Consider the following 144,179-nt stretch of genomic DNA (forward strand, 5'->3'; position numbering starts at 1 on the left):
TGGGGTATGGTCTCTAGTTCTTAAAATGGGCTGTAAAAATCTACTATCACCAGTTGCCCTTGGATTTGAGTTAAGGTTTCACCATTATGCAAGAGTAATGTTTGATGCTTGAAGGTGCCACCAAGTATTTCATGGCTCATTCTCATTCATCACTGTCAGCTGTTTATTGAACACCCAGAGTTCATAATATTGTATAATAGAGCCCAGCACAGTCTTGAGCAAAAGATACAATAAATCCTGACAGCTTTTAAAGAGTGTCTCATAAGGTGCCATCTATTAGGAAAAGGAAGAAACCTAAAATATTTTTTTCTCTCCAAATTAGTCCATAGCAACTGTCCCAGGTGATATCATAATTATGTCATTAACTTGAGATGCTGTTGCTTTTAAGTCAAGTCGGATCTCGTAAATTCTACCTTTGTTTGTAGGTATAGTTTGTACATTTGGGGGATGGGGAAGGATGTAGGTGAGAAAAACTAGAGAAAATCTGCTGAAAAAGAAAACCTCAATCAACACAGTTGAGAATAGAATTCAGGCCCACACTTTACTTTTTAAAAGGTCATTAAACCCTCATTTGAGACTAGTTGGAAATTGGTTAATTTTTCCAGCAGTTAAAGATTTAAAGCCCTAAAGCCATTTTACTTAACACACCTATTTAAATGGGAAGATGGGAAAGGGGGCCAAGGTTTAAATACTTCCCAGGTAGCTTGTGCTCTGTGTTCCTGGGGGAAGGCAGATGGAAGTGGGGGGGGGGGGGGCAGGTGTCAGGTAGACACCCAAGATGTTTATTTTATAATTAGCAAGGCTATAGGAAGTCTTTTGAATCACTAATTGGGTGTCCAGGCACTAAATGTGGGCCTCTGCAGGGGAGGGCTTTGCAGGATAGGGGATTAAGTTCATTAATGGGCCACCCAACCAGGGTATGACTGCTGGAGGCCTTCAAGTCAGATTGGAGGGTCACATGGCCCAGAGGGTGCTGAGTGACTTAGAGCCCTGCAAGATCTTGAAATCCCCAAATTCTGTCTTCTTCACACCACACATTTTACCTCAAAGTTGGTGATTCCCAGGCCAGATTCTTTTCAGTAATCCATGAAATATGTACAGAGGCACAAATAATGCTTAATTCCATGTTCATGATATTCCCTCAATGTCCAGTTTCACTTTAAGCATCCTCTTAGCACCTACTTCCCCCCATCTTTAAATTTATATTCATATAAGAGAACAGAATGAAAAAAATCTGAATTTTTTCTTTAAATCTAGCTTGAGGCCTCTACCAGGGTAGATGTTTAATCTCATTATGATGCTATAACTTGTGCTCAAAATGTATCTTAATGTGGTTATAACAGAGTAATATTCTGGTATGATAAGATAATCTTAATTCACTGTAAAACATCTGTCTGTGTGTGGTACATTGTCTGATGCTCTGGAGTATAAACATTGCTTCTCTAGGTAGAATTCTCGGCATCTCAATTTTCTGTCTGGCTTTTAAATTGTGTCTAATTAAAGGATTTCACATTCCTTCATAATATTGCCTTCTTAAGCAGAAATAAAATGACGGAACCACATTTTCTGTTTTTCTTATGAAAGACATTTTGTTAATATTTGGGTGGGTTATTTTGTCTGCAACGTGTTAATTATGTTAATTAGCCTTACTTTAAGAAAAGCAGCTAGAAGTTGCTGGAATGAAACTGAGCTAGATCACTGTCATTCCAAAACCTTCCTTCCCTTTCAACTTCCTCTGTCTCTTCCTGGCTTTCCTGCCACAAAGAGACCAGGGCTCAGGATCTTAGAAAGCACCACTCACTCAGAATTGCTATCATATGTGAGTTTTGGGCGTTCTTTTTTTCCAGATAGAAGTGTAGAAGCTACAAAAATAAAATTCATTAAATTTAATAATCTCATAAAGAATGATGAGGCTCACAGAATAAGAGCATCTCAGGAATTGTGGATACATAATACCCAATTTTAGTCCTAACAAGCAAGGTCAAGTACTTCTCTCTTTTTCCCTCCATGTGTATCTCTTTTTTGGAAAAGAGAAGTAGAAATCACATTTGGTATGGGGGATAGTCAGCTGTTAATCATCTTTAATACTGTGAGCTAAACTCCCTTCCCAGACATCAATCACCATTTTACAAAAACTGAAAGGGACCAACTTCTTCCTTTTTTTTTTCACCTCGGTTTCTCATGGAAAACATGATAAAATCCTGAAAGAATAAAGAACTTGCTGATGTAAGGTCTGTCATCATTTCTACAGCCGCCTGCCCTATAGATTCTGGCTGTGCCTCCTATTAAAGCAGGGGAGGAGAACATCCAGGATGCCAATTCAAACTTTCCAAAGGGGACAAGTCATTGCCCTCATTTCAACCTTCAATGAAATGCAGATATTGTATTTTACCCTTGTATAGGCTCATTGAAGCTATTCATTTCTGCTACTCAGACTAACATATATGAAAATCATCTCAGGATCCTGTTTTAAAATACAGAATCTAATGGACAAACTCTAGATAGGGCAGAGGGGTGGGAAGGGAAGGGAGGAGCAAGGGGTTAGAAATGATGGTGGAATGTGATGGTCATCATCTAAAATACATTCATGAGGAGGGGGAGGGCGAGGGCGGGCTCCGCTGGAAGCGGCGGGCTCCAGGCCCGGCTACCCAACCCGGTACTCTTGGCGCTGGAAGGTCAGGACAGCAGACAGCCAGGGAGAAGACCTCAGGAAGCCCCCGAAGTCACCCGCTCACTGTAACTGAGAGGCGGTCTGCACTCCGACCATATCGAAATGCAGACTGCCAACAGGATATGAAGCATAGCAAAACTTGTATTCCTGTTCTGAGAGACACTTACATGGATCACTAGGCAATGTTGAGCTGACGTGGATCTGGGGCGAACAGTTTGGGCCTCTCAGAACACACACTGAGCCCGGATCGGCTGAATTCAAGCTCCCGTTTGCCTGCTTTCCTCAGACAAACAGCTGTGACTCAGCACTAATCCATCCGGCTGAAACAACTGGTCAGCCCTTCTCATCCTACGGAGGTAAATGCCTACCAAGCCTTCATAGGTAGTGGCCACAGGTTTGAAACGGGGCTTGGGAGAGACAGTAAGGACCCACCCGTTGCATTGGTCGCCCGGCAAAGGGAAACGAACTGTCGCCATTTGCAAGAGATACCACCATGGCAGAGAACTGACGTCATCAGACTGCGGTGGAGGAGATAACTTCATTGAAACCTGCGGCTACAGGTGTGTAATTCCCTAGCCTTCCCCCTCCACACATCGGGGAAACCTTAAGGGCCCCTCCCAGCTCTCCCGTAAGGGCCCCTCCCAGCTCTCCCGTGAGCACGATAGCCAGACCGAGGGAATCTGAGGTGGCGCGGAACTACCGCTCCCACCAGTGCTGACAGCTGAGGTCTTTTGCACCAGCTACCGGGGACGTGGCTACCGGAGGGCAAGTAAAATTCGCTGAGGATTCTCAGCACCAAGCTCTACAAACTTAGGGTCTGAGGGAATGGCAAACTGGAAGAGTGTGCCCAGTCGTTCATGAAAGCAGGGCTCCCGGGAGCAGCAGACCTGGCGTGTAGCCAGTATTGTGGTGAGCAGCACCCGTGAGAGGGGCCTGGCTAGAGGAAAATTGGGAAGTGACTAGACACAAGAGGAGGCCCTAGGCACTCAGGATTGGAGACTCGCCCAGTCTGGGAGGAGCTGCTGCACAGTGATTGGTTCCCGTGTATTGACAGGAGAAACTTGGCCTGGTGGGCACAGCGCCACCTACTGGAAGAGAAGTTAATCAAACTCTAAGACTGCATTTATTAGTTTTTTTTTCTTTTTTTCTTTTCTCTTTTTTTTTCATTTAGGTTTTTCTTTCATTTTCATTTTTCTTTCTTGTTTTTTTTTTAATTTTTTTTTACAAATTTTTTTTAAATTTTTTTCTTCTAATTTTAATTTTTTTATTATTTTTTTTTAAATTTTTTTTCTTTTTTATTTCCTATTTTTTGCTTCTTTTGTCTTTTCATTTCTTTTCAATTATCTTATCCCCCCTTTCCTTGAATTCTACCTGCTTACTCTCATTCTCTTTAGTGACTTCTTCCCTTCCCTTCTGATACCTTTCCTCCCAAGCATCAAATAAATTTATAGGAGTAAACAGTAACTCAGCAGTCAAACAGAACAAGAAGTAACATGAGCAGCTTCAAAAAGCAAGGAAGAAAAGGAGTACAAACAATGCAGGACAGCCTAAATATTCAGGAGGACCTAGAGTCATCAGAAAAATGGTCATATAAAGAACTCAAGGAACACCTTACACAGATGGAATGGAACCTTAAAGAGGATACAAGACAGCAAATTCAAGCAGCAAAAGAACACATTGAGAATGAATTACATAAACAGATAAAAGAAGAAGTTAAGCATCTTTATCAGGAGATAGAGATTATAAAAAATAATCAAACAATAATTCTAGAAATGAAGGAAACGATAAACCAAATTAAAAACTCAATTGAGAGTATCACTAACAGAGTGGAGCAAGTAGAAGCCAGAACGTCAGATAATGAAGACAAAATATACCATCTTGAAAAGAGTCTAGCCAACTCAGAAAGGCTGGTAAAAAATCATGAGAAAAACATCCAAGAGTTATGGGATAACATAAAAAAACCAAACTTACGAGTCATCGGGATAGAAGAAGGTACAGAGATTCAAACCAAGGGAATGAGTAACCTGCTGAATGAAATAATTACAGAAAACTTTCCAGAAATAAAAAAGGAAACAGATATACAAATTGAAGATGCATACAGGACACCGAGCACACAAAATCACAGTAGACCAACACCAAGACACATTGTTATGAAGATATCCAATATACAGAACAAAGAGAAAATATTAAAAGCTACAAGAGAAAGGAGACAGATTACATTCAGGGGTAAACCAATAAGGTTAACAACGAATTTTTCATCACAGACACTGAAAGCAAGAAGGTCATGGAACAATGTATTTCAAACACTGAAAGACAATGGATGCCAACCAAGAATTCTGTATCCAGCAAAATTAAGCTTCAGGTATGACAACGAAATAAAAATCTTTCATGATAAACAAAAGTTAAAAGAATTTGCAGCCAGAAAACCAGCATTGCAAAGCATTTTGAGCAAAACACTACACGAGGAAGAAATGAAAAACAATAACCAAAACCATCAGTAGGAAGTGCCTCCGTAAAGACAGAGGGTGAGGGAAAAGATAATCATGGAGAAACAAACTAAATTTTTTTTAAAAAAGGATAAATAATCAAACATGGATGGAAGTACAAACCATATATCAATAGTAACTCTGAATGTTAATGGATTAAACTCTCCAATAAAGCGACATAGGCTGGTATCATGGATTAAAAAAACAAATTCAACAATATGCTGCCTCCAGGAAACACATCTGATTGGAAAAGACATACACAGGCTGAAGGTGAAAGGATGGGAAAAAATATACCACGCACACGGTCCTCGTAAGCAAGCAGGGGTAGCCATCCTCATATCGAATAAAATCGACTTCAAGACTAAGTTAATCAAAAGGGATAAAGAAGGACATTATATACTGTTAAAAGGAACCATTCACCAACAAGACATAACAATTATCAATATTTATGCACCAAATAATGGTGCTGCAACATTCATAAAACAAATTCTCCTCAAGTTCAAGAATCAAATAGACCACAACACAATAATTATGGGTGACTTCAACACACCTCTCTCACCATTGGACAGATCCTCCAAACAAAAGTTGAATGAAGAAACTATAGAACTCAATACCACAATCAATAACCTAGACTTAACTGACATATATAGAATATATCAACCATCATCAAATGGATATAATTTTTTCTCAGCAGCACATGGATCCTTCTCAAAAATAGACCATATATTATGCCACAGGGCAACCCTCAGTAAATATATAGGGGTGGAGATAATACCATTCATTTTATCTGATCATAATGGAGTGAAACTGGAAATCAATGATAAAAGAAGGAAGGAAAAATCCTACATCACATGGAAAATGAACAATATGTTACTGAATGATCAATGGGTTACAGAAGACATAAAGGAGGAAATCAAAAAATTCTTAGAGATAAATGAAAATACAGACACAACATATCGGAATCTATGGGACACAATGAAAGCAGTTTTAAGAGGAAAATTCATCGCCTGGTGGTCATTCCTCAAAAAAAGAAAAAACCAACAAATAAATGAGCTCACACTTCATCTCAAAGCCCTAGAAAAGGAAGAGCAAAACAACAGCAAATGTAGCAGAAGGCAAGAAATAATTAAAATCAGAGCGGAAATCAATGAAATTGAAACAAAAGAAACTATTGAAAAAATTAACAAAACTAAAAGTTGATTCTTCGAAAAAATAAATAAGATCGACAGACCTTTAGCCATGCTAACGAAGAGAAGAAGAGAGAGAACTCAAATTACTAACATACGGGATGAAAAAGGCAATATCACAACAGATGGTATAGAAATACAGAAGACAATTAGAAATTATTTCGAAAACCTATATTCCAATAAAATAGAAGATAGTGAAGACATCGATAAATTTCTTAAGTCATATGATTTGCCCAGACTGAGTCAGGAGGATACACACAATTTGAACAGACCAATATCAATGGATGAAATTGAAGAAGCCATCAAAAGACTACCAACCAAGAAAAGCCCAGGACCGGATGGGTATACAGCAGAGTTTTAAAAACCTTTAAAGAAGAATTAATACCAATACTTTTCAAGTTATTTCAGGAAATAGAAAAAGAGGGAGCTCTTCCAAATTCATTGTATGAGGCCAACATCACCCTGATTCCGAAACCAGAAAAAACACCTCAAAGAAAGAAAACTACAGACCAATATCTCTAATGAACCTCGATGCAAAAATCCTCAATAAAATTCTGGCGAATCGAATACAAAAACACATTAAAAAAATTGTGCACCATGATCAAGTAGGATTCATCCCTGGGATGCAAGGATGGTTCAATATACGGAAATCAATAAATGTTATTCACCATATCAATAGACTTAAAGATAAGAACCATACGATCATCTCGATAGATGCAGAGAAAGCATTCGACAAAGTACAGCATCCCTTTATGTTCAAAACATTAGAAAAACTAGGGATAACAGGAACTTACCTTGACATTGTAAAAGCTATCTATGCTAAGCCTCAGGCTAGCATCATTCTGAATGGACAAAAGTTAAAGGCATTCCCTCTAAAATCTGGAACAGGACAGGGATGCCCTCTATCACCACTTCTATTCAATATAGTTCTCGAAACACTGGCCAAAGCAATTAGACAGACGAAAGAAATTAAAGGCATAAAAATAGGAAAAGAAGAACTTAAATTATCACTATTTGCAGATGACATGATTCTATACCCCAAAAGGGTCTACAAAGAAACTACTAGAACTAATAAATGTATTCAGAAAAGTGGCAGGATATAAAATCAACACGCATAAATCAAAGGCATTTCTGTATATCAGCGACAAAACTTCTGAAACGGAAATGAGGAAAAACACTCCATTCACAATATCCTCAAAAAAAATAAAATACGTGGGAATCAACATAACAAAAGAGGTGAAAGATTTATACAATGAAAACTACAGAACCCTAAAGAGAGAAGTAGAAGAAGATCTTAGAAGATGGAAAAATATACCCTGTTCATGGATAGGCAGAACTAACATCATCAAAATGGCCATATTACCAAAAGTTCTCTATAGGTTTAATGCAATGCCAATCAAAATCCCAACGGCATTTCTTGTAGAAATAGATACAGCAATCATGAAATTCATATAGAAAAATAAAAGACCCAGAATAGCAAAAGCAATTCTAAACAGGAAGTGTGAATCAGGCGGTATAGCGATACCAGATTTCAAACTATATTACAGAGCAATAGTGACAAAAACAGCATGGTACTGGTACCAAAACAGGCGGGTGGACCAATGGCACAGAATAGAGGACACAGAGACTAATCCACAAAGTTACAACTATCTTATATTTGATAAAGGGGCTAAAAGCATGCAATGGAGGAAGGATAGCATCTTCAACAAATGGTGATGGGAAAACTGGAAATCCATATGCAACAAAATGAAACTGAATCCCTTTCTCTCGCCATGCACAAAAGTTAACTCAAAATGGATCAAGGAGCTTGATATCAAATCAGAGACTCTGCGTCTGATAGAAGAAAAAGTTGGCTCCGATCTACATATTGTGGGGTCGGGCTCCAAATTCCTTAATAGGACACCCATAGTACAAGAGTTAATAACAAGAATCAACAAATGAGACTTACTTAAACTAAAAAGTTTTTTTCTCAGCAAGAGAAACAATAAGAGAGGTAAATAGGGAGCCTACATCCTGGGAACAAATTTTTACTCCTCACACTTCAGATAGAGCCCTAATAACCAGAGTATACAAACAACTCAAAAAATTAGACAATAAGACAACAAATAACCCAATCAACAAATGGGCCAAGGACCTGAACAGACACTTCTCAGAGGAGGATATACAATCAATCAACAAGTACATGAAAAAATGCTCACCATCTCTAGCAGTCAGAGAAATGCAAATCAAAACCACCCTAAGATACCATCTCACTCCAGTAAGATTGGCAGCCACTATGAAGTCAAACAACAACAAGTGCTGGCGAGGATGTGGAGAAAAGGGTACACTTGTACATTGCTGGTGGGGCTGCAAATTGGTGCAGCCAATTTGGAAAGCAGTTTGGAGATTCCTGGGAAAGCTGGGAATGGAACTACCATTTGACCCTGCTGTTGCCCTTCTCCGACTATTCCCTGAAAACCTTAAAAGAGAATGCTACAGGGATACTGCCACATCGATGTTCATAGCAGCACAATTCACAATAGCTAGACTGTGGAACCAACCCAGATGCCCTTCAATAGATGAATGGATAAACAAATGTGGCATCTATACACAATGGAGTACTATGCAGCAATAAAAAATGACAAAATCATAGAATTTGCAGGGAAATGGATGGCACTAGAGCAGATTATGCTTAGTGAAGCTAGCCAATCCCTAAAAAACAAATACCAAATGTCTTCTTTGATATAATGAGAGCAACTATGAACAGAGCAGGGAGGAAGAGCAGGAAGAAAAGATTAACATTAAACAGAGACATGAGATGGGAGGGAAAGGGAGAGAAAAGGGAAATTGCATGGAAATGAAGGGAGACCCTCATTGCTATACAAAATTACATATAAGTGGTTGTAAGGGGAATGGGAAAATAAACAAGGAGAGAAATGAATTACAGTAGATGGGGTAGAGAGAAAAGATGGGAGGGGAGGGGAGGGGGGATAGTAGGGGATAGGAAAGGTAGCAGAATATAACAATTACTAATAGGGCATTATGTAAAATTGTGGATGTGTAACCGACGTGATTCTGCAATCTGCATTTGGGGTAAAATTGGGGGTTCATAACCCACTTCAATCTAATGTATGAAATATGATATGTGAAGAGCTTCGTAATGTTGTGAACAACCAATAAAAAAATTTAAAAAAATAAATAAAAAATAAAATAAAATACATTCATGAAGACACGAATTGGTGTGAATATACTTTGTATACAACCAGAGATATGAAAAATTGTGCTCTATATGTGTAATATGAATTGTAATGCATTCCACTGTCATATATAAAAAAATAAAATTAGCTGCAAAATGCTAAAAATAAATAAATAAATAAAAAGCCAATTCTGGATCCTGAAGATGGCGGCCAAGGGAGTGCAGCACACCAGTACGCTGCGCCACTGTGCGGGAGAAACACGAGGTGAAATGGCTGAAGGCTACCTTGGTGGGAATCCCCAGTGAAATTGAGGTGCTCCAGAATCTAGAGGTCAGAATTCGAGCGCGCGGGATTCGGGTGCAGGGGCTTGGTCGCGGGCGATTTCTCCGCACGGAGGGAAGCAGTACTTGGTCGGCGGACCGCCCCGTGGATGGAGTCTGGGACGCGCCCGAGTTAATTAGCCGCGAGGTACCAGAGAGGGATTACAGCGAAGCGGATTCTGCAGGCTCCTGCCAGTGGCACACTGACCGCGCTGAGTGCTGAATTCCAGCTTTGAAATACAGGAGAGAATCGGTCCAGTTCGTTTCCCGACACCGGTCGGAACACGCAGGAGAACTGCAGCCGCCATCATGGAGAGCTGACGCAATCATCCCTGTTTTCTACTGATCTCAGCTCATTCAACTACAGAACAGGTGATTCCAGGCTGGTATTTGCCTGCGTTGTGCAGACAGATCGCTCAGGCTCGGGATTGGAAACTCTGAGGAGAATACTCTTCAGGCCTCACCCCTGGCAAGGCGGGCGCCGGGCTTTGAGCGGCCAGATTCTAGTTCCCTGGGTTGCTTTGGCCCAGGGCGGGAGATCCTTCTTGGCCCGGGGCTAGGGAACCCGTGGCGACTGTGTCTTTGACCCTGCCCCTGTCTGAGCGTACACTGAGCTGGGAGAGGTTGGAGCTGCCAGGCTCGGGCTCCCGGGGCTGCCTGGGCCTGAGGCTGGGGTACCTCTGTGGAGCCTGCTCCGAGCAGAGTGTGGCAGGGATCGGAGAGGCTGGGTTCTGGCTCTCGTGGCTGCTTGAGCCCAGGGCCGCGGAGCCTGCGGGGACCGCGAGCTGAGGCCAGCCACAAGTGAAACTTGCGACTAGGGGCAGCGGGACTCTGACTCCCGGAACAGTTTTGGCCCGGGGCTGGGGAGCCCGCGGGAAGTGCGTCTTAGACTCTGCTCCCAGGGGAGCGTGCACTGAGCAGGGAGAGTTTGGTGCGGCCAGGCTTGGGCACCGAGCAGGGAGAGACTGGTGTGGCCAGGCTTGGGCTCCCAGAGCGGCTTTGGCCTGGGATTGGAGAACCCGCGGTGGTAGCCCTGAGGAGCCTGCTCCTAGCAGAAAGTGGCGGTGATCGGAGAGACCGGCTCCTGGCTCCCGAAGCGGCTCTGGCTCAGGGTTGGGGATCCTACAGGGACTGCTTCTTGGTCCGGGTCCTGCTGGGTGCTGCGGGGGCCTGGAGGGCAGAGTGGAGCTGCCTCCTGTGCCCAGAGCAGGCTAAGGGTCCCGCCGGTGTGGTATCGCGACACCCCAACTGCAGCTGGGGCTGAGGAGAGTTGCCGCCCACGCCTGGAACAGGACCAGCGACCCGACAGCAGGGTAGCCAAGTCAACCCACTTGGAGTGGAGGCCGTGAAGAGCTGCCGTCTGACCCTGCAAGGTAGGCAGTCCTGCGTCCCACTGGCAGGACAGGCTCGGCAGCCGGCCAGTGTGGTGGACGAGTAGCATCGAGGCAGTCACGTCACACTGGTTGGAGTGGAGGTTGAACAGAGCCGCCGCCAGCGTCCGGAAGGAGCCCAGAGACCCGTTGGAGAGGCAGTTAGGTACCCCCACTGGGAGTGGGGGTTGAGCAGAACTGCCGCCCAGGCCCGCAGGGTGGGCAGATCTGAGACCCACCGGCGGAACAGGCTTGGAGGCCGACCAGCGTGGTAGACACGTCACATCAATTGGAGTAGGGGTGGAGAAGAGCTGCTGCCCACGTCCGGATCAGGACCAACGATCTGAGGATGTGGTAGGAACGTCACTGCAATTGGAGTGGGGGCAGAGTAGAGCAGCCACCCGTGCCCGCAGGGCGGGCAGACCTACGACCAACCAGCGTAGTGGATAGATCACCCTGATTAGAGGAGGATCACAGCCACTACCCGCCCTACAAGAGAGATATCCCAAATATACAAGAGCAACATAAATAAACAGGGGGAAAAATTTCAAAAACACAACAGTTTCACGAAGCAGAAAGAAACACAAGCAACATGAAAAGACAAGGAAAGAAAGGACCACAAGCAATGCAGGTCAACTCAACTCTAGAAGAGGTAATAGCTGCAACAGATGGAATGTCAGATAAAGAGTTCAGGATATACATGCTTCAGATGATCTGGACTCTCAAGGAAGACATGAGACAGCAAAATCAGACAATGAAAGATCACATTGACAAGGAACTACAGAAACAAATCCAGGAAGTAAAAGATCAATTTCACAGGGAGTTAGAAGTAATAAAAAACAAACAAATAGAAATCCTAGAAATGCAGGAAGCAATAAACCAACTTAAAACCTCAATTGACAATACTACCAGCAGAATAGATCACTTAGAAGATAGAACATCAGACAATGAAGACAAAGTATTTCAACTTGAGAAGAACATAGACAGTTCAGCAAGACTGCTAAGAAACCATGAGCAGAACATCCAAGAGATATGGGATAACATTAAAAGACCAAACTTAAGAGTCATTGGGATACAGGAGGGCACAGAGCTCCAAACCAGAGGAATGAACAATCTATTCAATGAAATAATACGAGAAAACTTCCCAGACTTGAAGAATGAAACAGAATCCCATATCCTAGAAGCCTACAGGACGCCAAAAGTGCAAAATCATAAGAGATCCACACCTAGACACATTATAATGAAGATGCCCAACATACAGAATAAGGAGAGAATTTTAAAAGCTACAAGAGAAAGAAAGCAGATTTCATTTAGGGGCAAACCAATCAGGATAACAGCTGATCTCTCAACACAGACTCTGAAAGCTAGAAGATCCTGGAATAACATTTTTCAAACACTGAAAGAAAATTGGCTCCAACCAAGAATCGTGTATCCGGCGAAATTAAGCTTCAGGATGGAAGATGAAATTAAAACCTTTCACGATAAACAAAAGTTAAAAGAATTTGCAGCTAGAAAACCATCTCTTCAAAAAATCCTTGGCAAAACATTACAGGAAGAGGAAACTGAAAATAACATTGAAAACCATCAGTGGGAGGTAGGACAGTAAAGGGGGGAAAGTAACCAAAGAGGAAAACTAATCAGGTTTAGTAACATAAATAAACAAATATGACTGGAGGAACAAACCAAATCTCAATAATAACCCTAAATGTTAATGGCTTAAACTCACCAATTAAGAGACACAGGCTAGTCGAATGGATCACAAAACAAGATCCAACAATATGTTGCCTACAGGAGACGCATTTGATAGGAAAAGATATACATAGACTGAAGGTGAAAGGCTGGGAAAAATCATTCCACTCATATGGACTGCGGAAACAAGCAGGAGTGTCCATACTCATATCAAATAAAATAGATTTCAAGCCAAAGTTAATCAAAAAGGATAACGAGGGACACTGCATACTGCTCAAGGGAACCATACACCAACAAGACATAACAATCATAAATATATATGCCCCAAACAATGGTGCAGCTACGTTCATCAAGCAAACTCTTCTCAAGTACAAGAGTCTAATAGACCACCATACAATAATCATGGGAGACTTCAACACACCTCTCTCACCACTGGACAGATCTTCCAAACAAAAGTTAAATAAGGAAACTATAGAACTCAACAACACAATTAACAACCTAGACTTAATTGACATATATAGAATATACCACCCAAGATCAAGTAGTTACACATTTTTCTCAGCAGCACATGGATCCTTCACAAATATAGATCATATATTATGTCACAGGACAACTCTTAGACAATATAAAGGAGTAGATATAATACCATGCATCCTATCTGATCATAATGGAATGAAACTGAAAATCAACGATAAAAGAAGGAAGGAAAAATCATGCATCACGTGGAGAATGAACAATAGGTTACTGAATGATCAATGGGTCATAGAAGACATCAAGGAGGAAATTAAAAAATTCTTAGAGATAAATGAAAACACTGACACAACATATCGGAATCTATGGGACACATTGAAAGCAGTTTTAAAAGGAAAATTCATTGCTTGGAGTGCATTCCTTAAAAAAAGAAAAAACCAACAAATAAACGATCTCATATATCATCTCAAAATCCTAGAAAAAGAAGAGCAAAATAACAGCAAAAGAAGTAGAAGGCAAGAAATAATTAAAATCAGAGCTGAAATTAATGAAATTGAAACAAAAGAAACAATTGAAAAAATTGACAAAACCAAAAGTTGGTTCTTTGAAAAAATAAATAAAATTGACAGACCCTTAGCCATGCTAACGAAGAGAAGAAGAGAGAGAACCCAAATTACTAGCATACGGGATGAAAAAGGCAATATCACAACAGACACTTCAGAAATACAGAAGATAATCAGAAATTACTTTGAATCCTTATACTCCAATAAAATAGAAGATAGTGAAGCCATCGATAAATTTCTTAAGTCATATGATCTGCCCAGATTGAGTCAGGAAGATATAGACAACCTAAACAGACCAATAACAATAGAGGAAATAGAAGAAATCATCAAAAGACTACCAACTAAGAAAAGCCCAGGACCGGATGGGTATACAGCAGAATTTTACAAAACCTTTAAAGAGGAACTAACACCAATACTTTTCAAGTTATTTCAGGAAATAGAAAAAGAGGGAGAACTTCCAAATACATTCTACGAGGCCAACATCACCCTGATTCCTAAAACAGACAAAGACACTTCAAAGAAAGAAAACTACAGACCAATATCTCTAATGAACCTAGATGCAAAAATCCTCAATAAAATTCTGGCGAATCGGATTCAAAAACATATCAAAAAAATTATACACCATGATCAAGTAGGATTCATCCCTGGGATGCAAGGCTGGTTCAATATACGGAAATCAATAAATGTTATTCACCACATCAATAGACTTAAAAATAAGAACCATATGATCATCTCGATAGATGCAGAAAAGGCATTCGACAAAGTACAGCATCCCTTTATGTTCAAAACTCTAGAAAAATTAGGGATAACAGGATCATACCTCAACATTGTTAAAGCAATCTATGATAAGCCACAGGCCAGCATCATTCTGAATGGAGAAAAATTGAAGGCATTCCCTCTAAGATCTGGTACAAGACAGGGATGCCCTCTCTCACCACTTCTGTTCAACATAGTCCTCGAAACACTGGCCAGAGCAATTAGACAGATGAAAGAAATTAAAGGCATAAAAATAGGAAAAGAAGAACTTAAATTATCACTATTTGCAGACGATATGATTCTATACCTAACAGACCCAAAAGGGTCTACAAAGAAACTATTAGAGTTAATAAATGAATTCAGCAAAGTGGCGGGATATAAAATCAACACGCATAAATCAAATGCATTCCTGTATATCAGCGACAAATCCTCTGAAACGGAAATGAGGACGACTACTCCATTCACAATATCCCCCCAAAAAATAAAATACCTGGGAATCAACCTAACAAAAGAGGTGAAAGACCTATACAATGAAAACTACAGAACCCTAAAAAGAGACATAGAAGAAGACCTCAGAAGATGGAAAAATATACCCTGCTCATGGATAGGCAGAACTAACATCATCAAAATGGCGATATTACCAAAAGTTCTCTATAAGTTCAATGCTATCCTAATCAAAATCCCAACAGCATTTCTTGTAGAAATAGATAAAACAATCAGGAAATTCATATGGAATAATAAAAGACCCAGAATAGCAAAAACAATGCTAAGCAGGAAGTGTGAATCAGGCGGTATAGCGATACCAGACTTCAAACTATACTACAGAGCAATAATAACAAGAACAGCATGGTACTGGTACCAAAACAGGCGAGTGGACCAATGGTACAGAATAGAAGACACAGTAACCAATCCGCAAAACTACAACTATCTTATATTTGATAAAGGGGCTAAAAGCATGCAATGGAGGAAGGATAGCATCTTCAACAAATGGTGCTGGGAAAACTGGAAATCCATTTGCATCAAAATGAAACTGAATCTCTTTCTCTCGCCATGCACAAAAGTTAACTCAAAATGGATCAAGGAGCTCGATATTAAATCAGAGACACGGCGTCTGATAGAAGAAAAAGTCGGCTATGATCTACATACTGTGGGGTCAGGCCCCAAATTCCTCAATAGGACACCCATAGCGCAAGAGTTAACAACCAGAATCAACAAATGGGACTTACTCAAACTAAAAAGTTTTCTCTCAACAAAAGAAACAATAAGAGAGATAAACAGGGAGCCTACATCCTGGGAACAAATCTTTACCCCACACACTTCAGATAGAGCCCTAATATCCAGAGTATACAAAGAACTCAAAAAATTAGATAATAAGATAACAAATAACCCAATCAACAAATGGGCCAAGGACCTGAACAGACACTTCTCAGAGGAGGACATACAATCAGTCAACAAGTACATGAAAAAATGCTCAACATCGCTAGCAGTCAGAGAAATGCAAATCAAAACCACCCTAAGATACCATCTCACTCCAGTAAGATTGGCATCCATTAAGAAGTCCAACAACAACAAGTGCTGGCGAGGATTCGGGGAAATGGGTACACTTGTTCATTGTTGGTGGGACTGCAAAATGGTGCAGCCAATTTGGAAAGCAGTATGGAGATTTCTTGGAAAGCTGGGAATGGAACCACCATTTGACCCAGCTATTCCCCTTCTCGGTCTATTCCCTAAAGACCTAACAAGAGCATGCTACAGGGACACTGCTATATCGATGTTCATAGCAGCACAATTCACGATAGCAAGATTGTGGAACCAACCTAGAAGCCCTTCAATAGATGAATGGATTAAAAAATGTGGCATTTATACACAATGGAGTATTACTCTGCAATAAGAAATGACAAAATCATAGAATTTGGAGGGAAATGGATGGCATTAGAGCAGATTATGCTAAGTGAAGCTAGCCAATCCTTAAAAAACAAATGTCAAATGTCTTCTTTGATATAAGGGGAGTAACCAAGGACAGGGTAGAGACGAAGAGCTGGAGAAGAAGAATAATATTAAACAGGGATGATAGGCGGGAGGGAAAGTGAGAGTTAAGGGAAATTGCATGGAATTGGAAGGTGAGCCTCAGGGTTATACACAATTACATATAAGAGGAAAGGAGGAGTAGGAGAAAAATTATGTAAGTGGAAGAAACGATTTATAGTAGAGGGGATGGAGAGAGAGAAGGGGAGGGGAGGGGAGGGGAGGGGTGAGGGGACAGTGGAGAATGGGATAGACAGCAGAATACATCAGTCACTAGAAAGGCAATTTGTAAATCAATGGAAATGTAACTGATGTGACACAGCAATCTGTATACGGGGTAAAAATGGGAATTCATAACCCACTTGAATCAATCTGTGAAATATGGTATATTAAGAACTATGTAATGTTTTGAACAACCAACAATAAAATAAAAAAAAAGCCAATTCTGATTCTTTAGGCTTAGAGTGGGACCGGAACCTCTAACCCGCTTCCAATGAGAGCCACACTGTCAGCTCATAGATATACTTTGAGTAGCAAGGGTCTGAGACAATAGCATTCATGACCCAGAATAAAAACAAAAACAAAACCCCTGAATGTATTTTATATTATTCAGTGTATTTGTACAGATACATGTAATATATGTGTGAATATGGACATAAATTAATGCAAAACTGGGCAGCTTCATGGAACAATTCTTTTTTTTCTACCTGTAATATATCAAATTTATTTCAATAGTTACTTTGATTGTGTTGGTGGTAACATGTATTTACACATGTGATAAGATTGAATAGATCCATATTCACTATAGCTATGCAATATGGTGGTATTCGGAGAGGTAAAATATGTATAGCACCTCCTTATGCATTTCTTTCCAAATTCCTATAATCTGTAGTAATTTAAAAATAAAAGGGAAAAATTGGTGGGTTAGTTCCTATAAAACTGATTTCAAGATCACGAATGCATGGAGACGGGGAGTGTGGAAAACACACCTCCAGAATGTTGTGAGATGGTTTGACCAGAGCAGCTGCTGTCAGTGGGTGAGGCTGGGAGAAGTCTTCAACTGGGATTCAAAGGTGGTGTTGGTATGAGTGGAATGTGGAAGGAAAGGGAGGAGGGTTTCTGCGGGCCCCTGGGCAAAAGATGACTGCAACAGGGAGAGGGATCAAGTCACAGAGTTAGCCTATAGCCCATGGGGAACAGAAAAAGAAAGAATACTCACAAGGGTCCACTAGCCGTCAAGATTTGTCAAAGAAACGATAAAGGTCTGAGGTGATAGATACATCAATTATCCTTCTTTGATCCTTATACTCTGAATATATAAATGGAAATATCACACAGTACCCCATAATTATGTGCAGTTACTATGTGTCAAAGTTTGTAAAGAATATTTTTAAAAAGTTGTCTTCAGAAACTTCCAACTTTTCAGAGTGGAGCACATCCAGAATTCTGGTTTGGTTTGTGTGTGTGTGTGTGTATTTAGAGTCTGTGGAAATGCCATCTAAACACAGGGCTCAGGAAGAATTGAAGGAGATGTTGGGAAGGAGAGAGCTCTGGAGCACTAGGGACACACTTAGATGGCAGGGAGCCTGGAAAAAGGTCAAGGTTTGGAAATGGCCATGAGGTTCAGCCCTTAGTTCAGACTAAGGAATCCAGGAGGCAATTTTAAGCATTTAACTTGTTAAGCGTTATGATAGAACAGCACCAAAACAGACCACAGAACTGTAAAGCCTCATTTTTCTCACCCATAAAAATCACAGGAAAAATAGAAAGAAAAGCACATTCCTTGGCCAGAGGCTCACAAATGCAGAATGGGTGAAGGGTGTATCTGTATGTCACAAATACTAAAAATATGAATCATATCACAGTTGTTGCAAATTAACACCTCGTTGATTTGTCTAAATATAAGAACAAACTTACACTGTTTTTGAAGGCTTCCTTTTGTCCTTCACTTCATTTTTGCCATGGTGAATATTCCTTTTCTAACTAGATAATTCCGAAGCATTATTTTGCTCTTGTAATCCAATTGCAGGTAAATCAGAGATATCTGCAAAGTCTAATTTAGAAGAGAAGAAGGCTTTTTCTGCATGGTATAATAATTCATTTCAATTAGCATGATGAAACAAACTGCAGAGCCATTTTTCACCGAAAATGTTGTAGTGGAGTTCGGGGAAATATTAAAGACGTTTCTAGAAGCACAAACAAGCTTACACATGCTCTTAGTTGCCCTAAGGAAAAAGAGAAGATTACAAATTATCTCATCACACAGATAAGAATGCTCTGTCCTCTTCTGCACTTGAGGTGAAACAGGATCTGATCTGGCTTATTTATAGTCACTCAATGTATGATCCCAGAACGTGTCCCATAAATATATCCCTTTCATTTGCATTATTCTTCTTTAGTGCACTTATCTAAGGAAAAGATAAAATTGAGTCTATTGTGGGTTTTAATAAAAACACAAGAGACAGAAAAATATCCATAGGAACCAAATATTGCTTCCAGGAACTAAATGATATTGAGTAAAATGGATATAATTAAGGTCTACCAAGAAATTTCTGATACAAGCATAAGGAAATTTCAAATTTTGTGAATAAGAATTGTAGAAAAGTCAATCTACGTAAGATGGGATTTATTGTGTATGTGAATGCAGGTGTTTGTGAAGATTGCATGGTGTGGGCAGCTGATTCCTGACAAAATAATGAATGTACAAGAGAAGTAAGAAGAGCTGTAAAACTAATTGGGGTCCAACATGTTTTGGGCTGCATTTAGTTTTGTTGGGGGGGAAAGAGGTCAGGAATGGAATGAAGTCAATGAGAATTAGAATGAAATTCCCTGGGAAAAAAGGGAAAAAGCAAAATGGCCAACATAAAAAGGTCAATGAACATCCAAGAGACAGGAAATGAACTTTAAACAAAATACAGGGCAGTATTTCTATTGGTGTTTGAGGGTTGCTAAAATTGCTGATAAAAAGGGCAACTTAAATCACCAGGTATTTCTTGCATCAACTCTAGTTTTGGTATCTGCAATATTTAATTTACTAAAAACATCAAGAACAAAGATTTTTGCACAGGCAGAAAAAAATAAATATTTAAATTCACAATAAAAGTAATACTGTTTGCCAAGACTTTCTTCCTGTTTTGCTATAATATTTTTTTCTTGGGGAAGGGGGAAAAACCCTATGTTTTCTCTCCTAGGAAAACTTCTTTATGGCTAATAACTATTATAAAACTTTACCCATAATTCTGAAGTCAAATAAGTTAATTTCTTTTAAAAAAATTCCCTTTGCTTCTCCCAATCAAAACCACTTGGGATTGGTGTTTTACATGCAGTATTTTATACAGGGAAAACTTGATTGCAAGGTTAGCGGGTGCTCTTATGAACCTGATGCCTTAAGCAGTAGCACTGACTGAATATGCAAACTCGGAATTAGCATCCCAATGTAGAATGAAAGCAATGTATTGTCACTTGAACCAGTCACATCTAAGGGCATATTTCATTTCTGCTATGCCCAATTCATAGAAATAAATGTCCATGGTTTTGTTGAAAGCTAATAATCATTAAAATTGTCATATAGCTAGGAGGTGTCTTTCCCTGAAAAGGCATTCTAAATCGTGATATATTGATACCCTTGTCTCCTGCCTTTCTGCCTGATGCCATGCGATACTGAGATGGACCATATGATGTAGCAGGATGATGCTGGGGTAACAGACAGAGTAAACAGGCTTGTAAAACTCAAACAGGTCGCCAACAAACCCGGTGTTGTGCCTAGAGCTTCCAGTAACATTCACATTCTCTCCTTTTTCTCCAAGCATTCTGTTAAGCTTTCCCTCATATATCACTGGTGTGTGTAAATATTTAGACTGGCCCTTCCTGGCACTATACACCTATATTATGCTTTTGAAACTGTGACTCGTCCTCTTCCTCCCACTTGTGGGAAAGCCTGTTTTGCCTACATTTCCCCCCTAGTCACATGTATTCTGTGTTTTTTTGGCATTGCCACTTGGCTCTGAGAGGGAGTGTTAGTTACCAGGGCTCTCTTCCCCCCCCCCCCCTGTTAAGTAAAGGAATGAGTTGCTCTCTTGGTTGGGGAAAGGGAGGGTCTAAAAGGAACCCTGTCTGAAAGGAACCCCATCTGTCTTGCCTGTGCCTTTGGTGCTCCAACCCTGGTTCGGAGGCAAATGGAAGTTGGAGAACGCTACGACTTCCATCAAAGACTGGTTCTGGTGGCATTTGTCATGGGGACACACACCCAAAACTCTCCATGGGAGCTTAAGGGCAGCAATCTGATTGTTGACGGGACAAAGGGACTTGCTTTGAAGCTGTATTTGTCCTGCAAATATTCTGTCTTACTGATAGTATGCTTGTTTGGAGAGAATGATGGAGTGTGTGGGGGAGGATTATAGACCCGCAGATTTCCCCTCCCTGCTATCTCTGCAAAATAGAATCTTCCAGCCCCAAATTTGGCTATCACAAAAACCTACTGACAGGTACTTCTTTCAAAGGTACTAGAACTATGAAAGTACAATATATGTTTACAAACTATATACATATATATATTTTTTTCTCTTTGATCCTTTGTTAAACACATGAATGGCAAACAGAAAGAACTTATCTCAAAAATCATCAGGGTAGCACAAGCTGGAATGTAATTTTACAAAACCTGGCCATCTTTCAACAAGAGTGGGTGGATTTTTAGCACTACAAATGTTTGTGTATTATAAAGTATTTGCCATGGTGACAAAGCTGGGAGAAACATCCCATTAGCCACAGACAGCTACAGACTGTTCTGATTATCCACGTCCAAAACTGAGTCTGGCTGAAGCTTTGTGTTATTTTCTGTATTTGTAAGTGCTGGCTTTTTCAATGTAACTAACCTACAACTTAGCCAATTCAGATATATGCCATCATTTAATTTAAAGCTACCTTTAAGTATGTTCTTAGGGCTTGTTCATAGAAACCACGTGTAGATTCTATGTGTGTTAGCATTGCATTTAAATTGGATATGTTTGTAGTGTTAAAAATAATAAGCTTTGAAACAATGAAAGACTTGTGAAAAGTATCCTGGAGCACTTATTAAAAATAAAAATGGCCATGCAGAGAAAACGTGAAAAAGAAGCAATGAAGAGCCTGCCCTAATTTATTTGCAGAGATTTCTGACTATTGAGTTCAGTTTTAAAAATTACAGTCTCTATTTTTAAAACTGACTTTTACCTCAAGTGCAACGGGACAAAAGTGAATTATAAATAGCCAACAGAATTGTGCCACTGCATGTAAAGAATACACATTTTCCACCTCCCAACATTTCCCTGCTAAAGTAAACTGGGAAATTGTTCAATAACTCATTTTGTCCCTATTTTCAGGGGTGGGGTTGTTAATAAGCAAATCAAATGGTGTTTTATGTAGTGGAATGGATAGCTACCTATACAATAAAACGTAGCATCAGACAGAAAATTGCTTTGAAGTTAGCCATGGCAGCACAAGGTAGAAGTCAGGCAGAATAAGGGAAAATAAGGGGGAAGACAAAAAAAAAAAAAAAGCTTTAAGGTCATACAAAGGTGAAAGAAAATAGGTCACAGAAAATTAATCCTTATCATCTGAGCAGCATTACTGCTAAATTGAACCACAGTGTAAGCTGGAACTGTCTAAAAATTTAGTGAAAAGACACTGCACAATTAATTCTACAACTGCAACATCTCAAACTTTTCCTTACTTTTCTGGAGACTTTTTGTTGGAGGTGATGTGATATTTCTCCCTCACATAATCAAGGAAGAACTTCTAATTTACTTGTTTATAGTTTGGTCTTTCAGGGAAGGTAGCATAGCAGACCATTTCATTAAACAGGACCAAGGACAGAAATATTTTAATGAGAAAGTAAAATGCCTGTTATAGGTATTTTGAGCAAATAAAGTTTTGCTGGCTCCTTTTAAAAATTGCACTTCCTTGATTCATTTTGAGAATTACTAATTCAAGTGCACATTTGTGTAAATTAAAGAACTATTTTAATAAAATATAATGAGATTTTCATACTCCTTAAATATGCTTGTGTTCAAAAGAGGACTTACCAATCATTACACAGTTTTGGAAGAGGCTTAGATTAACCATCTCTAATCATTCTAGTTCTAAGTTTAGTCTGAGTTTAGGACTGATTATAATACATTATGTTTGTTATTGCCAATCAACTAGTTAGCTGAGGTTGTGAATGTGCACTGAAGACTTCAGCACCCACTCCAGGCAATCTAAGTTTGTAATACTGTAAAGCAGCTTCAGTGGCCAATGAGTAGAGAGAATGGGGCATGGGCATCTGGGGCCATACTCTGTTGAATATTCCTTTATCATCCTTCATTCCTAACCTGCATTGCTTCAGCGTTCACATTCGGCATTTTCCAAATGGTAAAGTGGACCACTGCTTTCCAAACTTGAGCTGAGATGTTCCTCAGGGCCTTCTCTATTATATTCTGCTCATGACTAAATAAAACTAGACAGACAGAAAAGGCTGAATTCCTGACACATCTCTTATAATGGCACCTTTCCATATGGAAGTAATACCTCCTGGGTCTGAGGATAAGTTCATTGGTCGAGCACTTGCCTGCCATGAACAAAACCCTGAGTTCATGCCTCCTCCATATTTGTGTTTCAATGAAGCCCCACACATCTGTTACTTATTTTGGAGAAGCAGCTCTCACACACACAAAAGTCTTTAGCTGATAAATTATGCATTTCAGTCTAAAATTACATATCAAGGATTCCGTTCTTGAGAAGAAAATTCCTTACACAGTGGTCACTGAAGGATCACTTCTTTCCCAAGGCCTTGTGAGTATCAATAGGAAAACACAATATCTTCTACATTGGCATTTGCTGCCCACCTGCTTCTTTGCCTCTCTCCCTCCTTCCTTAAGCAGAGCCCTGGGTGCATTCCAACTCTGAGGAAAGCCTTCAGCCCCTAAGGCAATACTTCTAGAGGTCTGCTTCTGTCCCTTTTACTATTTCCGGAGAGAGGAGCAATCTGATTGGGAAGACTGGGATAGGAGACTTACTGCTAGCTAGAGATCCATCCTCTTTGACTCTTTCGGGACCTGGCTGCCCATAAATAACCCACATTCTCCTTTTTGTTTCTGCTACCTTGTATAAAAAAGCCATTACCAAACAAGGTTAATGCAGGAGGAAGTAAAGCCTATTGGCCTGAGATCCAAGCTACTTTCTCCAAGCCATTACTGGTAAGAAAGCCTAGTTTTGATTCCTATCTGACCTCTTTCATCCACTTCTCAAATAGTTTAAAGTTCAGAGAGAAGGGGTGGGTTATATTCTGGGTCTTGCAAATAGCACTTTATAGTAAATTTCTTACTGAGCCTTAATGTTTGCTTGGCCACACACCTTCTTGCTAGACTATATGCAACTTGGGAATAAAATCTATTTCTTTTTGGGCTGAAGTTGTGGCTCAGAGGTAGAGTGCTTGCCTAGCATGCTTAAGGCACTGGGTTTGATCCTCAGCACCACATAAAAATGAAATAAAGGTGGGGCTGGGAATGTGGCTCAAGCAGTAGCATGCTTGCCTGGCATGCGCGGGGCGTTTGGTTCGATCCTCAGCACCACATTTAAAAAAATAAAATAAAGATGTTGTGTCCACCGAAAACTAAAAAATAAATATTAAAAAATTCTCTCTCTCTTTAAAAAAAAGAAAAAATGAAATAAAGTTATTGCAACCACCTATAACTAAAAAGTAAATATATTTTTTTTAAAAAAATCTATTTCTTTTCTTCTTTGTAAGCCCTGAACTAAAATACAGCCCAATGTTCAATTAGTGCTGCTTATAATCATCCATTAATCATAGCACTAATACCTACTAAAATAATAGAGTGATAACCTGGTTTTAAAAGACTTCACTTAAGCAATTTACATGTGTGGCATTAATAGGTATAAAATCATCATGTGGGGGAAAAGTGTCACATTGTTTGAATGATTTGATCTAGTGAATACCAGAAGGACTAAATGTGGGGTTAGCCTCTGTCCTTGTCAATATGGATTACTATAACAAAATACTAGAGATTGGGTAGCAAGAATTTATTTCTCCCAGTTCTAAAGGCTGGAAGACTGAGCTCAGGGTGACTTCCCAAAGGCCCCATCCCCTAACACCATCACATTGGGGGTTAGGATTTCAGTATATGAGTCTTGAGGGTCACAATGTTCAGTCCCTGGCAGCCTTACTCCTGCTCCTTGCCCTACTACTCAACTCTCCCCCATACACACAATGATTCCACTAGTCTTTTTAGTAGCCTCAATTTGTTGCTAGCCATGGTAGAGTTTGAGTAAGGAATCACTATATAAATAGCTCATATCTCAGGAAATTCTTATTTTTTTTTCCTGAAGAATAAAAAACTTTTTGGTTTTGGCTATTCACAACTCAAGACTGATCTGGATGCTGCTTATCTGCCTCCGTCCTCACAATGAGAAGGGGACCCAGGAGCAAGATGATGTGAATCCCCTAAAAGTCTTCATGATCCTGGTGGAATTTCCTAAATTGAAAAATCTTCTTGACGCAAAATTCAAGTCATGCTTTATGTATGAGCCAATTCAATCAAAGTATTCTCAGTGATAAGCATTAAGTAGTTTTAACCTAACTAGAAAACTTAATTTTAGAGTCACTTGAAGACAAACAGAACAGTGGCCCACATGAAGGGCACCAAGACAACGCAGGTAATAAAATCGAGAGAGGAGTTTGCTCAACTGTGAACAAGCAATTCCCCTTTTTGCCTCAACTACCTTTGGATGAATCTCCATCCTCCACTTGCTGGTTATTATAGTTGTTTTTTAGGTCAACATAGTTTCTGATAACTGTGGTCATGGCCAAGTGCTTTTATCATTGTACACACCTATGAAACTTACATTCTTTTAGATAATTACAGTAATCAACAACTGATTTTTTTTTCCTTGCCAGAAGAAACTACTACGTAAACCTGAAAACTCATTAACACCACCAATACTTTGCTTTCTTGTATTTATTCTGAGCCATTAACTTGACTAAATCCACTTACCTAATCTCCTAGTAAAACTAAATAAATTCTCTTCAAATAGCTTGTCTCTAGTTGTCCTGTTTATTAGAAACAAGGATGAATTTAATTTTACTGCTTTGGGGCAGAAGAAAGGATTGAAAAAGTAGAAATGTTTACCAAAAGTGGAATGGGACAAAAGGAGACTGAGGAGGAAGTAGGAGAAAGAGGCAGAAAATCATGTACTAGCATTTAAGGCTTTGGAGACAGGGAGGAAGATGAATGAGGAAGCCGGAGGGTTGAAAGATGACAGAGTGAGTGACAAGAGAGAAAATTCTAGGAATGTGACCTCTTGTTATGGGGAATGGTATGGGAGCTGGCTGACACTGGTGTTCCAAATAGAATGAGCTAGAGAAAGTTTCATCGCTGTGGTGGCAAAGTCCCCTGTTAGGCTACCTCCATATCAACACAAGATCGGACTCCAACCAAGGAAGTATACGTGTAACATCTTCTTTGATTTTTTAATGTTCCTTTTGCTGCCTGATACTGAAAAGGTATGCATCCAACTTTAATATAAATATATCTGTGCCCTAGACAATTGTCAGAGAACTTAACTTGACCCATTATATGCTATTTTATTATATTTTTATCTCAAGGTCATTGCAGGAGTAAGTAAGCTATAAAATATAGATAACTCACACAACACCTCCCTTGTCCTCTAGGATTGGTAGCATTACAAGATATGACTGGATCAAAAAAGAATATATGTCTTACACTATCTCTGCTCTACTAAACAAGGCAAGAAATTGTTGTATACTTTAGAAAGACTTTCATCCCCACTCAAAATATAAGTGTTGGCATGAAAAGTTAGCTCCAGTTATCTGGAAAATGCATGTCTATGTGGAATACTTCCCTCCCCGGAAATGTCAGCAAAATGCTGTCACTACAAGAAGTAAGAATACATCACATCCAAGAGAGCTGGACCCCCACAATGCATCACAACCCGTTAGCATTCCAAAAGAACTCCTTGATCCACCTTCTTCCCCACTGATGCAAGAGCAGAAGCAAGTATCCAGAGCATTCCCTGACAATTCAATTGATAACATTTGATTCGTGAATTTCCCGTAAAAAAAAAAAAAAAAAAGCATGGCTACAGAGCAAAGAAAAGGAAGCAATAATATGAAAAACCTAGGCACACCGTGACATTATCATTTTATATAAATGTACTTACATTTAAAAATAGATGGTAATGAGTCATTAGAGGAAAGATACTGTATCCTTGTATTACAGTGTTACTGAGCCTAATGCTGAATGTCTTTTCATCATCCACAGAAAGGAAGGGAGCAGGCAGTGTTGCTCTCCTTAACCTTCCAACCATTATTCAGGACTGCAGCCACATCATGCAAATATTTAATCAGTCCCTGAAAATTGTCAGGAAGAGGCAGTTAGAAGCAGCATTCTTCATTTATTACTGGCATTGCTGTAATAGCACTCAAGAAAGATACGGGGGCACACTAATTCCCTGTCCTTCAGCAAAACAACTGAGAATTCTTAGTCTATCAGCAAAATGTGCCCACCAAAATTAAGATGTAAGTCCATTTCATTTGGTAAAAAATGTGAAAATGAACTAAATGATCGACACAAAATATTGAAACAAAAGTTTACTACTTATGGTCCAGGGAGGAGAAAAATATTGATCCAAATGATCTCATTTCCAGGGAAGACAATTTTTAAATCCATAATATTTAATTATAACTTTAAGAAAAAGTCTTAATCTAAATTACAGCAACATTAACATTGGTGGAATACCAAAGGTATTTAAGAATAAAATTATGTTTAAAAAAATCTTGAAAGAGAAATTAACATGTTTGTCTATATAGGGAGAAGGTTTGTATTGACAAGTCAAATTAAAAGGGACCAGTCATCCATGGAGAAGCAAAGCCATGTCATTTGAGCCAGCTGGCCAGCATAGCCAGCAGCATCCCATAAGACTGACTTCCTAGGAGTAGGTCACCAGAAATTAAGGGTATCACATAACTGGTTGGGAAACCAGCAGCCTGGATTAGTTCACAATTGAGAAACATGGTCCCATCCAAGGCAGACTCCTGGAAGAGACTCCGTAAAAGGGCCAGTGACAGTTTACAGAGGACTTATGCTATGCCTCTGGTTATAAATGTCCTCTTTTCTAGTGTTAGTGTAACAAGGCTTGCTGATGTCAGTTTTTCAATTTTTTTTCCAGACTGTCCAGGATAGCTTCTGCAAGCAACAAAGGAAACAATGAGGGTGCGCCAAACAAATACAGAGGCCCAGATCCCAGATCCAGGACTACGCCTCCTTCCTTATCAAGGACATCTTGCAGGCCTGGGCAAAGGTTCTAGACAACCCAGGGTAGACCGAGAATGGAGGGAGAGGGCAAGACTGCAAAAATAAACTTTTGCAATCCAGAGACCTCTGCTGACCACAGATTCATAAATTTAGACAAGTCACTTTAGAATAAGGTTGGTGCCAGTTTACAGCTACTGTCCCAGAATAATTATAAACAGTCCTTTCTTATTCTTAAATATACTAGCTTCGGTTCTATATTCCTGAGCACCCTACAAATGACATCACTAATAAAAATGATCTAATTGAAAAATCCATGCAGAGAAATGTTTAGATGTAGGTACACAATATAATAGCTAAAATGGGCTCTGCTCAGTCAACAATCAGCTCTGATACATTGGCAATAAAAGGAAGAATATTAGAGAAATGATGACTCCTCACAAATTTCTGTCTTGATTCCCTCGTCTTTGTGTGGCCAGTGGTGCTGGTGGCAGGATATGTGTGTGCATATGCATGAAATTACTATGAAAACTTCTTAAAGAGACTTTTGGTGCCTCTAAGCAACGATGTCATACAAAGTAGCATTATTTCAACGTTCAGGAATTCATTAAACATGTTTTTAAAGCAACAATATAGACTCATTTGAAAAGTATGAGCAAAGGGATGGTCAGGGAAATGGGTGGAGAAAAGAAATTCTGAATGGCTGTCAGTTTGTCCCATCCCAGAAAGAATAGAGAACACAGATCTACATGGAACAAAACATACACAATGAAACCAAAACCCAACAGCAGAATCCAGGCACCATGAGAAACTCAAAGTTTCGCTTTATGTTTTTGTCCTTTAATTGAAGGAGTGGCATTTGGTGGAGGTTTGGTGGAGCATTTTTGTATTGGAAATTATAGCAAGGAAGAGAAACTTTAAAGCTTTTAATTCTTTACAGAGAACAGCTTGCTTCGCCCTTGAGAGTGGGCTAGGCTAATTGTTCTACCAGATCAAAGTGGGACTGAAGAGTCAGTGGTGAGTGCATTTAGAGTCCAGAAGCAAAGTGTGGATGCTTCCCCCAAAGCACAGAGGTGGGATGAGAAGCCTTCAGCTGTCTCAGGGTCTTGCTGGGATCTCTTTAACATCCACTGGTCATTCTGCAAATCATGACCAGCATGGAAACCACTTCACAAACACTCATTTTATTTCCCCTTTTTGACTATTGCTGGAAAATGCACGAAAACCTTGTGAACTATAACATGAGAGGGTCTAAAATGATGGTGATTTAGTTCCTCTTCATTCAAGAGGTAAGAGTGAGCTAGCAAGGGGTAACATGAGTGTGGCAGTATAAGGGAAGGACATTCATTTCCTTGTAATGGCTTCAGCCTAAGTTGCCTTTTATCCACTTAGGCCCACCCGACAAGTTCACTCTGGAAATCTCGTCAGCTCAGCTGTGTGCAGATGTAATTGGACCCGCTCTGGGCAGTCCTAATTGCAAACACATTTCTCTCCCTCCATGGCCGTTCCTAAGCAGGCAGTGGTCAGAGCCTTGCCAGGGTTTTTTTGGCATCCTTTTCCTGCTTTGTTTCCAAATCTGCATTTTTCTACGAGAAAAAGATGTACGAGAGATTGTAAACAGGATAATTATACAGCAATATGATTTGCAATGCAGACTTTCCTTGTGGATTATTTTGAATGTGTAGGGGTTTGTTTTGGTGTGAGTTTTTTCCCACTCCGCCTGTGAGTCAGGGAGATAAAATGTTGTTTTGAAAGCGCAAGTATATGGATCCACTAGAAACCTCCTACGGGATTGTTTAAGACATTTTATGAAAGATTATGGGGAGGAACAGCAAACAAAAGAGAAAAAGGGGAGGAAAGAGTAGGTGTGCAGGTCTCTGGCACTCAGCTCCCATCACTGAGGATGTGGGTGTATCTCTGCTGTCCTTTCTAGGACATTGTGAAGAAGGAAGTAAAACTACAAGAACAGCTGCAAGTTTGGAACATCATGAAGTTATCCTGTCTGAAGTGATGGTGTTCTGGTCCAGGGGCGGGGGTCGAATATGATCTTTGAAAGGACACATCCTCTGTCCTTCCTCTATGCTTCACCAAAGTTTCCTCTGTGGTTTATAAAAGGCGGATGTCCTGAATAGAAAGATGGGATGGGGTAATGTCAAACACATGCTCATCCTGCAAGTTGTGTTCATAGACACAGCACATTTATTTGTTTTGATACATAAATTCTGTGATTTGTGGATGTTTGAGATGAACCTGTGGCTGTGTAAGTTTCCTAGCATAACTTGAGGATGCCCTTTGCGCGTGGACCACAGTGTATGATGGAGACCAGGGAGCTCCACCACAAGGAAGTCCTGGGAGTGTATGGTCGAGTTTTTTATTTCTCTTCAGTGCCTTGCCTACCTGACACATCTTCAGTATTCAATAAATTTGGTTTAAAAAGTTTCCAGTTTGAACCCCCCAAAAATGAGTTTGTTAATTAAATCAAAGTATCTCTGCAAAACAAACTATTGATTCATTTCTCCAACTGCCAGGGATGCAGGGATCCCTGAAAAGAAAGCTCTATCCCACTCTCATGAAACTAGAGCTTAATGGGAAAAACACATATACAGGAGTTGAGTCACAGTGGGAGCAAAAATTACAGAAAAGCAAAAATTACAATCTTCAGTCCCAAATGCAAATTAAATTATGTCAGTTTTTTATCTTTATCATTTTGTTTATTTTCAGAGGGAAGGGGAAACAAACAAACAGAGCATAAGGATTCTTCCGGTATACTAGAATCTGTTCTAGTTTTGAATAGTAGAACCTAACATAACCTTCTTATATATATTATTCAAACATAACAAATCCCCTTTCTGAAGATGCTTCCTTCAGATATTGTAGAAGGACCTCATGCTAAAGAGTCAGGCATCCTATACTGACATTTAGTAGCCATGTGGTCTTCTAAGCCATGTGGTCTTAGCTATGAAATGGGATCATCTATGTCAAGTAACCATAGGGCCATTTTCTTATTCTCCAAGGATAAGCTGTGCATGTTGAAGCTTTTTCAAATAACCTACTTAACTTAGAGAATGGTTGACAGCCATCATATGTAAGCAAATACTGCAAAGATTCTTAGATGGGCAACAGTTTGCCCTATAATCTCCTCAAACCTAAGCAATAGCAAAACTACTTCTCATTCAAGTCTTCTGAAGGAAAGAGGTGGAAGTCATGGAGCAAGACACAGAAACATCAACTGGGAATATCCATGATATGACACTATATTTTCCCAGTGTGAAGACTCTTAATACTATCAATAGTCACATCAACAAGTATCAACAAGCAATGTAAGTTTTTGTCACCAGCAGTATTCTTTGTGCTCTGTTTACAATATTAGGAAGGTAAATTAAATCTTTTACAGATATTTTTAAGTTAAATATATTAAATAAGTTTTTATGACTATACATTCATTACAAAAGTTCTTAATTATTCAGACCAATCTCATTCCAGGGGCAGTAAAAGACTTGGTGAAAAGAGTATTTCAGCAGAGTCTATTTGAAGGAAACATAAGAAAGATGTTCAGCAATCATTGATTATTCACATAAGTAGAGGCAACAATAAAACTCAGATAAATAACATTTTAGTTCATTTCTAAGACTCGTTTACAGCAATTCAGTTGAATTTATTTTAACTTTTTTCCTAGAAAACTTTGCATGTGACTGCAAAATAACAAATTACTTTCTTGGTCAGTTGGTTACATTATAAATTATCACCAATATACCCTCCCCCAATAAAACAGAAATGGAAGAGAAATTAGAGTCTTCTGTAATTAGACCCTGGCTAATATATTGGCTCAACAAGTCAACAATGGCTAATTCTACAGTTAATTCTAGATTATCCAGCAAAGAAAATGTGCAAGGCAATCATCATAGAGCATCTATTGTGTGACATCTGCTCCAGTAGGTATCCAGAAACAAAGTTGGATTTGGCCATGACCTCTGAAGACTTTTTCACTACTGTATTCCTAGTACCTAGGATAGCACCTTTTACATTGAAGATTTTCAATAAATTATTATTGAGTACATAAGGAAACAACCACATAGACCTTACTCTTCAGAAAAACATAGTTTATATAGGGAAACTGGCATGTATGCTATTAATTCAGCACCCCCCTGCCTAAGGCGGCTTCCCCCGACCTCCCCATCATGATCTCCAGACTGCCTTTCAACCACAACCCTTTCTTGATTACAAAGTAGAAAAAAAGATTTACAGAATTCTGATTTTAATTTTTCTGTTCCACAGCTAACTGTGTGACAATTATTTATAATTTTTTAAATTTTTATTTTGATTTATCAAATGGAGATAATAGTATTTGCAAAGTACAGCATCTTGAAAAATTAAATAACATTATATAAAACCCTGAATCCAGGGTTTATCACATAGTAGTTATTTAAGTAACTGAATTTCTGGGTCTTTCTTCTTTGTCCCCACTTTTTTCTCTCAAACTACATTAGCCTTTCCTCTGGATTACAGTCCAGCTTGCCAATCATCTAAAACAGTAATTTCAGAATCATGGCTGATTTCAGAATTATTGGGCCCATCCCAGATCTACAAAATTAGAATCTTCTGAAGAGTCTAAAACTTACAGGAGGCTCAATCTCAACCCAAGTGAATTCTGATGATCAGCTATGTTTAATTACTTTTGAACTAGGTGACTTTCAAAGCCAAGTCATAAAAGGTGGTGTCTCTCTCTCTCTCTCTCTCTCTCTCTCTCTCTCTCTCTCTCTTAGAATTTGTCCTTTTAGAAAATTGAGTTTCATGTACAAAGTCCAGTTGTCCTGAAGCTGCTATAAAAATGACCACTGCTCTCCATCAACTGGAAATTCCTTAAGGTAGTGGTCCTTACACTTAGTTTAGCAACAGAATCAACTGGAGGGTTTGTTAAAACAGATTGCTAGCTCCACCCCTAGAGTTTCCTGATTCAGTAGTCTTTGGGTAGAGCCTAAGAATTTGCAATTCTAATAAGTTTGCTGGTGATGCTGATGCTGCTGGTCCAGGGACCACACTTTGAGGTCTACCGGTAAGGGCTTGTTACCATGGTATGGTTTGTTTACTGGGAGCATTAGCATCACTGGGCAGCATCTTAAAAAAATGCTCCATCCCATATTTACAGTAAGGGCTGAGAAGCACAGATTTAGAGAAGAACTTCACAAAGGGAGTTTTTAAATGCAGGTTCCTGGACTCTATATGCTAAAGATTCTGCTAGAGTCCAAGAATCTGCATCTTTATTATCTTCCATGTCATTAAGATGCAATTCACAAATCACATCTGAAAAATCACTGCTCAAGAGGCTGACAGCCTAAGTGATGGGCTTGCTACTGAGTGTGCTCAGTGAGCCTGGCCAGCCTTGTTTGGTGTCTTGTTGAAGAAAGAGTACCACCAACCAAGCAGTCACATTGCACTTCTATTAGTCAGAGACTGTGTGCTTCCCAATAAGTTAATCATGACCTGTTAGAATAAGATCAGGACTGAAATGGATTCATTTTAAAGACAGATGTCAAGTGTGAAGAATAATGTCTAACATCCTTACTTATACCCATTAGTCAAGGCTGTTTTGATTGTAACAGAAACAAACTCTAGTATGCATGTACCCACACATGATGAAAAAGTGATTTTTTTAGAAAGATGCAAGGCATCTGACAAAATGCCCTTCTCTTAGTGGACCAGCATTTAGATTATTCTCTGTGGCATATGCTATTTTCTCAAACTGGCCACAATAGTATTTTACATTTCATATGTTCTTCCTGAACTTTTCCACTCCTACAACAAGAGGTGGACTCTATACACACTTTCCTTAAAACTGTGTAGGCCTTTATACCTGCCTCAACAGAGGACCATGGTAGAAGGATGCTAGGTGACTTCCAAAGGAGGTTGTAAAAGGTAAATGACTTATGCCAGCCCTCTTTCTTGGAATTTTCCCTTTTAGAACCTGATTCTCCATATAAGAAGCCCAGCTGTTCTGAAGCTGGCATGCTGGAGAGACCACATGGAGATACAAGGAGACACCAAGGAGTTCCAGCTATTTTAGCCCTCAGCCAGGAAGCCAGACATGTAAGAAAGGAAGCCATCAAGATGGCTCCACAGGCTCTTTTCCAGTAGAATCCTGGAGAGAAACAAAGAGAAGAAAAATAAGATTCCTGACATGCCAGAAACCCTTAATAAAAAGCCAAGGAATTTCACAGAGCTGATGGTAAAGTGCTTGACAAAGAAGTTTGCCCAAAAGATACTTTAAAAGGCAAAGAAGAAGGTTATCTATGAAAAAGTTAAGCACTATCACAAGAAATATAGGCAAACATATAGAACTGAGATTCAAATCAAGGATAAGATGTGAAAAAAAAAAACTGGCAACTTCTATGTACCTGCAGAACCTATATTGGCCTTTGTCATCAAGATCAGAGATGTACCAATGATGTGAACCAAAAGGTCCACTAGGCATTGCGGCTTCTTTGCCTTCACCCAGATCTGCAATGGCACATTTGTTAAGCTCATCAGGACTGGACAGGCACCCAGATCTGCAATGGCACATTTGTTAAGCTCACCATCTCCTGGTAAGTATGGCATTATCTGCCAGCAGGATCTGATTCATGAGATCTATACTGTTGGAAAACACTTCAAAGAAGCAAATCACTCTTGGTAGCTCTTTAATTTATATTTTTCATGAGGTGGGATGAAGAAAAAGACCACCCATCTTGTAGAAAGTAGAGATGCTGGAAACAGGCCAGATCAATAGACGTTATAGAAGGATGAACTAAGATATCTATCACGGTATACTTATATATGGTCAGATAATAAATAGTGCCTTCTCTTTAAAAAACAAAATAAAACCTCCATGCAGCAATAATAACTGGAAAACTCCATCTAGAGCTCTGTGATTTTTGCCCCTGTTTCACAATCTGCTTTATTTTTTCTTTCTGTCCACAGACCAGACTGATCTTCCATGAACATCAGTATGACTGTGCAGCCACACTGCATGCCCTACAGAAGTGTGACTGTGCATACCAATCACCTGGAAGTTTTTGTTAAAAGTCAGAGTCTGACTCAGTAGTTCTATGGGGTGTTCTGAGAGTTTCTAACAAGCTTTCATATTGTTACTGGTCTATGGGCCATTAGATCAACCTCTTACCATTTTCTTTCTACCCCAACCCACACCCACACACCCTATCTTACATCATTTGAAAACAAGTTTCAAAGTTCATGAGAGTTCACTACTATGTCCTTCAGCTTAACTCTTCCAAGACAAAGAACATTGTCTATGTATTCAGGATAGTGGTATATATGCCAGAAACTTAATTTATTGTAAAAAGTCTTATTTAAAATATAATCTTGGGGCTGGGGATGTGGCTCAAGCGGTAGGTAGCATGCTCACCTGGCATGCACGGGGCTCTGGGTTCAATCCTCAGCATCACATAAAAATAAAATAAAGATGTTGTGTCCACCAAAAACTAAAAACTAAATATCTTTAAAAATTCTCTCTCTCTCTCTCTCTCGCCTCTTTAAAAAAATATATAATCCACATGCAAATTTCCTCCTTTATCTCAAAAATATATTTCAGAGAAGTTTTTCCCCCTTTAATTCACTGTTCCATTAAGGATCAAGCATCTTTGATATCCTGTAATCTAGAATAATTGTTCTACCTTTTCTTGAAATGTTTTTTATAAGAATAATATTTTTGAGAGTCTAGGCCAGTTGTTGAACATATGTAATATCCCACAATCTGGATTTGATTTCTCTCTCATGAATAGATACAAGTTTTACATTTTTATCAAGAATATTTCATTGCCACCAATTGTGTACTTCATATTGCAACACACTGGGAGATTCATGACCATTTTTCCCCTTCTTTTTTGTGATTTGGGGTTGGATCACTTAGTTAAACTATCTCTTGTGTTCTTTTTTTAAAGAACAAAGGAATGTTTTCAAGAGAGGCTCCCGATAACTTCCCCTGTCATCTCATTGTCCAGAATAGATAATATAGTCACTCTAATCCACTCATTGAAAAAAGGAGATGAGTGTCCTATGATTTGCTTTGACCAATTCTGATTGAATTCCTGGGGATGAGGAGTAACTTTGCCTCCCTGCAAGTGGAGGTTTGTCAAGCTGGGGAAGAGCTAATTAACATTAGCTAGAAGAATGACTTTAGGGTAGACCGCCAAGAGTACGTGCCACATGTACCCAATATTGCACAGCTAGTTAGAGAAAAAACTGCTCTCTGATTCCTGTTACAACATAGCGTGCAGCCTTCTCATGAGATTAAGAATTTATTGCTTATAAAATACTTTATAGGCCTCCTGTGAGAAATCCAATATTTATTTCCCCTGCAAGATCAAAACAGAAATTTATTTTTTCTTTTCAGCTTTTCTTAATCCATGATTCTTCACAGTGTGATAATGATACAGTCATATATAACCTCTGCCAAAATAATTTTTTTCCTTACAAAATGGGTCAACAAGTTTCACACAGAATAAGTTCATGGAATGTAAACAGTATAATTTTAAAGCATTTTACACTCTATTATTCTTTTTCAAAGTTCTAGAGTTGGAAAATCAAAAGAAGTTATAATTCTATCAGGACCAAAAGCCAAAATTGTGGCTGCTTTTATTAAGTTTATCGGGGCTGTTAATAATGGCTATTCAGACCTCCTGAGTCTAAAGAATTGGGTTGGATATTTACAAAGTGCAGTTTCTTATGAGAATTCTGGAACTTGTGAATCTTACTCTAGCTGAAAACTAGATATAAAAAACATAAAGTTTATTCTGAGTCTCTAGATGATCTGGTTTATTTCTAAAAATCAACTGTAATATTTGGGGGGTCTGATACAAGGGCCGTTGGTTGTGCCAATCAAGCAATACTTTTCTACCAGCTTTAGTAATTTATTTTTCTGTACCTTCAGAAAAGTAGGATAGGCAACTCTCTACATTCTATGATTTAGAGAGTTAAAATACTGTTCTTTCACCAGCTCATCAAGGCCTAAAATTTTACCATTTGAATTTTAAAAATCACTCCTCCCCCAATTTCCAGACACCCAATTCCATCCTCCCTGGGCCAAAGCTATTCCTCTCTTTATAAGGAGGGCCACAGTCATCTCTATGTAGTCCTAATACATAGGTACTCCACCCATCTCTCAAGCAGCAACCTTATTTTAGCACTGAAACAGGTTCCAGTCTAACCTAAGTGCACAGGGGTCCAGAGACAAAGTGGAGAATGGGCTTCCGGCAGAGCAGAGGAGTCGAGGTGTGTAGGGAAGGAAAAGAGAGGGAATATTGCAAGAAATCTTTACCTGTTTCACAGCTGTACTAAAACCAAACTCCCATTTTTAGCACTCACCATCTTTTTTTGTTTTCCACAACCACTGACCTTGACATTCGCCAGCCCTTTCTTTCTTTGCTGTAATCTTAACTCCAGTAGAATGGTGCTTGTGATTTAACCTTATTTCACCCCAAAACAACAACAACTACAAAAACCATAAATAAACAGAAGATGGTCAAATACTACAAAGAACTCTGGGGCTATTTGTGCATGGGACTTAAACAAGATTTCTACAGGTATCTGTCATCTTTCCCATACAATGAATGTGTTTTTTTTTTTAATGTAGAGATTTCTCAAAACTATTATTCCAGCTATTGTGTTATTTGGCATTTACTCACATACCCCAAGAGAGGTAGACATGAAAAAAAAACAGTATTTGACCATGTAACTATAGTTACAAGCCACAGACAACCAAGGGAGCAGAAATTTAAAGATGAATGCAATATGTAACCTTGCCCTGATTCTGTCTCTCTGGATAAACTCTGCTCACCATTGAAATCTAAGTGTTCCCTAGTCCTAGATAATTGACAGGCAGTGGGAGAAGGTAAAATCAAGTCGAAATTGAACACTGAATAGAAAAGCACCTCCTTTCCAAGAAAAATTCCATTTCATTGTGGAATGAGGAAAATGCCCCATTCTCTTGTTTAGATAAATTCCAACCGTGTTTACACTGATTTCTCCACAGGGACAAAAAGAGACTGTTTCTTTGAAAAGCCAGTGACAGAAAAAGTCTCAAGTTCAATTTGGTTTCATCTTGAAGGTTTGAAGTAAAACAATTCTTTGTAAGGATTTATAAATAAGACATTCATTAATTAAACTCACAATATCACTTTGAAGTGAATACTACTGAATTCATTTAACCAGTGATGAGTTCTGGCAGAGAAATTGAGCAATTAGACTTGTTCAGTAAAGCATTTAAAAGCCTAGGGGGAAAAAAATCCAGGAGTTCCCAATACCTCATTCTCCATGCTGAATCAGTCTTAGGTTTAGAATCAGATATTCAGCATATAATTGCAGTAGGAGGAGAATTCTGCTGTGACCCAGTTAGAATTGTAAGTATAACCTAGCCAAATTGCTTGAAGTGTCAGTGTTTCCCATTTGAAATGGATCTCCAAGGCTTGTCACATGAAGAAGAAGAAGTGTCCAGGAAGTCCATGAAAGCTGTCACCCTTTCACAGAGATGAGCATCTATCCTGACCCCGTCTCCAGTTCTCAGGCAACTTCCATTCCCCAAGTCAGTTCTGCCACTGAAAATTTTTTATATTAATGGCACAAAAGCATCTCCAGTCTCTAAAGCTTTCCTCCAAGGTCAGCCTTGCCATCTTTGATGTAATTCTGCCGCCTTTGATTCTTCTATTTCCACACCATACCAATATCCACACATGTCAACTCACTGCTTGTCCCCAAGTTCAGTTATTGTTTTGCTGCCACATCCATGTTTGGTCTTACTCAGGTTCTAATTAAAGTAGTTTGAAATCACTACCTTCAACACTCCTTTCCTTGCAGTCTGTCTTTTGGCCTATTTCAAAGATTTCTACCATATACAAATCAATTCCTGCCCTTTGATCCCCTCCCTCCTCCCTGTGAGTTTCAGGATCTTTTCCCCAGAATAGACAGTGTCCCTTTTTCTCTTCTCTTGCTCACTAAAACAAAGCTTCTCCAGGTATCCACTAGCCCAAGCACCTCCTTTGGCTTTTGTCTTTGCTTCAGTGACACATCCCTGATTTTTTTCCCATGTCTTCAAGATTACCTCATCCACCAGCTTCTCAACAGTCCTTATGTGCCCTTTCTTCTCAGTGCTTTCCTTGTGCAATTACACATATTATTCAATAAATATTTATTGGTATGTCACAAGAACCATATGCAATAAGAAAGACATAAAGTTGATTTAATATGCATTTTGAACTCAAAGATCTTATCATCTTCTGAAGAGGTTAAGGCATAGAGGAGTAATATAAATAATCCTAATATATAGAATGTATACAATGCCACTAAAATGATACCCATAAGTTAAAATGGAAGTTCAGAATCAGACAAAAAACGACTTAAAAAAAAAAAACAAGATGAGCACTAGCAGAATCAAGAAAAATTCATGGAAGATGTGGCCTCTTGGCATAGCTTTGTGGATGAATGGAGCAAAGAAGGGTATTTCAGGTATGTAAATAGTAGCAGCAAAGACATGGAGGTGAGAAGAAACCAGAAGTGAGACAGGATGAAACTCACAGAGGCTAGAATGCAAAGTATATGAAAGGCTGTTTGGGGAAGTAAATATGGAGCAAGGTATACAGCATTGATGCTGCCATGTCTAAACTGTTATTTGGAATTCATTGGAAGCTTGTGATGATGAGTGAGGTGATCAGAGCAAGATCAGTGTGAAAATGGTATAGGCAAAAACAAAAAGTTATTTAGGAAATGACTGAGAAGCAGAAAGTAACACCAAGCATAATAAACACCAAGCATAAGATGCTGGTTTACAGATGTCCTACCCTTATAGATGCTCCTTTATTCAATCAATAGATATTAATTAAGCACCTACTATGTGCACAGAACTAGCCTAGGGACCAGAGACTCGGTAGCAAATTATAAAAACAGACCTCTGCCCCAGGGTGATGCCAATCTAAAGGAAGAACTAGTTACAAAATATTAGAAATGCTGTGGTAGATGTGCAGATGAAGCCCAAAAATGAGTGGTTAAGTCACTGATGGAAAAAAAGGACCTCAGAGACCAGACTGCATAAGAACAATATGCACATGGTCATGGTTACCACCATGCAGAAGCCCACCTCCTCTGAGAATGTTTCTCTCCCACTCCTTGGGGGCCTGGGTGTTAGCCTCCATTGAAACAAATGCATGGATTATATTGACTTCTTTCATTCTTCATTTTTACAAAAAAAATAATAATTTCAGTTGCATTTACATCAGATAATGGTTTCAGGTTATGTGGCATGTAGCAGGGAAGGAAGGAGACTAACAGCTTGATGAAATGAAGAGTTCTAAGCTGAGTCACTATACCAGAAGTCATCTTGGATCCTCTTACTGACCAGCTGGGTGACCTTTCACGACTACTTCTCTTGGCCTCAGGTTTCTTCTTCATAAAATAGTGATTTAAAATATATATATATATGTGTGTATACATATATATATTTACATTATACTTTGTTGTAGAAATAAAAAATAATTTAAAAAGAAATTTTCAAGCACAACATATAGTTTATTACTACTTACATCTGCTTCAGTCAAGATTTCTACAGAAAGCAAACAGCACACTTCCATTGACACTGGAAGAGTTTATTTCTAGAGGGACAGTTCACATAGTACAGCAGGTTAGGGGAACAGAACAGTGCTCAAGGGCTAGCAATGTCAAGGAGCCATCAGCATATCTGGACCAAAAGGCGTGAGAAGTAAGTGTCATTGTAGGAATTGGGAAAGAGAAAATGCTACAAACTATAGAAGGTGTCTGCAAGCAAAAGAGCAAACTAGAAGCCCAGGAAATGAACATCTCAATTACCTTCTCCTTCCTCCACTCATCTGCCAAAAAGTCCAATCCTCCAATCAGCTGCCAAAAGTCTGGCCAGAGACAACCAAAAACCAGAGGAGGAGAGATACTAGCTGATGTCATCCGTCCAGGTCAGCCACTGGGATTAGTGAGTTAAGTGGAGAAGGTAGTCAGTATTAGTAGTTCTCTATGAATCAACTTCAGTGAACATAAGGATCACCTGATAGAGATTCTTAGAAAAGTTGTCTCTTCCCAGAAATTCTGAATTTATAAGACTTGGAGAGATGGAGACCAGCAATGTACTGCTTTACTAAGCATCCCAGAGTTTCTCCTGAACATGGTCAGTGGACCACATTCTGAGAACACAGAAATAAGTAATTAATTTCTAGTTAAGTTAATAAGTTCTCAAGGAGTTTGGTTTCTACATGATGGTCAGCTGAATCAAATTCTTTTCCCTTATGAGAGGAAGATCTTAAGATCAGTCTAATCCATCAGAAAAGAAGACATTGGATCCTATTCTCAAATGACTTGTGTATCTTAGAGACTGTTTACAGATGCCTAAGGATTTTGCCTTTTTGCTAGAACTCATCACCTGGCAGAGTTCAATGGAACTTCCTTGGGGTAGTGCACAAATCAACACAGAAAAGAGACTTTGGATACAATATTGCATTTCCCTATGCATTTGGAAACAATTTTACAGAATATTACTCCATAAGAAAGTTCTAAGCTTTTTTACAGTATCCTGTGGCCCTACAAATTACTGCCTTTTCTCCACCTTTATGGCCCTAGCTGAGTATATCATAAGTGCTCAATGGTAAATGTCAATGGCCACCATTTTATTACTGGACAGAAAGGAAAAACAGGTGCAATTTGTGAGTGCTGGAAATCTATTACGTCTAGTGCTTTTAAAAAGCAAAACAAAAAAAAATACTTTCTTTTAAAATAAGAAAATTAAACTTCCAATTTAAACCAATCCCACCCTACAAAAGTTCAAATAAGTTTTAAAAATTGTGTGCAGTAGCAACATTCCTCATGCATATTGAGTGGGTACGGGAAAGAGAGCCCTGCAAATTGCTGTCTGTCACTCCTCTCAGGCTCCCACCTACTGTTCTGTACGTCTGTGTAGTTGTTATTCAAAGCAACTAAAAATTTTCTTAAAAAAAAAAAAAGAACGATGTTGAACTTGTGAAGATGACATAACAGTGAAATGGCGCCTTCTCTGAGAGTATTTCAGTGTTTCTGTCACACGCCCCTTTTCATAGGCGTAAGTCACAAAAACTAAATCTCCACAACCAGATTACATAGCCTCAGCCTGAGAGTGACTTTATTTCATTCCAACGTGCACTGCCCATTCAACACCTGCTCCCTGCAGAAGCCAGTAAGCATTTTGTACACACCTACACATATTGTTGGGGCTGGAATCGCAGCTGCTTGTAATTTTACTGTAACTATAAGCCTGAGTGTGAAATAGAACTAAAATAGTTATGAGCCTTTAAAACAAGAAAGCATGCAGATGATCCTTTCTGGTAAGACCTCAGAAGTATAAAAGAATAAAGTGGTTTATTCAATAATTTCCAAAAGCATTTATTATTTTCTAAATATAAACACTGTTTTCAAGATCTCCTTCCATAGGATGAAACAGTGTATTATCATCAGAAAAGGTCTCTCCCCTGCACCTCTTTTCCTACTTTTATGTCAATCCTATAAAGAGATAACACTTAGTTTCTGGACTCCTAATACATTAATTTATGACCTTCTAGCCAGTGAAAGAGAGGGTTTTTTGTTATCTGAAAAAAACAATGACCCAATACTAATATGTCATTATCTTAAACTCTCTGTGTTGGCATTGTGATTATATATAACACTAATTGTCTTCCAAGGTTTCTATTTTAGTGTGGTTGTTTTCAGTTTCAAGAAACAGATTACCCAACTCAAAATACCTTGAAGAATGAAAAGACTGATTCTCTCATCATAAGGAATCCCAAATAAGCCAGCTCCAGAGTTGATTAACTCAGATTATCCAGGTTGTTTTTAGATTTATACTCTTTCATTTGAACTTCCAGAGACTGAAAAAAGGACAGTTTATCAGTTAGGATTCTCCCAGAAACAGAACCAGAAGGAGATATATATATAATTTGAAATAATTGGCTTATGTGTTACAGGAAGTTGGCAAGTCCAGAATACATAGAGTAAGCTGGTGGGTGAGAACTCTCCGATAGGAACTGATGATGCTGTCTCAAGGCAGAATTTCTTCTTCCTCAGGGAAATTTCAGCTTTTAAAGCCACTAAGGTTATCAAAAATAACCTTCTTTACTTAAAGTCAGCTTATTTATATGGTAACCAATTTATAAATACCTTCACAGCAATTCATGGATTAGTATTTGGTTAGATAAGTGGGTACTATAGACAAGCTAAGTTAGCACACAAAATTAACCATTACGGATAATTGCTTCCTTGTATAATTCTTTTTAAGAGCAAAGAAACTTTTCCTAGAAGTCCCCCAATAGACATTGTCTCAATTTCCATTAGCAACTTCTGGGATTCGTACCCCTTATGAAATCAATCCATTAAAAGGAGAATGAGATCAAGTTTGGTTTAAATCAATTGGGTTTTAGCTGAGCCACATGGGGCAAGAGAATATGTAAGAACTAAATTTGGACTGTACCATATGGAAGAAGGGAAAAGTGGTTGTTGACTCTGCAAAAAAAGCATCAGGTACAGAGTAGGAGATTGATAAATACTTCAATGAACAAATAAATCTAAGAATGAGCCATGATGCATACTGAAGATAAGGGCTGGTAATTTTTGCCAAATATATACCCTGTTAAGACATAACTTCAGCAAGCAGTCTGTATGCTGTATGCATGAAGTGTGCCTCCTGTTTGCATAATATTCCATTCAAATCTTTGACACACACTGCTAAGGCTTATCACTCATAAATACTAAGTGAATGCTAACTGTGCTCTAGGGGCTGAACTGAAAAAGTCAGGGAAATACCATTCTAAATGTATAAACTATTTAATCTAGCACATTAAGTGAAAAGCTTTCCTGTGGATATATTTAAACTCCTAATTCTAGAACACACACTAAGATACTGGGGTTTTTTTTGTAAATAAGACTACAGTTTGGATAAAGTTCCTAAGGAAGCAGTGAAGCTCACCTAGGGACTATGAATTGCTCTAAGGAATGCTCAAAAAATTTGTTTTCTTTTTTTTTTTACCTTTTATAGTATTCTTTGTTCATGGTCAGCATTTATCAGGGCTTGTTTTGATAAAGAGTCTGAATACATGGGACATGTGATATAGGGATAAGATGGAGATGTGTTCAGAATAAATTCAATACTGATTTAGTACACACACACACACATATGCACACACACATACACACACACACATGCACACACACAGCCACCTACTATTCACTGCTATTTTTTCACTACCTTTATAATTAGGTAATGTCTTATGTTCCTTTTATATTAATTTCTAAAACCTTTTCTGATGGTCAATAAGAAATTACGTACCAGATATCTGACAACAATGCAACTTTATGTATAAAAGATATTATTGGAAACATATGAGGAGCTCCTATAGCTAAGGGGAAGTCTGTGACATATTCCTTCTTCTTGAACACTTTGAAAAATACCTCCTTTTCATCTCCATTCCTTCTGCCAGTGTTCAGGCCAGATTGTTACCATGTATTATTCCTGCAACCTTGGCACAGGCCTTTACTCTATGGTTCTTAGATATAGTTACTTTCTTTCCATGGAAAATAGGAAGAACAATAGTTTTCTAAAACTCGGTAGAAGGTTGCAAATATCTGTTTCCAATATCAAGTTTTCTTCCACTGTCCTGGTGGGCAAGAACTGTGCCATTTTTACCTTTGTCTTTATAAGTAAATGTTGGCTGGTCAAGGTAAGGAAATACCTGTGCTGTATCAATTAGAGCTACTTTGAGTATTATTAAAACATCCCTCTAGAAAAGCATTTTCTCATTTGACTCTTTCAGGTCTTCCACACTTGTTATTCCCAGAGAAGATGTGTTGAGTGGGAAACTAGAGGAGACTTTGATTTTGGAATCTGTGTTTAGTTACCATGTCTTACTTTTAAATAAGATTAGTTTAGGCATGAACAAGACTGCTAGATGAGGGCAAGGCAAGAGGTTGCTAATAAATACATATGGATAATTATATTTGATATATATGGATAATGAATATATATTCATAGCCTATCACGATACGCTAATCAATTAGAGGTTTGAACAAGAAATTGAACATTTAGGCAGGAAGATAATATTGTACAGGGAAAACAATTTTTAAAAATGTTGATTTCAATGAATTCTAGATAGGGCAGAGGGATGGGAGGGAAAAGGAGTGGGCAGGGAATTAGCAAGGATGGTAGAATGTGATGGACATCATTATCCAAAGTACATGTATGAAGACACAAATTGGTGTCTACATACTTTATATACAACGAGAGATATGAAAAATTGTGCTGCATATATGTAATAAGAATTGTAATGCATTCCACTGTCTTTTATTTTTTAAAAAATAAAAATAAAAATGTTGATTTCATGTTGACCAACTTAATGTGGGAAAAGCTGTGTGATTAAAAGAAAGTTTCATTAATGAAAAAAATATAAATCATACTCATGCACAAATATTTCCATTACATCAAAATAAAGTAGGACAGTGGTAATTGTGTATTTTTTAAAAGGATGTGGTTCAAACAAAATAACCTCCTTTTCATTGATTGAAAGACTTTCTGGAAATGGTTATCAAATGTGATTTTCATGGTATTTGAGAGACAGCCTGATGATCTGGAAGCAGAAGTAAGGCTGAAAATTGCAAACCAGAACCAGAGAATGTATGTGATCAGGGTGAGACTGCAGTGGGATTACAGAGGGAGGAGTAAGAAAATCTCAAGGAGCAGGCATGTATAGGAGCGACAGCATAAGTTCAACATCTGAATGTCTAACAGAGGAAAAGTGGACTCACACATGCTGCCAACTTGAAGTTACTTCTCAAAATTCTGAGCACATGGAGGGGATTTAACACCCTTAAGTTAATTTCCTGTCAGAGAGCAAAGGGAATCATGTGCCAAAATGCAATCATCATGCCTTTGTTGATGGGCATATATATCACTAAAAGTGCAGAGGACAAGGAGGAGATTCTTAAAAGATGCTGGTGTTACAAAAATCCATTTTGTAGACTTTCGAAGACTATGCTAAAGGGACGTTTAATTTGCTGGATTGTAAGGGAACAGTAGATATTTTTCATTTAGTTTCCCTAAAAATTGACAGTAGGGGTTTGCATTTGTGGTGGGCAATGATCTTCAAGCAGAAGATCATCATGGCTTTCTGATGATCCAGAAGATGAAGAGAGAGTAAAGCAAGCAACACCTGCTTTCCTTGCCTGGAGTTTGATTTCTGGGTTGCAATGACAATAAAGTTAGCCATTGAGCAATTATTTGGGTAAGCTTGCTAGAATTCGATATGCACAAACAGGCATAGCTCCTTGGTATACCTTAACATCTGTTTTCCCCTAGATTCCACAGGATTTAGAGTTCTGCTGTCTACCATCAGATTTTCATCTGCCATATGAAATCATCATCTCCAAAGACATAACTAAGACAACTTGCCTCTTGAAACAAAGTCCAAATGTGTCACTATAGGTATTATGTAATGTTCTCCAGTTGAGAGAACTTGAAATAATATATGTGGGCATGCTTTCTGAACTGAAAAATGCCATCTACATTCTGTTGCTAGTATATAGCTAAGAAAAACTTTGTCATGAAAAGGGAATTGTGACTGAACAGCAATTCACGATTTCTGAAGCCCACTTCCATTTTTTTTTTTACAGTTTCATCAATCTGCTATGGGATTTTTTAAATTATCCAAATATTGGGCAATATTCTTATACTCTTTTTTTAATACAATATTAGAATAAAAACTTGAGTAGGTTTAATGCCAAAATTGACAAAGATAGGAGCTATGTTTTTGGTTTGAGGTACTAAAAGATCTTTGGGGAAATGCCTGTAGGAGTTTGGAATCAACCTGAGTTCATGGTTCTCACCAAACCCCAACCCCCCAGCTCCCAGCTTCTACCCACAGATTTAGACACACTCCTTGCTGTCTCTGCCCTCCAGCAGGCTCCTCACATGGTTGGGTCTCCAAACCTTTAGAGAGGTCTATGTTTAGACTCTTGGTAGCTTGAAAAATGAAAAAAAAAAAAATACCATAATAGGGTCAACAAAATTGCGGTATGTTTTAACTGTAATCAACCCCTTCATATACACATATAGAAACAATGACATGCTGAATAGCCTTTTTTTCATAGAGGATGTCAAAACTGTAAACAAACAAAGGTCAAGTGGCCTTCATGACCCCCCTCCAGGTCCCTGGGTGTGCTGATCTGTCTGCCTGACAGTCCCAAGGACTCATCACCCTGGTCTTTGAGACTGTACATATGCAGCCACACCCTTTCCACTGTTGTTTTCCAGGTGACAGTATGAGTTGCCATTTTACAACCGGGAAAGACCCATTGTCTCTTGATCCATTACTGGCAGCTATAGCTTTTCTCAAATTGGTTCACTGGCTTTGAAAGCTCTTCTCACTTTTCAAAACACCAGAGCTAACAAACTGATGCTAAATTAGGCAATCTGCAGAGCAATGCCTTGGACTAGGGAAGAAGCTGGTGCTGTGATTTTGTTCCAGCCTGCCCAGACAACACTCAACCTCCTAATGGAAGGAAAACACGTTGCTGTCTTAATTGGGGTGGAGGGGGACTATAATAACAAGTAGTCAGTTATCCCTTCCGAAAAACTCCATGTTGGGAAGATATATATTCTTCACAAACCCCAGTTCCTGCTTGCACATTGTAATGCCCTAATATACCTAAGAATTCTTTGACCTAACGAGATTCCTTTCAGCCCATGATTGACTCCACATGCCCTATATATCTCCTGTCTCACTATCAACTCAGAGCAGTTCGAAGAGACTCAGAGATTAAATTCTGAAAAACAAGCCTCATCATAATGGAAAATCCAATTAACTCTAGATATAGTAGCCGCATACCAGCAACAGCACTGTAATTTTGCCTTCTATGAAAATAGTTTAGCTGTTCATTAGGTAGCATGTCAAAAATTAAACAATGCCAATTATTTTCCTTGTCCTGATATCTAGCATTATCTGGGGAAATGTATCAGAAGACTGATTACTGATATACATTTTAACGAGTTGTAATTCCTGGAATCTTTGTTTTTTCCTGTTTTATCTTTTCTTGTATGTCCTAGTGTGAAAGAAAATAATATCTCTGGGGAAAGCAAGCTAAACCTCTTGTTCAATGGTTTGGGGATTGTGAAATGATGCTGTGGATAACGTTGATGTCGTTTTTTAGCTTTCCTAAGTGAAAAGTGATATTAAATAGTGATATTATCATGTTACTCTCTCAGCTGCTTTGTGAGAAAAGGAAGAAAGTGATTGTTATCCTTGCTTACAGACAAGGAAACTGAAAGGTCACGTGATTTTCTCAGATTTTTCATATGGGATTATCGGTAGGGCTGGAAGCAAAAGCCCAGCTAAGTGCTCAGCCCCTAGACTGTGCCTTGTCACATTGACAAAGCTGACATTTCCTGGGATTTTACTGCATGCCCTGTTTTTATTACTTTTTACAGATTTGACTTAGTCACATTCACTAAAAATATCCATCCTTTCCCACAACACTGTGAAGATAAAAATGATTAAGACATAATCCCTGTTCACCAAAGGGTTAAAATAGCAGCACAAATACAAAGCAGAGAAATAATCAGGAGCACATTAGACAATACACGAAAATTACATTAAAGCTTTTTGCAAGTAGGTAAAACCTGGATTCTAAGCGTGTGTGTAGACATACCTAAAAGTGTGTGAGTGGTATGGAAGTAAAAGGAGACCTCCTTTGGCTGGTAGAGAAGGACAACCAGGGAAAGCAAATGAGAAAAGAAGAGGAGGAAGGTTGGGCTACTTTCCTCCCCTGAAATTTCTTTTGATTTGACCATCAGGTCCTTTCCCAGGTGCAATTACTCCAATTTAAGACTTTGTGTAAGACTTAGGGAACTTGGTCAAAATGCAGATTCATGCCCACCTCCCACCCCACCTATCAATCAGCTTCCATGGATCTCCAGGGAGATCCTAAAATCTGCATTTAAAAAAAAAATTGAGTTGTAGATGGACATAATAACTTTATTTTTGTATGTGGTGCTGAGGATTGAACCCGATGCCTCACATGTGCTAGGCAGCCCTCTACCACTGAGCCACAACCCCAGCCCCTAAAATCTGCATTTTTTTAGCAAGCTTCCCTGTGACTCGGAGTCAAGCTCTTAGATCACATGTTGGGAAATAGCCTTATGATCACACCATTTGTCAATTTTAGGGAAAGCAAAACACGGACTTGGAAGATTTGGACAGTGTAGGAGTCCTCAAACAATGGTCTTTGTAAACTGTTTACATTGTAGTAACATAGGATTGGAAGTGCAAAGAAAAGAGATTGAATGGCGCGCCCTTCATATTGCTCAAGTACACTTGGGCATAGCCTCAGCTGAGTGCATCGGAGAAATCTGACTCCTAACAATTCTTTGACTTTCCCTATCCATATCCTTTGTTCCCTCTGACCCTTGTATTATGCTCCATCTGGGACATGGCTGCTCTCATTTTGCATGTATGAATAATTTGAGGCTATATTTAGGAATTTCCAGTCATTAGGTGCCTACATTTCTGTATACAGCTTATAAGGTTTTATTTTTTCAGATTTCGAGAAATTCATGAGAAAGAAAGCTCTTAATATTAGGTCACATAGTCAATTACCTCCTTTTCTGCCTAATGCAAGATTATTCCCTGTAGCCCTGTTTCCAGCGCTCTGTTGCCTATTTTTAAATGTACTAACTGATGGCGATTGTGCCACTCCCCTCAGGAGACCATTATCCTGGCTCACCATTTTCAGTGTCAAGGGGCTTTCCTTGGTAATTAGCTCCAACTTGCTATTTCTTCCCTTTCCCATTATCCTTAGTTATCAATTCCCTTGTAACAACAGTATTTCTCTCACATTAGTTATATATTTTTAGATAATTTCCACAGTTTCATAAGCCACTCTTAAGAGGAGCTGAGCTACTTAGTACCAACTCATTTCTTAATTAGTCACACTGTTGGAAGATGAAGATGGAGTTAATGGAATCAGTCACTGGGTTCTCTTGTTCCTAACAACATGTTGCATTATCTCGTTCCTGCATCTCTATGCTTATCTACATTGATTTAATCAGTCTGAGGTCATCCTGCTCTACAAAGCCATGTCTCTTTAAGCATACTGTGTGTAGCTCATATGAAGGTGTATGAGAGAGCCACCTCATTACCTGGAAAAAGGAGGGAGGGTAAGAATAGCCAGTCTGTTAGAATGTCGAATGAGATCAGGTATGCAAATAACTTCACAAAAATTCTAGAAGGCAATAAACATAATAAAACCCTGAGGCATTTCTATACACCACGACAACTATAGATTTGGAAGTCAAATAAATCTCATTTGGTTAGTCTTCAGCTTCATCTCTTACTGGCTGTATGACCTTATCAACGTTACCTGTAATTATTTATTATAAAATATTTCAATGTTCTAGACTGAGAATTCACTGAAGGTAGATTTTTTTTCTTATTCATCTTTCTTCCCAGTGAATCAGACTTAAGTTCTTCATTTTAAGTTGTTTAACCTTCCTGAGCCTCAGTGTTGCCACCTGTGAAATTCAGTACATAATATGTATCTGCTTCAGACACATTTCAGGCCCTGGCTCACATCTTCTTAGCCTAATTTCATGCCCTAGCCATTCCTCCAGGCACCAGATGTGCTCAGGGAGAGTCTAATGACAGCTCACCTCCCCCACAACTTGAGGAGTCCTGCCATCCCTCAAGGTACTCCACAGGAGCTTGGTTGCAGGAGGAAGCAGCCTTCCATCAACTAAGCAGGGGTTCTCACAGGAAAGATTTGGTTCTCCCAACTTGAGTGGGGGTCCTATTAGCATCTAGTAAGTAGAGGCCCTTGTAGGATGGTTCTACAATGCACAGAATAGCTTCTCAGAGCAAAGAATTATCCAACCCAAATGTTAATAGTAACATATTGAGAAACCCTGACCTAGAGACTGCAAAAACCTCATTTGAGAAAGATGGATCAGAAAACACACTTGTACCCCTCATAGTATACCTCCATCTCCTCTCACTGGCCCTAACGTGGACCCACCAGAGGGTTATTTCTCTGATCTCTAAGTGCACATTCTAAAAAGCTAGCAGAACCCTCCATTGACTATCATGTGGTGTACAAGCTATAAAGACAGAAATGTTTAGGTTATAGTGCCAGTATAAGAGGGTATACATAGTCCTTGCTATGGGAAGAAATGGCATAGCCAAATAATTGTAAGATCTGGTTTACATGGACCCAGCAGAAGCCTGGGAACAAGTGTGGGAGTGATCTTGATGATGCTCATATATGAGCTTACAGCAAAGGCTGGAGAGAGGAGGATTTGCTGACACTGGAACACTCTCCCATGACATGGGGTTTGATGTCTTAGTTAAGACACACAGAATTGGTCCTAAAACACTGCTGAGATTATTTGTCTATGCTTAGGTCTTATCAAAGCAATCAGATAAATAAGGCCTTGGCAGAGAATTGGGTAAATGATCAGAAAGCTCATGGAGGTAAGAATGTAATGAATTTGTTATGTTGGATCAAAGATCCCACCACTTGACTATGTTGCCTGGGGTGTTCCAAAGGACACTCTTTCACTCAGCCAATAAAGAATGCATGGTGAAGGGAACATCAAAATTTTGGAGGAGATTGGTTGTGGCTATTGACACTGGAAGATGCTTTGTTTGAACTAGTTTCCTTGGTATTTGGTAGAATTGATAAATCCTGAAATAGAAGAAACTGATTTGTCTTTGCAGATACAAAAACATCATGATTACTGAAGTAGGAATCGAGGCCAGAATGACAATCAGGTTGTCTTGACCCATAGAGATCTGTGGCAACTGTTAATAAATCTTGGGAACAAGATGGATGGCAGTCAACTAGAGTTTTGCTTAATCGGTATGTTCAGAAGTCAAGATCTGGCAAGAAAAATACTGATATCAGGGGAAAATCATAGTTGCCCAGTATCTAGGTCTAAGTCAGTTCTCAGGTCCATAGTTCAGCCTCTGATCCAGAGCTTACTGACTAACAAAGAGGTTAGGTCCCCTTAATGAAGTATCCTGCAACACCACTGCAAATATATATAGTAAATATCATTTGATCCTTTGCCACAGGCACCTAAAGTTATTTACCAGAATAACAGATGTGCACTGGGAAAAGAGGATACCCAGTAAATTCAAGGGCTATTATACAGTCTGCACTAACTCTGATGGCAAGGAACCAAATATGCAATTGTAACCCTTCATTGGAGAGAGGCTTATAGAAGCTGGGCAATGAGTAGCATCCTGAGCCCATGTCTATCTCTTAGCAGTCTAATGGCTCTACAGGCTACCTCTGTGGTTAATTGCCTAGTTTCTTCCTGCAATCAACTTTGGTTCTTTGTCCAGTGGAATAAGAGCCACTGTGTATTTGGAAGGGACAAAGGGATGTCCCTGAAACACCAACACTATGTCTCAGGAGGAATTTCAGAAATTGTTACCACCATCCAAGATTTGAAGGGTGAAGGAATATCCTCACTCAATTCACCTATTATACTTCTGCAAAAACCAGAGAAATCATTATGAATGACAGTGACCAAAGTAAATAATCAACTGGCAGCTACAAGTACAATTGCTATGCCAGATGTGATATTGTACTGGAATAGATTATTATAGTTTCTAGCACTTAATATACAGTTTTTGGACAGGCAAATATATTTTTCTCAATCTCCACAAATAATAGGATCAAAACCAGTTTTCTGTCATGTAAAAAAAGGCAATAGTATACATTTACTATCTCACCCCAGCATGGGGTCAAACAATCTGCTGTCATAAGATAGTCCACAGATATCATTGTCCTGATATTCCACAGAAAAGCAATTAACACTGATGACATCATGGTAATTGGACCTGGTATGGAAAGGAGAAAGTACTTAAGGTTTCACAGTCCTATCACATGGGTGTTGTTTATAAAAATCCAATGGACTGGTACATGTGGGAAAATACCCTTTAATATATATGGCAATTTGTGGCACCCACACCTCCTACAGCTAAGAAAGAGTCACTGCATTTGATAAGCTTATCTGGATACTGGAGTCCATACATGTGGTAATATGCTGTGAACCTCTTAATAAGTGACTTGTAAGCCTTCCATGTTTATGTGTGACATACATTGGCCAGAACAAGAGAGGATTCTGGGACAAATCCAAACGGTAATGCAAACTGTACTGAAGTTCAGGCAGTATAACCTTATGGGGAGGTGGCCAGCGCCTCGTTAGAGGGTTCTTCTTCCTGCTAAGGAGGATATAAGCCACCTAAGAAAGTAGAGTCTAGAATAATTAGTGAAGAACAAAAGACAAAGTTAGAAAGATAACTTCAAAAGTTGGAGCCCCTGATAGGTTCAGTCCACACAGGAAATGGCTCCAGTGGTTTGTTTAAGGAAGTACATCAAAGGCAGGGGTAAGGTTTCAGGGGCGGAGTCTTGCTTCCTGACGTCTTGCAGTCAGCAGGTTGGTTGGCATCTTGGCAGGTCACATCCATCTCAGAGGGGCTGTGTGGCTGGTGGTTGTAGCAGGTCACCCCATCTCTAGTGCTGTGTGGGACCAGGCAGAACAGAATAGAGCTCCCAATGTGTCTGGTCAGTCTTACACAGAGGAAACGTCCCCTGGAAGTTCCCAGACAACAGATTCTCCTATTCACTAGGCTGTGATGTGCAATATAGTCCACACACAGCCCTTGGATGGCTCTCAACATGACCTAGAAGACAGATTGGGCTTGGGGGAGCCTTAGTGGGTTAAGAGGCTATGTAGAGTCCTTAAATCCCAACATGAAAGTTGCAGCACAAACCCCTGGATTCTGGAGTAACATCAAACTTTCAAAGGCCATCCCCAAAACAGCTCATGGCTTTTTTTTTTTTTGAGCCTTAGTAGAGTCTAGAATATCAAATATATGTATGCAATTGGAGCTGCCTATGTTAAATTGGGATTACCAGATAATCCCAACATAAGATACATAAGATCATGCAGGCAGAGCATCAATCCATTGTACGACGTTGCTATGGACTGAGTGCTTTTGTCTCTTACAAATTTCACATTGAAATTCCATACCCAATGCAACAGTACTGGGAGGTGTGGCCTTTGGATGTAGCTTGTCCTCGTGAATGAGATTTGGTTCCTAAATGGATTGGGACTTAATAGAGGGAGTTTGATCCCCCTTCTATCCCTCCACCAAGGAATAAGGCATTCCTCCCCTCTAAAGGATGCAGAAATAAGGTGCCATCTTGGAAACAGAGAGCATCTCTCACCAGACAATTGAGCCTGCCAGTGTCTTGCTCTTGGATTCCCCAACCACCAGAACTTTGAGAAATAAATTTCTGTTCTTTACAAATTACCCAATCTAGGTATTTTGTTATTCCAGCACCAAGAGACTAAGACAGATGTAAATGGTACATTTAGAATTGAACTGAGCAGATCCAGAGAGTACAAGTAAGTGGTAATCACACAAGTAATGGCAATGACTTTCTTGTGACTATCCCCTGTGGCACTCCTGTCTCTCTTTCAACTATACCCATGCTCTCATGTGAATTTCCCTATAGCCAGGTCACAGGGGAGAAACTATTTGAGCTTGGTTCACAGATTAACTCAACACATATATATAGTGTGTGTGTGTATATATATATATATATATATATATATATATATATATATATATGCTGAAAATGACCACCACCACAACATAGCACCACTCAAAGCTAGCTCTGAAGGGCAATAGAAAAAGAAAGTTTCCCCCTGGACAACACTGAGCAACACACTTGGTCATACACCAGGGAGATATTGTCTAAAGCACAGATACACACAGACTTCTAAGTTGCCAAATGGCTTTGCTGATTGGTCAGGATTGTGAAGGGAGAATGAAGAGAAGCTTAAAGACGAGGAGTCTGATAAATATGTTTGTGGGTGAACCTTCAGCAAAGGGCTCAGAACAAGCATGAGTATTTGTGTTTTGTGTTAACGCCCACTGGAAAACACTTAGAACATTCAGAAAGGCACTGGGTAGCCAGGTGGATAGAAACAAATTCTTCAACAGGTGTCAGTTTCTGACCTCTCGGCCACCTCAGTACCTGCCCAAGAGTCTGTTGAATAAACAGCCTTGGTAGCAAGGAGAGAGACTATGCACAGACTTGACAGCAAGACCTTCTCTTACTAAAGCTGATCTACCTACTGTCACTGCAGAATTTCCAAGCTGCCAGAGCAGACTCATACAGCATGTCCATATGGAAACATCCCTCAAGAAAGCTGAGGAATTACTGGTGACAGGTTAACTACATTGGATACTTTCCATCCTAGAAGGGCAATAATATATCCTCACCAGAATTCACACATGCTTTAACTATGGATTTGTCTTTCTCAACCATGGTGCCTGTTATTGTCATCCAAGGGCTTAAAGACAATATAATTTATCAATTATATGCCAATAAAATTGCCATGGACCAATGAACACATTTTACAGTGGGGACAGTGACACAATGAGTAGAGAATCCATAGATCCCACCATATATATTGGTCTAAAGAAGCCAGCCTAGTATTCAAAATGATAGAATCACCTATTACAGACCCAACCAAGGAGTCAGCTTGAGGACCACATGCAGAAAGTGTGGGAGCTGTCCCCCAGGATTCTGTACTAAACCTGTAACTAATATGTGGTGAGGTGCCATAAGAGTATGTGGCCTGAAAACCAAGGAAAGACTGGTCCTCCTTATTTAGGTACTAATGAGCCATTTGCAGAACATGAGCTTCCCATTCCTGTGCTGGATTGAAAGTTCCAAATCCTGGCACCAGGGGGATGAGGATATGGAGTGGGGATAGGAGGAAGCTTCTACCAGACAACAAAGAAAAGCAGAAAGAGTTCCAATGAATTAAATCCATGACTATTATTTTGTCATTTGGGGCTTCTCATACTCATGGTTGAGTTGGGCTATAATGATGCTGTGTTATTAACTTGTATAGCCGTTAAGAAAGATTATTACAATAGAAGCATTCTCATATTAAAAACATGAGATTACATATTAAATATGCCCACCGTGGTGCCAGGGGCATCGTAGGTATTAGTTCCCTTCTCTGTTATTTCTTATCATCATCATGAAATGCACCATACATACAAAAGAGTATATATAATATGTGAGGTGTGGGTATAGTTTCAAAAAGAAAAACAACAGAAAAAAATCTGTGCATCCTCCACCTAGCTTAAGATATATCTCTCTACTTTTTCAATATGTTTAATTTTCATAGAAAAATTTCTGATTTTCACAATGAGAAGGCTTTCAACTTCTTATTGGGTTTTTTTTTTCCTTAATCTACTTCATTTTTTAAGTAGGAATGCAATGGAACAAATCACTGCTACCACTTCAACCCATGTGAACTTGACTCAGGGACTATATTTCCTTGAGCCTCAGTTTCTCCTTTTGACAAAAATCCTCAACTTCCCCACTGAGAGATCATGGCGTTGGGAGCAGAAGGAGAATACACTGAGAAGGATGTGGTCAACAAATGGTTTTACCTATCGTGGACAACAAAAATTCGTATACTATGTTAGCTTTTCATTATTATAATAATATACCTGAGGTAATTTAAAAAGAGGGAAGGTTTTGAAGGCTTCAGTCCTATTGGTTTGAGCCTGTGGTGAAGTAGCACATCATGGTAAAAGTGTGTAGTAGAAGAAGCTGCTCACCTCAGGACAGCCAGGAAGTAAAAGGGAAAGAAGAGGGACCAGGAACCCCATATATCATTTTCAAGGGAACACCCCCATATGACCAGATTTCCCAGGACCACCTCTTGATGTTTCCACCAACTCTCAATAGCAACACAGCCTGGGGACCAAGCCTTTAACACACAGGCCTCATTTAAACCTTACTATATAATTAAGAGAAGCACCTGGTACATTGTCACTCTATCTCAAATGTGTTCACATGGACTAATGCCATTGATTCTCCTGAAAAGCTCAAGAAGGACTGGCTTTCCTCGAGTAAAATTTCTTTCATTTCTATGATCTGCCCTGTTCTATTTCAGTCTTTATCCCATTAAAAATCTGTGCTCATTAAGACACCATTTGACTCTCTGGCCTTTTCAAAATCCAGCACATGAATGAATCACCACTGCGTTCGAAAAACTCCTTGAAGGAAAACTAAAGTATACAAACGTATCCATTGCGAGAGTCTGGTAGTAAATTTTCAAAATAGCTCTGTTCAATGAACAAAATTGACTTTCCTTTCTTCTTCCGGCAGTATGTCTCTGTAGAGTCTGTCAGAGACATTTAACAGAACAGGACAGAACTTTATCTTTTCCTTGCCCTAGTATGAGGCTGTCAGCCTGGGCGCCTTTCGGGATGCCCCCATGCTCTCGGATGGTGCACTCTGTGAGCTCACGGGAGGCAGGAATAATGGCCCACAGGCTGCCCACGTGGGCAGTGCTGCGCCCGGAGCCCCACCAGCCCTGCTGGGAAGGAAGCTTGTCTGTTTATCAAGCTGACAGCAAGGCAACAGAGGGAGCCGCGAAAGCATCCCTTGCCAAGGACAAGCATAATGCAGAAAAATACGTCACTGCTCCAGTGAATGAATACATTTTGTTTCCACCGTTGGATCGTATCACCAGTCATCTAATGGAATAGACAGTGAAGAATGACCAAGAGTTGCATCCTCCAAATAAAGCTGAAAATAGATTTATCTAAAGTGAGTTATTGGGTTGGAGTCAGACTTGCTGGCCTCAAAGAAGGAATGGAATGTTTGTATCTTATTTCTAGCCTAGAATCTATTAAAGGCTTTATCCCGAGGACACCCAAGGTACACTGCAGCCTCTTCCAGATCATGAGTCAAGTTTACCCAGCTTTAGACTAAAGCTCATCTTTTCCATATGGTTTAAACCATGCGAGTAAGAGGCTATAACTGTTGAACAAATTACAAAAAAAAAAAAAAAAAGCCAGAGGCTACAACAGTTCCGATAAATTTTAGAATTTTAGTTAAGCAAGTTCTGCAAGACAATAGTGACAATGCTAGTACTGCCTCTCTGAAGGGTAGCTTACGGTGTGGTTTTAAACAGGGTTAGAAACATCAGAACTGTTTCTATCTCCTATTTCACCATCACTACAAAAAGCTATTTTGCTTGGGAAAGTCAGTATTACTACTGAACTATTAAAGGCAAAGTAATGAAATTTCACTCCTCTCCAAATTGTGTGCTTTCCTAATATCAAATATCTCTCTCACTATGGCACTATCTCTATTGCAAATTTATACTTATTTATGTGATTATTTGATCAATGTTAAATTTACCACCAAACTATAAACTCCATAAGGCCAGACCATGTCTCCTTCTGCTTACCTATTATAATCCCTGGTACGCAGAACAGAGCCAGAATGTGCTTATTTAATAAATGATGGCTAACAGGCCCATTCTCGTGATCTGCCAAGAATTGGATAATATAATAAAGAACAAAGAGTTCAAGTCTAGAGTAGGGCTCAGTGGCCCATGCCTATTATACTCCCACTACTTGGGAGGCTGAGGCAGGAGGATCCCTTGAACCCAGGAGTTCAAGACGAGACTGAGAAGAAGCATAGAAAGATCCCATATCAAAAAAAAAAAAAAAAAAAGAAAGAAAGAAAGAAAGAAAGAAAGAAAGAAAGTTCAAGTCCAGCCTTGAGAATTTTACATTCTAATATGGTTTCAAGTAATAGTGTACTACTTAAGCATGCATCCACCATACCCCAGAATTTCCTATTTGTGTTTTTCCTCTTGCATTCATTACTTTTTGTATACTTTGCTTTTTCATTTTTTAATTTTAATTCTTTGAGCCTTCACTAGAATGTCAACTCCAGGAGCAGGTGTTTTTCATATGTTTTGTTCACAATTATTCTAATTGATCAGTTTTTATTTTTCCTCTGAAAAACTTTCTGTACTTCTTGAACTGACCACTTTTTCCTCCCTCCTTCCCTCCCTCCCTTCCTTCCTACCTTTCTTCCTATCTCCTACTACTCTCTTTCTTTCTTACTCCATCAAACCACATTCACCCCTTCATTGTTCTTCAATATGCCAGGTAGCTCCAGCCTCGGGGACTTAGACTAGAACTTTAGCTTTAGACTAGAACTCATCTTTTCCATATGGTTCAAACCATACCAGTATGAGGCTATCACTGCACTTGCTGCCCCTTCTCAGTAAGATGACAGTCTTCCACATGGCTCAGTCCCTCACCTGCTTCAGACCTTTTGCTCAGAATTCACTCTGTCAGTTGGATCTTCCCTGACAACTCTATTTAAATTTGAATCCCACACCTCCCCACGATTCATACGTAGTCTAGAACTAGTCGTGTTTCTGCCCTGCCTTTTCTCCATAACACTCATCACAGTCCAATTACACAATACTAGTTGTATATCACCTGTCTCTCTCCTTCCCTGCCCCCAGACACAGGAGAATTCTCAGCTCCATGGAGGCCGACATCATGTTCTTTGTTCACTGACCTATCCCTAACATCTAAAACACTGATTGCATTTGGCACACCATAATATTTGTTGAATAAATGAATTATCATAAAAACAATTTTTATTCACGAAACACCAGATTTTAGAATGTTCCACTTTAGTACAGAAAGCATACACATGATTATAATAAGATGTTTGAATTTCAAATAGGAAGTTGAATATGAAATAAAAAATATAATAAGAAGCAGGTGGATTGGAAAGGTTAAGTAATACAAGGCATACATCTTTGCTTTTTTGATGAATGCAGTGCTACACTTTAGGCTGTTGATAAATTTTGGCTTGAAAATCTCTTAGCAGTTGTTTTGCTATCATATGCTATTTTTTAAGGCAGTAATCAACACACACACACACACACACACACACACACACTCAGAGTAGCCTTCGTGTATGAGATTGACTCAGTACCCAGGGAAAATGAGAGGAAATGACTTTTAAATAGCTAAATAGCTAAGGAAAGTATCCATGATTTATCAGTTCAATGAAACGGAAGAGCAGGCGCCCCTCTGACACAACAGGCAAAACCAATCTTAACCAGGTAGACTCTGGAGTGGAAACTCATTGACCAAGCCTATAGTTTCAGCTGTGTGAAATTTTATGAATGACCCTGAGAAGCGGAAACCTCAGAGCATTTTCCTCTTTCCTTCCCATCAGCTGGGAGACAGGAAATTCACAGGGAATAATTTTGTCTGTGTGAAAACCATTTCAAAATATGCATTCTCACTTCCATCCCAGGACTCCTGGGCCTGATCAGGAAGTGTGGCAGTGGGTGCTTGCCCTCTCTGTGATCCAGCATGGCATCGCAGTGCCTCAGAGTACAAAGAGACTGCCTTCATTGTGCTCTCTGAACTGACTTAGAGGCAGGAGAAAAGAGAACTAAATTAAAATTTCTCCAGCAAATTTGAAGAGACGATTCCAACCAGACCCAACATCTCTGCAGCCCCATACCAGCGTCTGCACCCACCAGTAATGGAGTGCCATTACTGGTGTGGTAATTAGGTTTTCAGAGCAAGCATTCATTTCAACCCAAATTAATGCATGCAATCACTCAGATCTAGAAAGACAGGGGGATAAACTCAGATATGCTAGACATGGAAAATCAATGCTATAAACATCTTTGACCTTGTTTGTTTTTTAATAAAGAGAAGAAATGAAGAAAAAATTAAAAAGGGCCCATAGTCTCATAGTTCCAGTAACTTCTGTTGACATTTAAATCCTTATATTTTTAATCTCTTTCATAACAATCACATAAATGAACTCACCATTACTTGACCAGTTACTATGTATTAAGTCCCGTCCTAGATGATTTATTTATTTAAACTTCACCGTAAGCCCATGACAGAAGTATGATTAGTTTCGTTTTATAGAGGAAGCGATAGAAGTTCAGGAAGTTTGCTCAGAAAGTAACTTGGCCAAACCTAAGCAGCCAGGGTAGGGCTGGGTCAGTGCAGAAACCCAAACCTGTTAGCCTTTGGGACTGGAGCTGTTTATCCTGTCCCACGCTGCATCCCCATCTTCCCTCTGCAAGTTTCCTTCCAGATTCAAGATAGATACTTCAGTCCTCTAAGAGGACAGCTAATAATATTCCAATTACAACTGCTCTATTTTGATAAAGATGAAATAACAATGTTAATATTTAAATAACAAACTTGATTGCAGTTTTAAACCATCTAAGATGATTTTATTTTCATCAAGCATTTAATGAGCCAGGCTCTTCAGGCAGGGAGCTGTGCTTCTCCTGCTGCTAGTTGAAGATCTTAGCCTTGTGTAGAGGAGTGACCACCTCAGCAACCTCAGCCCAAAGCAGATGTGTGGGTTTGCAGGGGGAGGTGAGATAACCAGGTAAGTACTGTGGCTCCTTATGGAATGAACAGGCACAGCTGTGAGGAAACTCCACTGTATTCTCACTGAGGTGATGAAGGTGAGCCACCAGGGCTTGGCCCAGAAATGTGGCCAGGATTCCAAGTATGGCAACTGTCAGGAAAGGGGTCCTGAGGCAGGCAAAAAATGTTCATACTCCTTCAAATTAACCATTCCTGGCTTCTATCCCCACCCGGATCAGGGCGAGATTTCTCATCTGGATCTTTGGCAGCCAAATCATAAGACTTAAAGAGGCCCATTGGCCCTGGAAATTCCTAGATACTATGCAGAAAAATAGCCATTGGGCCAGAGTAGGACCACTAGTCAGCCAAGCTCTGAATGCCTGGAGACTGCTTTCAGAGCTCCACCTCTCCAGTTCTGATTGGATTCTGCATTCTCTCTGGTCAATGTGTAGGTGGAGGGACAGAGGAAGGAAGAAAATATCCGGGTCTGCTCTTTAACCATCATCCCAGTGTCTGGCGATTGGCAGTCTTTATTTCATTAAACATTAAACATGTTAACAGCATTGCTTCAATGTTTTTTAACAGAATATAATGCTCCATTATTAAGGAAAAAGGCTTGGTTGTTGCTTGGTTGTTTCCAAAGGAAACAACATGTTTAGTTTGACTTCAAACTGAGAGATTTCAGAATGTGCAAAATGAGTTCTGCCTTTCTCGGTTAATTGACCCTGTTCTTCATTTTCCTATTGACAAAGAATGCAATTATTGCCACCTTTTTTTTTTAAACTCGCTCACTGGCTTTTTCTTCTGAAAATGTGAATTATAACTGGAAGAGGCTACTTGGAATGCCTGCCTATGGTGAGTACCTCCATTGGTCACTAGAAAGCTCCTGATAAGATTTCCTTGGAGCTTTTCTGTTGTCTTGTTCTCAGAAGCCACAATCTATTCAATGGTTCTATTGGACTAAATGGCATCATTCATTCCTGGAGAATTTTTTTAATAGTATTTACTTTGACCCATCTTATTTCTATTAGTTGTGCTCAAATATACATACATATCCAATTCACTCCTAGCAGCCAAAATATCTTAAGAGGTACTATCACTATTTTGCATTTATACATATATATGCATGCATACTTACAGATCTGGTAAAGTTAGTACACTCAATCATCTGGAATTAATGATGTATCATTGCTTTGGGGAATTCAAAATGTTATTTTTAGAATGTTTTCATAATGTAAACATAGATTACAGGTATGCTGTATGTTATCCCTGTATTAAACAAGAGAACAACATAGATCCTAGTAAATAGAATTCGCTGTAGTTCAGCATTATTGATGTCCTTTTTTTTTCTTTTCTTTGTTCAGTTTCTTTATTAAATTAAAATGTTTTGTTAAATACGGTTTTGCTTAGCCACTTCTTTCTCAATCATTCATAATGTGGGTGTGCATGTTCCTGTTTCCTATTTACTGAATTCCATCACAGGCATTCAAACATGTATAGAGGATAAAAAAGCATAGTGTGCTTCATACATTGTCTTCCTAGAATGCTAGAATGATAATTTTATCAACAAATAATGCTTAGAGCATTGTGGAGCAGAAAGTATCCTCCTCATTTTAGAGATAATGTGTCAAAAGAACTCAAGCAAGTTGTTCCACAGTCATTGATAAGATAGCAAATAGAACTCAAAAGTTCTATTATTGCTATACATTTCTTCCCTCATGCAGACAAATGGAAAACTATGGAAAATTTGTGACAAAAATATAAACTCTCTGAGAAAATACCTTGTTCTATATACCACTATGCTTAATGCTAAGAAGAAACAAAATATTTCTCTATGTAGATACACCCATTTTACTCTAAATAACTCATACTCCTTAAAACACATATGAATCTAAATCTACCTTTTGCCGGGCACAATGGTACACACCTGTGGTCCCAGAGGCTGAGGCAAGAGGGAGGCTGAGGCAAGAGGATCACAAGTTCAAAGATAGCCTCAGTAAAGACAAGGCGCTAAGCAACTCAGTGAGTCCCTGACTCTAAATAAAATACAAAAAAGTGCTGGGGATGTGGCTCAGTGGGTAAGTGCTGCTGAGTTCAGTCTCCAGTACCAAAAAAACAAACAAATATATATATATATTTTTTATTATAAAGTACACAGTGCTCCCAAAGCAAGTTGTTTGGTTTTGTGAGGCTTCTGGAGGATTTCATCTGTGACATCCGCATGCTATACTCAACCGTATGGCAGTGTACCATTGCCAGTGAAGATATTTAAGACATCACTCTATGGGCTTTCCAAACTCTTCTATATAAACCCACATCTACTTGGAACACTAGTGTGAAGAGAATAGATGCTGCAGAATTCTGAAAAAAAAAATCGCTGAATCTATAGGTTTGAAGACACCTTGAATTTCATCAATCCCGCCACACCAAATTGACCTCCAAGCAATCTTTTTTTAAAATAAGGTATATATGACAGTAGAATGCCTTTTGATTCATTGTACACAATTGCAGCACAACATTTACATTTTTATGGTTGTACATGATATAGCATCGCACCATATGTGCAAACATACATGTACCTAGAATAATGATATCCATCTCATCCACTATCTTTCCTACCCCCATGCCTTCTTCCCACTCCTCCCCTCACTTTGCTCCATCAAAGTTCCTCCATTTTTCCCAAGTCCTCCCCATTATGGATCAGCATCCACTTTTCAGAGAGAACATTCGGCCTTTGGTTTTTTGGGATTGGCTTACTTCACTTAGCAAGATATTCTCCAACTCCATCCATTTATCTGCAAATGTCATGATTTTATTCTCTTTTAATGCTGAGTATATTCCATTGTGTGTATATATACCACAGTTTCTTTATTGATTCATCTATTGAAGGGCATCTAGGTTGGTTCCACAGTTCAGCTACTGTGAATTGAGCTGCTATAAACATTGATGTAGCGGAATTACTATAGTATGCTGATTTTAAGTCCTTTGGGTATAGACTGAGGAGTGGGATAGCTGGATCAAATGGTGGTTTCATTCCAAGTTTTCTAAGGAATCTCCATACTGCTTTCCAGATTGGTTGCACCAATTTGCAGTCCCACTGGCAATGTATGAGTGTGCCTTTTCCCCCACATCCCTGTCAATATTTTTTGTTGTTTGTATTCTTGATAACTGCCATTATGACTGGCACAAGATAAAATCTTAGAGTGGTTTTGATTTGCATTTCTCCAATTACTAGAGATGTTGAACATTTTTTCATATATTTGTTGATCAATCTCCAAGGATTCTTAAGAGCATTTTAATGTAAGTCAATACCACAAATTAAGGCAGCAAAATGGGAGAAAGACCACCATGGCAACTATAAATAAGATGTTTTAAATATGCCAAAGAGAATGTGCTTGTAACTCAGAAAAGACACACAGAAAGGTGTTGTTCTTTCTTTAAAATCTGAGCAGTTTTTAATAATTCCTCCAATGCTATCTAGGACTTCTGTAACTCAAGGGCAGGTGTTACAGATTTGGGATTACTTCTTTATCATCTGTTTAAAAGTATTTATGTAATGCTTTCCATGTGAAAAATAATCTGTCAAAGTTAGGATTGACATTTATAACTATTACAAAAGTAATTTCCATTCCCTTAAGGCCTTGGGAGATGCATGGATATATTCTTTCACTTTTAAGAAAAATATTCCATAGTAACAAATATTGAATGAGATTTCTTGAAAATTATAGTAAATTGTTAACCCTTAATATTTCACTAGATACTATTACCAAAATATGACAAATATCAGAGCCAAGATAAAATACCAATGTATTATGTACATGAGAATAATAGGGTCATGAAATCATGTGAAACGTCAAAGCAGGTGCCAAGAAAAGGTTACATTCTGATCTATAGAAGATTATGAAAGGGCAAAGAGTGAATAGAAGAAATTTTGTGAGAAAGTTTTCTCTGGGGAAAGCTGAACTCTGAGTCTCCAGGACACCCCTCCCCTAATAAAAGAGGTTGCCATCACTTCTCTCCTAGGGGTTTCAGGAAGATCACTTAAAGATATCTGTTCTCGGGCTGGGGCTGTAGCACAGTGGCAAAGTGCTTGCCTAGCATGGTGAGGCACTGGGTTCGATCCTCAGCACCGCATAAAAATTAACAAATAAAATAAAGGCATTCTGTCCATCTACAACTACAAAAAAAATTAAAAAAAAAAGATATCTGTTCTCCAAACTTGGAAGCTTGGACAACGAAAATCAGAGTGCTATGGTTTGGATATAAGATGTCCCCCCACCAAAGCTTCTATGTTAATGAAGGAATATTCAAAGGTGAGATGATTGGATTAAGAGAGCTATAACCTAATCAGTCCATCCTAGTTTGAATGGACTGGGTTGTAACTGTAGGCAGGTGGGGTTGGCTGGAGAAAGTGGGTCACCTGGGGTATGCCCTCAAAGGGTGCATGTTCCCTGAAGCTTCCCCTTGCTTTCTCTGCTTCTCTGCTGTCAGCAAGTGAGCAGCTCTCCTCCATCACACCTTTCCACCATAATATGGGGCCACACCTTGGGCCAAGAACAATGGGCTAAATCTTGGAAGTCAAAATAACTTTTCCCTCCTCTAAGTTGTTCTTGTTTTACATTTTGCTTACAGCAATGCACAGCTGACTAATACACAGATTCACCCAGATAAACTTCAAGCAGTTCACAGCAGCACAGAGAAGGCTGCAGCTGGGATGTGAATGCACTTTTCTTCTACTTCAGGTCAAAGAGGCATATCCATGAGACCAGATATAGAATCCATGATAGGGTCACCAGGCAGGTGCCATTCAAAACAGAAACCTGGTTAGGAAAACAGTCTGCCAAGGTGAAGGGACCCCAGGAATAAGATCAGAACACAAGAGGGTATCACAGGTGCTCTCAGCTTTCTGTGTCTTGGATCTGTATTTTTATTTCCGTGACTTACAGACATTACCACTGAGACCACTGCATCAGGTTTTTATACCATGGAGTATCTCACCTCTAGGGGCTATGGAAGGTAGCAGTAGTGAGATCATTGAGAATCAAGTCAGTATTGTAGACTGAAAAAAGACTGTCTTTCATGGGAAAATATACTAACAATAGAAAAATTTAGATATGCAGCCAAATTTCAAATCCAGAGTGTGAATCCCTAAGTGTAAAAAGGGCAACTGAATTCAAAGAAATGAATAGGAGCATAAGCCAAAGCGATTCATGGTTTATACCCCTAATGGATATAGAACCTAATAAGGAAAGGGACTTTGGAGCCATGACAACCAGAAGAGTTCAAAACTTCATTTCATGTGTGCACAGGGACAACATATTCTGAGAGAAGATGTTCTATGGGCAGCAATGGATGCTACAATGGAATGGAATGAAATTTTCAAACCATGAGTTAAGCTATGTCAAGTGAAGGTAGATAAATATAAAAACTCAAAGAGGTGATTAGTCACAGAAGCTTACTAAAATATATTACTAAATAACATTTTTCAACAAGAATAATGGTAAACCTATAAGAAAAGTATAGATGCAAGAATTAATGATGAGAAAAAGATTTATGTTGATAAATGTAAGTAAATTTTAAATGTAGGATAGTGATAACATTAACTAATTTGGGAGAGTCCCTTCAAGAAAAAACTAAAATGCTACATGATAATTTGGAATACAGGAAGAAATAGTCATGTTAAGTCTTAATGTTGTTTAAGATAAAAATAGAGATTTGAGTTAATTTTTACATTTTTTAAAATCAGATATAAATGTTAGAACTTAAAATGTCTGGGGCTATAACTCAGTGGTAGAGTGCTTACCTTGCACATGTGAGGCACTGGGTTTGATCCTCAGCACCACATAAAAATAAAGATATTGTGTCCATCTACAACTAAAAAAAAATTTAAATGTTACTACTGTAAGAAAGAAAAATAAATGTATAATTACAAATTATTTGAAAGGAAATAGAGAAAATAGATTTGACCCATTTGATAAAAAACAAGAGAGAAAATATATGAAATCAATAGTACCATAGCATTAATAGATTAGTAATCATACCAAACATAATAGTTGGAAATCACCTCAAGTTGGAAATCACCTCAAATTGGACTATTTAAAAAGACAATAACAGTTATTTTTTATTTTAATAGACACACAAAACGTGATACAGTGGACAAATATCAACCAGGTAAATGCTGATCAAAAGGCAATTGGTGTAATATTCAAGTCAAACAACATAGAGTTTTAAGTCAAAAGGTAGAATAGAAACAAAGATATGTAAGATATAAAGAACAACTCAATAAGATAATTTAAAAATCATGGGCATGTATGTATTTAAACAGCATAGTATCATCATACAAAAACTAAAAATCACAGAGTTGCAAGAAGGAATTGGCTGATTCTATAATCATAGTGGAAGACTTTCCTACACCTTTCTCAGAAACTGACATATTAGGCAGACAAAACAACAATTAAAGAGCTAATCTAAGACATACCATAAGCTTGCACAGAATGGATTGAAAATAGAAAATACATATTGTTTTTTAACACAAGTGATATTGTCTGAAAAAATGACTACATACCAGGAAACACCGGAAACTTCAAAGAATATATATCATATCTGTATTGTAAAAATAACCTAATAGTCAAAAAGGAAACCACAATGAGGAAATCATTTTTTAAAAAAAAAAATCCTTAAACAATACAATAAAAGAGCTATCTGTCAAAATTTGGGGATGTTTCTAAAGCAATACTTTAGCCTTAAATGAATTTACTTAATGCAAAACATTGGGGAAAAAGTGGATTAAGGATTCAATTGAAGATTGGGGAAAAAATGGCTAAAACTAGTGAAAGTAGAAGAAAGGTGGTAATAAGAATAGTAGCAAAAATTACTAAAATAAAAAACAAATCAAAATATTCCATCTGGCTCCAAAATAGTCTCTTACCCTTCCTGATGAAAGATGATGCAGACCTCATTCCTTAGCAGCTGCTGGCAAGTACAAGCATTGACTGATAAAGACACAATGTGAACCATATATGCAATTTAAATTTTATATTAGTCTCATTAAAAACTAACAAGAAGTTGGGCATGGTAGTGCATGCCTCAATCCCAGTGAGTTAGGAGGCTCAAGGATAGCAAGTTTAAGGCCAACCTCAGCAACTTAGTGAGATCCTCAGCAACTTAGGGAGCGTCTGTCTCCTAAGTTTGTCTATTAAAATAAAATAGCTATGCTATTTTATTTTATTTTGGAGTGCGTATGTAGCTTAGTGGTAAAGTGCCCCTGGGTTCAATCTCAGGACTACCAACTCAAAAAAACAAGAAACAGGAGAAAATAATTTTAATAATATATTTTATTTGCCCATATATCAAAAATAATGCCATTTCAATATATAATTGATATTAAAAATTGCAGAGATATTTTACATCTTTTTTTCACATTAGATCTTTAAATCTGGTTTTTATTTTATATTCAGCCCACCTCAGTGTGAACTAGCTACATTTCAATTGCTTAGTAGTTACATGCTATATTGTCCAGTGTCTATCAAATTGGACAGGACAAACCTGTGTTCGCTCCGCATGCCATTTCGAAATAAATTTTGAAATTCTTTGGCCTTTTGCAGTCAGTATTTTATTATATTTGTTTCTTAATTTGGGACAAAATATAGAGACTTATACACCCATTGTTATTTTAGCTGCATTCTGGGTCTTGCAGGGTAGTAGAAGTCTTCCGCTGTAAGTTACCTTACAGCTAGTTCCTGAGTTACTCTTTTCCAGTCAGATGTAGTTGCATAGATTTAACAGCCAAAGTTGTAATAGGCACAAACTTGATGGCATATCAAAAAGTTACCTAGTTCCTTTGCATATTAGTGTTTACACAACAGAGATTCTCTACAGGAATCTCTATTCCCCATGAATTTCATATTGAAATAACAAAATGGCCTAGATCTACCTGAAGATAAATTGCTTTAATTATTAGGCAGATTGTGAAGCACACTGTTTCAAATATCAGGTCAGGGCAGTGCCCAGCATCTGCCGTGGTTTCAATGTGGTATTTCTCTTGGTGTTCCTATGGAGCTTAGTATCAATGAAACACTTCCCTTCAGGACTGACTTTATCTCTGCAATTTGTTCGCTCCAGCAGTAGAAAAAAATGGATCTGTTATTGTGGGAGGAGATTATGCCCAACATTGCAAAGCTTGCTGTTCTATGTTTTAGTCCAAGTGTCAGCATAATAATTACTATGTCAGCATAATAATAAATCACAGAAATTTTTTGTAGTTCTTAGAATTGATGTAATGAAATTACATGGACACCTATTAATTATTCTATTCTAATATGAGAGATTGTAGAAGAAAATATAGCAGTTAAGGCAGCAACACTTTGGACTTAACTTGGACTATATAGGTTCGAACTCTAGCTTCACTGCTTACCAGTTGTGTCTCTGAACCTCAGCTTCTTCAGCTTTGAAATGGGTAAATATTAATTAAAGTTGCAATGAGAATTACACAAAATAACTAGATGAGCAACACAGTGCTCAGCGCTCAGAAGTACTTCATAAGTATTGCCTACATCATCTGCAGGTTCCTAAGTCCCTAAGGCAAATCTTGGAGCATATAAAAAAATGATCATCTGATAGTATTTCTATAGGTCCAAGGACAATTCCTTTCCAAAGAAATTCCAGTTGGCTTGCTTCTCTCTGAAACTTTAATCAGAAAGGCTTCCCCAATTGTGACATCCTTGATTTCTTTTCTAGATAATTATTATACAATAATTCTAACATTTTGGTTTGGAAATTCTCCCATTCAGATCCCATTATCAAGAATCAAGCCAGATTAAAGCGCTCTAAACATTTTTGACATCAGCTGGTGGAGTAACCCTGTTTTGAGGTCATTTAATTTAATCTTATCATTATGAATCAGGAGTGGACTTTGGAAGGCCAAAGATTTTTAAATTTTGTTTTTCTTAACTATATGATTTATTTTTGTTCAGGGTAAGTGTGAATTGGGAAAATGTAATATTACTTTTATGTAAGCAAGTTACCAAGATTGGAATTTGTTCCAAAGGCAGCTCCTCCTGCCTCTCTACTATGAAGATAAAGCCCAATTTTTTTGTTGTTTTCTTTTAATTTTTTTCTCTTTTCACATTTTTATTGGTGCATTATAGTTGTACGTAATGATGGGATTTATTGTTACATATTCATACATGCAGACAATATAATAATATAATTTGGCCAATATAACTCACCAGCACTTCCCACACACACTCCTTCCACCCCCTGTCTCTTTTCTCTGTGGACCTTCTTTTGATTTTCATGAGATCCCTGCCCAACCCCTTTCTTTTCCTTTTCCTGTCTAGCTTCCACATATGAGAGGAAAACATATGACCTTGACCTCCTGAGTTCAGCTTATTTTGCTTGACAAAATGTTCTCAAGTTCCATCCATTTTCCTGCAAATAAAATAATTTCATTTTTCTTTATGGCTGAATAAAATTCCATTGTGTATATATATATACCACATTTTTTTTTACCCATTCATCTGTTGACATACACCAAGGCTGGTTCTATAGTTTGACTACTGTGAATTATGCTACTATTAACACGGGTACATATATATCACTATAGTATTATGACTTTTAAGTATCAAGGAGTGGTATAGCTGGGTCATATGGTTGTTCCTTTCCTAGTTTTTTGAGGAACTTTAATTAGTTATACATGACAGTAGAATGCATCTATGCACTTTGATATACATAGATGGGGTATAATTTCTCATTTTTCTGATTATACATAATATCTTTTGAGAAGTATATGTTTAATTCATTTGCCCATTTATTAATTGGGTTATTTGAGGTTTGGTGTTAAGTTTTTTGAATTCTTTATGTAGTCTAGATATTAATTCTCTGTCAGAAGACATATCAGGGAACAAAAACTACAGACCAATATTCCTAATAAACTTAGATACAAAAATATTTAATAAAATATTGGCCAAGCATGCTCAAAAACATATTAAGAAGATTGTATATCATGACCAAGTTGGTTTTATTTCAGAGATACAAGAATGTTTTAACATACACAAATCAATAAATGTAATTCCCCACATAAACATAAGGAAGGGCAAAAATCACTTGGTCATCTCAATCAATGCAGAGAAATCCTTCAACAAATTGAGCATCCATTCATGATAAAAACTGAGCACCCATTCATGATAAAAACACTAAACTAGGGATAGAAGGAACCCACCTCAACATAATAAAGATTATGTGTGAAAAACCCAAAGTCAATCTCATAGTAAAGGAAAGCATTTCCTTTAAAACATGGAACAAGGATGTCCACTTTCATCACTACTATTTAATATAGCACTAGAAGTTCTAGCCAGGCCAATTAGGCAAGGAAATAAATGGGATAAACATAGGAAAAGAAGAAGTCAAATTATTACTATAGATGATATGATCCTATCCCCCGAAGATCCAAAAAAAAAAAAAAAATTCTACCAAAAGACTGCTAAAGCTAATTTGGCAAAGTAGCAGCTTACAAAATCAACATACAAAAATCAGTAGCTTTCTTATATACCAACAACAAATCAGCTGAGAAAGGAAATCAGGAAAACAATTCCATACATGATAGCCTCAAAATAACATAAAATAAAATACCTAGGAATAAATCTAACCAAGGAAGTAAAAGACCTCTATAATGAAAACTATCAACATTGCAGAAAAAAACTGAAGACAACCTTAGGAGATGGAAAGATCTTCCATGTTCATGGACAAGCAGAATTAATATTGTTAAAATGGCCATACTTCCAAAAGCAATAGATTCAATGCAATCTCTGTCAAAATACCAATGATAGTCTTCACAGAACTAAAAAAAAAAGCCCTAAATTCATTTGGAAGAATAAAAGATGCAGTATAGCCAAAGCAATTCTAAGTCATAAAAGCAATGCTGGTAGCATCACAATACCTGATTTCAAATTATTCTACAGAACTATAATAACAAAAACTGCATGGTACTGGCATAAAAATAGACACATAGACCAGTGATACAGAATAGAAGACACAGAGAAAAACCCACACACCTATAGTCTTATGATCCTTGACAAAGGTGCCAAAAATATACACTGGAGAAAAGACAGCCTTTTTAACAAATAGTGCAGGGAAAAATAGTTATTCACATGTAGAAGAATGAAACTAGACCCTTATCTCTCACCCTGCACAAAAATCAAGTCAAAATGAATCAAAGATCTAGGAACTAGACCAGAAGCCATGCAAAAAAAAAAAAAAATGTAGTGTCGACACTCCAACATGTAGGCAGGTATTGGTAGTGATTTTCTCATAGAACCCCTAAAGCTCAGGAAATAATACCAAGAGTGAATAATGGTACTGCATCAGATTAACAAGTTTCCACACAGCAAAGGAAACAAGTAGGAATGTAAAGAAAGAACCTACAGAATAAGAGAAAAATCTTTGCTATCTACTCTTATGAAGCTTACACCTGTTGGGGTAAGCAATTCTCCCCCATCTTGCCATTTAGATGTATAGTTCCTCTATTTAAGGCTCATGTTCATTAAAACTACAAATTTCATGTCCACACTATCTATCTGTTGAAGTTATAGTATTCTAGAGTCCAAACTGCCCTTTCAGAGACTTCTGTCAATTAACTAAGAATGCAGTATAAAACTAGACAAGGTTTCACGACTTTTTTTTTTTTAGTGGATCTGCTTTAAGATTAAAATATTTCTCTTTGAAAATACTATATTAATTGATTGATGGTTAATATAGTGATTAGTATATGCTAGATACCTTTCTATTTGCTTTACATAAATAATGAAATAAATCCTCACAATAGCCCTAGGAGGGAGGCACTATTATGAGTCCTACATTATAGAGGAGAAAAGTCAGGCATCCTAGTTGCCAAGTGATGAAGTCAGTATTTAAATGTGGATCTTATTCAGAGTCTGTCTTTAACCACTATAACCTATTCTTTCTCTCAAAAAAAAAAAAAAGCATCAGTAGCATTGAAAAAAATCAAAAAGACTACTTTGTGCATTAAAAAAGTAAACTTGTCACATTTCAGCATATCCATAGCACCAAAAATATTTAAATAACCCAATCTTAATTTACACATGTCTCAGAAACCATATGCTTTATAAACCACTAAGGGACAGAGACAAGAATATCAAATGATTATGAAAATCAACAGAAAGGTCAGTGTAGCTTCCACCATGTTTACTATGGTATTTCAGTGCTCTTATTTATTAATTAGGAAATATTTTTTTTTCTCTCCTCATTTACATACCCAATTTATAAAAAGGTAGGTATAGAAAAGAATGTGTGCTTTGCATGATGTTGAGTTGCAGTGTTTTCATTGTTGTGGGAGGTTTGTTTTTGTTTTTGTTTTTGTTTTGTGTTTTTTTTTTTTGTCTTTAGTTTCAACAGGAAATCATTATCCAAGCCCAGCCTCGAATATGTGCTATACACAAAACAATTTATCTACTAGAGTTCATGGGCAGCTGGATTGGGAGAAAACACATTAATTATCATTCAAGTGGAAATGCCCCCATAGACATACCATTTAATTAACAGAGAGGTCAGTATTGGAAATGAATAATTTGAAGCGAGACAGAGAGATGTGTGAGATAAACCCTTAGGTGATTTAAAGATATTATCAGTGCATAAACCTAAAAAAACATGAAATATATCTCTATGTTATAAACTCCTTGTAAACATAAAGTTTGTTTATTAAAAAAAAGACCTTCCCCAGCCTCTGCCTTATCAGTATTGAAAATCATCCCCTGTGAGCAGAAAGCTAACTATGTTCTGCCAGAACATCAATTCCTTTAGAGGCTGGAAAATCCCACTCCCTTGAATTCAAACTCTAAAAAGATGAGAGCTAAAATCACTTCATGTAGCAGAGTTCCTCTGTCTTCGAAAACCCTTGAAATTTGTAGCTCTGCCAAGATTATAAATAGAAGCGGTATGGCAGCAGTGAATTGATCATCCTGCTAAATGTGCTCATCCCATTTGGGATGGTTTTATGAAGCATGGCGGCAGCTGGGACAGAGGGGGCTGCTCTGCCTCCATTGCCGCTGGTGCTACTGCTGCAGAATGCCTTTCCAGTTTTTATTTCTTTACTGTGAAAAGCCAGAAGAGATTTTCTTAAAGAATTAAAAAAATAAAGTAAAATTTGAGACCAAAAGTTATTCTTTAGAGCAATCTAAGAGACTGTCAAACTCTGAAATGAAATCACATGCTGTCTTCCTAAAAAGAATCTCAAAATCAGGATTCTGGCACCCAAGTGGCATGATAGGTGGGCTAATATGGGTGTTGAGACATTATTAGATTTTGTGTTATGATCCTTGAAAATATCACTCTTAATAACATCTTGCTGTCAGGGAGGAGGAAGAGAAGAGAGTGGATGGAGAAGCCTGGTGTAGATTTTCATTTTTGACCTCCGAATTTCCTTGTAATTGTCTGTAAAGCAAGACAAGTTCTCTTCAATGATTTTTCCTTTTTAGCATTCCTCCTCTCCCACACGCACTTTGAGCATCTCTGTAATAGTACCAAAGTTCTTAATTTAATTCAATTCAAAAAGTATTTACATTGGGAGAAGATAATATATGTATAGACATAAAATACACGCACACACATACACATAGCATATTCATAATAAGCTCTCATTAGCACTAGTGGAAGAAATCAGGGGAGGAGACAGGCAGGGCATGATCTACATTCTGCCCCATCCTGCCAGGTGTTACCTTCATCTTGTAGGGCTTTCTCTCAGGTTTTCTCCATCACTTCCTTGGTCACCTCTGGAAATAACCTCCATGTGGACAAAGGCTTTCCTGTAGCTCAGCTGAGATATTTTCAGGAAAATTTTTCAAAATTCTAAGAATTAATAAATGGAAATAAACATGAAGATGCAAAAACCAAAACAATTTAGACTACAAAAAAAAATTGTCTCCCCCTATTTTGTTTCAGCAGGAAAACCTTTATTTCAAACAGAACTTTACACAAAGCTTTCACAGATAAAACAGCAAATCCTGGAGCTAACTCTGGTAAGCTTAGAAGAAGGAAAACTCCCCCAGGTTCTACTTTCCTACTGACCAGCTCTCCAAGGAGATCCAGAGGCCCTTCAATGGAACCTGATGAAACCCTCTAGGAGTCTCTGAGTTTCACTTGAAAACAACCTTAAATAGAGACCTCCATGTGACAGATATAGTTTTTAACACATTTTATGACCACCATCTCCAGCCACACACACACATACACACCCCTTAAACATACCAATTCCTGCTTCAAGGTCACTCCATTCTTCTCTCCTGCACCATCAGAGCTAGTCTAAATGTATGTGCTCTTTCCCCTAGTGAAATATTATAGACTTGACCTTCCCTTTTAGCTGAGGCTGGACCCCTGGTATGGGATAACTCAGATTTCAAATACAGGTCCATAGTCAAACTCCTTCTTAATATAAAATAACAGCCTCAGCATTCACATGATAATGAAGTGCTAGAGAGGAAGCAATTCCTCCACAAAACTAAAGTTATTCTCAACCCCTGTAAGATGACAATCAAGAGGAGACAAAAGATGTTGTCTACCCATAAAGCAATCTGACTTGGAATAGAAAATAAAACAACGCAGTGTAAAAGAAATTTCTAAACTAAATTGAACAAATTACTAAAAGTGTAAGTGCTGTAAACGTTAAGAAAGGGGAGGGAGCAGTGAGTATTCGAAAGAGTCATTTCAACTTAAGGTGGATGCTGAGGAGGGATTTAGCTGGAAAGAAAAGAGTACTCCCAAGCATCTGGCAAACCAAGTTGTCTTCTCCAGGGAGAATGTTCATTCCAAGGAATAAATGGCCTCTTAGATCTAAACTTTACTCAGAACAAACTTCTAAGAAGAAATTTAAGTTACATGAGATCCTTGACAGAGGAGATATTTTTCCATTGGGAGGATGTAGGTGGAGCTTCTCAAATCATTTTCAGCAACCTCTAATTAGAGCTGCCTCTAATCTCTTCGTGATGAGATCTCTGCCCAAGGCATTTGGGGGAGAAATATGAAAAACCTAGTAGCTTGCCTGCCAGCGTGTTGCAATAATAATTTTGAAATACTAATTAATACATAGTCCTTCCAACTTTTACTTCCTTTTACCTTCCATCCTAGGTGTTATATGCTTAGAACTTGAGAGAAAGGATATGATTGCAGAAAGTAGAAAAGAGTCTTTTCCTGGCCATTGACCTTTAAAAGCCTAAGTGTAAGATTTGGATGAAAATGAGATGTCTCCTAAAAACCATCCTCAGCCATTCCTCCATCTTCCATCCTTCCATCCTCACAGTGCTAGAAAAGAATTCCCCAAGCTTGGGGAAGGGGTGGGAGAATAGAGAGGTAGGAAGCAATGTGAGCATAAGGTCCTGGAAGAGGACATGGAGCCCAAGGAGACCAAGTTCAAAACCAGTTCAGCCTTTACCTAAGCAAGTATGTACCTTATGGACTGTGTTACCTGTCCTTGCTGCCAGTAAGGACTTCCCTTCCACAGCAGTCAGCACTTTGGCCATTAACTCACTTGAACTAATTTCTTCCAAATGACAAGTAGATGCTGTGTAGTCCAGTGACTTTTTGACATTAACGTGCATCACAATCACCTGGAAGGCTTATTGAAGTAGATTTTGGGTTCTGCCTCCAGAATTTTTGATTCCATAGGTCTGGTGGTGGGGTCTGAGAATTTGTATTTCTAGCAATTTCCCAAATGATGATGATAGTACAGGTCTGGGGACCACACTTTGAGAATGACTGCCATAGGCAGTGTTGTAGGACAGTCATAAGCACCAAGAAGGGAAATCAAATTCTACAACACACCTATGACACAACAATAAATGAGAAAGTCCTCACATTTGAACTGGGAGTGCTGGCTAACAGAACCATCTAGAGATATCCTCTGAGCTGAGGTGTGGTACAACCTGCCAGAAAATTTTTTTAAAAAATATTTTTTTAAAAACTTTGATAAGATTTATCCTTGAATATCTGAAATCACATTCTCAACTGGGTGTCCTTGATGTCTCCAGTTTTAGTATCAAATCTTTGCTCCAGAAATTCTTGGAGTAGATCAATATATATAAAGACATCTAAGGTCACTTAAGTACACTGTTCCATGTAGAGCTCCCTCTTCCAAAACAATGTATGTGTTCACTGGGGGCCTGGCTTCTTTAAAATTGTGTAAAACTCAGGAGAAGGAATATACTGGGACCTTACTCTCCTCTCCTCTACCTCTCTCAGTTTCCCAGCTGCTTCTCCCCCAATTTGATCAAACTGCATAAAATTTATTTTTCCTTTTCCATTCTTTGCATATTTCTTATGTGGGCGAGTGGCAAAATCTGACCAGCTGGGATCCAGGCAGACTTCCTGGCTGGGCTGCCCATGGCACTTAAGTAAAACAAAGTACAAAGAAGTGTGTGTGGGGTGGGGGGTGTAGTCTCTACCTCATACTGTTGTGGTGAAGAGTAAATGAGATGTTGCTAAAGCATTTGGCAAAGGACTTGGCTCATAGCACATAAACATTGCTGGTTATTATTATCATTTATAATAGCACTTAATAAGATCTCCAGTATCATTGTTTTCATTGTGTTCCGGCTAGTTAAATTGCCACAAAATTTTGACAGTCCTAAAAGTAAGTTGGATATATCTGTTTCTACATACACCCCCATGTCCCCAGTTCCCAAGTCCACACATTGCAAAGACAGGATCAAGAAACTGCCCTTTGGTTTATAATGCCTGAGGCCTGAGCTTGTATCCTTCTGAGCCTACTCTTCCAGACCCTGCTAATGAAATTTAAAGAATGTCAGGCGACAGGCCTCTGTTGTTAAGGAGAGGAAACAGGAGAAGCAGGCTCCCAGAGATGTGATCCCAGTAGGCATTCAAAATCTCCAGTATTCTTAGCTCCTGCTTATCTTGGGTTGAGCCTTTGTTAGGATTTTTTTTAAAAAAAATTCAAGCAGTCTTGTGAAAACCAGCTTCTGGTAAGCTATATAGATGCTTCCTGGTTACCCCTGATATGAGAATAACCTTTAAACTATTTCCATTTCTGATCTCTGCTGGAAACAGGAAATGCATGGGGTACCGCTTTAAACAAAAACAAAGGGACCAAAAGATAAACCAAATTGTCCCAGGGTTCAGAAGAGGTTTATGCTAAGTGTTAGAAGGTTCAGATCTAGTGAGTCCTCCCCCACTTTCTGCCATTCCAGAAATTCCTTTTAGGGGAGGAAAAAAGCAGCAGCAGCAGCAAAGGGCTGTACTAAATTGCACAGCACTGCCATCTTCAGGGCCAATTGGGAAAATTTCTTAGGGTCAGTCAGATAAATCCTCTTCCTAAACACTTCATTTAAATATAATCAGATGGTTAAAAATATGACAGCAGACAGCCTGGAACAGATTTTTTCTACTGTTTCCAATGTTTGAAAAGTCAGTAGACACAGTTTTTTTGTGGTGTGTGCACATTTTTAAAAAATATTTGCTGATTGAAAAGTCATTTACAATAAATAGGAAAGTTTAAATAGCTCAAACGGCATTGCCAAATGATGAGAGTAACACAGACACAAACATATTGTTCTGAAAAAAAAAATTCCTTAAGAAGAAAAGTATGAATCGAATGATTTAGAAGTACTGTTTGAACAGATGGTGTGATTAACAACTAGTGTGTTAGCCATCTCAGGAGCTTACAGAGAAGTAAACAAATGCAAGGGAAAAAATCACTTTATTCCCCCAGAGTTTTTAGTTCATTTCATTACAAAAATTCAAGTCTGCATTTTGAAAGTTGGATATCCTTGGGGGATAGCAGCAATAAGGTGTATCTTTTCCCCCAAAGACAATTTTATTTCTGATCAAGACAAGAGCTGAGGCTCCCAGCATGGCCTAGGATGAGAGGAAGAAGTTTGGGCTGTCCCTGTCATCAAAATGCTGGAGGCGGTTGATGAGGTGATGCGGGGACAAGCACAATGGCCTTGGAGTTAGAAAACCAGGTTTTCCTTCTGGCCATAGCACCAGCTGTCTCTGCTGGCCTGGAGGCCATCCTTGCTCTTTGAACCTTAATTTCTTTGTTTGTAAAATAAGAGGGAGAGCCAGATGAGCTGTACAGCTGTGCTTCAGAAACTCTAATATGCACCTGGGGATCTCATTAAAATGCAAATTCTAACCTGGGGTAGGCCTGCCGGTCTGAATTTCTTACAGGCTCCCAGGTAATGCTGATATTGCCAATCCACAAACCACGGTTTACTCCCAGGGCTCTAAACTCCCTTCCAGTGATGGTGCTCTATCATCCCCTGACATTGGAGGTGCTACTCAGAGCTAGATCAAAAGAGGAAATGCCTACCTTCCCAAGGTATAAGACTCAGATTTTGTGTATGGATAAAAGTGCATAATAATCGTGCCAAGTATTGCATTGATCTTAAAAAGCAAATCAAATATTTTATTTACATTATGTAATTAACAGGGATAATTAACTTTTTGTAAGCTGGTGAGGTTAGGGAGGAACTTTGGGGATTGGTTTACAGAGACCAAAAACATGGGGATGAGATTCGAGGGAAATTGAGAAACTTGAGTCATCAACCAGCATCCACACAGTGTTCAAGACTGATCCTGAAGTTTCATCAAAATAAAAACTTCTATTCTATTAAAGACACTGAAAAGAAGAAAAAATGACTGGGAAAAAATATTTGCAAATCACGTATCTGACAGAAAGGATGTGAAGCCAGATATACATTAACGTATTCTCAAAATTCAATCATAAGAAAACAATCCAATTTAAGACTGGTAAAAGACTTGAACAAGCTGGATGCAGTGGTGCACACCTGTAATCCTAGCAGCTCTGGAGGCTAAGGCAAGAGGATTGCAAGTTCAAAACCAGCCTCAGCAACAGCAAGGCACTAAATAACTCAGTGATACCCTGTCTCTAAATAAAACACAAGATAGGGCTGGGGATGTGGCTCAGGGGTCAAGTGCTCCTGAGTTCAATCCCCCTGTACCAAAAAAAAAAAAAAAAAAAAAAAAACCTATCTCCTAAAAGACTTGAACAGATATTAGCCAAAGAGGAGAGATAGATGGCAAATAAAATATGCTTCAACATCATGAGCTACTAGGGAAATTCAGATTAAAACCATGTTGAAATACCTTCCACAATGGCTTAAAAAAATTGACAATATCAAGGTGACAAAGGTGTAGAGAAACCAGATCATTCATATATTGCTGATGAGAAAATGAAATTACATGACACTCTTAAAACTAATTTGGCAGAGGGAGTGAGTCCCCAGGGAAGCACCAGGGAATTTGTGGGGAGATGTAACGGGTCCACATCCTGATCCTAGTGGCAAAATCCATAGCAGTATGCACCCAAAAAAGTCATTTTTACTGGGTTAATTTTTTCTAAAAAAGATCTGAAAAAAATTTTTCAACAATCAGCATTTTAAAACTTTGAGTAGAAGAGAAAATGTTTTTGAAAATAATAAAGCAAATAGTTCCCAGTCACCCTTTTAACACTTGCTCAGTGAACTTCTAGGTTTTAACTGCCACTTTCTCTCTTTTCAGACACTATTTTGTCCTAGTCCCAGCCACTTATTTTAGGCCCACAGTACCCTTTCTTTTTCTGATTATTTATAAAATGTCAGACAAGTGTTTCCCTACAGGTTAAGGTCCAATTATTTCCGCAAGTCAGTGGTGATCCCAGGCGTCCGGCTCATCATCGAGGAGGACTTGCCCTCTGAGAAACATCCCTTTCTTACAAAAATAAACTAAGTTGATTCTCCCGTTGTTTGCACCACAGAATACTCCCCTAGAAATTTCACAAAAAGAACATGCACTAACTATTCTTTAGGAAAAAACAAAAATGAAGGAAGATAAATAGATAGCTGTAAGAAAATACTCAACCTCATCAGCAAAGAAATGTAAATTAAAATGAGATGCCATTTTTTAACCTACCAGCTTCATAAAGATTAAATAAAATAATGATACATGGCATTGAGGAGGGTATGGAAAATGGAGCAAGATGGTAGACCAATTTACCTTTCAAGAGGCCAGCTTGGCAGCTCAGCAGTATGTAGCAAAAGATTTTAAAATGTGGTGCATCTTCTTTGGCCTGATAATCTAACTTCTAGAGGTTATCCTAAGAAAAAAATCAAGCAAGGATGTTTGGCTTAGCATTGTTTTTCACAGTGAAATACTGAATGTCAGGGTTCTAAAATTCCTTCAAGTGAATGAATAAAGATTCTTTTTCATTTCCTGACATGCTAGATCTGCACAGATTCAGAAATGGGTATGAATTAATGTGCATGAAGAACATACTTGAAGCCAAATATTTAAAGTCTTAAAGGTAAATTATTTATGTTACTTAATATAGTCGCATCTGAAAAGATAAAAGATGAGTTACATAAACTACAGAATATACAGACAATACATTAAATGTAAGATATTTAATATCAACATCAAAAATGATATGTTTGTAGTTTTTGACAAGGAAAGGTTTGCAAGTCATGCTTTTTAAGTGAAAAAAATGCAGCATACAAAATATCTCATTTTTAGGCAAAACTTACAAAAAGTGAAAATGTTTTTGTGGGGGAAAGTCTGTAAGAGTAAACCTCAAGATGCTGTCACAGTTATCACCAGATAGTGGAGTGAGAATGATCTTTATTTTCTTCTTTATACTCTTCTGTATTTCCTACTTGTTGTTGTTTTCCAGTGAGGTTATTCTACTTCATGATTGAAAGCATCCAACAAAACTGTAGAAACAACTGGAAGATTAATCAGACACAATCTTCTTTATATTAACATTATACCCTAAAAGACCATGCCTCTTGGACTTTTGGGATCCTTCCTCTTGGCCTTTTGGGATCCTGCCTTTCATCACAGACAGTGTGGGTTCACCAAGGGCTTCTAACCACTACTCTGTAGCATTTAGAGCCACGCCAGCAAAAACCCAGCCTGTGGCACAGTGTCCCAATGTATATAGATAGTATATAAACAGTAGCCCTAGCTAAACAATAGCCATAGCTAAAGTCCACTCAAAGATTTTGGGTAAGTACAAGCCACTTCTAGGGATCTTCCCTGACTCTGTCTTTCATGGCTCATAATTATCTGCTTCCAGTGTTAATTTGGAAAAGGGATTCAGCCTTCACATCTTCCTTTAAAATAATTTTTTTTAAAAAATGACCATGGAAAATTTTCAAACAATTTTCCTTAAAGCTGGTTTTCATTAAAAATTTTGGAGTGTTTTTAAGAGAAGAGGTGGTAATAGGAACAGGAAAAGCAGTAGAATGAATCAGACATAGCTTTCTTGTGTTCATATATGAATACATGACCAGTGTAACTCCACATCATGTACAAAAATGGGAAATTATATTTCATGTATCTTTGCTATGTCAAAATACATTCTACTGTTGGGTATAACTAAAAAGAATAAACAAAATATTTTTTTAAAAAAATTGGAATGTTTTAATTTTTCAAGTACTAAAAAGATAGCAAAAGGGAGAAAATCTTTTAATTCTTTTTTCTTTTTATATGCTGTTCACATTTATATTCAGAAAAAAAGAATAATTGAATTCACTGAGTCTACATTTTTTTTTTCATTCACATTTAAAACGTTTCCATAGCTCCACAGCTTGCTGATCTGATGGGCTTTTTGTTTGTTTTTGTGGTGCTGGGGTTTGAACCCATGACCTTGTGCATGAGAGGCAGGTGCTGTACCAACTGAGCTATATCCCTAACTCTGATCTGATGTATTTTTAAAAATAATAATTATTACCAATTCAAAACACTTTGTAATATGCTTCTAGAATTATTTACTAGTCACTTAACTGCTAGATTACCCCTAATATCTGGACATTTTGTGGCAAACGATTTTCATGTGATTGCATTACTGTCTTTAGTCAGATTTTTGGCTTTAAAAAAATCATTTAAAAATCTATTTCAAGGGCTGGGGATGTGGCTCAAGCGGTAGCGCACTCGCCTGGCATGCGTGCGGCCCAGGTTCGATCCTCAGCACCACATACCAACAAAGATGTTGTGTCCGCCGAGAACTAAAAAAAAAAATAATAAATATTTTAAAAATCCTCTCTCTCTCTCTCTCTCTCTCTCTCTTTCTCTCTCTCTCTTTCTCTCCTCTCTCACTCTCTCTTTTAAAAAAAATCTATTTCAATCAAGATTTTCTGATCAGTGCTTGAATTTTATCCAAACTGATATTTTTGACTTTTCCCCTCTGCTAAAATGTTAGATGTAATTGTGCTGTGAATACCTAAAGATTCCTTGTGAACACTTGACTAAACCAGTTCTTGTTCATGATGTGAGCACTCTCTCTGCCATGAGGTTATTCTATTTTGTTAGAATAAATGACTTGTCTCATCCTAAAACCTCATGTCTGCAGTTCTTGCTGAATTAGTAGCCTGAGTACAAACAGGTAGGTAACTGAAGCTTTTAATTTCTTACCTGATCTAACTTTACGCTTCCCCAGTTTCATTGGGAGACAAATTGTCAGCATACTGGTTAGGCACTGTTTTTTTTTCTTTTATTGGTTTAAATTTTATTTATAATTACAGAATTTTTGCTGACAGAAATCTCAGAATACTTGCTTAGAAAATTTTGATGTTGTTTCTGCTGGTATTTTCCCTCACAAGAATGACTCCATCCCTGCACTCTAGCCTACACATACCATTTGTTACACATCTTTCTCTAGTTACACCAAGACCACTTCTTTCTCACTGTCCCCTCCCTCACATACCACCAAGGATTCCATTTCATCCAGTTAATGGCTTCTGCATTTTTATATTTTGATGAGACTTTTCTCCCATTTCCCACAAATGTCAAATATCTTTCTACTGATAAATTGAACACCATTTTTCCCTCAAATAAATCATTGACTTCCTTTCAATGACTTAGCATCAAATTCCCTCCAGTGACTCTTATCATGTGCTTTTCTTAATGTATGAATTTCTCTGTGGTTAGAAACTGACTGTCTTATCAACTTAAAAAAATTTTTTTAACCAACTTCTGGTGTTCTTCCTTTTTAATCTAGTCCCCATGACTCCAAAATTCCCTTGTAACAGCTACTATTTATCAATTATTATGTACTAGTCATCTTTGAGTTGTCAGAGCATTGGAAACTTTTTCATTTCAGTTTTGCAAGATGAAGACACTGAGGTTCAAGGAGCTGAAGTAACTTTGTCAGGCAAGCTTAGCTAGGAGATGAAAGAGCTATAATGCAAAATTATGTCTCTGATACCAACGCTGCTTCCTAGTCATGATGTCTTTCCTGAACCTCACATTTCCAGTCTGACCATCTTTCCTGTTTCCCCTGATACTCCAGTATAGGTGTGGCCTCTTAGTATCTTACCAGCAATACTAACCCACAGAAAATGGCATGGGGCTAAGGCTCTCTACAATTCCTATTATTTGGGACTTTAAAGCTCCTTCCATAGGCATTATTTTTTCCCCAAGGGTTTACTTCCTTTTCAAAATTACGTGGTTCCTCAAGCTAACACAACTTTTCCTGCTTTCTAAACAAAGCTAATTATTGATTTATTACTTTTTCAGGGTGGCAGCAAATCAATACACCAGAAAGCAGTTTGTCAGATGATCCAAAGAATGCAGAACAATTATTTTCTTGGGAAAATGAGTACCAGAGCTTCCCATGTGAGACTGATAGGTGATTCCATCTTCCCGACCCTTCTTTTGTTCTGGAGGAGAAAAAGCTGGCTTACTGATTTCTCACATCACATTTCCAGCCTTGCCGTTCCCTTGAGCACTAACTTATTTTCTGGCATTTGAAAAGATAACTTCCCCAGGGTTTAATTGCAATTAGAGGAACAGGTTGAAGACAACATCAAATTGTGTTCTAGGAGCAAAAATTAAACATAAAAGTGATGTTGATGTAGTGAGGTGGTAGAAGAAAAAAGTTATTAATTTCCTAAGTACATTTTAAAGAAACAAAAAGCTAACAGTTTATACAGGGTTTCCTTCTGTTTTTCTTATTTAGATCTTGTCAAGCAAATTTATTACTAGTTTCTGAATTGATCACCAAATCAAACTGCTGCTTGGCACGTTCACACCCTCCGCAAATCATCTCCATAGCCTCCAGCTGACAGTTGTGACATGCGCAGATAGCCCCCGACGGTGTAGGGTTACCCTAGCTGATTCCAGAGCATGTGCCATCCTTTAGGGGTAGTGTTTCCACTTCCTCAGAACAAATCGCTGCTGCCCCAGGCACCTAACCTTTCCCTGATGTCCCTTTAGCTTTTGAGGTTATGTTTTGAAGAAACTGCTTTTAGGAAATCACTATTCTCTTGAGACGATTTTAACTAAAAGACTACTATTATGATAAAATATAAAGGAACTCTTTTTAACATACCCAAATTGAGATCCAACCCAAACACCTTAAAATTAGATTGAATCACAGATTGCTTGCTTACCCTTCAGGCGTCTTAATTATCCTCTCCTCCATGCCAAGTTCCTGGCTCCATGGTGTGATGCTCCCTTCCTGTGTGTCTCGTACTTCATGTGTTTTGTTTGTTTGTTTTATTCTATTATATTTTTTTATAAGACAAGTCACTTCAAATCGTCTTTGGAACAAAGGAAGTTATGAATATTAAATATCTGGAAAAGGGCCTAGACCAGTAATTAAGATTTGGGTATTGGAATTAAATTTGAATGTTTTCAACAGAAAGCAATGATAAATGTTGGAGGAGATAGATATTTTGAGTCTGCTTTAAATATTATACAATGAATACGTGTATAACTATCACTTGGTATCTCATAAATATGTACAATTTTTGTTTTTATATGTCAAAGAAATAAATTTTAAGTTAAAAAAAAGATTTTCCACTAAGTGGCTGCAGGAAGGAACAGGTCACTTGAATGTTCTGAGTCTTGGTTTTCTCATTGGCATAAAATGATCCCTAATCCCCCTCCCCATTCTGACCTTGGTGTAATAAAATTCCCAATCAAAGGAAGACATAAAAACAGAGGATATATCTCAACTACAGCAGGGTTTAATGCAGTCAATTGGTACTCAGTATCCATTCCACTTCCTTTCAGGATGCATTTCCATACAGTACCAGCCAAAGTCAAAAATTATATTCCCTAGAATCTTCCAAGTCGAGGATGTGCACAATAATCTTCTACAATTAGATGCACTTGCATGAAAGTCAAAGGTAGAAATGAAGCAGAAACTGCCTTGGTGACTTTCAGTTTTTCAGTTGTTAGGAAGCAATGTCATGGAAATGCCTCTGTCCAGTCTCCAGTTTCATACGGCAGAAGGCAACTTTTAGGGTGGTAGACATCAGATTCAATGTTCCAGGCCCAATTACCACATTTCATTAGGGATTGTCAAGAAGCATTTGTGACAGCAGTGCTTGTGGCTACCAATCCTAGTTTTTTTTTTTTAACTACCAACTTAAATTTTGTGGGTAGGGATTGCAGCACCTAAAAGGGTTCATATCTGTGATGTTTTGGAAGTCACTGCTGGTCTTCTGCTAGATCCCGCTGCTCTGTTCTTCTAATGGTTTTAATGACCATCTAGTACCCTGTATTAAATCCCATTTCTATAGATTACGTTACCCTCAAAGTATGCCACTTTGGCATAAGATTTATTTTGAGCTGGAGGAATGGAGAAACAGTGGATGCAGGAAGAGCCTTCTGTACTCTCCTTTTCTGCCTAAAGATAGGGTATAAATTTCCCTTTGTGAGGTGCTCCCCTCCCCTCTTCCATACCAGGAAAGGTGACTCAACACTAGAAATGGTACCTACCTGAATCTGCATAAACAAGCCTTACTGAAATAACTATTATTCATGGCTCCATTAGTTTACCCCTATATGTTTACTTCCCACAATTTACTACCCCTAGGAGCCAAGCCAAGTCCTTTTCCTTTGTTTTGTTGCCTCTCCACAAATTAATTGTTCTTTGTTAGAACAGTATACAAGCTCTCAGACTTAACAGCTTTGGGGGGGGGGGTTCACTTCTTTTTCTATGAGTCCCTTGAACACACAGAAATAAAGTATTAACATAAAATAAAACTTTATGCCTTTTCTACTGTTAACCTGCCTTCAGCTAGGTTAATTTCCTGTGCACCAGTGGCTAGACTTAAAAGATGGAGGGAATTGGTTTTTGCCTCACCTGTAATGCCTAAATTCTGTTTTGACCCCTTTCCCATAGCTTATATTTATTTTTGATTTCTAGTTTCTTCTTTTCTGTTCTTGTTCTCTGTGTATGTGTCCAAATATATTTTATTTACATGATACTAAAATCTGGCTGAAAAGTGAAAATATAATCAATGTATTCTTTTGAAAGCTTCTTTTAATGCCCATTCTAGATCAACCTTCTCATTTCTCCAAATAAGCTAAATATTCTTCTTTTTCAGCACTCATTGTGATTATCCCTGACTAGAATTTTGTTCCATGGCATGTATGACTCCAGGATTTTCTTAGGAAATTATATAAACTATTTATATACTTCTTATTCTCTGGTTTCATGTGCTACTTTGAGTTTAGCTTTTTTCCTTTTGAGATGTCTGGAAAAAAATACACACACACATATATTCCTGAAGTAGGTTATTATGCTTTTTAACTTTTTACTTTAAAAAGATTACAAATTCACAAGAAGTAATAAAAATAATATTGAGACATCCAGTGTATCCTCTATTTTAACAAACACTTTTTTATTATGATAAAGTTGTAGTCATTAACCCCATAATTTGTCTAACATGTATGACATACACTACTTCCATTCTCAAAGACCTGAAGCAGAAAATAGCGTCACCAAAAATGGGACTGTACAGAATTCTAGGTCTTCATCCCTTTATAAAAGGAACTAATAGTGATTATTTGTGGATGTAATTAATACCAATGAATTGTGTTCTTTAAAAGAGTTAAAATGACAAGTTTTACATTGTATACATATATATGTATGTATGTATGTGTGTGTGTGTGTATATATATAATTTTAAAAATGTAAAGGATATATAAGAGAAAAAAAGGCAGCTGAAAACCTGACAAAAATTGCATTAATCTACCTGAAATCTAGTCAAAATGTGCAAACAGCCAAGGCAGAAGTAGGAGTGAAAGAAGCTGATACATTGTTTGGACTGCACTGTGACATTTTGGATTGCTCATCTACCATCTCTTACTCCCCAGATCATTAGTGGTCATGATGGTAGTATGAATTTTGCAAAAGGAGTAAGATGTATATTATTCTCAAAGAATTGTGATGTTTTGTTTTTGTCTCCCTAAAGATGCAAGGGTTTGCCTTTGTTTTACTCAACTGAGAGTATTCCCAGGGCTCGGGAAGCTTCCTGGGCAGCATTTTGTAACAGAATTTAAAAGTGAAGAAAAACAATAGACACACTGAAAAACCAGGGAAGGTAGAGTTAGGAAAAGGACATAAATGGAAAGATAAAGGTTTTTCAGCCTTTTTAAACCTCCTATATACTAGGGAATTGATAAGACTCCGCACATGCAAGGTGAATGCCTTTGCAAGTCCTGAAAAGACCCTGAAGGCTTTCATACTGACCTTAAGGCTGTGGACAGGCAGGAACTGAAAGCTAAGGAAGAATTGAGCAATGTCTAACTAAGAATTGAAGTTATACCTTCACACAGAGCCTCTCAAAGACTAGGAGCATTTTTGGTTTTTTTGTTTGTTTGTTGTTTTATTCCTGTTTCTGTTTTTCCTTTTTTGGCTCCAGGCATTTTTTTCCCCAAAATCTCCAAATTTTTTAAATTTTATTTATTCTAATTTGTCATATATGATAGCAGAATGCAATTCAACTCATATTACACATATAGAGCACACCTTCTCATGTCTCTAGTTGTACACAAAGTAGAGTCACACCATTCATGTCTTCATATATGTACTTAGGGTAATGATGTCCACCACATCCCACCATCTTTCCTACCCTCATGCCCCCTCCTTTCCCTTCCCTCCCCTTTGCCCTATCTAAAGCTATGCCTCCCATGCTCCACCCCCCTCATCCCCATTATGAATCAGCATCCTTATATTAGAGAAAATAATCAGCATTTGGTTTTTTGGGATTGGCTTACTTCACTTAGCATTATATTCTCTAACTCCATCCATTTACCTTCAAATGCCATGCATGATTTTATTCTCTTTTAATGCTGAATAATATCCCATTGTGTATATATAACACATTTCCTTTATCCTTTCATCTACTGAAGGGAATCTAGGTTGGTTCCACAATTTAGCTATTGTGAATTGAGCTGCTATAAACATTGATGTGGCTGCATCCCTGTAGTATGCTGTTTTTAAGTCCTTTGGTATAGATGGAGGAGTGGGATAGCTGGTTCAAATGGTTGTTCCATTCCCAGCTTTCCAAGGAATCTCCATACTGCTTTCCATATTGGCTGCACCATTTTGCAGTTCCACCAGAAATGTATGAGTGTGCCTTTTTCCCCACATCCTTGCCAATACTTATTGTTATTTGTATTCTTAATAGCTGCCATTCTGACTGGAGTGAGATGAAATCTTAGAGTAGTTTTGATTTGGATTTCTCTAATGGCTAGAGATGTTGAACATTTTTTCATATATTTGTTGATTGATTGTATATCTTCTTCTAAGAGGTGTCTATTCAGTTCCTTGGCCCATTATTGATTGGGTTATTTGGGGGGGGGGTTGTTTTGTTTTGTTTTTGTTTTTCTGTTTTGTTTTATTGTTGATGTTTAGCTTTTTGAGTTCTTTATATATCCTGGAGATTAGTGCTCTATCTGATGTGTGAGTGGTAAAGATTTTCTCCCAACATGTAGGCTCTCTATTCACTTCACTGATTGTTGTTTTTTTGTTTTTTGGTGTTTTGATTTGTTTTGTTTTTCCTGAAAAGAAGCTTTTTAGTTTGAATCCAACCCATTTCAATTCTTGCACTATAGGAGTCTTATTAAGGAAGTTGGGGCCTAATCTGACATGATGGAGATTTGGGCCTACTTTTTCTTCTATTAGGCATAGGGCCTCTGGTTTAATTCATAGGTTCTTGATCTACTTTGAGTTGAGTTTTATGCATGATAAGAGAAAGGGGTTTAATTTTATTTTGTTGCTATTTCCAGTTTTCCCAGCACCATTTGTTGAAGAGGCTATCTTTTCTCCAATGTATGTTTTTGGCACCTTTGTCTAATATAAGACAACTGTAATTATGTGGGCTACTCTCTGTGTCCTCTATTCTGTACCATTGGTCTACCAGTCTCTCTTTGTGCCAGTACCATGCTGTTTTTATCATTAATGCTCTGTAGTATAATTTAAATTCTGGTATAGTGATGCCACTTGCTTCATTCTTCTTGCTAAGGATTGCTTTAGCTATTCTGGGTCTCTTATTTTTCCAGATGAATTTCATAGCTGCATTTTCAATTTCTGTGAGGAATGTCATTGGGATTTTTATTGGAATTGTATTAAATCTGTATAGTGCTTTTTGTAATATGGTCATTTTGACAATATTATTTCTGTCTCTCCAAGAACAAGGGAGATCTTTCCATCTTCTAAGATCTTCTTCACTTTCTTTCTTTAGAATTCTATAGTTTTCATTGCATCATTTCATTGTCTTTCACCTCTTTTGTTGATTCCCATGTTTTGTTTTGTTTTGTTTTGTTTGAGGCTATTGTAAACGGGGTAGTTTTCCTAGTTTCTCTTTCAGAGGACTTGACACTGATATACAGAAATGCCTTTTCCTATCCATATCCCATTAATTTCTTTTATCTGTATAATTTCTCTGGCAAGTGTTTCAAGAACTATGTTAAATAGGAGTGGTGAAAGAGGACATTTCTGTCTTGTTCCAGTTTTTAGAGGGACTGCTTTCAATTTTTTTCCATTTAGAATTATGTTGGCCTGGGGATTAGCATAGAAAGAAGAGCAAGTCAACACCAAAAGCAGTAGAAGGTGGGAAATAATTAAAATCAGAGCTGAAATGAATGAAATTGAAACAAAGAAACAATTGAAAAAATTGACAAAACAAAAAGTTGGTTCTTTGAAAAAAAATCAATAAAATTGATAAACCCTTAGCCATGGTAACGAAGAGAAGGAGAGGGAAAGCTCAAATTAATAATATTCATGATGAAAAGGGAAATATCATGACAGACACTACAGAAATACAGAAGATAATTAGAAATTATTTTGAAAATTTATACTCCAATAAAATATAAATATCAAAGGCATCCATAAATTTCTAGAATCATATAATTTGCCCAAATTGAATCAGGATGATATACACAACTTAAACAGATCAATTTCAAGTAATGAAATAGAAGACAACCAACCAAGAAAAGCCCAGGATCAGATGCATACACAGCTGAGTTCTACAAGACATTTAAAGAAGAACTAATACCAATACTCCTCAAATTATTTCATGAAACAGAAAAAGAGAGAACACTTCCAAACTCAGTCTTTGAGACCAATATCACCCTGATTCCAAAACTAGACAAAGACACATCAAAGAAAAAAAAAACTTCAGATCAAAATCTGTAATGAACATAGATGCAAAAATTTTCAATAAAATTCTGGCAAATCGAATTAAAAAATATCAAAAAGATAGCACACCACAATCAAGTGGGGTTCATCCCAGGGATGCAAGTTTGGTTCAACATACAGAAATCAATAAATGTAATTCATCACATCAATAGCCTTAAAGATAAGAATCATATGATCATCTCAATAGATGCAGAAAAAGCATTCGACAAAATACAGCACCCCTTCATGTTAAAAACACTAGAAAACCTAGAAATAACAGGAACATATCTCAACATTATAAAGGCTCCAGGCATTTTTGGGAACTCTTTCAAAATATTAGGCAATCACTAAGCCAATAGAATGTGGATTTTGGTAGTCAAATGTAACAAAGACTACAGGCTGTACAAAAACATTTTAGAAGAATCACTGACTAAACAACAACTCCAAAGTGTCAACATTAAAACCAAAGAATGGGTGAGAATCTGATTTCCAGAGCTTCTACACTATAGTATTCAAATATCTATTTTTAAACAAGAAAAAGTTCAAAGTATACAAAGAAAGAAGAAAGTGTGTGGCCTATTCACAAGAAAAGAAGTATAAACTGTTCCTTAGGAAGCATAGACATTAGACTTACTAGATAAAAACTATTAAACAACTGTCTTAAAATATGTTGGTTTTTGTTGTTGTTGTTGTTGTTTTTGTTTTTTGTTTTTGTTTTTAATGAACTAGAGAACTAAATGAAAGAGCTAAAACTATAAAATTCTTAAAAGAAGAAAATAGGTATAAAACTTCATGATATACCTAAATAAATAAAAATGAATTTATTTCTTAAAAAAGAAAAAGCATAAGGGTAAATCTTAATAACATTGGATTTGTTGATGGATCTTTATGACACCAAAAACACAAGTAACAACATCAAGAACAGAGAAATTGGACTTCATCAAACTTAAAAACATTTGAACATCAAAGGATAGTATCAATAAAAAGAAAAGTTGGCTCCCGTGAGAAAATATTTACAAGTTATATATCTGAAAAGAGACTACTATACAGAATTTATAAAGAACTCTTACAACTCAACAGCAAAAAGAATCCCATTGAAGAATAGGTAAAGGACTTGAATAGACATTTCTCAAAAGAAGATACATAAATAGCTAGCAAGCACAGAGAAGGATACTCAACATTGGTCATCATTAAGGAAATGCAAATTAAAACCACAATGAGATATCACTTCATACCCACTAGGAATGGCCATAATTTTTAGAAATGGAAAGTCAGTGTTGGCAAGACTGAGGATAATTGGAACTATTGTACCTTGCTGATGAAAATGCAAAAAAAAAAAAAACATCCTTCTATTGTGGAAAATAGTTTGGCAATCCTTCAAAAAGTTAGACATTGAATTATTGTATGACCCAGCAATTCCACTCCTAATTATATACCCCCCAAATTGAAAGAAGATATTGAAACAAAATCTTACATGCAAATGTTCATGGAAATAGTATTTTTTCTAGCCCACAAGTATAAACAACCCAAATGTCCATAAACTCTTGAATGGACAAACAAAATGTGGTATATCCATATAACAGAATATTATTTGGCCATAAAAAGGAATGAAGCATTGATAGACACAACAACATGGATGAACCTCAGAAATATAACTAACCGATAGATGCAGGCCATAAGGTCACACATTGTATGATTCCATTCATATGAAGTACCCAGAGTGGGTAAATCCTTAGACAAACACACAAAAAAAATAGCTTATCAGTCAGCAATGAGGAGTAGCTGCTTTCTTTCAGGTGATGAAATCTTTTGGAACTAGAGAGAGATGATGGTTGCACAATACTGAATGTGCTACATGTAACCAAAATGTATATATACTTTAAAGTGATTAATTTTATGGTATATGAATTCTACCTCGATTTTAATAAAAAGAAAAATTAAAAAAAAAACCTTGAAGTTGCTCTCTCTTGTATCCAGAATGCACACGTTGAACTCCTTACTTTCTCTGGTTTTCACCACCTTTTACCACACTTTTTATTATCTGGTCCTGTCTCCTCTTTTTTTTTTTTTAAATTGGGGGTGTGGTATTGGGGATTAAACTCAAGGCTACTCCACTACTGAGCCACATCCCCAGCCTTACTTTATATTTTATTTAGAGGCAGGGTCTCTCTGAGTTTCTTAGTGCCTCACTTTTGATGAGGTTGGCTTTGAATCTGTGATCCTTCTACCTCAACCTGCTGAGCTGCTGGGATGACAGGCATATGCCACCATGCCCAGCCTGTCCCTATCTCTTTTTAATTTCATCTCCTTGCACATCCTAACTCTACCAGGCATGGACTGTGATGGCTTGAGTTTTCTGTGCTCTCACTCACCCCCCAGTCTTTGTACATGAAATGTCCTTTTCTCAGGGTACACTTGTACATTGCTGGTGGGACTGCAAATTGGTGCGGCCAATTTGGAAAGCAGTTTGGAGATTCCTGGAAAAGCTGGGAATGGAACCACCATTTGACCCTGCTATTGCCCTTCTCGGACTATTCCCTGAAGACCTTAAAAGAGAATGCTACAGGGATACTGCCACATCGATGTTCATAGCAGCACAATTCACAATAGCTAGACTGTGGAACCAACCCAGATGCCCTTCAATAGATGAATGGATAAAAAAATGTGGCATTTATACACCATGGAGTATTATGCAGCACTAAAAAATGACAAAATCATGGAATTTGCAGGGAAATGGATGGCACTAGAGCAGATTATGCTTAGTGAAGCTAGCCAATCCCTAAAAAACAAATACCAAATGTCTTCTTTGATATAATGAGAGCAACTATGAACAGAGTAGGGAGGAAGAACAGGAAGAAAAGATTAACTTTAAACAGAGACATGAGATGGGAGGGAAAGAGAGAGAAAAGGGAAATTGCATGGAAATGAAGGGAGACTCTCATTGCTATACAAAATTACACACAAGAGGTTGTGAGGGGAATGGGAAAATAAACAAGGAGAGAAATGAATTACAGTAGATGGGGTAGAGAGAGAAGATGTGAGGGAAGGGGAGGGGGGATAGTAGGGGATAGGAAAGGTAGCAGAATACAACAATGACCAATAGGACATTATGTAAAATTGTGGATGTGTAACCGACGTGATTCTGCAATCTGCATTTGGGGTAAAATTGGGGGTTCATAACCCACTTCAATCTAATGTATGAAATATGATATGTCAAGAGCTTTGTAATGTTGTGAACAACCAATAAAAAAAAAGAAATGTCCTTTTCTCCTTTGCTAGGTTAACCATGAGCTCTTTCAAGAGCTTTCCTCTTTGGACAGCATTTCCAAGTTCCCTCCCTCAGTCTTATTTCCTAGCTCCAGCTGGAGTATAGATTTCTAACCATAGGATCCCGTAACACCCTTTGCATATTACATTTGTCACACTGTCTTCTAATTATCTCCCCCTCCAAACTGTGAGTTTCTCTAGAGCAGGAATTGTGCTTTTCACCTCTATTAATAGTTCCTGGCGGTAGTCCTGGCACCCGGCACATGCTCATGAAGGGTGAATTGTTAAACTGGATCACAACTCTCTCTTGTATGATTTTTGCTCGTGTGCTTCCGTGTTTGAGCACCAGTATTTCTCTGGCTTTTTGTTTGTTTGTTTGTAACCTCAGACCATAATATAAAATACTGTTCTTCTACCACTGTGGGCCATTGGTCATGAGGAAACCCAGGGCAGTGCAGGACCTGTGCAGAAAGAGCTCCGCATTCATGCCTTTTTCAGGAATGCCATAGACATGAAGGAGAACATGAGGGCCTTGAAGTCAAAACACAAAGTTCAAGTTCTTGTTGCTCCATTCACTTGTGCAAACTTGGCCAATTCACCTGTGCCCTATGGATACATTTTCTTCATCTATAAAATGAGATAAAAATAATTTCTTGGTCTTATTTGTGTAATCACTTCAGGACAAATGATATAAAACAATGTGTTCACACAGGTTGTATTTTTAAATGTTTAATGTTACAGGTCTTAAATTTTCTGCAAGCCATTTACAATAGAAACTTAGATTGCCACCTTCCTAGTCATCATTGGTAGTTTTTCGCACAGTACAAAGATATGAATAAGAATTCTATCATGGAATAAAAATGTGAATGATGATTATGAATTCCCCTCCTTAAAGCAGCATATCGAGACTTATTCTTAGAAATCACAATGTTCTGGGGAGTTTCTGTCCCACATACGTGAGTAACTGAGGCAATTGCAACAAACTGGAGGATCTGGTTAATCCTGCTATCCTGGTACCTCATCAATGACTTCATTGTTGGGAAATGGTCTAGATGAAAGAGCTAGGCCCAGGTGCATCACACGAGGGAAACTGCTTAAACTCCTGCCCAGACAAGAAAAAAATTTTTTTTAAATTCCTAACCAAGGCCTCCCTAGCTTGAAATTGTAGTGAAAAGTCTTTAGAGAATTGAGTCACTTTATTTTACTATGTTGGAGAAATATTATTTTATATTTTCCCAATGAATTACATTTTTTAAAAACTGCACTCTTGAATGGAAATATTTTGTAATTTCCATTTAGTGACTCCACCTAGTGATGACTTAAGGGTCACTTTAACCTGTCTATTGATCATTAAAAAACTTAAGCGTCAACCAAGATTACCTTTCCCAGCTATGGTCAGGGATTATTTTTTCCTCCCTGCTAATGGCTAATAAAATGAATACATTATTATATTAGGACAATAATTAAGTTTTATTATAAGAACAATAATTAAGGGACTGGGGTTATGGCCCAGCGGTAGAGCACTCATCTAGCTGTTCGAGGCACTGGGTTTGATCCTCAGCACCACATTAAATAAATAAATTAATTAATTAATTAAAGGTATTGTGTCCAACTACAACTAAAAAAATAAAGAGTAATAATTAAGTAGCTAATTTAGGCTTTTTTTGTATTTTCTAGCTATAAAATAAAAATTAAATTCAGTTTAAATTAAATGATTCTTGTCATGACCTATTGGGGTACATGAAACAGCTTAATAAAAAGTTATAAGCCATGTGAATCATGAGAGATTGATAAAGTAAAGTAGAAACCACTTTTATAAAGTAGGAGAAATATTGCCTTCTATTCCAGGTACCAGTCTCTTTTATGAAAATTAAGAATTGCTTAAATAACATCCACCTCCTTCTGTCTCTGATTCTGTCTATCAACAAAGCAAAGCATAACCAGAGAGACGAAGGTTAAAGAGACCCAGAGGAAAATCTTTCCTGGTTTGCCAACAGCAGCTTACAATTGGCGGAGGATGTTCTGTAGGAAAGCTAACTTTAAGCCCCAGCTTTCCCTGAATCTGTGCAATAGTAAACTGATGACAGCAATAGCTTGAGCAATGGAAATACAATGCATTAGGATCTAACTAAATCTAAGTTTAGACACAAGTGTAAATGTGGAGCAGTTACTGACTCTGCGAATTAATACTAAATCATTGTGTGAAACTGCACAGAGCAGGGAAGAAGAATGAACTAGAATGACCAAAGATGAAAGAGGTTTCTTTTGTGAATGAGGAAAAATTGGAAGTTAACCTAAAAACTGTATTATGGGTTGTGTTTAAATAAAATGCTAAAGAAACAAAACTATGGCAGATAAGGAATGTTTCAGAATGTTTTATCTCTGACCTTCTCTCCTCGAACCCCATCTCAACCAATCTCAGCCACACTGCTGCAAAATGTGCTTTTACTCAGGGCATATCTTTAACAAATCCCTACTTTTTTTTTTTCATGATCCAGTTCATATGTCATCTGTTCTGTAATCCTTCTTTGATTCCTCAGACACTTCACTTAGCAGTACTCCAGGGCTTTATTCACTTCTCTATTAAAGCACTTTCACATTAAATTGCAACTCCTTGGATTTCTTTTCTTTCCCTTGTCTTTTATATCAGTGTGTTCCTTGGACTTAGCAAGCTGCTCAGTGCTGAGCAGGGTCCACAAATGTTTTCCGAACAGATAAATGACTCTCCCATTCCCCTTCTGAGCAGCCATCTACCTCCCACGACAACCTTGAAATTCCAGTTCCTATTTCCCACACAAAGCCCAAGATTGTTATTCTCTTTGAGATACTAATAGGGGCCAGAAAGTGAGTCTTGGGTGGAAGATCTTAACAACATCATGAACTGAGGTTATGGAGAACATGCTAATTGTCTAGCAACAGCCTTGCAGTCTTTTCTACCAGGGAATTTATATCAAAGGAGAGCAAAAAGTAGACAGGAAAGTCTGAAAATACATTTATATAGGTCTTGCTCTACTCATTGATGATAGAAAAGAGATGAAGCAACTAGAAGAAATACAATACCTACCCACCCCCATATGCTTTAACACTCCTCAGCAGAATTTTATTGAGGATGTATTATGAGGGTTTATAGGAAATGTAGAGAATGAATATCTGATTTGTTACAAGTTTCTTTTTTTTTAATGCATGCACTCTGTGCTGCACGATTGTGGTCCACTGTTGCTGATGCATGGCTGCTGGTGAGCTTTCGCTTGCCACCGCTCATCCATTTCCCACCCAACTCTCTGCCTTGCTCTCTGCCAACAGCAAGCTGACTTGAATCACTGTATCACCAGGCTGCCTAGCCTTCTGGCTTCCAGGTGGGTCTGACCTGCAGGAGTTACCAGCTAAGATAAAGGGCAAGAAGAGAGACTGGTGTCTATTTCTGCTGTGTGCTCCAACCAGGGTGCCAGCAATAATTGTATTCTATAGCAGCCTCACTTCCAGGGCTCTGGCTCTCTCCAGACTCAGAATCCTCTTCCCAGCAAAGTGTACCTTCTGTTTCTTGGAAAAAGCCTGACTGATATACTGGTCACCTGCCCGAAACTGAAAAATATGTGAATAACAGAAATGCTGTCTGGATGCTTCCACTTCTTGCTCTAGTCTGTCTTCTACTGAGCAGTTCCTCTACGAAAACTTTATTAGGGGAAACTCTGAGGGTAGAGAAAGGCAATCAATAGCTAGAAATTTCAGTTATAAATAAGCCCATTGATTTTTGCCATTTTAGAAAGATCACAAGCTTTGGTAGAACAATAGACAATTCCTCCTGGTGATTGTTCTGAACCGTTGACAATTAGACTTCACTGTGGGCCCTGTCTGAAGTTCACCTCTCCTTACTCCTACAACTGACCTCCTCAGAGAAGAGCCGTGGAAACTGCGGGTCCCTTCGGTTCAAATCAATAAATCTGCTTTAAACATCTTCAATCGTTCATTAGTGTCAAAAAAACAAAAGCAAGAAAAGGGTGAATGTCTAGGGAGGCTTGTAGAGCCGTGTTTTCCGTGTCAGATTCTACTTGTGCTCTTTTGTTTAAAAGCACTTACGATCCCCTTAAGATTTTTATGCTGCACAACCATGTTTTCAAAAAAGGGATTCTTCAATTCTTGCCAGGAAGACTAGCTCACCTGATCTCTGCTCATTTTCAAAATGGCTTGAATTCCCTGGTTACTGGCACCATCTCGGCCCTCCCTCTCCCCGGTTGCCGAATGCTCATAGCAGATTCCGCAGGCGTAAGGAGAATGTTGTCTGTCACTTAGAGAAAGGCAGATTCTTCTGGGAGTTAAAGGCAATGAATTCCAGAAAATGTTTTTCAGATGTTTGGGCTTTAATGACACACAGGATGTGCACTGCCAGGTAGCACCAATGTTCATTTTCAAGCTTTCCTTATGTTACCATATATTTGCCCAAAATACTGCCTTCTGTTACTCTGCCTTTCTGTTTGCCTACATTTTTGTGCAGCATTCTTAAGACTCCAGACTTTCCAAAGCCCATTTAAAAAAAATAGCCACCAACAAAAGAAAGATTGGGAGGGGAAAAAGAAAGCCCTCAGGTAAGAAAAAAGAACTTTATTTGAGGCTCAGACATAATGAGGCTTATGGGAATTCCAAACATGGCCTAGTACTTACTACATGCTTAAGGATTCCTTTATACCAGTGGTCTTCTTGTTATATTAAAATAATAGTTTGAGATATGTGTGATAGCTATGATATCAATTGTTTTCAGAGTCATCAACTCTGGTATTATTGAGGTACACAGCTGTCCTCAATTTTAGTCCTCTCAAAACCTGATTTTTCTGGAAGCTGATGGCTTCAGGTCAGCAGGTACTCTGTCTTTCTGTAGCAACCATGATTGCCCCAGCTGCCTGCAAGGATGAGAAGACAGTGTTTACTTAGCTGTTGGTCGAGTTCACCCTTAACATGCCATTAGTGTGATAAGAAGGGAAGAAGTACCCACCCCTGGCCCTTGGGAACATTTAAGAAGTCAGGATTTTTCCCAAGTAAGCCCATGAAAGCTGGGTCCACATAAAGGGAATGTTTCCCAAAACCATTTAGAATTGCCAACCAAGAATGCAAACTAAAGGGTCCTATTTCATCCTCCATATTACATGCATAGGAGAATGGACTTCTAATAAAGGCTAGAATCAAAATACATTTGAATTCACTTTATCATGAAGCCCTTCTGTACTACTACAGCTAGAATCACGATAGTTTGCTATCATGAGGTCCACTGGAGTTCATATTATGGCCTTTCAACTACCTTACACTGTTAGTTAATTAAGCAGTGATTGAATCTATGAAATAATATCTACTGAGCCATATTCTAGGTGTCTGAGTGGAGGAATAGTTACAAAAAAAAAATCAAATATAGTTCCTGACCTCAAGTTTGCCACCTGACTAAGAAAAGAAATCATAATCAAATGATCATGGGCTGGAGGAATAAATAAGTACATGCCCCTAAGTACAAAATGACACAATACATGTCAACTCCGTTGGAGCTGAAGTAGACAACCACATTGTAATAAGAGTGGGCTTGAGGGGCTGGGGTTGTGGCTCAGTGGTGGAGCATGTGCCTTGCATGTGTGAAGAATTGGGTTCAATCCTCAGCACCACATAAAAATAAATAAAGGTACTGTGTCCATTTACAACTAAAAAAAATTAAAAAAAAAAAGAGTGGGCTTGAGATCTGGTGCCTCTGTCATCAAATCATTTGGTAGTATAACTTGCATCTCTCAAGCAAAAGTTATCTTTGTTAAAATTATACCCAGACCTCTTCTAAGCCTTCCAGAGAACTGCAGTAGCACAGCTCTTCTATATTCTTGCAGGGATGCTGATTAGTTACATAAATTAGTTTAGATCAATGTTCTGTCTCTCTTTTAAAAATAATTCTACTTTACTTAGAACCCAATGGCTTTAAAACCTGATTCAAGATCTTCCAAAGCTAAATAAATAGTTCTCAAATAGCCTCTTATAAAAAAAATCAATAGGATACATCCTAATATTCAGTTTTCTGGGCTACCTCACCCCCAAGACCCATTATAATGATTAATTTTAAGAGTCAACAAGATTAAGAACTGGTAAAGCATTACTTCTGGGTGTGGCTGTGAGGGTGTTTCCAGAGATTGACATGTGTCTATGGACTGAATATGAAAGATCCACCCTCTGCTGGGCACCATCTAATCAGCTGGGGCCCCAGATAGAACAAAAAAGACAGAGAAAATCTCCCCTCCTACAGTTCAGGAGGCTGAGATGTCCCATATGGAAGTTCTGGCCTCTGGCAAGGGCCCTCTCTCTGGATCATCCTACACTGGAAGATGAAAGGGATAGAGAAGGAGATGGAGAGCAAGAGAAGGCCAAATTTGCTTCTGTAACAAAAACACTAAAGATAACAACTTCATTCATTCATGAGGGCAGAGCCCTCATGCCTTAAAGGTGATGCCTTTAAAGTACCATCTGTCAGCACTGCTGCATGAGGGATCAAGCTCCAGCGTGTGAACTTTAGAGGCCATATTCAAACCACAGCACCTACTACTCTCCAATGTCTAGAGGAATAGCACAAAAATCTTTCATTTATTTATTTATTTGTTTGTTTGTTTGTTTATGTTTGCAGGGGAGCGGGGTACCAAGGATTGAACTCAGGGGCACTTCACCACTGAGCCATATCCCCAGCCCTATTTTGTATTTTATTTAGAGACAGGGTCTCACTGAGTTTCTTAGTGCCTTGCCATTGCTGAAGCTGGCTTTGAATTAGTGATGCTCCTGCCTCAGCCACCTAGTAGTTGGGATTATAGGCATGCGCCACGGCACACAAAAAGAATCTTAATTTTAATAAGTATCCTGGGTTATTATTGTGTTCCCACCATCAAGAATTTAAGAACTACCAGTTTAGAAAACTGCTGATTTTTGGAGCATCCTCCAAACCCTATTATTAACAATGAAGTTTGTATTAAGATAATCTCTTCTAGATATGTTCTTGTCTGTATTGCAAGAATTCTTAGCCCTGGCCCCATGGATTTCTGTGGAATCCCTACATGAGCTTTGTGGCATGCCTAAAGACTCCAGAATGTATGTGCACAAAGTCTGACAGGTGTGTGCTCTTTGGAAGGGTAAGAATCCATAAATATCTCCATCAATATCATCAGAAGCTTTAGGACACAGAATTGGCAATCCATGCTCTATGAAACTGACAGTATATAAACTCTAAGAGCCCATTGCTGAAATCATGTTTCTCTCTGGAGTCTATACACACATGAACACTAAGCAACATAAGCAACAGAATTCACAGGCAAAGTAATAGAAAGAATTGACATTTGTTGCACTGAACACATATTCATTCCCTACAACAGCACTTTAGCCCTCTAGAATAGAATGTATCATTATCTCCACTTAGATTTCCAACAATAATAACAACCATAACGATTCACATTTATTGAGCACTTACTATTTGTCGGTACTATTCTAAGCACTTTACACATAATAGTTCATTTAATTCTTACCACACTTCTATGAAGTGGATTCTACCATTACCCTCCTTTCACAGATGAAGAAACTGAAAATTGTCATGAAGTCCCTTCTCTCATCTCTGCCTCACAAATAATAATAGTAGCTAGCCTTCATTGAGTTCATTATGTGTTAGACATTATTCTAAGCACTCATTTTATTGAGGAGGAATCTAAGGCACAGAAAAGTTAAGTACTTGCCCAAAATCATTCAGCTAGCAGGAAGCAGAGCTTGTTTGTTTGTTTGTTTGTTTGTTTATGTTTGCAGGGGAGCGGGGTACCAAGGAGCCCAGTGATGCTCGCTAACGAGTTCCAGTTTCTATACCTTTTTGGATAATTCTTGATTCTGTAGGCTTAAGTTGCTGTAGATGCTACCTCCAATCGATTTCTTTTCTTTCCCCATTTTAAAGCTCCACTCACACTGCAGGCTTCTGGGCATGGTGCTCCACCTTCCACATGCATTCCCATGGCCACCCTGTGCTGCACGTGAGTCTTGGGTGACAGTGTGCCAAGCCACCCTTAGCTCCAGTTGCCAGACCACACAAGGTCACACCAGTCACTCAGGGATGTCGGAGCTCTCAGCTGCCTTTTATGATCTCAGACACAATGGGACCCGACAGCTCTGCTGGCTTGCAGGAGAACTGGGCAGTATCACATTTCAAATATTGCCTCTGTGTAATGTTCTGAGACCATTCAGAGCCCGGTTAAAAAAACACAGTCATGACTCTCCTTGGTGCTGGGCTGTTGATTTTGTTAGGTGAGATCACTGGAGGAGTATAAAACGCAAGAGAAAAAGTGGCTAAGAGGAAAAACAATAGACAGATATATAGGGTCAAACAAAAGTCACCAAGCAGTAGAGGAACTGCCTGACCACTGTGTTCTGCTCAGTTTAAACCTGGGCTTTCAGAGCTTGAGGAATTAATCAGTTTCTACTTCTTTCAATTCCTTCCCAATCATAAAATGTTTACTTGCATAGTGGATTTCAACTTATTGCATGTGTGTGCAAGCGTGCAATAAAAGAAGCAAAACTATGAATCTCTTTAGAAACCCGACAATAGCCATGTTCCCCCACTCAGCATACACACATCTCGCGGTTTTGTGTTCAAAGCTCACAGCATTTGTATGCCTAGCCATCGATTTATGCCGGGCTTTTAATGTTATGCAAGACTTCTTCCTTTCTTTACTCACCACTGAGTGGCTGTGCTGATTCGACATTTTACAGATGCATCAATTTTCCTTTAGAAGCTGTGCCGAGAATGTGCGACTCCCTGGGCCAGTTTCTTATTGAAATCAGATGATGAAGAAAGCAACAGCTCACATTTCAGTGAAAGGCTGCCCCCTAGTGACAATTTTCAGCTACACATTCGACCTACAGATTTACTGTGACAAACACTGCAGAGGTTTGTTTCTTGATACAGAGGAGAAACGTCCTTCAATTGAGGAAGATGTGAAAGTATTGTGTAACTTAAAACTCAGCCTGTTTTCTGCGCCTTTCAGTCTTCAGTAGAGTTTTCATCAATAAGGCAAATTTTCCCTGTTTTAAAAATACACAAAATATATTCTTTCCTAAGCCTATAAAAATACCTCCATGGAACTAAGTGAAGGACTCAGATGACAGTGCCCTTCCCTAGTGAGCTGTGTCTTTTCATTTGCACGTGTCACATTTGACTATTTTGTGGCAGTTTTTCCTTCCAGGATAACTGCAAAAATGAGCAATTTTGCCTTGTCATTGTTTTAAATACTTTCATGTTCAGCGTCTCTATTTCCTGTAGAAGTTGGATATCTGTCCTCACACCAATCTATGAGATAATTTGTATGAAGCATTTTGCATAGTACCTTAGTTGGGATTCATTCAAAATAGTCATTGCTATTACTATTATAGAATTATTCATTTTAGACAAGATTTGTGGTATTTATAAAACAAGAATGAAGTTGGTGTTGCTCTCACAGTTTATTTCTACAATGTGTACAGAGATGGAATTAGTTTTCATGACAGAGTTCAACATTGTTTCTCCATAAAAAGTTAATATTTAGGTACTTGAAATCAGGGAAATTTATCCATCCCTCCCCACCCATATAACATCAGTAGAAGATTCAGGACGTTGTCTGAATTAACCTTTTCCAAATTTGCAAGATGTAAGGGTAAAAAATTAATGACTGTGACAATCCTTATCAAATTTGACTATTTGAAAACTCATTTCTCTCTTCTTCTATTTAATTTTCTATAGGTGCCACCCACATTAGAATCAAAGGATACTTTTCATTCTATTTGGATGATTGCCCATGGATTATAAGCTCTAGAATCAAAGTCGTCTTAGTTTCTCCTACTCATGTACACTAATAAATGTTTTCTATTTTATAGATTGATGAGAGTAAATTTGCATTAAACTCACAACATTGTGAGTTAGGCATTAGTATACTCACTTTAGAGATAATGAGATTTAGCTCAGAGAAGTTGGATCACTTTCCCAAGGACACACAGTTTATTATTAACCATCCAAATTGAAAATGTGGCCAATTGAGGCCAAGGCCCATGCTCTTTCTTGTCAAGGGTGCTCCATATCCTACCCTTGGCTTGCCATATGTTAATTCTTAGATACAGACTGTGTTGTTCTGATTGTAAGTGAGAATATTAAGTGGAAAAAGATTAAAAAGCTAGGAAGTACAAACAAGGGTCAGCATGTTGCCTTTAAATTTCAAAAGCTCTAAATTAAGGGAAACTGCTGTCCTTGAGCCCTGGAAAGAATGAATGAGGCTGTCTCTGAGGAAGTGAGGGGGCAGGCAGTGCCTCTCTCCAGTGAACTTCCTCAAGAATGCACCCTTCTTCCCAGCCATGAATAAGTTATGAAACGAAATTTCTCTACTTATGCAGAGTTATTGTCAAAATGGAAGAAGAAGGGGACTTCAGATAGACATCGCTCAGAGCAGATGGTGTTCTCAGAAGCAACGAGCAAACTGCCCCTTGGGGGATTGCTGTACCATGGGAACTCACGGAATCGACTCAGACGACAATATCCATAAACTGTGATTCGGAACTGGGGACGAAACTTCATGGCTGAGGGACTATTGGTAATATTTTCTTCCTTCAGTTATTAAACCGGTGGCTTGTTTTGTTTTGGGTTTTGGTCCATTACCTACACTCCAAGGATGAATAACAATCCAGAGTCCTTACTGCTAGAAGTTTTGATATTTTACTGGAATTCATAATCTGCCTTTTTTAAAAACCATAGCAAGGAGATCTGTAGCTACTTTTCTTTTTTAAAAAATCTGAATTCACTTGTAAGAAGGAGCAGCTTGTGGTCAATTAAGTAATTATTCAGCAAATATTCATTTGCTGGAATATTCTGCCTTTCTCTGTGGTTAAGCTTGACCATATGGTTTGCTGTGCCCTATGGAAGGTGGGTGGAAGTAAGAATGTGCCTGTGACCAGTCTAGGCCTTTAGAGACAAAATGTGCCTCTCCTCAGCTTTCTTATCCCCCACCTTTGCCTCAAAGAGCTACTAGTCCAAGAGGACATGTTTGGGCAGTCTGCTGTCCAATCCACAGTTTTGAGCCAAGAAGCCCAATTAAACACACTTAAATTAGCAAAGATCTAGCTGACCTACAGACAAAGAGAAATAAAGGCTTATGGCTGCAAATCACTTAGTTATGGGGTGGTTTGTTACATAGCATTATTGTGTCAACAGTTGACTCATACAAAGCCTAAAATCACAGAGTGGAAGTTGCATCCCAGTGGATTCTACTTTGCTTTAATAATACATTCACCTTTCAAATGCTGGGGAATCAGCTTGGTTCCCAAGGCTACAAGTGAAGAACAGGAAGAAAGCAAAGCTGGTCCCTGTCTTACCAAGAGATGCTCTATAGTCTGTTCCAACACCTCATCTTTATTCATAGAAGGAACTGCTAAGAATCTACTTGCTAGTACTCTAACAGGTTTTGATATTTAATTTTCCAGCTACTTTACTCTAGGCAGGAAGAGATTGCTAGAAACAAACTTGCTAGTAACAAGGGAAAAGATAACTGTATCAGTGAAGGAGAAAACAAGACAACACACAAAAACGTAATACAAGAACTCAAAATGATAAGAATGTAGGATAGACTAGTAAGAAAACAATATCCCTAAAAAGAGTTTCACAATTAGTGGCAAATAAAATAATAAAGTGAATGATTAATTGGAAAAACAATTATTTCAATGGTTGCTATAGCAGTAGTCCTCAGTGCATTTAGATAATAGAGCATTTTGAAAAACTTACAAAAAATATGGATTCTCTTATCAAAGAAATGCATGTGATAAAAAGCCCACAAAATTTTCCATGTAATTTTAGGCTGTTCAGAAACTCTATGAACATTCTGAAACCCTGGGTTATAAACCACTCTTTTAAAAAAATAGTCTTAGTTTTGGAGGGATATAATTTAATTAGCTGACTTTTTGTATTTCTGGGAAATAGCTTATTCCTGTGGAACATAATTCCAGATAAATGAGGTGTCCTGGAATTCATAAAACTGTAAGAGGCCTTCTGCAATCACCACACTATCACTGGCTAGAATGGCCCCCAGAGATTAATGATCTTTTCATCTCCAAAGACTCCATGGCATCCTTAACTGTACATTTCCACATCTCTCAACTTTGTTTTTAATGAACTTTAGGTTTATGAGAGCTTAGCAATTAGATCACTCTTCTACACTCTCCTGATCCTAGCTATCGTATCACCATTTTATTGCTTGTTGGAATAATGGAAAGCCATTGAATCCATTTTCTTCTTTTTGCTGATATGATAAGGGATTTCTTTTTTTCTCCTCACATCTGCTCCTTAACTTCAATTCCCTCTGTGAAATATGAGGTGCCCATTTCTTTTTTGCTTATGGAGATCCCTAGTATCTCATAGTGAAGTTTTTCATCTCAGACCTCCAAACATTTATTTTGACTTATTCTCTCATCCAAAAAGAAAGAAAAAGAGTCCCCAAATGACAGTTATTGTTATAGATACCACAATGATTCGGTTTTCTGCTGCTACAGCGGGTAGACCATAGGATCAGATTTATAGATTTTTGATGAACCAAGGTGGAAGTACTGCAATTACTCTTAATAAGACCTGATAACATGGTGCCCTTACCAGTAATAATATATCGCATTGCTATCACACTCTTAAACACTCATATTTTAAGAAAAACTATGGGAAAATTTGACATTTTCCAAAAAGAAAAAAATAATAACATTTTGTATCTGCTATGCACTTAACATTTAATTTGATTCCTTAAAAGACTTATTTCATTAAATCCCCACATACCAAAGCACCTTACAAGTTGAGAAAAAATTACCCTCATTTTATGGATGATGAACCTAAAACCAAAGAAATAAACTGACTGGCCCAAAATTATACTGAACAAATAACTATGGAAAAACTTAAATTCAATTGTCTCATTCTCACCATTATCATTATATTTGAGAATAGAAATGACAGGGACGTTTTGAGCTTAAAAAAAAAAAGGTCAAAAAGATTGTTTTTGAAAAGGAATTAAAATTGTTCTTTGTAATCCAAAAAATGGGAGTTATGACAAAGTGTGAATATCATAGAAGGCAGATGTAGGTTCAATATGAGAATGTTGACAAGTCTCCTTAGTGGGGATATTATGACCATCAAGTCCTGAAACTGGTGACAACCAACCCTCCTATACACAAATCTGAGCATGAGACTGACAGGGTTGACTCATGATGACTACCTTCTCAGCATCCCAACACCACCACAGCTACCAAAGGGATAGCGGACATTATACCACAACACTGGGCATGAGTGGCCGGAGGCAGACTCAGAGATTCCAAATGCCCCCATTAAATCATGGGGAGCAGACTAAGGCCTTCTTTCAAAGCCAAATGTTTGGACCCAGCTAAGGGAGAGCTGGGCAGACTATGGGAGCTCACAGACTAAAAAGAATCCTGTGTGTAGGCCAGCAGGTATCAGCTTCTGGGGCCTCTTGGGGATACCAACACCCCTCAGGGCATTCATGAGGTTAAAATTAATACTAAGATGTTAATTTTCAACCTGTTGATATTTGCACTGATGATGCAAAAGCAACAGTGATTCAAGCTGCTGTCACCTTAGTGTGGAGCAAGGTGGTGGCAGCAAATAGTGCTGCAGGTTGTCACATTCTTTCTCACCACATGCCCGTGTTAAATCCATGCCTGTTTCCCTGAAGAAGGACTTTATGACACAGTACAAGTTATTAATTGCATCCATTCTAGTCTCTTGGGTGGATTTAATATTTCATGTGATTAAATGGACAGTTTGCATAAAGCACTTCTGTGTCGTTCAAAGAGCAGTGATTGTCTCAAGGAAAAGCAGGAGTGTGACTGAGTTTCAGGCTGAACTAGCTGCATTTTTCTAAGGTAATCATTTTTTTATTCCCATGAAAGACCAAAGACAATTATGGTTATTCACACTTTGAGTCTTGGCAGTCTTCAGTATTTTCAAGTATTTTCTTCAAAATAAACCAGTGAAACTGCCTGCCTTGTCAAAGAAAACAATTGACAGAATTAGTTCTCTAGAATTCAGTTTGAGTTCTCAAGTCAAAAGTAGAATTTTGGAAAACTTGTACCTACCACCGTGAGCTTGACAGCATCCTAATACTTAAAGACTTTTCCCACTAAATAGATGAATGTGAATTTTGATATTGTATAAGGACATGTGTCAACACTTAAAAGATCTGACAAATTCAACAAACCAATTTTTCAAATGACCAATGCTATGACATCATGCATGATGAGTAAAAATGTACAAGAAAACCCATTGCATTTTAATGTGACTGAATGTGAAAATTTTATTGCTTTGATTTCAGATTCCACATTACAACTAACCTTCAAGAAGCTAACACTTTTGAATTTTGGTACAGTATTAAAGAAGAATAAAGACAGTCATCTTCAAAGCCTATTAAACATTCCTCTGTTTTCCAACTACTTGATTGTATGAGGCCAGATTGTCTTTATATGCTTCAACCAAAATAGCATTGTCACAAGATTGAATGAAGAAACAGAAGAATTCAGCTCTCTTCTACTAAGCCAGATATTAAAGAGATTTGAATAAATGTTCTTCTAAAAGGTACTCTAACCATTAATTTTATTTCCAAAATAGTTGTTTTCATAAACATTGGTATTTATGTGAACATTTTATAGTTTTTAGGTTTTAAATGAAAGAATAAATAAATGTTTCAAAATTCTCTGTTTTAATTTCTCACATGATAGATATTGATAGGTATAATACACACACACAAAAAAAATAGGGGTCCAAATAATTTTTAGGAGTGTGAAAGGCTCCTGAAACTAAACCTTTTGAGACCTGCAGGTCTACACTACTGATCCAAGATAAGTGGAAATTTGGACATTATGGTGGGTGCCAGTGTAAAAGAGGCTGTGCCCAGGAACCAGACAGGACTATGTCATAGTGGGTGCCAGCACAACATATTTCTCCAGAAACTGGCTCTGTGTAAGCATGCATGGCCTTCAAGTCTGCCACCAGGGAGATGGAGTCCATTAAAATGGCTGAGTTTAAAACTTAAAATAACTAAGAAACCTAAACTTGCCTTGGTGGTTTTTCTGCCAATAATGGGGATGTAAGAGAGAATTTCCTATTCAATCATTGAGAAATGAAAAAGTTAGACTATTTGCAGGCCTCAATTTACAGCTTTACAAAATATACTAGGAACCCTTTCAGCCCCTAAGCAGAAGCCAAACGACTGCCCAGTAGAGATGTTACAAGGGATTCCAGTCTACACGTGCCCATGGTCCTTTTCCAACTCTTTAGAATTCTACATTTTCTTACTGTATATTACCAAATGCCCTATGAAGGAGACAAGACAGATATGATTATTACCAAAGAGAGACTGAAAAAGAAAGAGAGAAAAAGCAAAGACCCAGGAGGTACAAGTGTACCAAAGGTAGCCAAGGCAGCCAAAGTCCCTATTTATTAGACAGTAAATGTGTGATCCACTGGGGACTGTGAAGCCTGTGAAATAACTTAATTCCCTCACTTCAGCTCAACAAATGCTCACTCTATACTTGTCAAGAACAGAGAGAAAATTAAGATGAACCAGGATGGTCCCCAACGTGGAGATACTCAGCACAGGTTAGACAAAGGATATACTGTGGGAACAGTGGAATCTGCTGCTATTGGAACACAGGGAAAAGAGGAATTTATTCTGACACTAAGCGCTGCACATAAGCTCTCTCTAGTCAAGGTTTTAACTCTCAGTTCTGGGTCAAACAGAAACACATGATCACGGCTCCACAATCCTCTTCCCAATGGCTGGCCACCAAGTTGGACTCACTAGTTCTCATGGGATTTAGCAGAACAATGATCCTTCTACTGGGTGTCCCTGGGGGGCCCTCCACAGAACTTAACTGCAACCCATCATTCACAGCCCACAATGACATTGGTGCCCACAGTATTTGGTACAAGTAGTTATTTTTCTTTACATACTCATGAGAACTGGCAGGAAGGCAATGTATTTTGTGTAGAGAAGAAACCAATTGTTAGACCAAATTGCCTCAGCAGGACATCTGTTTTTTAGGAGGACCTCAGGCTTTGTGACCTTGGCGGCTGAGCAGCCTGTCCTTCTCCTGGGATGAGTAACTGTTTCCCAAATCCATCTCCCTACACTCATGGAGGGTAGCTGGCCACTTTGCGTTCTGAAAATATGCCCTGCTCCCATCAGCTGCTTGCCCACCCAAATGTTGCTATTCTGTTGCTTTTCCAAGTGCAATTAATATTAAAGCTATGTCATAGATGACTGATTGTATTAAGCCTTGTGTTTGGGTCTTGGACACAGAAAATAAATCACAAATATTTCTTTTGTTCACTGAGGCATAATTTGTGTTTGAACTTCAGTCAGTCATCTGAAAAACATAAAAATCTATTTTGCAACAGCTGTTTATATATATATAATCACCCCACCCACTTCTACCTAACCCCAGGAAAGGGGAAAAAAAAGTATGTCAGTAACACAGAGAAATGAAGAACATATGTCCATGGTTAATAGTAAAGCAAAAAAGCACTATATATATCTGAAAAGAAAAAAATAACACAAACTTTAGTATTTTACTTTAAATGAGTATTTGGTTCCCTGAAGGTGTGAACTATGATTTAATTTAAAAAAAAAACTTCTGAGAATGGTGCCTTCATATGTGTGAGAATCTAAATGGTTTATTTATACTGAGTGCTATGTAAATGTATTGGTCACATTATGTTGCCCATCATGTGATACAGTAAAACTTAACATATTCTGATTTAGACAGGTTCTGTTTTGTGTCAAAATAATCTCTAATTTTTCAAATTGTGATGAAGAAATGTTATCAAAATTGAATTATATAGTTGAGCTATAATTGAATATTTGGAGCCAACCCAGAAAGAAACTGTCCAAAAACCTGGTAAATGACAATTGTGTGAATGACAGTATCCTCATCCTATAGATGGACTATACAAGAAATCAGGAGTCTGCTTCCTCCAAACTGAGGTGACACCTATATAATACGTTTGTGGGTCATCATTGAGCCAATGCCAGAGATTTGGCACTCCCTTGGAAGGATCTGGAAGCACTAATTCACCAAGGAAGAGTAGGCACTTATATGGGTGGAGGCCATGTTTGTATTATTTATCATTTAATCCTCACAGCCTCTCATAATTGTGTATAGGGGTTACCCAATAATTATCTGTTGAGAGAATGAATGAAAGGAACAATTCAAATGTCAGAGCAACAAATCAGAGTAGATCTTTGATTCTGATGGTCCTAGAAGAACCAGAGGTAAACAAGCAAGGTGCTGATGAGCTCTGACCAGCAGGGATGCACCAGTATATGCTACAGTTGCCTCTTGTTAACTGTCATATATATATATATATATATATATATATATATATATATATATATATAAAGAAAAGAAAAAAAATAACACAAACTTTAGTTTTTAGCCAAATGTGTACATCTTTCCCAGCTTTGCAATAAGTGAGTTTAAAGTGATAGCTTGAAATTGACCAAGAATAGGAGTATTTACACTACAGTGCATCTATATTGTAGTATTAAAGAGAACTTAATTTCTCTTTAATGAACTAATGAACTAATAATATATATATATATATATATATATATATATATATATATATATACAATTTACTTATCCATTCACTTATTGATGGACATTTAAGCAATTTTCATCTTTGGTTTTTGTGACTAATGCTGCTATAGTGTATGCATATACTTGTTTGAGTATCTATTTTCAATTCCTTTGAGTATGTACCTAGGAGTAAAATTGTAGGGTCATGTGATAATTCTCTGCTTAACTTTGTGTGTGTGTGTGTGGGTGGGATGCCAGAGATGGAATACACAGTCTCACACGTTAGGCAAGTGCTCTACCACTGAGCTACCTCCCCAGACCCTACGTTTTACCATTTGAGGAAATGTTAAATTGTATCTATAGCATCTGAACAATTTTTCACATCCCTACAAGCAATATGCAAAGGCTCCAATTTCTCCACATCCTCACAAACACTTATTTTTTGTTTTGGTGAGAGGTTGTACCTTGTTGTGGTTTTGATTTGTGTCTCTGTAATGACTAATCACATTGAGCATCTCTTCATGTGATTATTAATATTTTAAGCCACTAAATTTTTGAGTCATTTATTATGTAACATTACTTGGCCCCTGCCTCTACCATCCCCCCTCCCCCCCCAAAAAAGCAAAATCAGATGGTCTTTTTTTTGATGGGGCTAATAGTCTAAACTGAATGAAAAATTATAATTACACAAAATTGATAATAGAATCTAGCAAGTGCTGTGAGGGAGAGGTCTTCATCCCTGTGAGAGCACAAATGAGACCTAAGCTGGAATGTGGGAAGGCTTCTCTGAAGGAGTGGCCACTGAAATAAGATCTAAGGATGAGCAGAATTTAACCAGATCAAGAGCAAGTGAAAGGCACATGTGAAATGCTTACTCTGGGAGGGCTGAACGAAGAAAGGGTTGAATGAAGGCCAGTGTGACCCAGTGGTATAGGATGTGGCAAAACCACACTGAGCCCAGACTACATGGGACTTTTAAAGTCAAGTTAAAGACTTTTATCCACGCCCAAGAGAATTGGGGTGCTATTAAAGGTTTTTAAACAGTGTGGTGACACAAAACAAATTCACGTTTTGAAAAAAATCATTCGCATTACAGAATGAAAAACAGATTGGAGAGGGGAAAGAGTATAAGCTCAGAAATTATTTAGGAGATTATTTTAGTATCAAGAAAAGATTTGGGTTGTGGTGGTTAAAAAAAAAACTCAGAAAAATGTTTCCATAATATCAAGTGGTCTTGGAGATGCATTAACCAAAAAAACAGAAGAAAGATATGAAAAATGACACTTGGGATTATGACTTGAGGAAATGGAGGCAAGAAGATGTTGTTCATTGAAACTGAGGACACAGATCAAGGATAAAGTGTGGGCCGGATCTAGAATCTGGGTTTAGACATAATGAGTTTGAAGTCTCATCTAATTGGAGATATTAAATAACAATTAGACCTATGAGTGTGATGCTGAGATGAAAGCTTCTGTTAGAAATACAAATTTTTGAGTTATGTCCATGGTGGGAATAATCAAAACCAAGAGTGGGATGAGTTCTCAAAGGAAGAGAATATGGAATAGCAACAGAGAAAGGCCAGGACTGACCTTTGAGGTACCAAATATTCATTGACTCTGTAGAGGAAGAGGAACCTGAAAACATCTTAATGGAGCACTTGGAAAGATGAGTGTAAATTTGGGACTCACAGAGGACAGGAAAAGAAAGTGAGTTTGAGATGGCGTCAGTATCAGCACAAAAGTGGATCAGAATTCAAGTCAAATATGGGCAAAAATATGTCTATGGGTCTGTGATAATCAGGTATTAATAATCTCATCAACAACGTTTCTTGGGGGTGAGGGGGAGTACCCAGATTTGAATGAGTTGAAAAATGAAAGGAAGGTGAGTAAGGAACTCTCTAGAAGTGTTGCCTAAGGAGCAGCATCATATTCCTGAGCACATCCATGCCCGCCACTCCCAATGGTCAGGGTCTGCTCTGAGATTTCTTGCAACCCTCTTTGAGTCCAGACTGTCTTAGAAGACTGATGGATAATTCCACACCAACTCATGGAGTAAATTTAGAATAAGAAGGGAACTGGCCTAAAAATGAATTTCATTATCTAAATAGTATTTTGCTAAACAAAACATAAATACATTACCTCAGTATGCAAAAATCATCTACACTATGAAAAATACCAGCCCAGTATGAATTACCTCTATTCATTCAATCAATCCTTTTTGTGTGCAAGGTATTGGGGATTGAACCCATGGCCTTTCACATGTGCTCTATATCCCCAGCCCCTCAACAAACACTTATTGAACTTTACAATATCATTTCCTAGAAGATAGGGACACACAGATTAAATAAGACATAGGTCCTTTCCCAAGGACTTCATAACCTGGAGAGGAAGGCAGAAGAATAGACCATGGTTACAGTGTGGAGTCAGAACCTTTTTTAGTGATCAAACAAGGAAAAGCTAAATCATACTGAGGTTTCAGGGGAGGCTTCTAAAAACACATCATTCTTAGGTGGCATTTTGAATGGTGAATAGAATAAGATGGGAAGATAAAGAAGGAAAGTAGGATGGTGGCCATCTATGCAGAAAGTACAGCTTATGCAAGGGCTCAGAGGCATAAACAGATGGATGCATTGGGGAACTCAACACAATAAATCAGAAGTGCAGGAGATGAGTCAGAGAAGGAAGCCTGGGAAAGAGCAGGGAGAAGGTGGTAAGGACACCAGAGTTAGGCAAGAATTTTTTGTTCAAGTCATAGAAAAACAATACAAATAACTTAAATCAAAAAAAAATTGTGAGGCAGTAACTTAATGACTAGAAAGCTTAAGAAGTAAACAAGTTCTCCACCATGGCTGGATTTAGCTGATCGCCAGGAATCTCTCTCCTCAACCAGGCCTAACTTGCATTGGCCTAACTTGGATCTTCTGCCCTTTCCTGAATGGATCTCTAGTGATCTGAATATCCAGGCCCACCCTTATTTCCAAGAAATTCAGTCCAACTTGCCCAAATTTTGGAACTGATGATGGGGCAGGAAAAGAGTGAATGTCCAGCCTACCCAGCAAAGTGCTGGAAACTTAATGTCAAGGACAAGGAAAATCACTGAAGGTGTGTAAGCAGGGCAGGGGAATGATCAGATCTGCATTTTAGGAAAATCTATGTGGCAAACGGGTCAGAAGAATTCAGACAGTCAAACTCCTGTGGTTGTCCAGAAGATAGTGGTTAGCCCATGAGCAATGGCCTGAGAACAGGAAATTACCTGCTTACTTCTGTGGGGTCATTAAAAATCCCATCAGCCAGCCATAGTTTCCCTGCTTTTTCTATTATCTACCTAAATTTTAGGCAGCAGGAGTCTAAGCAGGCAGACACAAATCAGAACTGGTTCATCTTTGCTGGCAGTTACTTCAAAGAAATAAAACAGATTTTAAATCTTTCAGATCCTTGACCCTGTGAAATATGTGTATCCAGGACAACTCAACCACACACGCATATGCTTCATGTTACGAATGTGAGGATTCTTGACATATAAGACCGCGGTGTTTCTCTACACACATCTGAAGTGTTATCTTCTAATTTGTTCAATTGGAAATAGAAATTGGAACAACTGAAAGTCATTGCATTATCATCGCCCAGCATGCCCCCTGACTTTGGATTAGGACATCACAATGCTGCCTTAATTACAGGAAAAACCCACCTATGATGGTCTTTTTTTTCCCTTTTTTTTATTGGTTGTTCACAACATTACAAAACTCTTGACATATCATATTTCATACATTAGATTGAAGTTATGAACCCCAATTTTACCCCAAATGCAGATTGCAGAATCACATCGGTTACACATCCACATTTTTACATAATGCCCTATTAGTAATTGTTGTATTCTGCTACCTTTCCTATCCTCTACTATCCCCCCTCCCCTCTCCTCCCATCTTCTCTCTCTACCCCATCTACTGTAATTCATTTCTCTCCTTGTTTATTTTCCCATTCCCCTCACAACCTCTTATATGTAATTTTGTATAACAATGAGGGTCTCCCTCCATTTCCATGCAATTTCCCTTTTCTCTCCCTTTCCCTCCCACCTCATGTCTCTGTTTAATGTTAATCTTTTCTTCCTGCTGTTCCTCTGTGTTCTGTTCTTAGTTGCTCTCATTATATCAAAGAAGACATTTGGTATTTGTTTTTTAGGGATTGGCTAGTTTCACTAAGCATAATCTGCTCTAGTGCCATCCATTTCCCTGCAAATTCCATGATTTTGTCATTTTTTAGTACTGTGTAATACTCCATGGTGTATAAATGCCACATTTTTTTTTATCCATTCATCTATTGAAGGGCATCTGGGTTGGTTCCACTGTCTAGCTATTGTGAATTGTGCTGCTATGAACATTGATGTGGCAGTATCCCTGTACCATGCTCTTTTAAGGTCTTCAGGGAATAGTCCGAGAAGGGCAATAGCTGGGTCAAATGGTGGTTCCATTCCCAGCATTCCCAGGAATCTCCATACTGCTTTCCAAATTGGCCGCACCACTTTGCAGTCCCACCAGCAATGTACAAGAGTACCCTTTTCCCCACATCCTCGCCAGCACTTGTTATTGTTTGACTTCATAATGGCTGCCAATCTTACTGGAGTGAGATGGTATCTTAGGGTGGTTTTGATTTCCATTTCTCTGACTGTTAGAGATGGTGAGCATTTTTTCATGTACTTATTGATTGATTGTATGTCCTCCTCTGAGAAGTGTCTGTTCAGGTCCTTGGTCCATTTGTGGATTGGGTTATTTGTTATCTTATTGTCTAATTTTTTGAGTTCTTTGTATACTCTGGATATTAGGGCTCTATCTGAAGTGTGAGGAGTAAAAATTTGTTCCCATGATGTAGGCTCCCTATTTACCTCTATTATTGTTTCTCTTGCTGAGAAAAAACTTTTCAGTTTAAGTAAGTCCCATTTGTTGATTCTTGTTATTAACTCTTGTGCTATGGGTGTCCTATTAAGGAATTTGGAGCCCGACCCCACAATATGTAGATCGGAGCCAACTTTTTCTTCTATCAGACGCAGAATCTCTGATTTGATATCTAGCTCCTTGATCCACTTTGAGTTAACTTTTGTGCATGGCGAGAGGAGGGGATTCAGTTTCATTTTGTTGCATATGGATTTCCAGTTTTCCCAACACCATTTGTTGAAGATGCTATCCTTCTTCCATTGTATGCTTTTAGCTCCTTTATCAAATATAAGATAGTTGTAACTTTGTGGATTAGTCTCTGTGTCCTCTATTCTGTGCCATTGGTCCACCCGCCTGTTTGGGTACCAGTACCATGCTGTTTTTGTTACTATTGCTCTGTAATATAGTTTGAAATCTGGTATCGCTATACCGCCTGATTCACACTTCCTGCTTAGAATTGCTTTTGCTATTCTGGGTCTTTTATTTTTCCATATGAATTTCATGATTGCTTTATCTATTTCTACAAGAAATGCCGTTGGGATTTTGATTGGCATTGCATTAAACCTACAGAGAGCTTTTGGTAATATCGCCATTTTAATGATGTTAGTTCTGCCTATCCATGAACAGGGTATATTTTTCCATCTTCTAAGATCTTCTTCTATTTCTCTCTTTAACCAACTTTTAGTTTTGTTAATTTTTTTCAATAGTTTCTTTTGTTTCAATTTCATTGATTTCCGCTCTGATTTTAATTATTTCTTGCCTTCTGCTACATTTGCTGTTGTTTTGCTCTTCCTTTTCTAGGGCTTTGAGATGAAGTGTGAGCTCATTTATTTGTTGGTTTTTCCTTTTTTTGAGGAATGACCTCCAGGCGATGAATTTCCCTCTTAAAACTGCTTTCATTGTGTCCCATAGATTCTGATATGTTGTGTCTGTATTTTCATTTATCTCTAAGAATTTTTTGATTTCCTCCTTTATGTCTTCTGTAACCCATTGATCATTCAGTAACATATTGTTCATTTTCCATGTGATGTACGATTTTTGCTTCCTTCTTTTATCATTGATTTCCAGTTTCATTCCATTATGATCAGATAAAATGCATGGTATTGTCTCCACCCCTTTATATTTACTGAGGGTTGCCCTATGGCATAATATATGGTCTATTTTTGAGAAGGATCCATGTGCTGCTGAGGAAAAAAGTATATCCACTTGATGATGGTTGATATATTCTATATATGTCAGTTAAGTCTAGGTTATTGATTGTGGTATTGAGTTCTATAGTTTCTTTATTCAACTTTTGTTTGGAGGATCTGTCCAATGGTGAGAGAGGTGTGTTGAAGTCACCCATAATTATTGTGTTGTGGTCTATTTGATTCTTGAACTTGAGGAGAATTTGTTTTATGAACGTCGCAGCACCATTATTGGGTGCATAAATATTGATAATTGTTATGTCTTGTTGGTGAATGATTCCTTTTAACAGTATATAATTTCCTTCCTTATCCCTTTTGATTAACTTAGTCTTGAAGTCGATTTTATTCGATATGAAGATGGCCACCCCTGCTTGCTTACGAGGACTGTGTGCGTGGTATATTTTTTCCCAACCTTTCACCTTCGTCCTGTGTATGTCTTTTCCAATCAGATGTGTCTCCTGGAGGCAACATATTGTTGGATTTGTTTTTTTAATCCATGTTACCAGCCTATGTCATGTTATTGGAGAGTTTAAGCCATTAACGTTTAGAGTTACTATTGATATATGGTTTGTACTGCCAGCCATGTTTGATCATTTGTCTTTTTTTTTAATTTAGTTTGTTTCTCCATGATTAGCTTTCACCCCCGCCCTCTGTCATTACCAAGGCACTTCCCACTGATGGTTTTGGTTGTTGTTTTTCATTTCTTCCTCGTGTAGTGTTTTGCTCAAGACCTTTTGCAATGCTGGTTTTCTGGCTGCAAATTCTTTTAGCTTTTGTTTATCATGAAAGATTTTTATTTCGTTGTCGTACCTGAAGCTTAATTTTGCTGGATACAGAATTCTTGGTTGGCATCCATTGTCTTTCAGTGTTTGAAATACATTGTTCCATGACCTTCTTGCTTTCAGTGTCTGTGATGAAAAATCCGTTGTTAACCTTATTGGTTTACCCCTGAATGTAATCTGCCTCCTTTCTCTTGTAGCTTTTTATATTTTCTCTTTGTTCTGTATATTGGATATCTTCATAACAATGTGTCTTGGCGTTGGTCTACTGTGATTTTGTGTGCTCGGTATCCTGTATGCATCTTCAATTTGTATATCTGTTTCCTTTTTTATTTCTGGAAAGTTTTCTGTAATTATTTCATTCAGCAGGTTACTCATTCCCTTGATTTGAATCTCTGTACCTTCCTCTATCCCGATGACTTGTCAGTTTGGTTTTTTTATGTTATCCCATATCTCTTGGATGTTTTTCTCGTGATTTTTTACCAGCCTTTCTGAGTTGGCTAGACTCTTTTCAAGATGATATATTTTGTCTTCATTATCTGACGTTCTGGCTTCTACTTGCTCCACTCTGTTAGTGATACTCTCAATTGAGTTTTTAATTTGGTTTATCGTTTCCTTCATTTCTAGAATTATTGTTTGATTTTTTTTATAATCTCTATCTCCTGATAAAGATGCTTAACTTCTTCTTTTATCTGTTTATGTAATTCATTTTCAATGTGTTCTTTCGCTGCTTGAATTTGCTGTCTCGTATCCTCTTTAAGGTTCCATTCCATCTGTCTAAGGTGTTCCTTGAGTTCTTTATATGACCATTTTTCTGATGACTCTAGGTCCTCCTGAATATTTAGGCTGTCCTTCATTGTTTGTACTCCTTTTCTTCTTTGCTTTTTTATGCTGCTCATGTTACTTCTTGTTCTTTTTGAGTGCTGAGTTACTGTTTACTCTTATAAATTTATTTGATGCTTGGGAGGACAGATATTAGAAGGGAAGGGAAGAAGTCACTGTCGCCGCTGGTTTCAATGAAGTTATCTCCTCCGCCACAGTCTGGTGACGTCAGTTCTCTGCCATGGTGGTATCCCATGCAAATGGTGACCGTTCGTTCCCTTTGCCGGGTGACCAATGCAACGGGTGGGTCCTGATTGTCTCTCCCATGCCCTGTTTCAATCCTGTGGCCACTGCCTATGAAGGCTCGGTTGGCTTTTACCTCTGTAAGTTCAGAAGGGCTGACCAGTTATTTCAGCAGGATTGTTAGTGCTGAGTCACGAGAAGCAGGCGAGCCAGAGCTTGAATGCAGCCGATCCGGGCTCAGTGTGTGTTCTGAGAGGCCCAAACTGTTCGCCCCAGATCCACGTCAGCTCAGCATTGCCTAGTGATCCTGAGAAAACAGCATTTAGACAGTTTACAACTCCCTATGCCCACGCAGCTGAAGAGGTCAGAGACTTGATCTCTCCATACCCGCTGCCATGTTGGATCTCGATGGTCTTAAATATGACAGCATTTTCAGCTTACAAAAGCACTTCCTTATAGAACTCGTTGAAACTTCCAGCAACTATATGAAGACAGGCAATATCACCCCCACTTTAAATATGAAGAATCAGTCACTTGGAAGGGAAAGTGAGTTGCTCAAGGTTCCACACACAGAGTCTCTCAGGGAGGGAAGGGGACAGTCATGTCTTTGGGATGAAACCTTACTTCTTCCACGAAGCCTTACTTTTGAGGAATAATTATGGGTAGACTCCAGAGTCAGATTCCCAAATTTAAATCTCAGCTTACTAATGGTTAGTTGAGTATTTAAAGCAACAGGTTTCTATGCTTCTCTGGTCCTTAGCTTCCTTAATTGTAAATTTTTTTAAAATAATCTACTTCAGAGATTTGTTATGAGGAGTAAATGATTAAATACAAATAAATAAGGTGGAGGCCTTTAAATGTATTATCCAAAACAATATATTCCTAAAAATGAAAAGAAGAATGAAAAATAAGTAAAATACATATTATTTTTTAAATATTTGTTTACTAACAATTTTTTAAATTTGTTGGTGGGTCAAAGCACAGTTCTATTCAAAAACTATTTTGTAAATATTTTTCTAAAACAACAGAAAAATTCATAGTATTGTAAATTAAAGTCTAAAATTTTTTAAACTTTATCTTCTGAACATTAAAAAATATAAGTAGAATAATTATTTAGGAACATATTCATATACTTCAATCATTTCTTTAGCCATATTGATCCCTAATTCTTATCTTGCAGGTCTTGGCAGATCTGGCTGGCCCTTCGATTTGCTATCAGGAATAACACTGTGGAGTATTTTTCCTAACACCACCCAACCAACAAGGAAGGAGTTAAGGGTCCTAAATTGTTTCTGACTAGAAGCACTTCATTTGAACAGTGGACATCCTAATTGGAGACCGTGAAAACCATGTTATGTTGTATCTGGAAGAAGATAAAAAAAAGAGATAGGTTATCTGCACTTGGTGACAAACACCTATAATCCCAGCAGCTCAGGAGACTGAGGCAGGAGGATTGCAAGTTCAAAGCCAGCAATTTAGCAAAGCCCTAAGTAATTCAGCAAGACCCTGTCTCTAAATAAAATACTGAGGATGTGGCTCAGTGGTTAAGCACTGAGTTCAATCGCCAGTAACAAAAAAAAAAAAAAAAGAGAGAGAGAGAGAGAGAGAGAAGTTATCTGGTGAGTTCTATCACAAGTTAGGGAAAATAATGACAGAAATACATTCTGATTTACTCTGATATGCTAATAATAAAATTACTGGCAAAAATAAAAAATTCAGGATCATGCTAATCTGAACAGGATATATCAGGTCTTTACCAGGAAAATTACAGATGCATTTATTCACCTTAAGAACAAAGCTCTAGAACAGGGTCTGGCTCACAGTAAGCACAAGATTAGGACCAGCTCTTTTTATAGGTTTAGCTTTCTTATCATTGTTGTTGCCATTCATATGGTACCGCAATGGTACATTTATTATAAACAACACCCTGACCTTTATAAATACCATCTCATTTATTTTCCCCAATGCCCACCTACTGTGTTCATTTACTTTTATCTGTATGTCCCTTGAAGGAATATAGGTGTATAGTTTGGCAATCTTTCATCTAGTCTGGTATCTGAATCACTACACTATATTTTCTCTTCCCTATCTCTATTTTTGCAGTACTTTTATTATATAGCATGATGTATTTCATGTAAGCTGATGCACGCATGTATATATCCCACCTGTTTGTGTTACCTTGACACCAACATTAAAATCCCTTGGGGACATAAGCCAACATGTCAATTTCCATTCTCATACAACCAACAGGAACAAATTCTGGCTAATTAAAGCATAAAATAATTCATTAAGATATATTACATAGCTCAAAGAATCTCTAGGATGACTAAAGGATTAGGCTTAGAGTCTGTGCAACCAAGAGCTAGGTCCCACTTCCCAATAAAACTGTTGATCCTGTGAAGACAAACTACCAGTATCACTGGACACAACTCTCTCAACCTGCATCTCCAACAACCCTTTGCTGGACACTGGACACTGCAAATTGAACTAATTCAGAAATCTCTGATAAAACTTGAGTGTTCTGAGTTTCTTTGTTTCATCAGCTTCTGTAAAAAGGTTGAATATACAGGTTGTAGAACCTAGTCACAAACCCTGCTGTAGCTGCTAGGAAGGCCAGGAAAGCAAGTGGTGTTTTCAGCTTTGTTGGTGATGGGAAACCTTGAAAATTTCTGCAAACATAGGAGACTGTTCAAGTACTGGGCATTCACAAAACATGACTAACATCTACTGTATCCAAGACTTGCAACTTGTTAGCATCCATTTCAGAATTGAGCACCATCAAACCCTGAGGACTTGCATCCCACTGACATTGTAAATCATCAAAGCAGGAATTCAGACAAAGTTGGAAAATAAGAAAACAACTATTAGCACCATAGAGCTCCTTCCATTCAAGTCTCTTTGGCAATACAGGGTTCAACATAGTTTACAAATTTACTGAAAAACTGAGAACAAAAAGGAGATGACTGTAACTACTATAAATTACACTGGTCTCCCAACTTCAAGGCAATATATGTTAAAAAAAATCATAAAAGAAGGGAAAAGATGTCTCTGTATCCATTTATCAAGTGACTTCTTCCCAGCAGAACACTTGACACCTTAACAATCATTGTTTGAGTAAGCCTCAAATCTTTCCTACAAATCCCACTGATTTCAAGACAACAGAGTTTATAGAAGTAGATGTATGTCATCTTTAGTACTACCATGCTGAACAAAAAACTGAAAGAAATGATGATTAAAAAAAAACAACCATGGTCCACAATCTAAAGAGAAACTTTTTAAAAGAGAGGACAAACATATAAGCTGACCCCAAATAACTTGAAATAAAAGGTTTCAACTTCCACTCAGTCAGACCACCCACAGTTTCAATCCTGACTGAAACATGAAAACTTAACAGGGAATTGGGAATTGTTCCCAGATCCAGGCACCTACTATGAAGCAGATGCTATTGAATTTTCATGATACCTATGCTGGACTCCAAGAATCCAACTTCCCAAACATGTATGCACCAGCCAGCCACCTTGATTGATACTTTGATGCAAAACCAATATGAACAAAATGCCATCCCTGATGCCCCCCAAATATCAAAGCTTTGTTCTTGACCTGGTATGTCCTGTTCAGATGAGCATTGATCCTGAATTTTTTATTTTTGCCAGTAATCTTATTATTATCATATCAGAGTAAGTCAGAGTGCATTAATGTCATTTGGTGAGAAGTCAAGGCAGTATTGATAAACATTCTGAGGCTTTATGAAGTGTGTACAGATTACCTGAAGGAAAAGAACAGAGAAATCAAGAAAGGCAAATGGCAGGAAGAAGACAAGATGCCTGAAACCTCCTCCTAACTGCAAACAGTTTTTACGGACCCTGACAAACAGATAAAGCTAGAACAGATCCCTCTATGGGCCACCTAATGAAACCCTACTTTTCTGTACTTAAAGGGAGGCACTAGGGTAAATAAGTAGAAAATCCAGAATTAGAACCCAGGTTTCCAGACTCCAAAACCTGTGAGATCCCTCTGCAGTTATTAGATACTTAAGGAAAAGAAAGTTTTTCTATCATCTTCAGTGCCATTTACCAACTATATCCTGTGTCCTAATTATGGGAAAAGGCATTTTATCTTGTCACTTGGTGGTGTATGACAGTGAGGTGTGTATCTGGGGGGAGGAGAGGTCATAAGGACACAGAGATTGTGAGGAACTGTCCTGGCATCCTGCAGAGACTGCTTAGCTTAGCTGGTATGCTGACCAGACCCACTGTTCTAAGAGAGGCACTAGACACATGGGGCCTGAGGAGGGTCAAGAAAGGGGAAAAGACTGCCAGCATCTCATCCAGGGCTTTGAACCTCCAAAGCAATAACTGGAAATGAAAAACTCAGAGCTGGCTTGGCTGTAGCTGCCTGAGCAGGTGTGAACTTGGGTGTCAGTTTTGCAGTGCTATCAGGTGGCACCTGAGGACACAGTACAGCAGCGTGGAGTGAACAGGATGCCATACACTTTGTGCACAGCCAAGAAACCAGAGTGTGGAAGCCTAATCAGGCTTTGAAATTAGCCCTTCTTGAAGGGAAGATTGATTCTTCTTAGTTCTGTTCCTCCACACACACTCTGGCAGCAGATTCCATCTAATAATTAGTTGGTAATAGTCCATATCATTCCCTTCCCAGGAAGCTCCAAACTTGCTTAAAGCCTTGATGTACTCATGCTATTTTTTTTTCTTTTTCTCAACTTTCTGGGTGTGGTGTTATTGTTCTTGTTTTGGTTTGGTTTCTTGTTTGCTATTGGTACCAAAAAATGTTAGTTGGTCCTCTTAACTAACTTAGTGGGTTCCTCTCTTGATTTTCAGATGTTTTCTTCCCTTGAATGTCAAGACCAAGAACCTGCTATGAGCAAGTACCTTGACCTCAGGTTGGAATCTCTCAATCTTTGTGCTATCTCTGAGCCACTTGTTGGAATGATTTGCCCCGCTATAGGATCAAGGCTTTCTTGTGGGAGCCTATTTTCTGCCAATAATGCGCCCACTGCCATTAATTGTGACTGGTTTGGTTTTCCTAGTACATTTGCTGCCACCAACACCGCAAATGATTCTCAGAACATCATAACCTGCTCCAGTTATCCCACCTGCCAGTTCCCACATCTTTAGCTACCATAAACTTTATGAAGATGACTCTATAATAATCTCTGCCCTGTGCTGATGTCCACAGGCCAAGTCTTTCTTTGGAAGATGTTGGTTTCTTTCATGTTGATCAGATCAAGTTCAAGGAAGAAGGAAAAGCAGATTCTTTCTGAATCCCAAACATTCCTGAATTGTGATGACTGGCTATAGATAGTGAAAGAAGCAGCTTTCTGAGACAATGGTGGAACACCATGGCACTTTCTAGATGTCAGAACTATGCTGGGTACCCCTGGGAGTACCACATAATGAGATAATAAATCCTTTGTCCTCAAACCCTGGAGGCAATCAAGAAGCAAACTGTTGGCATGACTGGTTCCTCCTCTGACCAAATGAGAGTGTCTCAGTTTCCTCTTCGATCAAATTCTCCAGGTGCAAACAAACTGAAAAATATCTTACTTTAGAAACATTAGTGCAAGAATTGTTTATACAGAACATTTCTCTTTTAGTCCGTGGAATGAATGCATGTTCTCGTGGCTTTAAAGGGAGACTGACAGGGTTCAGACTTGAAAAGGAGAATCACCAGGGTCCTCCCTCCTGAGAACCTGCAGACAAGTACAGCTTGTCCTGCCTGGCAAAAGAGAGTGCACCAACTATTCCCCTCCTCTTTAAGGCTTTAAAGTGTTCAGTCTCCACACTGATGCCTTCAGGGGTAGCCTGATCAGCACAAGAACTAACTTTTTACAGAATAAGTCCATGAGAGATTCTTTTTTCATCTGCTCTGGGCCCTACTGGGCACTTTTCCTTTCTGTACCATTCTAAGGTTCTTCTCGGGTGCTTTCTCTCTTCCTATCCTCCCTCATCCCACATATTTCCCTTAACTCTGTCCCCAACATTACAATTGCACTTAAAGAGACAAGATATTCTTTATCAGAGACGCTGAAGAACAAGTTCTTTTTTCCCTCCCTACTTCTACAGTTCCACATTTACAGAAGTTTTCAAATCTATCATGCCATAGTCTTTCCAAACCTACAATGTCTCCAAGCCTCCTATTTCCTCTGCACTCTTTCTTGCAAGACATGCCAATACCAGAAGCTATTTGGGCCTTGGCAACACCAATTACTTGGCACAACAGCAGTTCTTGAATCCAAGAAAGGTTGGGGGGCAATAAAGTGCCAGGAAGTAGAAGAAATTATCATATTCATACAGATTTCAGTTCTATATCATCCTTCCTCTTGCGCTTTGGCTTCTTTCTGGTAATTGCCACAGAATTCTCCGATAGGATACAGGATAGATGTCACCCTGCAGAACACGATCATCATGACACTCTCATTTTTTTTCCTCTTTCATATAATATGGACTGGATTTAGTAGCTTTTTCTTCTTCCAATCATACATATATGAAATAGGTTAGTTTGTGTGAATATATACACATACACACACACACGTCTCAAGATGAAATAACTTGTGTGGTAAGACTTGCTGCCTTCTTCCATGATTCATTTCCCCCTTTTCCATATGCTCTCTGCCTACATAAATACCTTTAGCCTGTTCATTAATTCCCTGGTAAATGTATTCAATTCTTCCCTCTGTTCCTTTTTCCAACACTCCAGTTGCTTTTGAGAAGTTTTAGCTCTAACCTTATGCTCTCTGTCTCTCTAGCCCCGCAGTGATTGTCACTATCTTTCTGTGTTTCTCTTTCCTCAAAGTCTTGTAAAATATAACATACTGCAAAGCAGTGGTGTTCCTGGGATTTAGCATTTGGGATGGCAGATGGGGTGGTAACAAATCTGCTTGTGGGGGCTGGGTACATCCCCCAGCCCTCCCAACCCATTGCATATATTTTGAATTAAAAATATTAAAGATAATGGAATTAAAAGCAAATGAATGTGCCATTTGATCTTTGTAGGAGCAGTTGAGACAACAAACTATTAATACTTAATCCGACACAACTGATATATAAACATAATCTCCTCGATTAACAAACAGGTATGAGAAAGTATGCTTTCATGGCCTCACTACACTCAGCCATTAGAGAAGAAGGCACTGGCAAATGGGGTAGCTCCAGGACAAGGGACTGAGGTTGTTGCCAACCAAATTCCATTTGGCTCTCTTCTTGGGTCCTGGTTACCACTCCCTCTTTTTATCCAAACTTACCACAGACTAATTTTTTTTTTAAAGACCAGGACAACTGTTGCTTAATAGTGCTATAACTATTCCTTTTATATACTACATATAGATTATATACTCTCTTGAAGAACAGGACTATATAAATCTGCTCAATGGGGGACCGGTTTGTACATCAGAAAGGGAGTAATTTATGTTGACAGAGCATCTCCTATCAAGGAGCAAGATGCAGGACAGGTCTTTTATTCAGATGTCAATATGGAAGCTCGTGAAGGTGAATTAATTTTATGGAGGTCACAAAGCTAGTAAGAGAACCTGGATGCAAAACCCAGTCCTTCTGACTCTGGAACCTGTGTTCCTTATACCACACTGTGGCACTTGGTGCTAAATGAATGCACAATGACTGAGGGATAATCAAGCAAGCAAGCCTGGACCAGGGCACTTCAATTCTGCCAGCTCGGTTCTCTGATTGCAAACTAAAGGGTGGCCACTTAACAGTGGATGTGAAAAATAAGAGTGTTCTGGGGAAAGAACAACATTGAGATCTAAATTAAAATTTGCATCATTTAGATATGTAAAAAAAAATGAACAGCAACAACTCACCATGTGAGACTTGGAAGCCACAATGGATTAAATGGAAACAGAGAGACGAAGAGAGGCCTGGGTCAACGTCATCTGGGCTATTGCTGTCATTCTGGAGTTACAACCAACAGCCTTTGAAAGCTGCATTCTTTGTTCAGTAATCTATAGTTTTTCAATTACTAATGTACAACTCTTCACCCAAGCAGTGCAACAGGAGGAAAGCTTTATTATTACTCATCAAGTATTGAACCCCTATTGCAAATAGACCGTGTGGGGGTGCTATTGGGTTTTCTGGAGTAGAAAATCAGCCTGCAGCTCCAGGCTTCCTTGTGATGTGACCAGAGTGAAGCTAGAGAATTACATCAAGCCCTGCAGATGTTATAGAATATCCTGATTACAATTCCAAATTGCTCTAAATGCTTTTCTAAATTGAAAAAAAAAACAGACAAATTAATCTAAAAGGACATAAAAAATTGCAGTCATGGGGAGATAAATCTTTCATTAGCAAACCTTTCCATTTTGCCTGACCACTGCTAAGTAACTTTTAGATGGCTAAGAACACACACACACACACACACACACACACACACACACACACGCACACACACAGAGTCTTCTACGGCTTATGAAAAAAGAAAAAGCATCTCCATTATGTTCTGTTTCTTTTGAAGAATTCCCTGAGGAATTCTTCTAAAGTTGAGGGAAATCAGCCTACACAAATACATCCATTTAAAATCTCCTTGGAAACTAGACTTGCTGGCAAATTCAGGCAGCAAGCAGCAAAATGTTTTCTCCAAGTTTACTTGAAAAGAGAAAAATATTGTGAAAAATTCAAAGGCAGGTATATATTGAGTTGTAGAGTCTGATGTGCTGTCCTCCAGGGGCCTACGTTTTCATGCACCGGAAAGACTACTTTCTGCTTCGTCTACATGCTGTGCCATCAAAATGAAATAAGCCAGAGAAAACTGATAATGAAAGTGGCTACCATTTCCAGCATTTGGCAGGTACAGGCACTACCCTAAGCACTTAACTTACATTGTCTCCTGTAATTCTCACAACCACGGCTAGAAGCAGTCATCCTTTTTCTCATTTTACAAAACAAGAAATGGAGGCCCAGAGAAGTTGAGGAACTTATCTAAGCTCACACGGCTAATGCACGATGAGGCTTGGTGGACATTGGTGCCTGTGTTCTGACAATGCTACATTCCCCCAGGCCCTATTGTGGGGTCAACAAGATCACCATGACTTTCCTTATTTAGTTCAAAGTTATAGCTAATGCCAAGCATCAGATGAGATTGTCCATTGAAAATGCTTAAAAGGAACCCCAGGTTTGCAGTAATGGCACAGAATTGCTAAAATAAAAACACAGGAACTATTCCCACAGATCTAATGGCCATTCATTCACTTGCCTATTCTCCATGAATAACCTCAGCACAAATTTATGCCATGAGGGAAAAAAATCTGCCATGAGGAGAGTAAATTATTTGTGCTCTACCTCTAGATGGACAAAAAGATGGGGAGGCGTGCCGACTCACTCACGCACACACAAACGGAAAACACAGATTTGTTTTGACAGCCTATTACACTACAAAAATATTTATGAATGTAAGCTGCAGTGAAGAGCATCTATCTTCCAAAGGTACCCCGCACCCCCACACACACACACAGGCTGCTTAGATTTGGGGAGGGCAAGAACACCCTCTCAAAATACACTGCCCACAGGCCAAGGGGTGCATATGAGAGAAGCCTCCAGTCCTCTATGATAGGACTTCTCGTGATGTCGTTCTTTGCACCGAACACTTATTTTTCACATTCACTGTTAAGTGACCACCCTTTATTTTGCAATCAGAGAGTCAAGCTGGCAGAACTGAAGTGCCTTGGCAGCTGCAGAGATGAAACTCAACTGAACAAACAGATTCTTAAATGATGCTTAGATGGAGGAACTTGGACATGGTTCAGATTTTTTTTAAATTCATTTAAATGTGTGATTGAATCCTGCTCATTACCCTCTCAGCAGTATATTATATATTCAGCTTTTTTATTGTATAATAATATTGAGGGTGGAAAATAAGAAAGGTACAATATTACCAACTCTTCTTATTATAGAAGATGAGCAGCTTTGTTTATGTTATAAACAATAGTCAATAAATGCATATAACAAGCTAATTTTTCACAGCAATCTATACCCAGAACTTGAAATATGCTATTTCATTCTTTGGTCCAAATTTCTTGAGACAAATAAATCCTTCTGTACAGCAATCATATTAAAATCTTGGAGTCAACAGTGTATAAGAGCTTGCAAACCCAGTTTTAGAAGGTTGGTTAATGTAGACTGACGGTGGATGATTTTACTGTGACCTTGCCCACCACCTCTCTGACCTTGTTTCCAAGTATTCCTTTCCCCTCACTTGCTCTGCTCTAGCCATGTTCTGTCACAGTCCTTTTCCTGTTGCTATAACTGAACATCTACAAACTGGGTAACTTCTAAACAGGTTTGTTTGACTTGTGGCTCTAAAAGTCCAAGGGTCGGGCACTGGCATCTGTTTAGTGTCTAGTGAGGACCTTGCTGTTGGATCACGAGACAGAAAAAAATTTTGCTTTCTGAGATCTCTCTTTCTTTCATTATAAAGCCACTCATGCAATCATAGGGGCCCCACCCCATGACCTCATGTGATCCTCAATACCTCCTGTAGGCCCTATTTCCACACGCTGTTAACACAAGACTTTGGGGATTAAGTTTCTGATTTATGCAATGGGAGACACATCCTCATTTGGATCCACTTATTTTCCATGAATGCTCCAAAGAATACCTCAAATTCATTTTATTTGCTATTTCCTCTGCCTAAAACTTTCTCAGCCCTGAAAACCTCGTAGTTTGAACCCTCTTCTTTCAGATGTCTGCTCAAATGTAACCTGACATCTTCACCCATCACTCTTCCTCTTAAGTTGTTTAATTTTTTCCTTTGTATCTTCATCATCTGGTGTGTATCTGATCCTTGACCATCTTCTCCCACGCAGAGGTAACTCCACAAGGGAAAGGACTTTGTCCACCACAGGAACCCTAGCACCTAGAGCAGTATGGCAAATCACAAATGTCCATGAGTGAAAGAATGAAACTACCAGAGGTGGTTTAAAGACGGGAGACAGAGCGGAATGCGGCCTAATATGTGAGTCTATAAAAGGGGTTCAAACATCACCGGGAAGGGAATGAAAGTAAGGACATTTATTCTAGAACTGCTCCGAAGCAAAGTATTACAGATGTTTAGAAAGAACACTCAGTAAACCACATGGGGCTAGGGGAAGATGAGAATTGTACCCACACCCACCCCTACAGAATAAATTGAACTGCCTTCTAGTGAAGATGAACAGTTAAAGATTTTCTTTATGGAACAGGGTTGGCCAGTTTGGGTCAAAGCCACACTTGCTTGGGTCTAAGAGAGACAAAAACAGGTGCCAGTGGTTTTCTGTCGCCCCCCGCCCTTCCCATTAACAGTAATGAACAGTCAAACAACGTTGGTTGGAAGGGATGTCACGTCACCAACCTTCCCCTCATGCTCACACAGCTCTCTGTTCAAGAGCCTACAGTGCTTCTCAAACACCTTTTGAATGGCATTCAATCTCAGCTTTGACATTCAATCCACAGAACCCATGAATATGTTCCGTTACACCCCAACAGGGACCTTGCAGACAAAAGCAAGGTTAGGGACCTTAAAACAAAGAGTTAAAGAGATTAACCTGGATCATCTGGTGTCACCATCTGGACCTAAAAGTGAAAGAGAAAGGCAAAAGAAATGGAGCCACAAAATTGAAGAGGAAGACATAGGAGTGACAGAAAATGTAAGAAAGACACACACCACTTCTGTGTGCTCTAAATGAGGAGGAGAAGAACTGTGCCTCAAAAGTGCAGGTGGCCTCTAGAAGCTAAGAATAACCACCATGCCACAACCAGCAAGAAAAGAGCCATATAACTTAGCCTCTACCTGCATGGAAGTCAACCCTACCAACAACTTGAGTGAGCCGGAAGCAGATTGCCTCCCAAAGTCTGGCTGAGCTGACACCTTACCCTTATGAGTTCAAACCAAAGATGCCAGTTGGGCTCACATCTGATCTATACAACCACAAGGTAATAAATTTGGGTGGTTTGTTACTTTTGTCAGGATTTTTATGGCAACAATGGAAAACTAATGCTATTCCTTTAGCAATCTGTATTCAATGTTTGTATCCAAAACATCCCACACGAGAATTCTGAAGCACAAATCCACTGCTCCAGCCACTCTGGTCTCCTTTCCATCCATAAACATGCTCCTCTCCTACTGATCCCACACTGTTCCTCCACTCGGGATCTTTCTGCTGCCACACCCATTCATCCCAGCCTTCCAAGCTTGGGTCAGACCCAAGTCCCACCTCTTTCCCCCTTTAACTCAGTTGCCCAACAGAACTTTCCATCTTAGGACTTCCAAGTGTCACAATAGGCTTCATAGAATTACATACTTTTGCCAAGTATGTTTGTCAATTTATCTCCCTACAAAACTTTAAGTCCTTCATGAGCTGAAATCTTGTTTCCTTATGTCTACTGAAACACCAAACAGTTGCTGCACAGTAAACATTTCTTAAATACTTGCTTACTTCACTTTAAAATGTTCCATTGGAGATTTTTACCTATAGAATACTTTCTAATTTGCTTATATGACAACTTTTTTTAGCAGCATAGTTTATTTCAGCTCATATTACAGATTACATGAGCACAATCCTAGCAGATGCGACCCAGGGACCCGAGGCACTTAATTTCATTTATATCTATCAACTGGATAGGGAACAGGGACCAAGTTCTCATCTAATGCCTACTTTTCCATTTCATCCTGTTTCCAAGGACTCCAGCACTAACAACATGAAAGTCATAATCACACTGTGTGGAGACAGTTCACCGACCAGCAAGAAACAGCATTGTGTCTAATTGCCTAAATAACATCTCCAATTTTCATTGCAGTAGGAAGACCAGATAAACAATGACACCTGCTGTCTTCTCAAAAATAAGCTCTCACTTTTCATAATAAAGAGAATTTGAAGTTTTCATCTTGAGACTAAGAGGATTTCATTTATTTTTTAAAGGGTCTAAAAAGAGTTACATTAAAACAACGGCATAAATTGGGTGGGGTGGTATTTAAAAATCAAAATATTATATCATCATGACAAAGTCCAAAAATATTTCTTGCTGTGCCCTTGGGCAACCAAGAGGAATTAAAGTTTGTTTTATTTTTATTTTTTTTGTGTGTGTGGCTTAAAACAGCCATTTCTTTCTATTGGTTGTTCACAACATTACAAAGCTCTTGACATATCATATTTCATACATTAGATTGAAGTGGGTTATGAACCCCCAATTTTACCCCAAATGCAGATTGCAGAATCACGTCGGTTACACATCCACAATTTTACATAATGCTCTATTAGAAATTCTTGTATTCTGCTACCTTTCCTATCCCCTACTATCCCCCCTCCCCTCCCCTCCCATCTTCTCTCTCTACCCCATCTACTGTAATTCATTTCTCTCCTTGTTTATTTTCCCATTCCCCTCACAACCTCTTATATGTAATTTTGTATAGCAATGAGGGTCTCCCTTCATTTCCATGCAATTTCCCTTTTCGCTCCCTTTCCCTCCCATCTCATGTCTCTGTTAAATGTTAATCTTTTCTTCCTGCTCTTCCTCCCTGCTCTGTTCATAGTTGCTCTCATTATATCAAAGAAGACATTTGGTATTTGTGTTTTAGGGACTGGCTAGCTTCACTAACCATAATCTGCTCTAGTGCCATCCATTTCCCTGCAAATTCCATGATTTTGTCATTTTTTAGTGCTGCATAGTACTCCATTGTGTATAGATGCCATGCCGCATTTTTTTTATCCATTCATCTATTGAAGGGCATCTGGGTTGGTTCCACAGTCTAGCTATTGTGAATTGTGCTGCTATGAACATCGATGTGGCAGTATAGCTGTAGCATGCTCTTTTAAGGTCTTCAGGGAATAGTCCGAGAAGGGCAATAGCAGGCTCAAATGGTAGTTCCATTCCCAGCTTTCCCAGGAATCTCCAAACTGCTTTCCAAATTGGCCGCACCAATTTGCAGTCCCACCAGCAATGTACAAGTGTACCCTTTTCTCCACATCCTCGCCAGCACTTGTTGTTGTTTGACTTCATAGTGGCTGCCAATCTTACTGGAGTGAGGTGGTATCTTAGGGTGGTTTTGATTTGCATTTCTCTAACTGCTAGACATGGTGAGCATTTTTTCATGTACTTGTTGATTGATTGTATATCCTCCTCTGAGAAGTGTCTGTTCAGGTCCTTGGCCCATTTGTGGATTGGGTTATTTGTTATCTTATTGTCTAATTTTTTGAGTTCTTTGTATACTCTGGATATTAGGGCTCTATCTGAAGTGTGAGGAGTAAATATTTGTTCCCAGGATGTAGGCTCCCTATTTACCTCTCTTATTGTTTCTCTTGCTGAGAAAAAACTTTTTAGTTTAAGTAAGTCCCATTTGTTGATTCTTGTTATTAACTCTGTGCTATGGGTGTCCTATTAAGGAATTTGGAGCCTGACCCCACAATATATAGATCGGAGCCAACTTTTTCTTCTATCAGACGCAGAGTCTCTGATTTGATATCAAGCTCCTTGATCCATTTTGAGTTAACTTTTGTGCATGGTGAGAGAAAGGGATTCAGTTTCATTTTGTTGCATATGGATTTCCAGTTTTCCCAACACCATTTGTTGAAGATGCTATCCTTCCTCCATTGCATGCTTTTAGCCCCTTTATCAAATATAAGATAGTTGTAACTTTGTGGATTAGTCTCTGTGTCCTCTATTCTATACCATTGGTCCACCCGCCTGTTTGGGTACCAGTACCATGCTGTTTTTGTCACTATTGCTCTGTAATATAGTTTGAAATCTGGTATCGCTATACCGCCTGATTCACACTTTCTGCTTAGAATTGCTTTTGCTATTCTGGGTCTTTTATTTTTCCATATGAATTTCATGATTGCTGTATCTATTTCTACAAGAAATGCCGTTGGGATTTTGATTGGCATTGCATTAAACCTATAGAGAACTTTTGGTAATATGGCCATTTTGATGATGTTAGTTCTGCCTATCCATGAACAGGGTATATTTTTCCATCTTCTAAGATCTTCTTCTACTTCTCTCTTTAGGGTTCTGTAGTTTTCATTGTATAAATCTTTCACCTCTTTTGTTAGGTTGATTCCCAAGTATTTTTTTTTTTTGAGGATATTGTGAATGGAGTGTTTTTCCTCATTTCCGTTTCAGAAGTTTTGTCGCTGATATACAGAAATGCCTTTGATTTATGCGTGTTGATTTTATATCCTGCCACTTTGCTGAATTCATTTATTAGTTCTAGTAGTTTCTTTGTAGACCCTTTTGGGTCTTCTAGGTATAGAATCATATCATTTGCAAATAGTGATAATTTAAGTTCTTCTTTTCCTATTTTTATGCCTTTAATTTCTTTCGTCTGTCTAATTGCTCTGGCCAGTGTTTTGAGAACTATATTGAATAGAAGTGGTGATAGAGGGCATCCCTGTCTTGTTCCAGATTTTAGAGGGAATGCCTTTAACTTTTGTCCATTCAGAATGATGCTAGCCTGAGGCTTAGCATAGATAGCTTTTACAATGTCAAGGTAAGTTCCTGTTATCTCTAGTTTTTCTAATGTTTTGAACATAAAGGGATGCTGTACTTTGTCAAATGCTTTCTCTGCGTCTATCGAGATGATCATATGGTTCTTATCTTTAAGTCTATTGATGTGGTGAATAACATTTATTGATTTCCGTATATTGAACCATCCTTGCATCCCAGGGATGAATCCTACTTGATCATGGTGCACAATTTTTTTGATGTGTTTTTGTATTCGATTCGCCAGAATTTTATTGAGGATTTTTGCATCTAGGTTCATTAGAGATATTGGTCTGTAGTTTTCTTTCTTTGAGGTGTCTTTGTCTGGTTTCGGAATCAGGGTGATGTTGGCCTGATAGAATGAATTTGGAAGAGCTCCCTCTTTTTCTATTTCCTGAAATAACTTGAAAAGTATTGGTATTAATTCTTCTTTAAAGGTTTTGTAAAACTCCGCTGTATATCCATCTGGTCCTGGGCTTTTCTTGGTTGGTAGTCTTTTGATGGCTTCTTCAATTTCATCAATTGATATTGGTCTGTTCAAATTGTGTGTATCCTCCTGAGTCAGTCTGCGCAAATCATATGACTTAAGAAATTTATCGATGTCTTCACTATCTTCTATTTTATTGGAATATAGGTTTTCAAAATAATTTCTAATTGTCTTCTATATTTCTGTAGCATCCGTTGTGATATTGCCTTTTTCATCCTGTACGTTAGTAATTTGAGTTCTCTCTCTTCTTCTCTTCGTTAGCATGGCTAAAGGTCTGTCTATCTTATTTATTTTTTCGAAGAACCAACTTTTAGGTTTGTTAATTTTTTCAATAGTTTCTTTTGTTTCAATTTCATTGATTTCCGCTCTGATTTTAATTATTTCTTGCCTTGTGCTACATTTGCTGTTGTTTTGCTCTTCCTTTTCTAGGGCTTTGAGATGAAGTGTGAGCTCATTTATTTGTTGGTTTTTTCTTTTTTTGAGGAATGACCACCAGGCGATGAATTTTCCTCTTAGAACTGCTTTCATTGTGTCCCATAGATTCCGATATGTTGTGTCTGTATTTTCATTTATCTCTAAGAATTTTTTGATTTCCTCCTTTATGTCTTCTGTAACCCATTGATCATTCAGTAACATATTGTTCATTTTCCATGTGATGTAGGATTTTTCCTTCCTTCTTTTATCATTGATTTCCAGTTTCATTCCATTATGATCAGATAAAATGCATGGTATTGTCTCCACCCTTTTATATTTACTGAGGGTTGCCCTATGGCACAATATATGGTCTATTTTTGAGAAGGATCCATGTGCTGCTGAGAAAAAAGTATATCCACTTGATGATAGTTGATATATTCTATATATGTCAGTTAAGTCTAGGTTATTGATTGTGATATTGAGTTCTATATTTTCTTTATTCAACTTTTGTTTGGAGGATCTGTCCAATGGTGAGAGAGGTGTGTTGAAGTCACCCATAATTATTGTGTTGTGGTCTATTTGATTCTTGAACTTGAGGAGAATTTGTTTTATGAACGTCGCAGCACCATTACTGGGTGCATAAATATTTATAATTGTTATGTCTTGTTGGTGAATGGTTCCTTTTAACAGTATATAATGTCCTTCCTTATCCCTTTTGATTGACTTAGTCTTGAAGTCAATTTTATTCGATATGAGGATGGCCACCCCTGCTTGCTTACGAGGACCGTGTGCGTGGTATATTTTTTCCCATCCTTTCACCTTCAGCCTGTGTATGTCTTTTCCAATCAGATGTGTCTCCTGGAGGCAGCATATTGTTGGATTTGTTTTTTTAATCCATGATACCAGCCTATGTCTCTTTATTGGAGAGTTTAAGCCATTAACATTCAGAGTTACTATTGATATATGGTTTGTACTTCCATCTATGTTTGATTATTTATCCTTTTTAAAAAAAAATTAGTTTGTTTCTCCATGATTATCTTTCCCCTCGCCCTCTGTCTTTACCGAGGCACTTCCTACTGATGGTTTTGGTTATTGTTTTTCATTTCTTCCTCGTGTAGTGTTTTGCTCAAAATGCTTTGCAATCCTGGTTTTCTGGCTGCAAATTCTTTTAACTTTTGTTTATCATGAAAGATTTTTATTTCGTTGTCATACCTGAAGCTTAATTTTGCTGGATACAGAATTCTTGGTTGGCATCCATTGTCTTTCCGTGTTTGAAATACATTGTTCCATGACCTTCTTGCTTTCAGTGTCTGTGATGAAAAATCCATTGTTAACCTTATTGGTTTACCCCTGAATGTAATCTGCCTCCTTTCTCTTGTAGCTTTTAATATTTTCTCTTTGTTCTGTATATTGGATATCTTCATAACAATGTGTCTTGGCGTTGGTCTACTGTGATTTTGTGTGCTCGGTGTCCTGTATGCATCTTCAATTTGTATATCTGTTTCCTTTTTTATTTCTGGAAAGTTTTCTGTAATTATTTCATTCAGCAGGTTACTCATTCCCTTGGTTTGAATCTCTGTACCTTCTTCTATCCGATGACTCGTAAGTTTGGTTTTTTTATGTTATCCCATAACTCTTGGATGTTTTTCTCGTGACTTTTTCCAGCCTTTCTGAGTAGGCTAGACTGTTTTCAAGATGATATATTTTGTCTTCATTATCTGACGTTCTGGCTTCTACTTGCTCCACTCTGTTAGTGATACTCTCAATTGAGTTTTTAATTTGGTTTATCGTTTCCTTCATTTCTAGAATTATTGTTTGATTATTTTTTATAGTCTCTATCTCCTGATAAAGATGCTTAACTTCTTCTTTTATCTGTTTATGTAATTCATTTTCAATGTGTTCTTTCGCTGCTTGAATTTGCTGTCTTGTATCCTCTTTAAGGTTCCATTCCATCCATCTAAGGTATTCCTTGAGTTCTTTATATGACCATTTTTCTGATGACTCTAGGTCCTCCTGAATATTTAGGCTGTCCTTCATTGTTTGTACTCCTTTTCTTCCTTGCTTTTTGAAGCTGCTCATGTTACTTCTTGTTCTGTTTGATTGATGAGTTACTGTTTACTCCTATAAATTTATTAGATGCTTGGGAGGAAAGGTATTAGAAGGGAAGGGAAGAAGTCACTAAAGAGAATGAGAGTAAGCAGGTAGAATTCAAGGAAGGGGGGATAAGATAATTGAAAAGAAATGAAAAGACAAAAGAAGAAAAAATAGGAAATAAAAAAATAAAAAAAATTTTAAAAAATAATAAAAAAAATTAAAATTAAAATTAGAAGAAAAAAAATTTTTTAAAAATTTAAAAAAAATTTAAAATAACAACAAGAAAGAAAAATGAAAATGAAAGAACAACCCAAATCAAAAAAAAAGAGAAAAGACAAAAAGAAAAAATAATAATAAATGCAGTCTTAGAGTTTGATTAACTTCTCTTCCAGTAGGTGGCGCTGTGCCCACCAGGCCAAGTTTCTCCTGTCAATACACGGGAACCAATCACTGTGCAGCAGCTCCTCCCAGACTGGGCGAGTCTCCAATCCTGAGTGCCTAGGGCCTCCTCTTGTGTCTAGTCACTTCCCACTTTTCCTCTAGCCAGGCCCCTCTCACGGGTGCCGCTCACAACAATACTGGCTACACACCAGGTCTGCTGCTCCCGGGAGCCCTGTTTTCATGAACGACTGGGCACACTCTTCCAGTTTGCCATTCCCTCAGACCCTAAGTTTGTAGAGCTCGGGGCTGAGAATCCTCAGCGAATTTTACTTGCCCTCCGGTAGCCACGCCCCCGGTAGCTGGTGCAAGAGACCTCAGCTGTCAGCACTGCTGGGAGCGGTAGTTCCCAGCTGCGGGTCCTGCGCCACCTCTGATTCCCTCGGTCTGGCTATCGTGCTCACGGGAGAGCTGGGAGGGGCCCTTAAGGTTTCCCTGATGTGTGGAGAGGGAAGGCTAGGGAATTACATACCTGTACCCGCAGGTTTCAATGAAGTTATCTCCTCCGCCGCAGTTTGATGACGTCAGTTCTCTGCCATGGTGGTATCTCTTGCAAATGGCGACAGTTCATTTCCCTTTGCCGGGCGACCCCGTTTCAAACCTGTGGCCACTACCTATGAATGCTCGGTAGGCATTTACCTCCGTAGGATGAGAAGGGCTGACCAGTTGTTTCAGCCAGATGGATTAGTGCTGAGTCACAGCTGTTTGTCTGCAGGAAGCAGGTGATCGGGAGCTTGAATTCAGCCGATCCCGGCTCAGTGTGTGTTCTGAGAGGCCCAGACTGTTCGCCCCAGATCCACATCAGCTCAGCATTGCCTAGTGATCCTGAGCAAACAGATTTAGGTTGTTTACGACTCCCTATGCCTGCACAGCTGAAGAGGTCAGAGACTTGATCTCTCTGCGCCCGCTGCCATGTTGGAATCTCGACATAATCATTCTAAAGTTTGTTTTATATTCTCCGAATTAAAAAGTGACTTACTGGAAATAACAGTGCTCAGTGTGTGCAACCCAATTCGATATATAATTTTGTTGAATCAGTCCAAATTCAAAAGTCTACAAAAATTTCTTTGTTAGAACAAGGGAAAAAAATTCATTTAAGGACAGTTATCTAAGATGAAAGGAAAGTATGTATGTCTTTTAGTAAGAGAATTGCCTGTTGTCACATGATTTCTTCTGATTTTTTTTTTTTTTTTTTTGTAACTGGGATTGAACTCAGGGACACTTAACCTCTGAGCTTCATTCCCAGACCTTTGTGTTTTTTATTTTGAGACAGGTTTTCACTAAGTTGCTTAGGGCCTGAGGCTGGCCTCCAACTTTCAATCCTCCTGACTTAGCCTCATACATTGCTAGGATTACAGGCATGTGCCACCACATGTGCCTGGCTTATGAATGTCTTTAAAGATTGAACTTTTCAACTATTTTGATTTTCTGGTAGTCAAATCCACTGCCTTGTCCTCTTTTTTGATGCTTGCCTTCATTGTTGTTCATGTTCATATCAACAAAAGGAGGCACCTTGAAGCAGAATGATAGCAACTTGTGGCAAATTTAGGTTATTAGTATTAAAGATCTGTTTCAGAGAAGAGATATCTTGTACTGGTAGATATGACTCATATTTTCTGGGCTGACTTAGGAAGAAAATAGTTCTTTTCAGTCATTTTTACAATCTGGTCCTGAAGATCGAAATTTTAGGCCAGAAAAACTCAAAATTCATGTAGTGAAGTCTTGAATTGTTTCAAGTAATGAAGGAAACCTGATTCTTCTGTATGCAAATGAGCAAGGCATGCCTTCCTTTGTTTAATACTCTGTTCACTCACATGATAAATATATCCCATAAGGTCATCTGGTGTGTCATATTGACCTGTCCAGTCATTTTCAAGAATATTTAGCCCTCTTGCTGCTATGATTATACACAACAATATTCCTGAATTCACATTCCAGAACTTGAAGAAAGTGGTTGTAAGCACATTTTGCTTCTGCCTTTCATGACTGGCCAATTACTGTTGATCAGCAACTTATAGTAAGCTTCCAAGATTACCATCAGTTTCTTCTTTTGGTTTTTCTTGATAAATGTAGAGAACAGAAAGCAGCTCTTAAGAGTTATCCGCTGTTGTGTCAGTTTTATCATAATCAACATCAACATACAGTGGTGACTTTTCCTGCATAAATCCTTGTCAGGTCCTCAATTTTTCAAGTTTATGCAGCAGAAAAGAGAATGTTCTGTCTATAGGTTGACATAAGTTTCATAATTTGTTGTAATTGCTCTTAAAATCCAATATCCAATATATGATCAACTTTAGCAATAACCAATCACTGTAGGTTTTTATACTGGAGTATTCTGCAGATAGTCCAGGAGATAGCCTGGTGTGGCCACCGTGATGTCAACCTCGTTTGCAAGGTTTTTTGCTTCAGTAGATCTGCTACTGCCACCCACTACTAGCCCACGTGTGAACATGGAGAGTCATTAGTTCCATGAGAACACTCAATTCTGCAGGTTCAGTTCTCTAGAAGGTGAGCAAGCAAGAACTTCTGTTCCATTCCTGGGCAGAAACTCTAATTAACAGTGAGTTCAACAACAGAGATGAGAAATGCCAGAGTTGGGGCATTGCTGGTCTTCTCAATGCCAGTGGATAGGACCTACTTTTCAGAATTGATCTGACTTCCATTTCTTTTATTTTCTTAAAATATTTTTATTGACAAAATTACTTAGAGAAGTAAATGAAGCTTCCCCAAAAAGCTCATGTCAGAGGTATAATGGGCACCTCATTGTCATTTTCCTCCCTGTTTAGCTTCTCTGGATTTTGTGTTTCTCTTCAGGATTCTCTCTCCCTGTCTCCCTGTCCCTCTCCCTCCCCGCATCCTTCCTCCTCTCTCTCTCTCTCCCAGGTGCAATAAGGTCACCATTTTCCCCTTCTTCGTCTCCTCTTCCTCTTCTCTGCAGCCAAAACTGCTGTATCTCTCTGGTTAATATGATAGATGTCTGGGCTATGAATTTTAACTTTCACGTTTTCCACTATTTCTTTGGACTTCTGACAAGCTCACATTCATCAAGTGCTTTAGGGATATTTTAACTTCTCCACCTTCCACTGTTTTTTCAGACACATCTCCACTGTGCATTTCTGATAGACTCACAACAGAAGCACCCAGTAGCTTTAGGTTTCATTGCCACAATATGAGGTTCTGCTTCTCCATCTTGTCCAGGAGTTTCCTTAGGAGGTGAGATGTGTTGGAGAAGCACCTTCAACCTCAGCGTCACCACACAACTCCTCAGATGTCTAAGAAGCTTTTCATTAGTACACAAGGCACTGCGCAAGCCCATTCTACGGACCTCATAAAAACAATCGGAAATGTTGAAAATCATGAAATATCCTTTATACATCCTGAATTTAAAAGCATGTATCCATAATTTTATTATCCTTATCACACTCCCACAGATGATAACCAACCAATTCATATATCCACTCAGTGAGAACACATTACTTTCTTAATAGCAATGCTACTAGTTTTATTATAAATCATGTCCATTTTAACACAACAATTCAAGGAACAACTACTTAGTACCTACTATAGGGCTAGAACCTGTCATCCACTATGTGTGATTTAACTAAGAGGTTATAATTGTGGGTTTCTCCCTGTTTGCAACTGTGGCTTCCACTAAGCCCCCATCACCACCCCCAGAGCTTTGGTAAATTCAGTTACCTACACATGAAGTTCATCATGAGGTCTGACCTCTGTGACCTGGTCCATGCTGTCTTCCTAACTGAAAACTGTTTAGTTTTCTAACTCATCAGCCTATTAGTTAACTCCAATTAATGTCTGGAACTCAGTTCAATGTTGTCTCTTCCAGGAAGCTTCCTTGTCCCCACTCCCCTCTTATATTTTCCTTGCTTCTCTAAGGACTGTGACTTTCTTGAGGTCAGAAATGAGATCTTAACCATTTTCATAACCTTGGGTCCTGAAGCAGTACTGACATAACATTGAGGTTCAATAAATCACTGCTAAAAGAAAAAATTTCAAGCCCCATGATTTTTAAGTCCTCAACTAGCTCATAGGAAAGTCAAAACACTGTGCACATATGAAACACCAAGTAAGATGTGCCACAGGATGGGATAGATGTTTTAGTTTCCTGGAGCAGCCATACAGACTGCCTCAAGGGGGTGGTTTCAAACAGAAATTTATCTTCTCCGAGACCTGGGGGCCAGAAGTCCAAACTCATTGGGCTGACAGGACCATGTTCCATTCAGGGGCTCCAGGGTAGGGTTATTTCCATGCCTTTCCTCTGACGTTGGGCTTCTGAGGTTAGGCAATGCTGGTGTTCTTTGGTTTATATCTCCATCATTCCAATCTCTGCTTCCATCTGCACATTGCCTTCTCTGTGTATCTGTCCTGAAAGGCATGGCATTTAGTGCCCACTCAGAGAATCTAAGACAAATGCCTCCTCTCAAGATCCATAACCAGACCAAATCCTTTGTCATATAAGGTAATGTTCTTCTTTTACCATACAGAATAATACCTGTAGGTTCCAGGAATTAGAATGTGAGCCTATGTTTTCAGAACCACCATTCCATCTATTACAGTCAGTGTCAGTTGGTGGGGTGTCTAAGGAAAGCC

The sequence above is a fragment of the Spermophilus citellus genome (genome assembly GCF_964194105.1).
Source record: "Spermophilus citellus genome assembly, chromosome: 11".
Lineage (NCBI taxonomy): Eukaryota > Metazoa > Chordata > Mammalia > Rodentia > Sciuridae > Spermophilus > Spermophilus citellus.